Below are 144179 nucleotides of genomic sequence, written 5' to 3'. Positions count from 1 at the left end.
CTTGATAAAATAAAAAATATTATTAAAAAGTACAGGGCGAGACATGAAGACCACAAGCTTGTGCTAAACTGAATTCCTTTTGCAGTAATAAAATGAATAGAAATAATGGAGAAATACTGTAAATAAACTCTTCTTTGTGGGGACATTCTTATTTAACTTATTGGGCCAAATGTAATAGGGTGTCAGTTTTAGTAACAGTACAAACTCGCACTTTCTCGCTCTTTTGAAAAGTGCGCGTTTGCACTGAAACTCGAAAATTCAATAGCCTGCAAACTTTTCAGCTCGAGGCTGCTGCATTTGCGAGTTTAGAACTATGTAAACTGACACCTTTTAATGCGAGTAGCATTAAAAGGTGCGAGTTTTAGAGAAGCCATCACAGATCAGTGAGATCCGTGATGGCTTCTGTGTGTGTTTAAAAAAAAAAACATGCACCCCCTCCCCAAAAGCATAACCAGCCCCGGGCTTTATAAAGCCTGTTCTGGTTCTAAACATACAGGGGCCAAAATGCATAGGGGGCCCCTGTATATTAAGAACCAGCACAGGGCTTTGTTGAGCTGGTCCTGGTTCTGGAAAATCAGGGGACAAAACGAGTAGGGGTCCCCTGAAAATTCCGGCCTGGACTGACTAGCGGTCAGGGATAATGCTTTGGCCGGGGAAATCGGTGAGAGGTTTTCCCTGGCTGTGGCATTATCCCCCCGCTAGAAAGAGTTCGGTGCTGGTTTTGGAATTTTCAGGGGACCCCTACTCATTTTGTCCCGATTTTCCAGAACCAGGACCAGCTCAACAAAGCCCTGTGCTGGTTCTTAATATACAGGGGCCCCCTACGCATTTTGGCCCCTGTATTTTTAGAACCAGAACAGGCTTTATAAAGCCTGGGGCTGGTTATGCTTTTGGGGAGGGGGTGCACTTTTTTTTTTTTTACACACACACAGAAGCTATCATGGATCTCACTGATCTGTGATGGCTTCTCTAAAACTCGCACCTTTTAATGCTACTCGCATTAAAAGGTGTCAGTTTACATAGTCCTAAACTTGCCTAAACTCGCAAATGCAGTAGCCTTGAGCTGAAAAGTTTGCAGGCTATTGAATTTGCGAGTTTCAGTACAAACTCGCACTTTTTAAAAGCGAGTTTGTACTGTTACTAAAACAGACTACCTCTTACATTTGGCCCTATATTTTTGAAATATTAATACTTGCTACATTGTACATTGTGAGATAAGTGTCTATGTATACATACAGTATATATGTGTGTGTAATGTATAAGTGAGTGGGTGTTGTTATATATAATATTATAAGGGCACAGTTGTCTCCATAGAGGGGAGGTCACGGTGTTTAAAGGACTACAACTCAAAAGCTATTGGAGGTACTGAACTGAAATTTGGCACAGGTGGATAAAACTGTCGCTCGGTGCTGCATGCCAAATTTTACGGCAAAACCATAAAAAAGGGGGCCCCTTTATTGGGGGGTCCCCAACTCCCCAGGGATCACTGGCCTGGGCTGACTAGTGGTCAGGGTTGATGCTTCGGCCAGGGGGCCCGGTGAAAGGGCCCCCCTGGTTGTGGCATTTTCTCCCCACTAGAAAAACTCTGATGCTGATTCTGGTAAATACAGGGGAACCCTATGCATTTTTTTCATAACCAGGACTGGCTCAGAGCCTAGTGCTTGTTGTGCTGAATAGGGAAGGACCTTTACATCAATTGTCCCCCATATTTTGGCAACCAGGACTGGTTCTGAAAAGCCTGGTGCTGGTTGTGCTTCATACGGGGCACCACTACATAATTTATCCCCAGTATTTAGCACAACCAGTACTGGATCTCCAAAGCCCAATGCTGGTTGTTGTTTTTTTTGGGGGGGGCCCACGCCATTTTTTCTATACAGGTTTTCTGGTTTCTTTTAAACACAGATGCGCAAATGGGTCTCACTGATCCCGTCCCTGCTTGTGTTTGTTTATTTATGCATAGATGCAGGTATCACAGATCTTTCAGATCCGAGCCTGCATCTGTCTGCTGCTACTTTCCCTGGGCCCTGCAGCCCACACTACCGCTGCCCGCACCAACGCCACCAACGCCCGCTACCGTCCCCAAGTCCTGGCCGCAGCTATCGGCTGGCTCCCCCCTCCCCTGGGTCCCAGCCGCAGCTAACAGCCGCTTCCTTCCCCCGAGCCCACCGCCCCTACCACCCACACTGGCCAGCTATCTTGGTGTACCCAAGTGAAGACACAGTGAGTACACCTGCTGGAGGCAGCAACTGAGGCTGCGCAACAAGTTGAACCTTCCTATCTCTATAATGGTGGATTAGTGAGGTAATAGTTTAAAAACTGTAACTTTATCAATTACCTAAACACCAAAAGTACCTACCCTGGAACAATAACTACCTAATAAAACAAACCCCATGTCTAAATTCGCCCCCTACCCTGAGTTATACCGTTCCAAAAGTCCCCCATAGGGAACAGCAGAAGAGTGGTCCTAATTGAGAGTGTCAGAAAAAACTGACAGTTGGAACTTTAGTTTACTCCCAAATCCTAATCTTTTATGTTTGTGCCCTGAAATTTGGCATGCAGTGCTGCTTAATATCCCCCTTTCTCCATGCCTATAGGTCCCCATCCACACCACTCTGTTTCTTCACCCATCCACTCCACTCTTATCCTATCTGTACAGCTCTATCTTCTGCTCAGACCTCAGTTGCATAGACTGCATGTGTGTATTTCAATGAGCACACAATTCTGTGAATTAGCAGCTCCACCATTTTGTGAGTGACAGCAATTTCATTAAGTGAGAGTGCTGAATCTGCATTTAACCACATGGTGTTATGGCATACCATATCTGTATTGCGCAAGGAACACGTCCATTAAGGCATCAGCCTTAATGATCGGAATTTCATTGCTTTTCTTTTTGTTTGAGTGGTACAAATTCAGTAGGTTTTGTGAAATTTCAGATCATGTCTAAGAAGCCTTAAAAGGTTTTTTGTCTATGGAATATGTGTGTGTGTTATATGATACATATGTGATACATATATATATATATATATATATATATATATATACAATACATGCACAATATGTTTTGTAGTATCAGTGTAAAAAGTGTCTGACTGGTGCCACTCAAGTGATTGCCACAAGGGTGTGCTCTACAGGAAAAACTGACGCTGGACAATCCACCCAACTCTGCTGAGATTCTGGGTTCTAATTCAGAGTATAGGGAGTTTAAGATGCACTCTCAGTAGATTATAAATGTAGCAAACGAGATATAGATATTTAATTAAAGTAACATGCTCTATTCGTGGTGTGCTGGGTGTGCTGGATGGATTGGGCTGGGAGGCAGACGATGACCTTCCCCTCCTCTGCACAGCACACTGACAGTACAGACAGCAGGACTCGAGGAATATGGGCGGGTCTACATGACATCATGATGTGATGCGGTAATTGGATGGTACGGATTTCATGCGGCAAAGGGCCCATCCATGGGCCCCTTGGGACCAGCTGGGCCCAAGGCGGGCTCCTAGATTGCATTGCAGAAATCCAGCCCTGCTTATACCCAGCAGGTGATTTGCTAGACTTAGGCCTTTCAATTTAAAATTTTCTCCTAAAAGTCTCTATGCGATACCTCATAGAATGGACATGTAATATGACTATGGTGGTGTCCACTCATGTGATCAGAACCCATGTGGCAGAAACATATGTACCCTATCTCCTATGTTGGTTTGAGGGAAGGTTCTTGATGGCCATGCTCTGGCTTGCGGTGTCTCACAGCCCCGGTGGGAAGGAAAATTGCTCACACTGTTGGAGCTGATAAAAGCCATTGCTCTGGCCATTAGAGGTTGGTTGGAAAGAGCATTGAGTAAGCAGGAAGCCAGTGCTGGTGCGGCTGCCAAGTGATAGAGAGCCGCACTGCTGGAGCCGGACTGAGCTGAGGGAGCCTGCTGAAGGGAGACGAAGGCTGTATGCAGGCAGTGAATGTGTATTGTAAACCCCACAGTGTGACAGGATTGGCAGCCAAGTGACTGAGACCTGGAGGTGGACCCAATACAAGAGCTGGAGTGTTGGAGGATGTCGGAAGGCTGGAGCTACCGGCAGAAAATACTGTCTGAACCAAGCCAATACTGACAGGCGGCATCAATACTGTGGAACCGCTGGGAGTCTGAGGCTGGTGATCACAGGTGTGGGTTGGAGCCAGCTATATTAAAGTGAATCGGATCTCTGTCTCTGAGACCCACCTCAGGAGCAGCGCAGGAGTGGTGAGCACAACTTTGTATCCTGAACCCTGCTATTCTATGTTATAGGTAGACTTCAAGTAGCCCACCTATGTTCCTCTTTGCAGATATAGGGGTCTATTTATCAAGCAGTGAAAAGTGTGGAGAAGTGGACCAGTGGAGAAGTTGCCCATAACAACCAATCAGCTCCTACCTATTATTCTATAAACTGTACTTGATAAATGCTACTTCAAAGCTGTTTGGTTGCTATGGGCAACTTCTCCACTGGTTCACTTCTCCACACTTTTCACTGCTTGATAAATAGACCCCATAGCCTTATCAGTGTAGGAGGTGGAAGGATAGAGAGAGGGCTGTGAATCTCACAGATAGGAGAGAAAGTTATAATCTAAGCACCTGTATCTTCATCAAGCAACCCCTTACCATATAGGACAAATTCAAACTGAGCTGATTTCTGCTAAAGATACCCAGATTTAGTCACTTTGAAGTTAAGGTGTAACCTTCAAAACAAGCACTTATGGAGCATACACACGGACAGATTTGTCAGACTTGTCAGATTTGTCAGATGAACGATTGAACGATTTGAATGATTTTACCAAAGTTTTGAACAATTTGAATGATTTTTGACTGCATTAAAATGAATGGAATCGTCCAAGTCTGACTGCAAACACATTAAATGTCAGATATCGTTATCTGACAAACGGGAACACGCATTGTAGATCGTCCATCATTCAGGCATGTCAGATATGTCAGATTTTCCTTCAGATATGAACGACTGAATGATTTTTAAATCGTTATCATTCATATCTAAAGGAAAAATCTGACCGTGTGTATGCACCATTATCAACAGTTGCAGCTGCTTAAGTAAGAAACTGTATAATTCTATGAAAGATCCTCAGCATTACCATAACATGCAAAAGAAGTTCCTTTTAGCATCATTAAAGCTTAAACCAGCTACTGCTACGTCCTCCAGCTAAATATTACCCCAGAAAAATGACAGGACTGAAAAGGAAACATTGGGCACCAACGAGCTTGAATAGAGTCTAGGCTCCAGAGACAATTATCTGTTTTGTTAATACTGCAGTATTAAAATCTTTATTGTTTAGTTCCCCAAGAAATAATGTATAGAATTTATTTTACAATAGTGTTATGCATGCTATGTTATATGCTATTATATGATTGGTTTATGCTATATTCTGAAATGTATAGTACACAAATTTACTGCTCCTTAACGGAAGAAGACATCGTTCCTGTGAAATGAAGCAAAGCTGTTTGTAATGTTTGTAATCATTAGATGCGTCTAAAGCTGGGCATACACGGCCAGATAAAATCTCTATCAGACCGACAGACATTTTATCTGGCCGGCTGCCATCCACAGATGTCCGCGGCATCTCCCCCGGGGGAGGACATTGGAAGGAACACGGGAAATGTCTGTCTGTCGGCCGCGGCTGGGCATACACTGCCCGATGCGGCCGACAGTTTATCAGTAAATATCGCATCAGACGGGCATGCTGGACAATCCGGCATGCCCGACCGAGCAATATTGAACCCTCGGTTACCCCCCCCCCCCACATACTACAATTATCAGGGCGATCCGCGGATATCGGGCGGATCGCCCCGATAATTGTAGTGTGTATGGCCAGCTTATGTATTCCTAGGAGCACAGAACACTAGGGGTTCTGGCCTCTCTGAAATGCTTTGGGTAAATAAGGAAACTGTTAAGCCACCAGGTATCGTGGGTTCTGGTTATCACATCTTTACATTTTTAATGTGACTTTTTTACCATTAAGATATTGCAACAGGGGAGAACTGTAGTCAATTTTGGACCTTTGAGTAAATCTCTTTGCAACAAGCTAAGTCTGTATTTAGCTTTCTACATAAAACCCATTAGTTTTTAGTTGTTTTCTGGTGGGTCGGCTGTTCATAAGAGTCCAAATCCCATTTTCATTTAAAGATGCCATTTATTTAATTACAGCAGACTTCCATTCGGACCACTCATTACTCAACTTTGCTTCTTCTTGTTAGGACTCACCCAGAAAAAAACATGAATCCTTAGAATCCAGCTATTGAGATCTTCACCTATAGCAGCAACCTTTACTGTAGAGAGTTAAATTCTCAGGACTTACACTTAAGATAGTAGGAACTTATTTAAGAAATTAGGTGACCACAGAGAGTGCAGCTGGAGTTATTGATGGCAGAAAGGTAACCTAAGTCAGTAAATAGTGCAGGAAGGTCTGGATGCCAGTAGTAATTGCAGGGTAGGTCTGAATAATAGGGGAAATGCAGGAAGGTCCAGATACCAGTAGCAATGGCAGGACAGGTCTGTATAACTGAGACAATGTAGGAAGGTCTGGATATCAGTAGCAATTGCAGGGCAGGTCTAAATAACTGAGGCAATGCAGGCAAGTCTGGATACCAGTAGCAATGGCAGGGTAGGTCTGTATAACTGAAACAATGCAAGAATCCAGATGCCAGAAGCAATAGTAGGAAGATCCATAGAGCAGGTCAGCATCAGAGGCAGGCAAGAACACAATAACCGGCAAGTCCTTTTTATCGTCTACCTTCACATTGTGTCATAGTGTCATTTGCCATAGCCGACTGGCTGAGAGCTATAGAAATGGCTGGGAGGTGTATCGGCTGCTAAGTAACAGCCGGAACCAGCAGTCAGTGCGATGAGGTGCGAAGTCACACGGCATCCCACTCACTTACCAATGGCCCGGACTAGACAGACAGTGTGAGCCATTGTGGCCAGTGTGGCAGCTCATAACACTTCTAAACTTTGAAACTCTGAGAATGCAATATTGGCAAATTCATAACTATACCTCATTGGGGGTTTCCCTTTGATATGTCTTGCTGAAATCCTTGTTTGCTGTTGGCATTGAAGGTTTAAAGTCTCTTGGTTAGAAGTATGCTATTCATAGGTAGTTCAAGTGTTGCACATTTCTTAGGCACTTCACAGTTTGACTCATGAAATATGACATCTTAAGATTTAAAATGTTTTTGTTTAGCAATGTCCCAAAGTCTATATCCCGACTATAATCTATAGCCCAGTTACATTGTGTCTGATTGCGCCACAAATGTGTGCACACATTGCGTCATGTGATTCCCCATGCCTGCATTAACTACGGTACACTATGGTGCGCACTGCAATCGCACCATGCATTCTTATGGAGGCACGGCAGCGTACGCAGTACGCATATCCACTCATGGACGTGCATCTCGCGCTATGCCTGGCACGATTTGCCATGCCAGTGGCAAGGATATAGCTGGGCATATCTGTATGAACATATTCGAAAAGAAATAAGGCACAAATTATACTACAAATCAAAAGACTATATTTTTCTTGGATATTGTCTTGAGACAAATGGATATTGTCTCAAGAGAACATCCAAGAAAAATATAGTCTTTTTATTTGCAGTCTAACTTGTGCCTTCTTTCTTTTGTTCTGATGTATATAAAATGGTTAACTTATGCTTGAGCCAATATTTTCTCATGAAGTCAGAAGAACTTTGTTTTGGTACTCACCTACATTGTTGGATCTTAAAGTCTTTAGTTTGTAACCCATTTGAGGTTTCTACTAAATTCTTGTGGTCCACAATTTTGTGTATCACTTCACTTTTTGCTCTTAGGAAGTACAAATGGGTCAATTTGTAAACTCAGCTATTAGTGTCATGAAATTCCTGAGTCCACTAAATTATTCATGTTCCATAGGACCACATACATCTGTGTGCACCAATAGTGGTGCCTCAGGTCTAGTTGCTGATTTCGGGAATGGGCATCGGGTTTGCTTACCATTGATGCAACTGTCACACTTCCCCCAGTCCCACTCCTCTCTGGCGGCAGCCCTTGCCACAGCAGAGTCCTGAATGGCTGGCTCAAGGATAAGCATGGCTGCAGATTTTCTTGCAGGAGCTGGATGTCAACAAGGATGCATCAAATGGAGTTGCGGATAAGAGGGCATGGGAGGCCTGGGGCTCCAGTGACTGAGTCTGGTGGGCAGATCTTTGGTGGAGCAACTTCCTGGAAGTCTGCAGTAGACTGGGCATTTTGTGATTTGTAGTCTCACCACAGTGGCAGTCTCACAGTATCTTGACTTAAACTCAGTCCTCAAAGCCACCACATCAGGTGGTTTTCTCCTCCTTTAGGGGTATCAGGAGGGCTCCCCTCCCCACATCTGGTGGCTTTCGCCTCCATCAGGAGGATTCTGAGCCTCATGCTAACTGCACCATACAGGTCATTATCTTATCTGTGACTAAGGCATACAGATGTGTCAACATACATCTATAATGCGTGAGCACAGAGTGACTCTGTAGCACCAAACATTTTTTATGTGAATTTTTCCCTTCAAATGCATCTCATTTGCACAGTTATATGAATAGGATGCACAAGCAGCTTCTCTTCTACTGATTAAAATGATCTGTGGCATGCCTATATTCTGTGTGCAACTGGGGTGTTTTCAGCATGTGAAATGCTACTGTACATTACAGTGTCAGCGGTTGTGACGGGGGGCACCAAATTATTACTTGCCTCAGGACGTCTGGGATGAGCTTACGCCACTAATTTTCTGGTATTACAATTCTGTCTTTAAACTGCATTTCAAGTTACAGTAAGTGCATGTCAACACCTATAAAAATAAAAAGGTTTGTACCAAATGAGACAGTACATATTTGTATTGGTAATATGTGCCCTTAATTTGCGTTCATTGCGTGATAGGGTGTTCTGCAAGTGCATGGAGCCTAATGAATCTGCCCACTGCAGCCCCATGAATCTGACATACAGCTATCTCCTCTTATGTTGTTGCTCAAGTTGCACCATAAAGGCTTCTAAGTTGCAGCATGAAAATAGCATGGTGAGGCACAGTGAGGGGTACATTTACTAAAGTGAGAGTTTTTAGAAGTGAATTTTAGAAGAAATGTTGCCCATAGCAACCAATTCGATTCTAGCTATTATCTTCTAGACAGTGCTAGTTAAATGTTAAGTATAATCTGATTGGTTGCTATGGGTAACATCTCTTCTAAAACTCACTTCTAAAAACTCTAACTTTAGTAAATTTACCACTGAGACTTGGCAGTATCCACGGCATGCTATACACAGCTTCACTGAGCTGCCAGTGCTCCAATGATTAAAACTACAGTGCTAAATAATACAGCAATGGATGGATATGGCACTACAGAAACATAATAGTATAGTAAGCCCTGATGGTGGGCTAATCACAGGAGCTGGATGTACTGCACAGTGTAAACAGTGTCTTTAATACACTATACAGTACTGTAGTAATACTGCATAGCAGACTTTTTTATGAAAGACTGCCCATGTGAATACTTGTGCCATGCACATTGTTCTGCAAGTGTCTAGTGGCAACTTATGCTGTGATGTGCGGCACTCACAATGATGACATGCCTTAGAACTTAATTGTTGGGGTTTGAGCAGCGGTGTATGACACCATCACTCAACTACAAGTTTCAGCCCAGAAAGAGATGTCTGGATTACAAACTGACTATGCATCTTCTGCATCACAGTTGCAGCAATTTCAGCAGTGCTGTGCCACTAGAAGCTTGTTGAACATGATGCTAATCAGTGCTGGTAACTAAGTGCCGGTCAGCGCTCACACAGTGATGGCATGCCTTAGAAATGAACAGGGAGGTTTGAAGGGTGCTGAATGAAATTATCACTGAACTACAAATCTCAGCCCAGAAAGAGGTTTATTTGGATTACATGCCGACTGTGCATCTTCTACAGCAAACGTAAATTTCCACAGTGCTGTGCAGCACTCACAGTGATGGCATGACTTAGAAATCAGTAGTGGGGTTGAGTAGCGATGTATGAAACCATCACTCAACTACAAGTCTCAGCCTAGAAAGAGGTGTCTGAATTACAAACTGACTGTGTGTCTTTTGCAGTACACTTGTGCCAATTTCGTCAGTGCTCTGCCGCTAGGAGCTTGCTGAATATGATGTTAATCGGTACATATAACTAAGTGCTGGTAACTGCGGCACTGTAGACAGTGGTGTGCAGCGCTCACACAGTGATGGCATGCCTTGGAAATGAACAGTGGGGTTTGAAGGGTGCTAAATGAAATCACTAAACTACAAATCTCAGCCCAGAAAGAGGTCCACTGCAATTCACACTAATTCTCACAGCTAGCTGCGTTCTTCATTAATGCGCAAGCTGAGTGATCCACCGCTGAGATTCATGGCTTTTTCTCTCTTTTTTTTTTTCTGTTAGTTGCTTCTTAGCCGCATTGTGTCCTGACAATTAGGGTGCAAATTGTTACTTGTACTCTTTTTATGTTTTGGTTAATATAATGTAGTGTACAGTAATGTACTCTTTAACCGGTAATGCTTATGTAACCCCCTTTAATCTCTAAAGGTACTTTAGGTTAGCAATTACTTTGGTGTCTAAAATGTACCCAGCCTTATGATGGCCATACACGGCATGATATACATGCCGATCCGACGGATCGGCACGAAATAGGTGCTATATTGTGCCGTGATTGGTCACAACATCATACCTGATATTGTGCTGCACGCTCCCGCGGAATCGTAAATCGCATCCCCAGATCTTCCCGCATGTTCATTTGATCTGGGATACGTTGTACGATACCATTCAGATGGTGGAGGGGGGAGCCGGCATATCATACGGTCAGCAGGAACCACGTGATTGTCAGCGGGGACAGCACGATCCGTCTACCGACCGACGGATCGTCAGTCACCCTACAAGGTGAATCGCACCCTGCATGGTTACCTTTAACCTCCCTTTATGTGGTGTACCTTTTATATATCAGTGCCTCCACCCAAGTATTGGTACAGTACAGTGGGGGAAACATATGAAGCAGCGTTACAGGGAAAAGTGGTATCAGCGCACATTATGTGCGATGATACCGCTTCTCCTCCGTGTAGTATGTGGAGATGTTTGCTTAATGATAGAGGCCCCCCATCATTATTGGCTCTTCTAACTACAAGACAGCTGCAGCTTTTGTTGCCACACCAACCTGCACTGTCCCTGGCAAGCGGCTCAAGAAAATAATCCAAATCATACATGTGGCCATTATGATGACCAGCTTCACCATGATCCAGCATTGAAGCGGATCCACATCATACATCTCATCCAGTATTTGGCAATGGGCCTACAGTACTTGGGAAAACCCATTAGTCACTATAGTCCAGTGGTCTCCAACATTAATTGAGGTGTGAGCTACTGTAGAAAACTGAAACCTGCTGAAGAGCTACTAAAATTCTAGAAAAAAAAGTCTGGCTAATAGCTGAACAATTGAAGGTAATTTAATGACTATGAAAGAAAAAAAATGTTTCATAGAAAATAAAAATGCATTTAATTATTACAGTGATATTGTTGTAGTTTGTAAATAAAATTTAAGCACAGGCATATTTCACTGTTAATTACCAGCTCCAAGGGGGTATGTGCAGTAGAGGAGCAAATGATATAGGCAGGGCTGCTGTTTGATTTTCCGGTAGTGCTGGGAGGGAGTCACTTGCTCCTTTGTAGTGTAGACGCCGTCGGTGGAACCACTGGGAAGCATGTTAGGTGATTGCTGTAGAGGCTGCAGCAATTACCTGACGTGCTTCCCTGTGGCTCCGCCCATGTCGTCGATGCCACGGGGGAGCACACGTCAGAGGTCACAAACTCCTAGTCGATTTGGCAGTACTGCAGCTAGGTGAGCTACCAAAATTAAGGATGCAAGCTACTGGTAGCTCGCAAGCTACAGGTTGGAGACCACTGCTATAGTCTCTACCTTAACGTACATAGACATAAAATAGTAACATACATAAATTGGTTACATAATAATAATGTCTAAAAATCCTCAGCATAAACCTGTTACGTAATTGTATTAATACAATGTTGCTAATAAGAGCCAATTTCTCATGTTCCAATTAAGTGTATCACACATACTGTTCATCTCTGAATTAGTCCCACTGTGGTAAAGTGCAGGGCGCACTGGTAAAGAGCATTTGTGCAAAGTGGATTTAGGCAAGTTCACCTGAGCTGTCTATATTGTCTAAAGAAGATTCCATGTTATACATTCCTAAGTTACAGTAAAGCATGAAGCACATTGGGACTTGGAGCCTGATTCAGAGCCGTTCGCTAGGGCGCGATCGCTCGCTAGCAGGCGATTGTTGATCAGTGCGCATGTGTATAATTCACAGTGTGCGTGCGCAAGCCTCTCTCAGCAATGGGGAATCATGCGCTCGCAGTACACAGACTTCCCGCTACTTTGAGTGACAGATAGTGCCATTTGTGGGTGGTAACAGGGGAAGAGCAAATGCAGGCGTGTCAGACCATCAAAACGGAGTTTTAAGGGCGTCCATAATTAAAAGGCAGCGTCATAGTACACGTCAGTTCGCATCTACCTCGATGGAAGTACTCGCAGTGCTTGCGGGAGCCCAGGGTCTACCACAAGCACTGCATGGGCAGGCGATGGTTCTTTACTCTGCCAATATCTGCAGTCAAATAATAGAGTAGCATGTGCAACTCATTGCACTGTATAATTGCAAAGTAGATGCGTTAATTAGCATATACATTTTTTTTTTTCTGGTTACTCTTTTTGCTTGTGATTGTGATATTTGTATAGATACCAATCACAAAAACCTTAAACTTCCCTAACAATTGCCCCTATTTTTTCTTTATAAACAAGTACATGATACATTGAATTTTGTAGTATTTAAAGTGTAATGTTTTTCTTTTTTTATTTTTGGAAACTCCTTTCAAGCTGGTGTGGAACTGCACATCCCAGCATGCCATTCCAGAGCAAATACATGCCTTATTAGCAATACTTGCCAGGTCATGGCCAGATTTGTAGTTCCATAGTAGATCTTGTGTTTTTTTTTTATTTTTTGAGGAAGGATAAAAAAGCATTTTAAAAAGACAAATGACTAACTTTTTTTAATTTTTGGTTGTTTTTATTTCATAATCCAAACATTTTTGGCATAATTCTAAATTTTTTTTTTCATTATTGTAAATAACTATTTTTTCCAAATGTAAAAATTTTTTTATAACATAAAAAATAAACGATTATCTGGGCGAATTTGGTATGGGAATAGCATCAGAAAATGAAGATGTGGACACACTTACAGATGTGGGGGAGGAAAGTGTGCCTGTGCCGCCACCAGATGATCCTTCTCCACCTCCTCCAAACACATCACCTCCAAATGTGGCTGGACCATCAGATGTCACGTTACAATGTCAAGATATTCCTTGTGGTGTTTCCAGGGGCACTAACCAGATTAAATTTTTGGACATATACATTCTGAAAGTTCTGGGTGGAAATATTCCAGGATCATCAATCTTTTTTATTTTTCTTTGCAGCTGACTCCAGAAAGCTCAATTTACAGATCCGGGTGGACTGTCGTGGACCCTGCTGGGAGCTCGGTCCAGCCACAGCAGGGCACTGGTCCACCTCACCTTCTCTTGGGCCAGTCAGTTGTTATTTCATCTCCCTGACAACTTGGCTTATGGACCTTAGAAAGGAGTTTTGATCCACCATGCTGGACTGCCTCAATGGCAGCTGTTTGCCATAACACTGCCACCCTAAGCCCATCCAGGACTTGGGCAAGGGTGCCAGTGGAGGATGGGGGAGGCACAATTGATTGAGGTTGTGCCGTCACCCCATCCATCTGCTGGCTCTCAGCCATGCCAGGTCCTTTAAAATGGAAGAAATTAAAATTAGTTTTTTTTAAATACACAAAAATAAACAGATACAGAGACAGGTGTATGTAAATAATTACCAGACTCAGCATGTTGGTCATCTTGTGGAGGCTCCTGATGGTCTAATTTGGCCTCCAACACTAACCTCCAATCTAAGGCCACCAACATCTATTTTTGCCTTTGGTTCAAAGCCAAGCTGTCAGGGACGGGACCGCCTGGCCCACTAAGGTGTTTGATCCGCAAATTCAGCTTTGTCTTGAGTCGGCTGCAAAGGTCACCCCACCTATTGAAAAATTTAGCTTCAATTATTTTCTAACCAAAACATCTTGATATGACACAAAAGATATATTACCACTGGGCTTTCAACATTGGTATTTCTAACTAGCCTTTTTTTTATTTTGGGAAACATGAAAAAACAACCACATATTTTCTAGAAATTTTTCCAAAGTTTGTAAAATTAAAAAAAAACATACTTTTTACGCACAAAATAAGCATCAACATTAGTGGAGTGCTTCCGATTGATGATCTTGGAAATTTTCACCCAGATTTTTTTACGATGTTGAACTGGAATGTTATGTCCAAAAGTGAATCTGGCTAGTGCCTCCTTGATGAGGGTATCCGTAACCCCACAAGAAATATATTGACCTTGCATCGTGCCATCTGATGGGCCAGCCACATTTGGAGGTGATGTGTTTGGAGGAGGTGGAGGAGGATCATCTGGTGGTGGCACAGGCACACTTTCCTCACCCTCATCAGTAAGCGTGTCCACAATTTCAATTTCTGATGCTAATCCCATCCAAATTCGTCCTCTACACTGGCCTCCTCAGAATCCATGACTGCAAATTACCAAAATCCAGGCGTTGCTATTTATAGCCAACACACCCTATAAAACCGCACCTCCAGCTTCAAATCACTTACACAAGGAGCTGAGGAGTGTTGGGAGTGTACTACATGCCGCACAGGCATATCCTAGCTGTGGGATTAGGTGAGTCACATGCTGTATTATAGGTGTTGTGTTGATATAGATGTAGTAAATCAATAACTGTCCTGTGTCCATCCGCCATTTTTGAATGGCCAACCAATCAGATTGCACCATAGTTGATATAAAGTTTGCACACTGTAATATTTGTCATTGCCATCATGAGATCGTCCAGCTTTTACAGGCGTGAGTCACATGCTGTATGATAGGTGTTGTGTTAATATAGATGTAGAAAATCAATAAGTGTCCTGTGTCCATCCGCCATTTTTGAATGGCCAACCAATCAGACTGCATCATAGTTGATATAAAGTTTGCACACTGTAATATTTGTCATTGCCATCATGAGATCGTCCAGCTTTTGCAGGCGTGAGTCACATGCTGTATGATAGGTGTTGTGTTGATATAGATGTAGTAAATCAATAACTGTCCTGTGTCCATCCGCCATTTTTGAATGGCCACCCAATTAGACTGCATCATAGTTGATATAAAGTTTGCACACTGTAATATTTGTCATTTCCATCATGAGATCGTCCAGGTTTTGCAGGCGTGAGTTGCATGTCCTCACGGAGGTAATGGACCTTCGCCTGGGGCCCGCATGTGCCTAACCGCATAAAAATGCGGGTGTATACGCGTAGGTGCGGAGGAGGCTTCGCAGAATGGGATTCTGCAGGACGGTGGTCCAACTAGAAAGGAGGTGGTTGGATCTCTGGAGGTGGACCCAGGTCCTCCTGGATCAACTGCGTGCGGGCAACCGCCAAAGTAAGTAATGTGTTGTATATGCATTGCGTGGTGTATGCTTTGTGTTGTGTATGCCTTTCTGTGTGTGTGTATATTTGTGTGTGTATATGTAACATTTATTGTTTTTATTGCCCTGTTTGTTTATTTCATATTAAGGTCTGCAGCCATTTTGTTTTTTAATTTCAAATGGCTGCAAACAATTTGAAAGTCCTAAATAAACTACTGTGATTTTAAAAGTAGCTTAATGGAGCGTACACACGGTCAGATTTGTCAGACTTGTCAGATTTGTCAGATGAACGACTGAACGATTAAACGATTTGAACGATTTGAACGATTTTACCAAAGTTTTGAACGATTTGAACGATTGAACGATTTTTGACTGCATTAAAATGAATGGAATCGTCCAAGTCTGACTGCAAACCCATCAGATGTCAGATATCGTTATCTGACAAACGGGAACGCGCATCGTTGATCGTCCATCGTTCAGGCATGTCAGATATGAACGATTTTCCTTCAGATATGAACGACTGAACGATTTTTAAATCGTTATCGTTCATATCTGAAGGAAAAATCTGATCGTGTGTATGCACCATAACTGTTGTAGAGAGTGTGTGTGTGTGTGTGTGTGTGTGTGTGTGTGTGTGTGTGTGTGTGTGTGTGTGTGTGTGTGTGTGTGTGTGTGTGTGTGTGTGTGTGTGTGTGTGTGTGTGTGTGTGTGTGTGTGTGTTATTCATCATGGTTTTTGCCAGATCTGTTTAAATTTAGAAGATGCCTCACTTTAAATTTAGAAGATGCCTTTATTGTCAGGCTACAGTTTCCACAGTGTCTCTGCATTAATGAAATAAGGGTGACACTTGTGTCTGTAGGTAATCCTCAACCTTAAAATGTTTAAAAAAAAACTAGACCTTGCTCGTACCTTTGCTCTCCTAAACCTGGGAGATCTGGATATGATGTTGCAAAAATCATGTGGAATTCTGCACACCCTGAGTCAGGATTTAGATGGGGTTGAACAAACACAAAAACACTGACAGACAAATATATTGCCACAACATTCACAAATGTATACTGATTTATGTCAAATGTGTTATTAATCATTATTATTATTATTTTTTCTTTTAAACAATCTCATAGGATTATGTCAATGTAGAGAAAGGCCACGACGTGGGGAATCCTCACCCATTCCTGAAGCGGCCTCCACCCACCACTCCTCATCACCCACCCCTGAAGCCGCCTCCCCCCACCACTCCTCTGGGAGCTCCAATTGGGCTGCTTCATCCCAAGAAGTGCCGTGCCCAGGAGATGAAGGTACATATGTCACAGATGCCATAATGCAATCTAGATCAAATTTAGGAACCTGCAAATAATGCCATGTGAAAGCAGCATTAACCACAGTAGCCAATGTGCTACATTGTGCAATATTAGCCGGCGAAGGGATACACACAAAATATTCATGGATATGGTGGGTGGGTGTTTTTTTTAACTGTTATTATTTGCTAATAAATACTCCATTTCTATTTCAGTTGAACAAGAGGAGCCAGTGCGCTCATTGGCACAGCTGTGCAACAAATCCTGGAGGCCATTACCCGGATTCAAAATTCACTTTAATAAAAAAAAAAAAATGTGTTCAGTTTTTATTATATGTTATATAGATATACCATTAATTAAATAGTAATAGAGTCTATCTATCTCATTCTATCTTTCTGTATATACAGTATGTTAATTTTCATTTAACATATATATATATATATATATATAGATATCTATCATTTTAAATATGTGTATGTATATATGTATGTATATATATATATATATATATATATGGTGCTGTATTGCAGAGAGACCAGCAGGTCTATACACCAACGTTTGATATAAGCTGACCACAGCGATCTGTTGCCATACATTTCCTGTGCTGTTATAATCAGAACCGTGTGCCGTACATTCTTATGCATATGGCATGGTGTTATGGTGTATGGCTCCAAAGAGCCTTGACATATTTTCTAATGCACATATACTGTATGCACTAACATTGTCATGTTTCATGTCTATATGGCTTTGTGAGTGATTATATGCAGTTACAGATCAATGCTATATGATGGAATTATGGAGTTGCCAGCACTCTGATACCAGTTGGCCGGTTTCTCCAAATTGATGCTGTCTAGAGAATGATATCAGCGATGATTCACCAACTGTTCCATAGTCATATATGTGTATGTGTTTGTTTTGTTCTATGTTGTCATGATCTGCCCAGTCCACAGCGCAGGCTACAGTACTCATACTGACAGTCATGTATGTGTAAGAAATGGAGGCTGTTTATTTACCTTTTAAAGCCTGCCCACCCACCTGATGCCTTGTAGCCAATCAACGCCGAGGGGCGTGGCCAAGGCAACACAGCATGATTTGGGCTTTACTGATTTTGGCGCCGTTTTTGGGTATATTAAGAGCTCCAGGGCTCAGTATGTGTTAGGCCCTGAGGAAAACTGAAGTACAGTTGAAACAATCATTGGGCCACTGATAGCAATGTGGTATGTCTGTTCACATGCCTTGTGAATAAACCTATGGATTCATCTAAACGTGAGTGCTGGTTTTTTGTTTACTCTGCAGGCGATTAGCTTGCTTAGTAACAGGGTGTTTATATTACAACTTGTTTTGGAACTAGCACCCCCCTGCCAAACAGTGGGCGGAATTCAATTATTTCTAGCCGCTATCGCGCCCGACGGAGCTATTCTATTCTTGCTCCTGTCGGGCGCGATCAGCTGCCAGCGCTACATTTCAGCTCGCACCCCCTGGGGGATGAGAGCTGAAATGTGCGAAAAGTGACATGTTTGGGCGCCCAAACATCACTTTTCGCGATCGCGCCCAGCACTTTGGTCAGGTTTAGCTGCTTTACGCGGCTAAACCTGACCTCTATGGGCGCGATCAGCGCGAACATCTTGGACAATTGTATAGCGGCCCGCGATCTGTCACTTTGGACGGGAGATGCGGGCCGCGAATACAATTGAATTCCGCCCAGTGTTTTTTGAGTGCCATCTCTCATGCTATATATATGTGTATGTGTGTATATATATATACATGTGTGTGTGTGTGGATATTATATACTTATAGAGATATATATATATATATATATATATATATATATATATATATGTGTGTGTGGATATTATATACTTATAGATAGATATATCTAGATGTATATCTATATCTATATATCTAAAGAGAGAGAGAATATATATAACTAGACATGCAAAGTTGGCTGAAGTTAAATTTGCAAACTACAGCATCAGTAACCTTTAAAAAAAAAAAAAAAAAAAAAAATGTGCAGATTTACACTAATTGCAATCGCATCATAAGCAATTAAAGGGTACATCGAAAGATCAGATGAGAACATACGATTCTGGCAAGTAATAGAGATGGCCGCGTAGGGTGATGGCTGCGTCCGTCTGACTACTGCATGTGTAGTCATTGCTCGTTCTGTTTCGTGGTCAGGTAGATGTGTTTTCATTGTGGTGGGTGTTTGTTTACCAGCTTGCGCTGTGCGTAGCGAGCGATCGCTCGTTTTGCATTTTCTCACTCGAAGCAGCTGCTAGCAATCCTGCTTTTGTGAATGGCTCTGAATCAGGTCCTTGTGGTTTTTTAATCACTAGTGAGATTATAATACATGTCTGATAGAGCCAAAATCACTCCTGGCCTTGCGGTTGAAAAACCCAACCGCAGGCTTTTGCACACAGTTTAAATGGTCGCGATGGTCAAGACCATCGCGACCAACATTTTGCACGCTCGTATATGCTGTGGGTGGTGACCCACAGCTATACGAGCGTCCAGGAGGACGCCCCATATTAATGGAGGTGGGCCCTGATTCAGAGCGAGCGCTCTGGTCAGAGCGTCCGGCTCTGAATCAGGGCCCGTTTTTTCTCTTTCTTCTGTAATTTGCACTTTCAGTTTGTCATGGAATGATGGGCTTTACATGCTGGAACTGAGGGCCCGATTCAGACGTGCTCGCTAGGCTGCGTTCGCTCGCAGCCGGCCGATTGTTACAAACTGTGCATGGGCAAAAGACCAGTGCGCGTGCGCGAACCAGTCATAGCGATTGGGAGATGATTGCTCTCAGCATACAGCCAGCCCGCTAGTTTGAGTGACAGGACGGGCCGTTTGTGGGTGGTGACAGGGGAAGGAAGAAGGAAATGAGGGTGTGGATGTGCGAACGCAGTCGTGTCAGTGCATTTTAACACCATTATAAGGGCGTGCATAATTAAAACGCAGCGTCAGCATACACGTCATACGAGTGAAATCAAGCCAGCAGCACTCGCAGTGCTTGAGGTAACCCAGGGTCTACCTCAAGCACTGCTTGCTGGTTCGATGTTGCCCGATGGTACCAATGTTTTCATACACTTCCTGGAAATTACGTCTGAAAGTGGGCGTCTTTGCTCCTGGCTGGTGGGCGTCTAACTTCACCTGGCGATTGCACGTTCAGACATAGGAGGCGTCTTTATACCTTAGTGTGCGAATGCTTCATTTGCATATTTTCGTTCCTTAAGGCAGCAAACATGTCTGAATGGGCTCCTTAGTTTTAAACAAGGCAAGAGGCGGCTGACCACCACTCTTCATGGCAGTGGCATTGCAGGTAAGATACAGTATGTGCCAATGCTATATGTGACTAGGGTGATGGCTATAGTAAAAAATAAAAATAATGCTACTGGTCATTACATTTCTAGGCAACTAAATACATGGACGTGCGTCTTGGGACACAACCGCAATAAAAGGAACAATGCTATTTTACATGTTCTCTGTGGCTAAATACATTGACATGTATCTAGCTACGGATGAGATAAAATGCCTGCTGAGCGGTGAGCCCAGTCTCGAGGGAGCGAGCCGCCATGGAGCGTGCAGCAGCGCAGCATGCATCTAAGATGTGTGCCGCTGCTCTCTTTGTGCGACTAAGCACATGGCTGTTGTAAAACTTAGGGACTCTGCAAGTAGCCATTAGTTTATACTGTACTGTATGTTTGCTTTATCTCTACTACTGTATATGGAAAGCTGCATTGTACACCACCGCAGTTACAGTATGTGTATCGATTAGCATGATGTTGAACAAGCTACTTAGCGGCAATGTTTATAGTGATTAGCGATGACATTACATATAAATGAAGGCTGGTGGTGTCCTACCAATGGTCATAAAGAATTCCTTTCCTTTTCATGTACTGTAAGCAGGGGCAGACCTTGAGCTGACTGCTTACTTGACTAATACTACTACTATATATTAATGAAAAGCTCATGCTTGCTTTGGGGGAAGGCACCTAGAGGGCACACCCACTCCATTGATTTCATATAGTACAGTAGTCCGCCCCTCAACCACCACTCATCTATAAAGAGTACTATTATATAATAATAATAAAAAAAATATTCTTTTACTTTGGTGTGTTTCCTTTCAGTATTTGCAGTTACCACTAAATTATAAATTCTGTCCTCTTTCGGACGGCTCCTGAGACATCATTACACACACAACACATTGCCGCAGCCACATTTGTCTCACTGACACTGATAGACTGGACCCGGCGGACTATGGAAGCCCCACCCCCTCTCTGTTATAATACCGTGATTTGCGGGTGTACGGGTAGGGGGCACGGCCTAATGCTGGAAGGGTCTGCCCCATCAGAAAGCTGATGCTGCTGCAGCTGCTGCAACAGGTACTGTGTGCACGCTCTCTGACCCTTCCTCCCTCTCTTTTCCCCTGCTCCTTCCTCTCCCTCCCCTTCTCTTTCCCTCTCCCTATCTCTATCTATCTATCTATCTATCTATCTATCTATCTATCTCTCATATCTATCTCTATCTATCTATATCGCTATCTATATCTCTATCTATGGGCTCCATTTACTAACACATTTTTGCGCTAAAGATATTTAGCACTAGCGCTTGCTGCATTTTTTGTTAATCAAGAATTCATCATTGAGTGGCTCGCCAGCGTGCAGTCATGTTAAAAAAACCTGAGTGAAATAAGTTTTCATGTGTGAATTGTGCGCATGCGCAGTCCAGCAGAACAGACGCTGAGGAGATCTGGGAGGGGGGCCATATTGTTTGTGCGGACTGATGCTGATTCCCTTATCTATCCCTGGCTCATCAGAGTGGGAGGCCGGCGCTGGAAAATGGTGACTTGCGCATGCGATATAAACTCTGGGCACACTCTAGTGCCCAAAGTCTATAAGTGCGGCACCGGCCGCGCACAGCTCAGTGCGCTGCCGGCCGCTGGAGGGAAAGGAGGGGATCCGTGTCGAAGACTGCACACGGGCCCCTTCCTCTGTAGAAATGCCCCTGGCTGTAATGGCAGCCAGTTTTCTGCAGCAGTCCACAGAAACAAGCCTGGCCATGGTGGCAACCTCTCTTGGGTAGGGGCACTAGATGGTGTGTACTGGGAGGGATTGTGGGGCGGTCGGTTGCTGCTGGGTAGGGGGGTCCATTGAATGCTGTGGGGGTGAATGGAGAGCTGCTGTGCAGTGGGAGAAGTGGGTATGCTGGGTGATGCGCACTGTGGAGGTAATGGGGTTGGGTGGGAATGGATGGAGAGGTGCTGTGTACTAAGGGAAGGGGATCTGCTGTTGCACTGCATTCTGGGTAGACCCAGATGCTGGGACAGACAGCTGGGAGTGTAGCTCTGGTCAGCACAAGATAACAACTGCAGAAGGACCGGGAAATCATGTCCGCTATGCTGCTGTGAGTCGGTTCCCAACAATGTCGTGGTCATGATGTAGTATGCTGCCACCTCACCGGTCAGTGGAGAGTCCAAAGGCAAGGTAAGGGGCATAGTAGTCACTGCATGAGGCCATGGCAATTTTATTGATGGGGCCCCCACAACTTAGTTGCCCCGGGGTCCCTACAACCCTTAATCCGGCCCTGTTCATAGTATAATATACTATAGAATAACACATTGACGCATACTGTAGTTCCACCTGCAACACAAGTTGCAACACAGGCACTTGCAGGTCACTGTCTAAATTGCCACAGTGACCGGCACTTAGTGATATGTTCCAATTAGCGACATGACGATCAAGCTCCTAGCGGCTCAGCAGAGCTGAAACTGTTTCCTGTAGAAGACACAGTCAGTGTGTAATCAAAAGACACCTCATTCAGTGCCCTTCAAACCCCACTGTTTATTTCTAAGGCATGCCATCGCTGTGCACACCACTGTCTACAGTGAACTCAGTGATGCATACTGATTAGCGGCATGTCGGAGAAGCTCCTATTGGCACGACAGTCCCGAAATTGCCACAAGTTTACAGCATAATATGCACAGTCAGCGTGCAATCCAAAGACACCTCTTTTTGGTCTGAGACTTGCAGTTCAGTGATGATTTCATTAAATGCCCCTCAAACCTCACTGTTCAGTACATTACGATGCGTTTTAATACGGCATGCTGCCACATGACACAGCACAACCAGCAGGGAATGCTATATGGCGTATGGACACTAGATGTAAGAGGACACATCTGTAGTAGGGAGGCCAATCCTGGGTGTTTTTTTATTATTCCGGGATTAAAAAATGCTCAATCCCAGGATTCCCAGGATACCTGGGATTGAGTTAGTCAATGACATCATGTCATGCTGTGCACAGCCTTACTGCCGGGGGCCAGGGCAGCCAGGCAGCATCTGAGTATAATAAAAAATATGAAATAGCGCAAGCCACCATTAGTCCAAAATCCCTGGATTGGGAGCTCCAATCCCGGGATTGAAATCCTGACAAATTTAGGTCAAAATCCTGGGATCCCACTGATCCCGAGACTGGCCTCCCTAACCTGTAGCAAATATCTATTCTTACCAGAAGGTATGACAGGGACCTGGAGGACACAATGCAACAGTGGAACAAAAATGGTAATTGGTAACCAAAAAACATATATCTCCTGAAATGATTTGATAATTCCAATCACATTATATAATACATGTTTTCTAAGTAAGCAAATATGTTAAGGATGTGTACTGTATGTCCACAACTTAAACTATCCCAGAATGCCTCATTCTCTGCTCTGTGGACATAGCGATATATGTATTTTATTTTGTTCTTACAGCACAGACCAAAATTAAACAGCTGTATCTCCCCAAATGTAGATAAATGTTGGGTGATTGTACAGTAGAAACACTTCTGTTTTCTGTGACTATGGGCTCTATTTACTACAATCTGCATATTGAATGCGGATTGTAGTGTTGTATTACCGAGTGAATTCGCATTGCGAATTCAGGCAATATCACAGGGATTTACTATAAATCCCTTGCAGGGACAGAGCTTGCGATAAAGCTCTGTCCCTGCAGATCCCATCCGCACTCTAGTCGCGGTATTTTCGGAAAAAATACCGCGACTAAGAGCCCGCTCATTCGCCGACCCACCGTCGCTGCTACCCCCCACCGACGCTAAGCCCCGCCCCCGGTGCTAAGCCCCGCCCCCGTGATCGCAGACCCCCGCGACCCACCCCTCCCTTCATTACACTTACCTGCATCCTCCAGGCCTCCGGTGATCTTCTCCAGGCTTCCCAATCAGGTGATCTCCCATACTGCACTGGGACCCGATCACCTGATGACCGGGCCCCAGTGTACTATGGGAGACCAGCTGACCGGAGAGGAGCCATCACCGGAGGCCTGATCACTGGTCCCTGGATTCAGGTAAGTAAAAAAAAAATTTGTAATTTTTTTTTTTTCTTTTTTTTACAGCAATCAGCTTATGGTCTGCTTAGACCACATAGCTGATTACTGGTACCGGCTCCCGGATCTGCTCTCCCCGTTAGAGCAGAGTGGGAGCCCGGTAACCGGGGGAGACCCTGGATAACGCCACCTCCAGGTGGCGTTATTATCACAGGGCTTCCCCCGGTATTTTTTTACAATTTATTTTTAGTAACTTAGGTCAGATCACATTTCCCATTACAATTATGGGAAATGCAATCTGCTTTACTAAAAATAAGTGATACTGGGGGTTGGAGTAGAATTTTACTAATTCTACTCCAATTGCCCTGTAATAACTACAGGTGAAACTAAAATAATGTGAAACGGGTGTGAAAACACCCTTTTTCAATTTATTTTAGTAAAAATAATGTTAATAAATAGAGCCCTATGTCTTTTTTTTTTTTAAACGTTATTAGTAAAAACATCCAACTGCATTCAATGCTTCAAAGAGTAGTGCTCAGACTGGGCAGATGTTTTAAATGTTGAAAAAAACAAAGTGTTTTAACTTTTTTCACCAGTACAAGGGTTGTATGTTCGCCCAAAATAGTCAAACCAACCCTCGACCACAAATTAATACCACCTTTTTACCTGCTAATCACAAAAAAAGTAACCAAATAAAGGTGTGAGGTGAGGACTGCAGTGACGGGAGGGGAGGTGTGAGAAGAGGTGAGTGCTGCAGTGAGGAGAGGTGAGTGCTGTGGTGAGGTGAGGACTGCAGTGACGGGAGGGGAGGTATGAGAAGAGGTGAGTGCTGTAGTGAGGTGAGGTGTGAGGAGAGGTGAGTGCTGTAGTGAGATGAGGACAGGTGAGGGGAGCTGTGAAGAGAGGTGAGTGCTGCAATAAGGGAAGGGAAGGTGAGTGCTGTGGGAAGGTTTGAGGAGTGGTGTGCTGCTGTGAGGGGCGGTCAGGCACATGGGAAGTGACAGGATACTGTGATAATTTTGAAGTGGGGTTATGGGAATATCAGGGGGGTCTGCGTGGAATTGTAGTAGCTTTGCCCTTACAATATCAGTAGTGAATGCAGTGTTATTTGACTCAAATCCCACTACCAGAAACTCAAATTCTAGGGTCACATAAATGGTCGACATGATTTTTTTTTTTATTTGGGGGGGGGGGTCAACATTTTTAAGGTTTGGCACTTGGGAGAGTGTTAGGCTGCTGGAAGGGACAATTAGGGTAGGCACTAGGGGAGGGTTAGGCTATAGTTAGGTTTAGGCACTTGGGGAAAACTTAGGGTTAGGCACCGGTGGGAGGGTTAGGGTTAGGCATTAGGGGTTGGCTTAGGGTCAGGATTAGGTTTACAATTTAAAAAAGTGTCTTCCATTTGCACTGTCGACCTTTTAACCCTGTTGATCTTTTGTCTGTTGACCATTTGGTATCGACCTATACATTGTCAACCTATTATCTGTTGAGCTCTTAAAGCACACCACTTTCTTAGATAACCAGGGCCGTAGCTAGGGTGGTGCAGTCGGTGCCACTGCACAGAGAGCAACAGCGCTAAGGGTGGAACACCGGCCGCCCATCTCATTCTCTCAGCTGGCATTGAGTGGCCGCAGCCTGTCACCCCCCAAAAGATGGTCTATGATTATAATAGGCGTCGGTATTTCAACGCCTATCATAAATCCCTAGCCGGCATTCCTCTGTTGGGATTGTGTCACATGACTACATGCCGCTGGGAGATGTGACGTGACCATCCCTCCCAGCAGGTATGGTCCAGGAAAAACTTCTCTATGGTGTGAGGTGGGTGCTTGGTGCAAGGGTTGCGGGCCCAGCAGTGCAGCTGCACCCCCTGCACCTATAGTAGCTATGCCTTTGATTGGATGCATACTCTGATGGAGAATATGCACCTAGTATGGGGCAGGTGCAAGTTTCGTTGATGCTTCTGTCTAAAGAATCACAATGTGGGTGTCCAAGTCCTTGCAAATTCAGACACAAACACCCAGGGAAGAACTTTAACCAGGGAAGGATGTTAACATAAAGTTTCAGATGCGATTATGGCAAAAGACGCTAAAGCAGTTACAGCAGCAGTCAGTCCCTAAATGCTTTACTCATTTGTGACAATTATGATTGCTGTAAACTATCTAGAATAAACTCTGGGCCCGATTCAGCCCCGCTCGCTAGATGCGTTCGCACGCAGCCGTCAGCTGCCAAAGTATGTAAATTCCGCGAACGCACGGCAAGACATTAGTACGCCCACTATGTCTTGGCGAGCAATCGTGGTATGTATTTAAATGCCCACCAGCCTGTCATAAGATGCCCATTTTCCCTTAGTAACACACGTCATCTCCAGGAAGTGTATGAAACAATCAGTAACATAGTAACATCGGACCCGTAGGCAGCACTTGTGGCTGACCATACCCTACCGCAAGCACTGCGAGTGCTGCAGTGTGTAATTCAGCCATGTGAAGTGTATTATGACGCTGCATCTTAATCATGCATGCCCCTGAAACAGTGTTCAGATGCAAGTCACGCCTGCGTTCGCACCACCACTCCCCCGTTTCCATCGACCAACCCGTTACCGCCCAGAAATGGCTCATCCTGTAACTCATTCTAGCGAGGCATCTATGTACAGGGTGTGAACGCTTCCCGATCACATGGACTAGTTCGCGCACGCGCACTGCATCTTGTACACATGCGCAGATTACAAACATCGGCAGGCTACATACGAACGCAGCCTAGCGAACGGGTCTGAATCGGGCCCTCTGTTTAATGTTTTTGATTTACCTTAAAGCATGTAAACTGAAAAATAATATTGTTCACGTACATAGAGTAATACCACGTATCACGTACATAGAGTAATACCACGTATCACGTACATAGAGTAATACCACGTATCCACTAGAAGATATTAATGAGCCATTGCACGATTATGACATCGTAATCGTGCAATCGCTCTTTAATTGTGCACAAATCGTGCGCTATAATGTCGGAGACGACCAGCGATGCGCGCTCCCTCTGGTCATTTCCAACATCAATCATCGGCTGAACATGCCGGTAAATCTGCCGATAACAACAGATTGACCATGTTCAGGTATGAGGGAGGGTGCCTACTCTGAGCGACCATATCATTCAGTGTAATCACACAGTGGATGAGGAACGCCTGTAGGATTCCGATGTCGTAATCGTACTGTCATTACCTCATCTGCTAGTGGATGTGCAGCTTAAGATTTTATTTTTAAAATACCATATACACTCGAGTATAAGTCGCCCTGAATATAAGCCGAGGTACCTAATTTTACCACAAAAAACTGGGAAAACTTATTGACTCGAGAGTTATTGAAGCCTAGGGTGGGAAATGCAGCAGCTACTGGTAGTAATCCCCCCCCCTTGGTACTGCCCCCAGTAGTAATCCCCCTCCTGGTACTGCCCCCAGTAGTAGCCCCCCCAGTAGAGAGAGACGTACCGGTAATATTAAAAACAACAACAACAAAAAAAACACTTACCTGAAACCCGCTCCTGGTCCCGACGCTGCTACCGGCTCCTCCGGCCGCTTTGCATTATGGGAGAGACGTCATGACATCATGACGTCTCTCCCATTACCCATTGCGGGAGCCGGAAGATGGCTCCCGCAGTGAGAGCAGCAGCAGCCGATGAGAGTCTGACAGACTCTCATCGGCTGCTAATTACAACAAACACACAGCTGCCGGTGGCGGCGGCTGTGTGTTTGGCACTGTGTAGTGCTGACCGAACTCCGTCCGGTCAGCGCTACACACGCGGTGCAGCTGTGTCACAGAGACACAGTCTGCACCGCGGCCCGCATGGTACGCAACTCAGTGAGGCGCCCTCCAATATGTGGCGCCCTACTCAGCTGCGTAACGGGAGAACCGGCCCTGGTCCTGGAGCATCACTCGAGTATAAGCCGAGGGGGGGCTTTTTCAGCACAAAAAAAGTGCTGAAAAACTCGGCTTATACTCGAGTATTTACGGTAAGTATTCAATACAGTATAGCAAAAGACAAAGACGTGCCGTTATCTGATACACACATTTTTATTTGTTTTATCTCTGAATATCTTAGTGAACTTATTCTCTCCCTGCAGACTCTACACTAATGATAGGTATGTATATACTATTTTTTGATAAACTGACAGTTTCTTGGTCAAATCCCTGCCTTAATTATAGGGTGTTTTGTACTGCACATAAACTGTACAGCTTTCTTCCCCTTGGAGAGGAGAGAGGGGAAGTATGGTGGGTGGCAAGTACAGATGGGATATGCCTTCATGGAGATCATTTTTGTTTATAATTCATTGGTGAATTTACACTACAATTCATCTGTAGAGTTACCATGGATCATCTCTATTTTCAGTAGAGGACTAAAGATTGTGTGAACTGACTCAGGGCATGTTTCAGTGATTTATGCAAAGTTGATATTTTCACAGATCGAGCAATTGTTTGCAAATGCACGGAATCCGCACTGTGCAAGTGCAACGACTACATCGTGAATACGCTCATACAGAGAAACCACTCGCAAAGTGAGTAACAGGCAGTGAGCGTTTGGAGGTTACAACGGTTGGGGGGGGGTCAGAAAAACGCAGGCTCATCAGACCATTTAAACGCCGTGTCATGGGCGTGCATAAATTAGCCATTACACTCAGCTTCACAGCATGAGAGCTATCTTCGTGTCAGGAGAGTTGCAGTGTTTGGGTCTGGTCAGACTTGACTTATATGCTGCGTGACTGCCCGATGTGCATTGATGGCACCAATGTTTATGCTGTTGCACAATGTCGGATGGATATAAGAAGGCAGCAATGCTCGGCTATGTTTTGGAAGGCATTAGCATCAGTGGCAGCTCCAGAGGTGGGGTTGCAGTGCAGTTCAAAATTCAAATAGAGGAGACACACCAACTGCCAAACCAAACGCAGCCAAACACCGCCGTCCGGGGCTCACTGGCAGTTGGTGTGGCTCCGCCTAATTGAATTTTGAACTGCGCTGCATCCCCACCTCTGGGACTGCCACTGATTAGCATATTTTAGCAACTACGTTCCATGAGTGAATGCAGATGTGATTGCATTAGTGTAAATCTCTGAATCAGGCCCTCAGTCTTCTAGAATTCTACAACACACAATCTTCTGATTTGATGTTTCTTACAGCAACTGTAATAAAAATAAAATTTTGCTAACTATTTTTAAATGTGATTGACATTATAAAGAAAATACGTGTCTTTATTTAAATATTAATTCAGGTAAATATAAATTAATATTTAAATATGTATTTGAAGCAATGTAAAGGACTTATTTTAAAGCAAAAGGATGGAAATTGCAAAAAAAAACAATACACAGGACACACTCGGGCACTAGGAATAGCTAAGTTGAGGTCGAGAACCAGGGGGTTAGGATAACTGTGAGGTAAATGAAGAGGAAGACAATGACTAAGGGCCTGATTCAGACCCACTTCGCGAGCGGCTGTCCGCTCGCAAGTGGGTCGATGGTGTGCACTACGCATGCGCACGACGGAGGGAGCTCCGTCGTGCGCATGTGCGACGAGCGAAGGACTTTCCTTCGCTCATTGTGTCTGATCAAAGGGGGCGTGCTGTCGATGTTGATTGGCTATCACGCCCCCTTTGGTGGGCGTGCCTGCCAGACGGAGGCGTTCCCAAGGGAACGCCTACCGTCAGAAGCCGGCCCCACTGACATCACTAGTGATGTCAGTGGGAGTGATTTTGGCTCTGATAGAGCCAAAATCACTCCTGGCCTTGCGGTTGAGAAACTCAACCGCAGGCTTCTGCTCGCACTGGCGATGGTCGCGATGGTCAAGACCATCGCGACTATCATCCTGCACGCTCGTATAGGCTGTGGGTGGTGACCCACAGCTATACGAGCGTCCAGGAGGACGCTCCATATTTATGGAGGTGGGCCCTGATTCAGAGCGAGCGCTCTGGTCAGAGCATCCGGCTCTGAATCAGGGCCTAAGTCCTCTACTCAGGTTTGGCTAGACCTGCCCAGAGGCGCTGAGTCTAACTCACTTGGTGGTTTTCTCCAGTGACCCCTCTAATCAGGATTTGTTTTTTGCTGCACCAAGCAGGTCGTGGCCCTCTGGCCAGGTACTTGGGAGTGACAGAAGACCATATCAAAATAAGAAGTACTAGAAACACTGGGAGAGGATAATCCAGATAAAGGGTTTGCCAGGGAAGCACTGGGAGGAACCTCGGAGCTGCACTTATGTAATAAAGGTTAAATTACACAGGAGTGATTAGTACATGGAGCTGTGCTTGAGATGCACCGGAGGTGTAGGCATAAACTTGTACTGACGTTGGTGTAATGAGAACACAACGATGCACTGAGGACATACAGGAGATACAATGATGAACTTGTACTGAAATACGGGTAATTATTAGTACACAGAAATGCACTGAGGACATACTAAGAATGCAATGGTGAGTTTGTACTGAGGTCCAAGTAATTAGTACACAGAGATGCACTTGAGACACATGGGGAGTGCAACGGACTTGTACTGAAACAGGGGAACTAAGTACACAAAGATGCTACTAAAGACACATGGGGAGTGCAAATGGACATAGGAACTAAGGCCCAAAACATAGGAACTAAGGCCCTGATTCAGACCCGCTCGCTGCTGGAGGCAGCTTGCAGGTCTGAAGGGCGTTTCTTTTTTTTTGACCGGCCTTCTGGCTGCTCTCTAAGCTGTGGGTGACCACCCACAGCTTTAGCGAGCGGCCAAGTGATGGTCGCAATGGTCAGACCATTGGGGCTTGCGACAAGACCCTTGTGCTAGGGTCTCGTCTGCTTCAAGCCCCAGTGAGCTTCCGGCTCTAATAGAGCCAGAAGCTCACCACTGACATCACTCGTGATGTCAGTGGGGCCGCCCCCAAATGGCAGGCATTCTTTCGGGAACGCCTCCGTTTGGCCAGCCACCCCCCCGTCCCGAGTACCAAACGGGGCAAGCTGTCGATCAACATCGACAGCCGTCCCTTTTGGATGTGAGCGCTGGAGCGAGTGATTTCTCGCTCGCTCCGGGGCTCGCACACCGGGAGGCCGGGGTTTTCTTTGACCAGGAGGCTGGTCAAAAAAAAAAAGCGGCCGCCCTGATTTAGAGCGATCGCTCGCTTTTTGTGAGCGCCTCTGAATCAGGGCCTAAGAACACAAACATGCGATTTGGGACACACGGGGAGTGCAAACGGACTTGCACTAAAACACAGGTAGTGAGTAGTCTGCTTTTATTGGCTAGCCCACCGCAGCACCATCAAGGGGTGAGAGAACCATATGATTGCATTACCATCTAGTGAATGGAACTACTTGCACTGTGTCACTTTCTTTCATATGGACCCATGTGGGCTAAAGAAGTAATGCTATTGTACTATTGCTATTGCACTATGCCACTTTTTTCCTGATACCTTATTGTTGCTATATTGGGGTATTGTGTTATCCCACCCTTTGGAACCATTGCAATATTTGTACACTGTGTCATCATTTTTTTTTGTGTTGTGTATTTCTGCAAAATAATTTTTCAGTATATTTATATACGTTTACAATTTTGATTCATCCTTTCCAAGTTAGCATCAACACCAACACTTTTATTGTTTGTTTGGATTGTCATTGGAGACTTGTGTTTATCTCCCTGGGCGTTGGTGTGGCTGCTTTCTTATGTTCACTGCGCACCATTTGTGTATTTTACATTTCAAGACTACCATGCCACCTGCCACTTTCAGGTGGATAGTGGTGGTATTAGCATATTAAGGGCCTGATTCAGAGCCGGACGCAATTTGCGGACGGTCGTTCAGGAAAAGGGGGTGTCTATTCAAATGAACCATTCGCTCTTTGCGGTCTGTTCACGCCTCTATGTCTGAACGAGCGAACAAAACTTGCGGTCATTTTTTGGATAACTACGCCCCCTGGCGTACGTCATGTCCGCTATTTATTAGATTAGATTAATCGAGTACATCGACCAGCCTATGAACTGCTCGCTATTCTTGTGGTTGGTTTTTCCTACCACAATCTTGCGAGCAGTTCTGACTATAAAATAACCCAGTGACATGGTCGATGACGCTGCTTTAGTAATTATGCACACCCATAAAATGCCCGTTTTGACCGTTTGGCACGCCTGCGTTCAGATCTCCACTCCCCGTTTTCAAGCACCTTCCCCTGTTACCACCCACAAACGCCTCATTCTGTCACTCAAAATAGCAGGTATTCGCTATTTAGCGAGCACACGATTTTCGGCCGCAATGACTGGTTCGCGCATGCGTATTAACATCCGTACGCATGCGCAGTTGGGCGAACATCGCTCGGAACAAACGAGCGGCCGCTTACGAGCGGCTCTGAATCAGGCCCTAAGCCTACATACGGGGATTAAGTTGCCCGGCAACTATACAATAACCGAGAGGACACTGTCAGCAATACTTGCGGCATTGAGCATTACAACGATACGGATAACACACTCAAGGTATTATAAACCATAACTATCTATTGAATGGGACATCAATTAGCATATTTCATATGAATTATATATAAATAATATTGGTTATAATACCTTCATGGTTTCCAACATATCTGAGAGTGTGGTACTTGTACATAGTACAACTTGCACATTTCAATCTGTGTGAATAGTAACTATTGTTGCACAGATTTATTACATTCTATTTCTTCCCAGCTTAATATCAGATAAACGGATTAGTTCTATATAGATAAGGATTTTTAGGTTTTTTTTGTTCATTACATATATCATGCAATCTATAATATTACAACCATAGAGTTATTTTTGTATATGTGCAGTATTTAATGTGTTTTTGTAAGTTTAATTATATGAAAATATGTCTTTTTAATGAGTAAAATTCATTTATACTTATTCTACTTCTTTTGGTGTATGATTTGAACGCACAGTTTCTATAGTCTTTAGGAGAAATATACGCAACCTTCTTTGTGGCAGCTGCAAAAAATCTTATGTGAATTGCACTGAGAGCGCCACACTCAGCAATACTGGTTATCTGTCTACAGTCTCTCACTCTCTGGGGGGCTTCTACATCTATCTATCTATCTATCTATCTATCTATCTATCTATCTATCTATCTATCTAGCTACAGTCAGGTGCATAAATATTGGGACATTGACAGAATTTTAATATTTTGGCCTCTATTCACCACCACAATGGCTTTGAAATGAAACAAACAAGATGTGCTTTAACTGCAGACTTTCAGATTTAATTTGAGGGTAATTACATCCAAATCAGGTGAACGGTGTAGGAATTACAACGGTTTCTATATGTGCCTCCCACTTTTTAAGGGGCCAAAAGTAATGACCATCAACTCAAAAGCTATTTTATGGACAGGTTTGGGCTATTCCCTCGTTATTTCATTATCAATTAAGCAGGTAAAAGGTCTGGAGTTGGTTCTAGGTGAGACATTTGCATTTGGAATCAGTTGCTGTCGACTCTCAATATGAGATCCAAAGAGCTGTCCCTATCATGCAGCAAGCCATCATTAGGCTGAAAAATTAAAACAAACCCCACAGATAGATAGCAAAAACATTAGGTGTGGCCAAATCAACTGTTTGGAACATTCTAAAAAGAAAGAACGCACCGGAGAGCTCAGCAACACAAAAAGACCCGGAAGACCACGGAAAACAACTGTGGTGGATGACAGTAGAATTATTTCCCTGGTGAAGAAAAGCCCCTTCACAACAGTTGGCCAAATCAAGAACACTCTCCAGGAGGTAGGTGTATATGTGTCAAAGTCAACAATAAAGAGAAGACTTCACAAGAGTGAATATAGAGGGTTCCCCACAAGATATAAACCATTGGTGAGCCACAAAAACAGGAAGACCAGATTAGAATTTGCCAAACAACATCTAAAAAAGCCATTACAGTTCTGGAACAACATCCTATGGACAGATGAGACAAATATCAACTTGTACCAGAGTGAGGGGAAGAGAAGAGTATGGAGGAAAGGAAATGCTCATGATCCAAAACATACCACCTCATCAGTGAAGCATGGTGGTGGTAGTGTCATGGTGTGGGCATGTATGGCTGCCAATGGAACTGGTTCCCTTGTATTTATTGATGATGTGACTACTAACAAAAGCAGCAGAATGCAATCTGAAGTGTTTCGGGCAATATATGCTCATATTCAGTCAAATGCTTTAGAACTCATTGGACGGCGCTTCACAGTGCAGATGGACAATGACCCGAAGCATACTGCAAAAGCAACCAAAGAGTTTTTAAGACTAAAAAGTGGAATGTTATGCAATGGCCAAGTCAATCCCCTGACCTGAATCCGATTGAGCATGCATTTCACTTGATGAAGACAAAACTGAAGGGAAAATGCCCCGAGAACAAGCAGGAAGTGAAGACATTTGCAGTAGAGGCCTGGCAGAGCATCACCAGGGATGAAACCCAGCGTCTGGTGATGTCTATGCGTTCCAGACTTCAGGCTGTAATTGCCTGCAAAGTATTTGCAACAAAGTATTAAAAAGTGAGAGTTAGATTTAGGATTGTTTAGTTTGTCCCTTTATTTTTGGCCCCTTAAAAAGTGGGAGGCACATTTAAAAACTATTGTAATTCCTACACCGTTCAGCTGATTTGGATGTAATTACCCTCAAATTAAATTTGAAAGTCTGCAGTTAAAGCACATCTTGTTTGTTTCATTTCAAAGCCATTGTGGTGGTGAATAGAGGCCAAAATATGAAAATTCTGTCAATGTCCCACTATTTATGCACCTGACTGTATGTAAGACAAGTGTGTAAGTATTATTGGCTAATTAAAACTTGACCAATAAACAGCATACTGCAAATGTTTCCATAAAAGCAAAAAGCCAGTCATTACAGTTTTGACGAAACAAACAAACAAACAAACAATCAAACAAACAGTAGTGCAGCTCAGGGCTGCAATACAACCTCCACTGGCCATAATTTTAGCATCCTCTATATACAGGGTATTGACACACAGGAGCGCCACTGTATCCGGCAGGCGCAAGAAATGCCCATCCACCCTTCCGGCGCTACAGGGAATATGTAAGCTCAAGGGGAGGGAGCGGAGGAGGGAAGGGGCCGCAACTCAGGACGGCGCTGGGCGCAGCAAAGCCTAGCGCCAGCTCTGTTGACACATTAATGTAAAACTTGGAAGTCTGGGCCTGATTCAGACCCGCTCGCTAAGATGCATACTCTCGCTGCTGCCGATGGTATGCAGTGTGTATGCATTGTGTGCATGCATCGCAGTGCGCATGTGCATACCTAAGCGAAAGTTCACAATGCATTCGCTCGCTGTGCATAGACAGCCCAGCAGAGTGAGTGACAGGGAAGCCGTTTGTAGGTGGTAACAGGGGCCATTAAAAAAGGGGGAGTGGAGGTGCAAACGCAGGCGAGCCTGAGCATTTCAACAGCGTTTTAGAGTTGTGCATAATTATAAGACAGCAAGTATTGTAGATATTTTTTTTAGTGTGAGATGTTAATGTGTTTATTTTTCTTTCCAGATACTCACCGTCACCATGTAGAGTTTGATGCCGACTACTGTTCCCTGGCAACACTGATGGTAACAAAGGCATTAGTGCTGAAGATGGAGCTGTCTTTGGCTTTTTTTGTGGCGAAGCTGATGATGGCCCTACAGAAGAAGCACACATTTTGAACAACCCAAAGCTTTGAATTGTCTTGAGAAGTTCCTAGACAGGGGTGGTTTGGGAACGTAAAGTGGCCCTGGAAAAATGGCCTTACATGGGCGGCACCAAATCAAATGTAGGCGGAACCAACACCAAAGTAGGCGGGATTAGTACATCACAACATCTGTATGGAAGCTGTTGGTTTCAAAATGCTTGGTAGTCTAATGGCCCCAACACTCAGAGATCTTTAAGCTGCTGTGATAAACTTCAAATCTTCACATTACAAATAAACCCCCCCACACTCACACACTGAGACTGAACACAGACCCCAAAACCTCCAGCAAACATACGCACTCTTCATTATCACAGAACGATCACAGGCAGAGGTGTTGGCATCGGCAGCTCAAGAGATCTTCCGCTGTCACTCTATTTGCTATGACAGGTGCTGGTGCATCACTACTGGCTGTGGCTTGTCTCTAGTAGTGATGGGAAATCTATTTCATTTTGGGGATTAGTTCATTATGATATAGTTAACTCAAAATATTAGTTCGTTTAGGTAATTATTTCACTTGCTCTGAAACACAATGATGAGAGTAGTGATTGGACACACAGAACCAGTCTGTTACACATTCAGTAGGCATTTCTACTACTAGCTCATTGGATGTCTGAGTTATAGGGCTCTATTTACTACAATCTGCATTTAAAATTGCAGTGTGATATTTCCGAATAAATTTGCATTGCAAATTTAGGAAATATCACAGGGAATTATCAAAAATCCCTTGCAGGGACAGAGCTTGCAATAAGGCTCTGTCCCTGCGAATCCCATCTGCAAACTTCTCCCTGTATTTTTAGAATAAAATACAGGGAGACTGTGTCTGCGCATGCACCCACCGCTGGACACTGCAACCCCCCCCCCAACTCAGATCACACGGTGATCGAAGGTAAGTGAACTATGTAGCAGCAGCTGACCAGGGTCAGGAGCCGGGAGACCTGCTGACTGGAGCACCAGGGACATCACGCGAGCACCCATTTGTTACTGAATGCATACCAAGGCTAGATTAACAATGGGGCAGATGGGACTACAGCTCTAGGCCTCCACATAAAAATAGGCCCATCACCATTACAGCATGATCTTCTGGCACACAGTCTGCCATAAATCATACATATTAAATTTAGCATTTTTGTTTTCCTTTCTATTTTTATGTAATTAGAGATATAATAGGGCTGATAGTATAGGGGCTGTACATGCCAGCTTCTGTAATTTATCTAGCACAGTCTATAAAATGACAGAAGCTGACTGATTGTTACTTTTCCACTTGATCTCTCTTTAATGTTTGATACATCTCCACCTATGTCTTGTGGAATAAACAGAACTACAGTACACAGCATGCAGCACTCAGCACTGTGGGCCTGATTCAGAGCCGGACGCTTGACCAGAGCACTCGCTCTGAATCAGGGCCCTCCTCCATAAAAATGGAGCGGCCTCCTGGCCGCTCGCATAGCTGTGGGTGACCACCCACAGCATATGCGAGCGGCCAAAAAGATGGTTGCGTTGGTCTTGACCATCGCGACCATCGGACTTGCGATGGAGATCCTGCGGTAGGGTCTCCCTGCCACAAGCCCTGGAGTGATTTTGGCTCTATCAGAGCCAAAATCACTCCCACTGACATCACTAGTGATGTCAGTGGGGCCGGCTTCAGACGGTAGGCGTTCCCATGGGAACGCCTCCATCTGGCAGGCACGCCCCCGGCACGCCCATCAAAGGGGGCGTGCTGTCAATCAACATCGACAGCACGCCCCCTTTGGTGCGAGACCCAGAGCGATGGAAAGCCCGTCGCTCCCCGGGTCTCGCGCATGCGCACGACGGAGCCCCCTCCGTCGTGCACATGCGCAGTGGGGAACATCGACCCACTTGCGAGCGTACTGCCGCTCGCGAGCGGGTCTGAATGACCCCCTGTGTCTTGAGCTGATAGAGAATGTGTCATGTGACTTGTGAACTACATGAGCCACTGAACTAAAAGGGCTACTGAACTATATGCCATGAGAATGAGAATGATTCATGAGCCATCATGACAATCTAGTTCAATCAGCTCCACAGAGTCCTCACAATTTCCAAGAACGGCAGTGCCACCTGTGGTAGTTTAGCAGTACTGACTCATGCTTAATGGAGCTGCTGTGCTCTCTATCATCGGATACTCTGCAGAACATCGGCCATCACCTTCCCCTCCCCACCCACAATCATTAACAGTCTGCTGCCAGTCTACAGTACGTGCAGGATCACAGACCCGTTCTGCACATGCGCAGTACGGGTCATGTCCCTGCGCATATTACAGATCATTGGGAATGATCGGTAAAAGTGCACTAGCGTGCACTGCTGAATAAGATCCTAAGCGAACTAGTTCACTTTGAAGATTAGTTAATTTTTAACTGATCATTTATAAACTACCCATCACTAGTCTCTGGTACGTCCGACCAGGGTAGGGCAGCCTGAGCCTTATCATCCAGCACAGTCAAACACTGTGCAACTTTCCCATACATGTTTTTGAAAAATCTGGAAAAGAAAAAAATCACCCAGCCAAGTGGCCCCACTGGGAATCTTCTTGGAGAGGGAACTCCCACAAAGCAAACAGGTCCGTACTGGTTCAATAGCTATGCATCAGCAACCAGCGACCATGTGTGTCACCAACCCGGAAGTATGGCGGTAAGCATAACACACACCATCTACTGATGGGGTGTTACAGGGGAATAAGCGCACTTAATCCCAGCACCTCAGGCCATCTGATCATACCCGGGATTGCCGCGAGTCGAGCTCCACAGCAAAACTCCCTGTGATCCACAGCTCTCACTTCCCCATGCGTATAAGCACTCCAAGTAGCCAGGTAACCATGGAAACCCGTCAATACACTATAGTAGCGTCACCAGCCAGCGACCATGCGTGTCACCAACCCGGAAGTGCAGCGATACACATACCACACATCATCAGCTAACGGGGTGATACAGGGGAACAAGCATGCTTTATCCCAGCACCTCAGACCATCCGGTCATACCCGGGATCATCGCTAATCAAGCTCCACAGCAAACTCCCTGTAATCCATAGCTCTCACTTCCCCATGCAGTTTCAGCACTCCGGAAGTCAGGAGTAAGGTTGCCATGGGTACCGATCAATACACTATAATTAACACTACACAAATGCAGGGACACGGTTGTCATGGACACCTAACAGCACAGGATTATCGGAGGATGATAACACCCATGTATCTGAACACATAATAGGTAGCTACAGGTATATAAACACCCATTGTAGCAATAAAATCTCAAAAGGAGCTCTATAAAATATGTGAGAACTCTCAAAATAGATTTTAGAGGAAAGGGTTCTCTCTAGATCTCTAAATATGGATAAACATTAACCCCAAATAGAGAAAAACACACCAAAGCTATAGCCATCTAGAGAAAATTGGTTAAACACCCTAACCTCTCCAAATAAATCTATATTAAAGAAACCAGACCATTTATTTCTGGATCAACCCCATACCATATAAAATCAATCACATAAACAAACATCAAAATATCACAACAAACACATAAATGGGACATATTTGTCCTGGCTTAAAATTTTAAAAACTCTAGGTCGTATTCCATATATTATAAATCTATAGATTAATCACATTCCAGATTTCGTTCAAGTCCATTACTGTAGGAATATCTTAAGCGGGTTGTTTTCATTTAAACCACCTGGAGTAATAGTGCCAAGCGAATAGAGCCACCGTGCCTCTCTATCTTTCTCAGAAGCAATTCACGGTTCCCTCCTCTGATTGGAGGTGGTATGTGATCAAACATCGCATGCTTGACACTTGATGACCACAGCTAACAAAATGTTTCGCGACTGGCTTATCCAAACTGCCAGTCTCTATTGCTGCGCGAATGGACGCTCAATGGTTAGCCATCCGTTCTCTAAATGTCCTTGTCGTCATGCCTATGTAATAAAGGCCACAAGGGCATGTCGCAAAGTAGATCAAAAACTTAATTGTTTTATTTTAATCTTTCTTCCACTCTGAGGATGTGGAAATGAATCTCTCAACATGGATCTGCACGTGACACAGGAATTGCATTTAAAGCAGTCTTTCTTACCACCATTAAGCCACATGGACTTGGCAGTAGTTGGTTGGAAAGTTGATTGCCTTAAATTGGGCGCTCTCCTAAATACATTCATCGGAGGCGGACATTTCCTTAACTTTAGAGAAGAATCTGTGTTGATCAATGGCCAATATTTTTTGAAAGTACGTGTCGATACCGCTGAGGTATGGTCAAAAGTAGACATATGTCATACGCTCAGCTGCTTTCTCTGATTTATCGGCCTCACGAAATCCAAATGCCCTCTGATATGCCTTGATAATACATCGATCGATGACTGCAGGTGAGTACCCCTTAGCCAAAAAACGACGCTTCATCTCATCCATCTGAGTTTGAGCCTTCTCTTCTGATGAGTTAATCCGTAATACCCTCAAAAATTGAGATATGGGTAAACTCTCTTTTAACATAGCAGGATGTTGGCTATTCGCTCTTAATATAGTGTTCCGATCAGTGGGCTTCCGAAAGAGTGTGGAACCAAGTCTATCACCCTCTTTAAAGAGTGAATTTTGATTAATCTGAAATGTGAATTTTACAGGTTCAGGGAGCATATTAAGCTGCTCAACCATACTGATAAATTCTGCCTTTGTGCCAGACCAAACCACATCATCGATAAAACGCATATAGGTCACAAGATTACTCCTATATCTACTGTAAATATACTTCTCCTCATATGCCGCCATATATAAATTCGCATATGACGGTGTGATGTTGGAACCCACTGCGATTTCTGATATCTGAGCATAATACTCCTGATTATACATAAAAATTTTTTTTTCAAGAATCAATTTCATTAATGAAAGCAGGAATTCAATGGGAGGTCCACTGCATGTTGCCTGAGTCAGAAACTTCCGAACAGTATATATACCATCAGCATGTGGAATAATCGTATATAAGGACTATTGAGGACTACTGAGCTTTTTCCCTTCTGCTCCACGGGAGGTTTCTGTCCATCTTAGCCAACCACATTTCAGAAGAAATAGATGTCACCAGTCTGACCTTCTGAAGAAAGTCAGAGGTATCCCTCACATAACTGGTGACATTTTTGCTGTGGAGCTCGACTCGTGGTGATCCCGGGTATGATCAGATGGCCTGAGGTGCTGGGATTAAGTGCACTTATTCCCCTGTAACACCCTGGCAGTAGATGGCGTGTGTTATGCTTACTGCTGTACTTCCGGGTTGGTGACACGCATGGTCACTGGTTGATGATGCATAGCTATTGAACCAGTAAAGACCTGTTTGCTTTGTAGGAGTTCCCTCCCCTTGGCCAGATGCACAGCAGGGATGATCGGGCGAAGGTAGATGCACCTGTGTATGTGACATCAGTGGGTAGTGATAGGTTGATTAATATGTTAATGTATATTGATGATGGTATTTAAGGGAGCCTGGGTGGTCTGTTTAATATGCTCCTGGTTAGCGTGCTGAACGGATGACACACAGCAACTCTTCTTGATAAAGACCCGGATGGGTCGAAACGTCGATGATTATGATGACCGTATTGCTTTACTGAGATGAAGTAACTATATTAAAAGCTAAACCTTTTTTCACTAAATTATGGTGAGTGCCCTCTTTTGACTGAAAAGTCGCCAATGGATTTATTTATGGAGCACGCTCAGTGTTCTCTTTAGTGGTACACCCCATGGACTTTGCTGAAGTGGATGTGAGTGCAGTATTTTCTAAGACATATATATATACACACACATATATATACTAGGGATGAGCGGGTTCAGATTTCTGAAATCCGAACCCCCCGAGCCTCCCGATCTGAGCCGGGAACCGAGAGCGGCTTGGGTTTTCCCGCCTGACTGGGAACTGAAATCGAGGCAAAAACATCATCATCCCGCCTTCCGGATCTCGCGGGTTTTGGATTCTATAAAAGGTCCCCGCGTCGGCGCCATTTCTCACTCCGGCTGTGGACAGTGAAGAGAGAGGGTGGGAGTTAGGGCTGGCTGGGCTGTGTTGTGTTGCTGTTGTCCATAGGGGCTGTGTCCACTCCTCCAAAGTCCATAGGGGCTGACTGGGCTATGTTGTGCTGCTGTTGTCCATAGGGGCTGGCTGGACTGTGTTGTGCTGCGTTTGTCCATAGGGGCTGGCTGGGCTGTGTTGTGGAGTCAGTTGTCCATAGGGGCTGTGTCCACTCCAAAAGTCTATAGGGGCTGGCTGGGCTGTGTTGGTGCTGTAGTGTTGTCCAGGGGGTGATCTGTTCATAAGGGGTGCTCCACCCAAGTGCAAAAAAAACATTTATTTCTGCGTTTGTGAATTGTGTGCACTGTAGCTGCACGTGCATCAACAAAGGAGCAGCGCCAAGCGTGTGCCTGTGTCATAAGTAAAGGGCCGGCTGGCTCGTCTGTTAAAAGGTGGTGTAACCCCCAAAGTGCGCTCCACAAAAAATAAACAATTCTTCTTTTTTTCTGTGTTTGTATGTGAAATGTATGCGCAGTAGCCGCACGTGCATCAACAAAGGAGCAGCGCCAAGCATGCGCCTGTGTCATAAGTAAAGGGCCGGCTGGCTCGTCTGTTAAAGGGAGTTTTAACCCCCAAAGTGCACTCCAAAAAAAATTAAAAATTCTTCTTTTCTGTGTTTGTGAATTGTGTGCGCTGTAGCCGCACGTGCATCAACAAAGGAGCAGCGCCAAGCGTGCACCTGTGTCAAAAGTTAAGGGCCAGCTTGCTCGTCTGTTAAAGGGTGGTGTAACTCCCAAAGTGCACTTCAAAAAAAATAAGAAATTATTTTCTGTGTTTGTGTGCGCCTTAGCCGCACGTATATATCATTATAACATAAATGGAGGACAAAACTTTGTCCGATAAAAATAAAATAGGGAAAGCTCAAGAACCACTTCCTCCTAGTGCTGAAGCTGCTGCCACTAGTCATGACATAGACGATAAAATGCCATCAACGTCGTCTGCCAAGGTCGATGCCCAATTTCATAGTAGAGGGCATATAAAATCCCAAATGACAAAGTTCAGGAAAATTACCTTTAAAAAACATTTAAATCATCTGAGGAGAAACATAAACTTTCCAATATGCCATTTATGACACGGAGGAACGGCTAAGGTCTTTCCCTATGTTCATGACTAGTGGTTCAGCTTCACATGACGATGGAAGCCCTCCTTCCACTAAAAAATTGAAACGAGTTAAGCTGGCAAAAGCACAGCGATGAACTGTGCGTTATAAGAAGATATCACAAATCTCCAAGGAGAGTCCAAGTGTGGTGGCGATTGCGATGCCTGACCTTCCCAACACTGGATGGGAAGAGGTGGCTCTTTCCACCATTTGCACACCCTCTGCAAGTGCTGGAAGGAGCACCCACAGTCCACTTTCTGATATGCATACTGAAGATGTCACTGTTGAAGTATAACAGGATGAGGATACTGGTGTAGCTGGCGCTGAGGAGGAAGTTGGCGAGAAGGATTCTCATGGTGATGTGGTTTGTTTAAATCAGGCTCCGGGGGAGACAGTTTTTGTCCGTGGGATGAAAAAGCCCATCACGGTCATGCCTGGGCAGAAGACCAAACATTCCACCTCTTTGGTCTGGCAATATTTCTATCCAAATCCAGACAACAACTGTCTTGCCATATGTACCATATGTAAAAGTGAAATGGGTAGGGACGTTAACCACCTAGGAACATCCTCCCTTATACGTCACCTGCAGCGTGTTCATAATAAGTTACTGTCAAGTTCAGAAACTTTGGCTAAGACCGTAAGCAGTCCAGGGACACCTAAATCCCTTTGTCCTGTTGTATCCAAGCGCCTGTAAACCACACCGTCAACTCCCTCCTCGTCAATTTCCTCCTTAGTCAGGATTGGAAGTAGTCCTGCAGGCCATGTCACTGGCATGACTGACTCTCCTATCCGGGATTCCTCTGGAGGATCCTGCATTACTACGCCTACTGCTGCCGTTGCTGCTGTGAGTCGTTCATCATCCCAGAGAGGAAGTAGGAACACCATTACTTTTACTAAACAATTGACCCTCCAACAGTCCTTAGCGAGGAGGATGAAGTACGACAGCAGTCACCCTGAAGCAAAACGGATAACTGAGGTCTTGACTGCTAAGTTGGTGTTAGATGTGCGTCCGGCATCCGCCATTAGTGCAGTGGGATCTAGACACTTGATGGAGGTAGTGTGTCCCCGGTACCAAATCCCATCTATATTCCACTTCACTAGGCAGGCGATACCGAGAATGTACAGAGACATCAGAAAAAGTGTCCTCAGTGTCCTAAAAAATGCGGTTGTACCCAATGTTCACTTAACCACGGACATGTGGACAAGTGGAACAGGGCAGACTAAGGACTACATGACTGTGACAGCCCACTGGGTAGATGTATCACCTTACGCACCAACAACAGCAGGGTCACCAGTAGCAGCACCTCAGAAACGCCAGCTCGTTCCAAGGCAGGCTACGCTGTGTATCACCGGTTTCAGTAAGAGGCACACTGCCGACAACCTCTTAGAGAAACTGAGGGAAACCATTGCCCAATGGCTTACCCCACTTAGACTCTCCTGGGGATTTGTCATTTCTGACAATGCCACCAATATTGTGCGGGCATTACATCTGGGCAAATTCCAGCGTGTCCCATGTTTTGCTCACACAATAAATTTGGTGGTGCAGAATTTTCTGAAAACAACAGGGGCATGCAGGAGACGCTTTGGGTGGCCCGAAAAATTTCTGGCCACTTTCGCCATTCAGTGACTGCGTGCTGAAGACTGGAGCACCAGCAAACACTCTTGAACCTACCCCGCCATCACCTGAAGCAAGAGGTTGTGACGCGGTGGAACTCAACCCTCTATATGCCTATACATCCACCTATGACATAGGCAAAGGTGGATGTATGCACCTGACTCAACCGCAGTGGAGAATGATTTCCGTGTTGTGCAAGGTTCTCCAGCCCTTCGAACTTGCCACACGTGAAGTCAGTTCAGACACTGCCAGCTTGAGTCAGGTCATTCCCCTCATCAGGCTTTTGCAGAAGCAGCTGGAGAAAGTGAAGGAGGAGCTAAGACAGAGCGATTCCGCTCGGCATGTGGGACTTGTGGATGAAGCCCTTCATTTACTTTGCCAGGATTCCAGGGTGGTCAATCTGTTGAAATCAGACCACTACATTTAGGCCACCGTGCTCGATCCTAGGTTTAAAGCCTATGTGGTGTCTCTCTTTCTGGCCGACACAAGCCTGCAGTGGTGCAAACACCTGCTGGTGAAAACACTGTCAGCTGAAGAGGAGCGTGACACGTCAACAGCTCCTTCTTCATATTCTCCAGCAACTAGGGCTGCCAGCAAACAACTTAGGTATCGTAAGCAACCCGCTGGCAGTGATGCAGGGCAGGCAGGACCAAGTTTGGACATCTGGTCCGGACTGAAGGACCTGGCAAAAATTTCTGACATGTCTACTGTCACTGCACATGATACTGTCACCATTGACAGAATGGTGAAGGATTACATCGGTGACAGCATCCAAGTAGGCAAGTCAGTACCTGTACTGGCAGGAAAAAGAGGCAATTTGGAGGCCCCTGTACAAACTGGCTCTATTTTATCTGAGTTGCACCCCCTCCAGTGTGTACTCCGAAAGAGTGTTTAGTGCAGCTGGGAACCTTGTCAGCGAAAGACGTAGGAGGTTGCTTCCACAAAATGTGGAGAAGATGATGTTCATCAAAATGAATTATCAACTCTTCCAGGGAGACCAGCCTCCAGAACATACAGAGGGACCTGTGGTGGTGGATTCCAGCGGGGACGAATTAATACTCTGTGAGGATGAGGATGTACACAACACTGAAGAGGGTGAGGCATCAGTGGATGAGGATGAGGATGACATCTTGCCTCCGTAGAGCCAGTTTGTGCAGGGACAGATTAATTGCCAGCTTGTTTTGTGGGGGCCCAAACAAACCAATAATTTCAGCCACAGTCGTTTGGCAGACCCTGGCGCTGAAATGATTGGTTTGTTAAAGTGTGCATGTCCTGTTTATACATCCATCTTGCACCTCTTTTTTTTCTTTGCATTATGTACTGTTTCGGGCCTAGTTTTTCAAACTGCCATCCTGTCTGCCACTGCAGTGTCACCCCTAGATGGGCCATGTGTTTGTGCCGCCCACTCGTGTCGTTTAGCATAGTCATCCAGCTACCTCAGTGCAACCTTTTGGACTAAAAACAATATTGTGAGTTGTTCAGAGTAGACTGGAAATGAGTGGAAATTAATGTTATTGAGGTTAATAATAGCATAGGAGCAGAAAAACCCACAAATTCTGTGATTTTAGCTGTTTTTATGCTTTTTAAAAAAAAAAATACAGATCCAAAACCCAGAACCCAAAACATGGAAGGGTGGTTTTGGCAAAACCAATCCAGATCCAAAACACGAATAAAGATCCAGATCCAAAACACGAAAAGTGGCCGGTGCACACCCCTAATATATATATATATATATATATATATATATATATTCGAGATGAGCGTCTCAGATTCTGTGGAATCCGAATCGCTCCGAACATAGGGGATCCGAGTCAGGCGGGTATTCCCCACCAGACTCGGATCCCCGTTCGGGGCCGAACGGCGGCCGCCTGATGTCGGATTCTCGCTAGAGAATTCGACATCAGGGCTCCTCGAGTTTAGGGCAGACCGCTGTGTGTTTGTTACAGCAGCCAATGAGAGTCACACAGACTCTCATTGGCTGCTGCACGGAGGGAGCCGGCTGGAGCTCACTCAGGAGCTCCGTCTTCCGGCTTCCTCCTCGTCGCGTGGCAGCAGAGCGGACGGCGGCTGGACCGGGGATACAGGTGTTTTGGGGTTTTTTATGTGTGTATGGGGGCCTGCTAATGGAGGGGCCTGCTACAGGGGGTGTCTACTACTGGGGCGCATACTACTGGGGGGGCATACTACTGGGGGCCTGCTTATGGGTGCCTGCTTATGGGGGCCTACTACTGGGGGGGCATACTACTGGAGACCTGTTTATGGGGGCATACTTCTGGGGGGGCATACTACTGGGGGGGGCATACTACTGGGGGCCTGCTTATGGGGTCATGCTACTGGGGGGCATACTACTGGGGGCCTGCTAATGGGGGGCATACTACTGGGGGGGCCTGCTAATGGGGGGCATACTACTGGGGGGCATACTACTACTCGGAGCACTGCATAGGGGGCCCTACTACTACTAAGGGGACTGCATAGGGGGCACCACTACTGGGGACATTGTGTAAGGGACACCACTGCTAGGGGCATTGTGTAAGGCACACCACTGCTGGGGGCATTGTGTAAGGGAAACTATTGCTGTGGGCATTGTATAAGTGGCACTACTACTGTGGGCATTGTATAAGGGGCATTACTACTGTGGGCTTTGTGTATAAGGGTCACTACTGTGGGCATTGTGTAAAAGGGGCACTACTGTGGGCATTGTGTAAAAGGGGCACTACTGTGTGTCGTAACATAAATAAGAGACACTACTTTATGGTGTAATGTGAATCAGGGGCACTATGTGCGGTGTAATGTAATAAGATTGTGCACTGTGACTCCTTGGGCCTAGCCCACTTTGTAAACAAGTACTGTGATTCTGCTGGCCGTACCCCACTGGGTGGGTGCACTTCTTTTAATTTCTGCCACTGCTGTATGGCAATGTGTCATAGATGTGCTTTATACTGTAGTGTCTGTGTCGCTGCGCCGCTGCTTTGTCGCTTAGTAACCAGTCAGCTCCCTGCAACCTTTGGCCAATAATGGTGAAAACAATATTATAAGCTGTGATATGGTCTAAATTGACTGGAAATTAATATAATTGAGGTTAATAACACTCTAGGAAGAAAAAAAAGACCAATTTATGTGATTTTAGCTTTTTTTGTAAATTTTTGTAAAAAAATCCAAATCCAAATCAAAATCCAGTCACCGCAGTTTGGCAAATCCAAATCCGGATGCCGAATTAGAACCAAATCCAAATCCGGCAAAAATGGTCCGGCGCACATCCCTATAATATATATATATATATATATATATATATATATATACCGTATATACTCGAGTATAAGTCGACCCGAATATAAGCCGAGGTACCTAATTTTACCACAAAAAACTGGGAAAACTTATTGACTCGAGTATAACCCTAGGGTGGGAAATGCAGCAGCTACTGGTAGTAATCCCCCCTCTGGTACTGTCCCCAGTAGTAATCCCCCCCTGGTAGTGCCCCCAGTAGTAATATCCCCCCCTGGTAGTGCCCCCAGTAGCAATATCCCACCCTGGTGGTGCCCCCAGTATTAATCCCCCCCCTGGTAGTGCCCCCAGTAGCAATATCCCCCCTGGTAGTGCCCCCAGTATTAATCCCCCCCTGGTAGTGCCCCCAGTAGCAACATCCCCCCTGGTAGTGCCCCCAATATTAATCCCCCCCCTGGTAGTGCCCCCAGTAGCAATATCCCCCCCTGGTAGTGCCCCCAGTATTAACCCCCCCTGGTAGTGCCCCCAGTAGCAACATCCCCCCCTGGTAGTTCCCCCATTATTAATCCCCCCCCTCTGGTAGTGCCCCCAGTAGCGATATCCCCCCTGGTAGTACCCCCCGGTAGTAGCCCCCCCAGTAGAAAGAAATGTAAAAAAAAAAAAAAAACACCTGTAACCCCGCTCCTGGTCCCGACGCTGCTACAGGCTCCTCTGCCACTTTGCATAATGGGAGAGACGTCGTCATGACGACGTCTCTCCCATTACCCACTGCGGGAGCCGGAAGATGGCTCCCGCAGTGGGAGCAGCAGTAGCCGCTGAGAGTCTGACAGACTCTCAGCGGCTGCTGATTACACTAAACACATAGCTGCCGGCTCCGGCGGCTGTGTGTTTAGCAGTGTGTAGTGCTGACCGAACTCCGTCCGGTCAGCGCTACACACGCGGTGCAGCTGTGTCACAGTGACACAGCCTGCACCGCGGCCCGCATGGTACGCTACTCAGCAGCGTACCATGCGGGCATGACTCGAGTATAAGCCGAGGGGGTGCTTTTTCAGCACAAAAAATGTGCTGAAAAACTCGGCTTATACTCGAGTATATACGGTATATATATACACACACACACATATATATACACATATATATATCACTTGATTTGACTTACCACGCACTCCACACAGTCTTTTGGTGCATGCTCACTCAGGCTGCTGTGCTGTCAGTCAGTGTCAGTCACTCTGGATGCTGGCTTATGGGTGGGACTGTCATCCAGTGAGAGTGTCTGTAGAGGAAGAGTGCTGGTACTGCAGGCCTGCTGTTGATGCTGGGCGGAGCTATGCTGTGCCCGGCAGGTGGTGATTACATCCTGAACCCTGTGCACTTCTTCACATTACCGCGCGGCGGCGGCATGGGGGGGCGGTGCCTGGCGCAACGTAACATGCAGGGACGTCACGCGCTGCGACGTCATTCTGTGCCGGACCAGACCAACTGACGGGGGTAAGTGAGGGGTGTTAAGGAGGCTTAATACATTTGTTTTGCCTACATGTGCCGGACAGGCAGCAGCACCGTTTAGTTTATAAAAAACTATTAGTCGCCACAGCCCCATTTTGTGCCCCTGAGCATCGGGGCCCCTCTGAACCTCGAGGCCCGGGATGGGTGTACCCTTTGTCCCCCCCTGTCGTTGGGCCTGTGTGCGGTACCGCGTGTCACTGGTGGAATGCACCGGCAGCTGCCAGAGAAGAGGAGAAGCAGAGTCTCGGTGGCATTTAATACATGGAGCCGGTTGTAAGCCAATCACAGCTCGCGGAACAGCAGCCAGCTAATCAGCAGCGGCCGCTGCTGATTGGCTGCCTGCTGTTCCGCGAACTGCTGTGATTGGCTTGCAGCCGGCTCCATGTATTAAATGCCACCAAGTCTCTTTATTTCTTTGGCTGCCCCCGGTGCATTCCAGCACTGATGTGCGGTACCGCACATCACTGCATTTCACACCTGCACTACCGGGGCCTCTCTCTCCATGCCCGGGACTGGAGTCCCAGCAGTCCCCCCCTGATGGCGGCCCTGGGGGGAGCGATCACACTGATCGCCCCTCCCCTGGGCTGAGGGGCTCACTGTGCCCGGGCAAATAGTAATTTTTTTTTCCCCCCCAATCAGTATGTTTGGGCAAATCTCGAGAACCACTGGACAGATTTTGATGTAGTTTTCACTCTTCTATAGAGCATTTGTTGAGGAAGGTTTAGGTGTATGAAACATTAATATATGGCAAAGGGAGCCAAGCAGTGACGATTTAGTGAAACAAGTCAACGAAAAAACGGAAGTCTGCGCACTTTCTTGGCTTATGCTGCCTAAACCATTATATATATATATATATATATCACAACAATGGACTGTATTTCATAACATGTAGTGACTGAAAATTTATGTAATCCCTGTTTACTGATACAAAATGTCAGTATTTTCCCTTTTCTTACCATTCCTATTTCATTTACATGGCCCTTTTGCTTGTCGCGTCAAAACTAAATCTTTTCGTGCTGATGTCAAGAGGAAAAACAACTAAAGTCGTCTACAAGGCGATCTTGTAAGACCTCGGTTTAAAAAAAAGACTATCGCTGTGAATTCAAAATTGCTCCCGTGCGAACGGAGGTAGGTCACTAGTTTTATATACTGTATTGTACTATGCACTAAATTGTGCTATTTTTGCATATAAAGTGCATACTATGGTCCTGATTCAGAGGTGGATGCAATGTGGCTATCAGATGCAAGCGGCCAATGTTTTCAGTCTGTGACTGCATCCAATGGTTACCGCCGGGAGCCGCAGAACGAATTTGGACGCAAAAGCTTGGGATTTCAGTGGGCGTTTCTGGGTGGTAACATAGGAGTGACTAGCCAGATGCGGGCATGTGGTGGTCAGCATCTGTGTCTAAAGACTCTGCACTGACACAGATGGCTATGTTCAAATGAAGAATCTGCACCTCCATAGGGCTGGTGCAATCTTCGATAGTGCAAACAATGATGTGACCATTGATGAGTCTTAATACGCACAGTGCTGCAGTCTGTGCACATCTCAGTAGCAAACCATTGGCTGTGGCAAAGCATAAAGATGCCGGCTCGGCTGCAACTGCGTCCACCTTTGAATTAGGCCCTAAGTTCTAATTGTCTAATGCAAAATCAATATATTTATTTATTACAGCTCAGTTAAGGTTTAACCCATTTATATTCTTTTTAACTTGTATTAATAGAAGGCTTTACAGATGTTGCCTTGACTAGGAGATGCATTAATAATTCAGTGTAATTAGATATTGGCATTTTGATTTATTATTATTTTGCACCTGGATTTTATTGTTGTTTTTCATTGTTCTTTTTTAATCATGCCTTCATTTCTCCGCAGCATTGTGAATGCAGCCTCATTGTAGTTTTTTTTATTACTTCTCCTATCCCCTAGATTGCCACACTCCATGTGATGCATATGGACGTGAAAGGACTCGCGACAGTTATATTATTATATTATAATGGTTATATGACCCGTCTAGCATAGCCTTTTACAACTACTCCTGTGTGGATTAAGTATGAAAGCACTGCAGAATGTCTTCTTATCCAATGTAAATATGTTCAGCCAGTTATGCTATCCTGTTTACTTCCTGCCAGGTGACTTGTATAGGACTCAGGATAGGATAACTCAACGCCCAGTAGTGACATCTCAAACTGTGGAGTTTCCCTGTTTCCCTGACATACATCTTGCCGACATTCATAATGTCAACAAACAGTATGTGGACCCCAGAATGACAGCGCTGTGAAGTTGACAAGTGTGAAACGCTCCTTAAAGCATTTTATGGGTGTCGACAGGACACCTGCTAACACACAGTAGTATACACAGGTGTCGCTTGCTATCGATGAGTGTCTGGTGGTTAATTATCACTAGTAGGAGTGGTGAGTAAAGACAGGTTATGACTATAAGTACTTCCCATAACTTCCCTTTAATTCAGTACACATTAATTAAAACCAGGTGAAGTGATGACTTGAAGTCAGCCAGTCACGGAACCTGTGTAATTCATGTGTCCCGCATTAAAGGGATGATACGGAAAGCCTCCAAGGGATCTCAAAGACCAAGGGCCATATTCAATTACCGGCGAAAAGCCGTTATTGGCTATACTTTTTCACCGTAGACATAATTTTTGCCAATCTGGACAATTCTTCTGACTTTTTGTCGGTGTGGAAAGTCAATGGATAGAACCCTACGAAAAAGTTTCACCGCAGAATTGGGGTTTTTGGGTACATACTTCCAGAAACCACCCAGCACCTCTTGGACTGTCCCCAATAGGTAAACTGTGTCAAAAAAATTCAAAGTTACCCAGAATACCCCAAAAAAGTACTTTCGTTTTGGGGGCGAAAAAAAAACAAAGTTGGGGAACAAACTTCTAAACTAGCGAAATAGACTCAGGTATGCCACAGGTGTTTTTTTTTATTGCAGGTGGTTGCGGAAGGTGGATTTTTCATGATTTTTAAAAGTTCACATTAGCTACTTTCAAATATGCTTGCACCCATTTTCATGTACCCCAAATTTGCTGGGACTACTAATTTTTAAAAAAACTTGCAAAATGCTATTCTTCATCACTTTTTCAAAGACACTAAACAGCACCAATTGAGACCATTTAAAGACCAAAATACCTTCAGCAGGGCTATTCGGGGGTACCCATAGTGAACCCCCATGTCACAGCATCTTTAGGGGGGTGTCAGGCTGATTTCCCCAAAAATGACAGCACTTTTCGCTCACTTCGTTTTCACCAGGTAACATTTTAGATCATTTGGAATTGAATATGGGGATACTCGGGGACGAGCGCGATACTTTTTTGCATCCAAAACCTCCGATGTCAACGAACAGTCCGACAACTTACTTTTCGCATCTAATTGAATATGGCCCCAAGTGGTAAAACCAGAGTTTATAACTGGTGGCATCATCAGCACTTCGGCAAGAATGAGTATAATTTGATCCAACATTTGCAGCAATTTTCTATGGAAAGTTTAAATTGAGAATCTGACTGCAGAGTATATTTGTAATATTTGCACAGCAGCAATAACATGTTTTGCTACAGTATATTGGTTTATCCCTTTGCTTGGGCAGTGTGTAAATGTTTTTTAAATGTCTTGTGATCTGATTTTATTTAAATCAAGTCAAGCTGTACATAGCTAATTTTCCTTTTTAATATTGGTGTTTACAGCACTGAAAACAGTAAAGAATTTGCAATATTTTTGAGTTGCTTAATGCATCCGCCCACTGCTTGCTGGTAGGGGATGTAGTTAATATCCTTACGATCGGGAATCCCGACATGACTGGGGATGCCGACGTGGGGGGTAGGTTTAGGCACCCCAGGGGGACTTAGAGTTAGGCTGCGGGAGGTTAGGGTTAGGCTCCAGACAGGGGTGGTTAGGATCAGGCACCACCTGAGGTTAGGGTTAGGCACTATGGGGGGAGGGTTAGGGTGATGGGAAGGGAGGGTTAGTATGAGCCTACAAAAAAGGAGGGTTAGGGGGTAAATAGGACAGGGGAACATTACTTACAGCTCCCCTGTCGGGAATCGAACTGGCACCTCCACCGTCGGTATTTCATACCGATTCTGCTGGTAGTTCCAAGTATTACAAGTAAGTTCCTTTTTGAAATTATGTTTTTTTTTCCTGTTACACAACAAGCATCAAAGAAGTGGTGCTGATCTGCTTAACAGTTAGCCCTTGTAGTAGGAAGTTTGGATGTTTACCTTTTTTCTTTTGCTACTTATTATACATATTCCCTAACTCATCTTATACAGTTTTGGGGTTTAATACAATTTGTCCTTTACCACATATGTTAGTCACATCAACATACCTTGTGCCATTATTCAACCATAAATAGGGAGTCTTAGTTGTTAGGTAAAATACTGGGCCTGATTCAGACCCACTCGCGAGCGGCTATCCGCTCGCAAGTGGGTCGATGTTATGGACTGAGCATGCACACGACGGAGGGAGCTCCGTCGTGCGCATGCGCCAGACGCGACGAGCGAAGGAAAGTCCTTCGCTCGTTGTGTCCGATCAAAGGGGGCGTGCTGTCAATGTTGATTGACAGCACGCCCCCTTTGGTGGGCGTGCCGGGGGCGTGCCTCCCTGACGGGGGCGTTCCCACGGGAACGCCTCCCGTCAGAAGCCGGCCCACTGACATCACTAGTGATGTCAGTGGGAGTGATTTTGGCTCTGATAGAGCCAAAATCACTCCGGAGCTTGCGGTTGAAAACCTCAACCACAGGCTCCGGCTCGCAAATTCGATGGTCGCGATGGTCTCGACCATCGCGGCCATCACAATGCACGCTCGTATAGCCTGTGGGTGGTGACCCACAGCTATACGAGCGTCCAGGAGGACGCTCCATGAAAATGGAGCCCGGCCCTCATTCAGAGCGTGCGCTCTGCTCAGAGCGTACGGCTCTGAATGAGGGCCACTGTCTTCAAAAATGTAAGCAAATTGCATGTTTCATTAAATCTGAAATGCGGGCCATACATGGTGCGACAAAGCAGCCGATCCGACGGATTGGTGCGATTTGGCTGCTGTATCGCACCGTGTAAGGGCCTGATGTCGGACTAAGCGCGCACCCATGGGGTCGTACAGTGCACCCCTTGTTCTTACTGCAGGATCAGTCAATCAGGGGATGCAATGTGCGATCCCATGCAGCGCTATGCGGGTAGTGGAGGGGGGAGCCGAAATATAGGGCAGTCGGCCACTCGATCGCACCGTGTGTGGGGACCGCTCGATATGCCGGATGTCGGATCCCCCGTCGCGTTGCACGGTGCCATCGCACTGTGCAGAGCCATAACTTGTCATTTTAGTGCCCTGTGCAAGAAAGAGCATCGGTGCCCCTCCCCCCCCCAAAATAAATAAATAAATAAATAAATGGGACATAATTTTTATTTTTACTTTTTCAATATCTGTTATGCTGCGTTTACTGTGTTCATGGAATGACTGTTCCAGCCAGAAGGCACAGACTTATCATGGCACACACATATGTAGTCGCAGTAAAATCAGCACATATGCATACACACACCCATGTAGTCTCAGCAGACATGCACACACCATGCACTCTCAGCAGACTGACATGCACTGAACATACACTCTCAGCAGGTATGCACACACCACGCAGTCCTAGCACACATGCACACAGCATACACTCTCAGCAGACATGCACACACCATGCAGTCTTAGCACACATGCACACAACATACTCTCAGCAGACATGCACACACCATGCAGTCTCAGCACACATGCACACACCATGCAGTCTCAACACACATGCACACACCATGCAGTCTCAGCACACATGCACTCACCATGCAGTCTCAACACACATGCACTCACCATGCAGTCTCAGCACACATGCACTCACCATGCAGTCTCAGCACACATGCACTCACCACGCAGTCTCAGCACACATGCACTCACCATGCAGTCTCAGCACACATGCACTCACCATGCAGTCTCAGCACACATGCACTCACCACGCAGTCTCAGCACACATGCACACACCACGCAGTCTCAGCACACATCATGCAGTCTCAGCACACATGCACACACCATGCAGTCTCAGCACACATGCACACACCATGCAGTCTCAGCCAGGGCCAGATTAACAATGGGGCGGATGGAGCTACAGCTCCAGGCCTCCACATAAACATAGGCCCATCAACATGACAACATGATTACCAGCTGCCTAACTGGCCATACATTTTAAGTATTTAAATAGTTTTTCTAGTTTTCCCCCTAAAAAACATTATGCAATTTTTCTATTTCTATGTAGTTAGGGAGACATTGTGTCTCATAGTGTAGGGGGTGTACACACAAAGGTGACTTTGACCACACCCACACAGCACCAATCACAGCTATTCCCCATCTCAGTGTAGGCCCTTGAATATTTTCAGCTCCAGGCCCATGTGGGCCTTAATCCGGCCCTGGTCTCAGCACACATGCACTCACCATGCAGTCTCAGCACACATGCACTCACCATGCAGTCTCAGCAGACTGACATGCACACAACATACACTCTCAGCAGGCATGCACACCATACATGCCTACCCTCCCGGTTTTCGCGGGAGGCTCCCGATATTTCGGGTAACCCCCCGCACCCCCGGAAGGGTAGGCATTTCTCCCGCATTCTGCCCACTTCCTAGTGAAGTGGGCAGAATTAGGAGAATACCCGCGGCAATCGCGGGTCTCCGTGAAGGGGGCGGGGCTTAAGCTGTGATTCTGCATGAATCACAGTATTTGGCTCCGCCCCTATGTAAATTGTGCCCAATCGCGGCAATTTTACCGCGAGGGGCGGGGCTTAATGACGCGAATCGTCAAGCCCCGCCCCCGTCGGCCCCCTGCTGCTTCTCTTACCCGGGCTTCTCCCGGGAAGAGAATATTAAAGGTAGGCAACCCTGATGCACACACCATGCAGTCTCAGCATACATGCACACACCATGCAGTCTCAGCACACATGCACACACCACGCAGTCTCAGCACACATCATGCAGTCTCAGCACACATGCACACACCATGCAGTCTCAGCACACATGCACACACCACGCAGTCTCAGCACACATGCACTCACCATGCAGTCTCAGCACACATGCACACACCATGCAGTCTCAGCACACATGCACACACCACGCAGTCTCAGCACACATCATGCAGTCTCAGCACACATGCACACACCATGCAGTCTTAGCACACATGCACACAACATACTCTCAGCAGACATGCACACACCATGCAGTCTCAGCACACATGCACACACCATGCAGTCTCAACACACATGCAAACACCATGCAGTCTAAGCACACATCATGCAGTCTTTGCGCACATGCACACACCATGCAGTCTCAGTAAACAAACATAGATACATAGGTAGGCTCAGCACAGATACATACAAACAGATACATACAAACACACACACACACACACACACACACATGTAGCCTCAGCACATGCATATACACATGACATAATTATCAGCAGGGGTAAACAGCAGCACTGCTGGGGAGTTACTGTAGTCAGTACTTACCATTAGCACTGCCGCGTCTCTGCATGCAGGAGAAGAGAGAGGTGGCCAGACGGGAGCCCACTGAAGAGAGACCTGCTGCCCTTGTATGAATCAATCCATGGAAATGACTAAATCCCCTTCACGGAGAGGACCCTGACATCATCAGCCAGTGTCCAGCGTCATTCCCTACTATCTGGGCATAGAGGGCGAATATAACCATGTGGCGAGTGTAGCGAGCCACCGAGCCCAAAGCGTGGCGAGTGCAGCGATCCTGCGAGGGGACAACTTTCTTCTTTAGGTGGGGACAACATTCTTCTTTAGGTGGCCTTAATGTGCATGGAACCGCCCTCACTCACGTCACTTCCAGGTCCCTAGCATGAAGGGGAAATAAGCTCTACCATCAATCCATGCTGCTGGTCCCTGCCCCCGACTACACCAGCCACCCGACATCCTTTGCATCAGCCAAAGGACGTTCCGCAGGGGCTGTGACACTGGTCACAGAGGTGGAAGGGACTACATTTCCCAGCAGCCCCTGCGGAACGTCCTTTGACTGATGCAAAGGATGTCGGCAGATGACATGACTGCTGTTTGCAAAGGAAAGCAGCAGTTCCCATCTAGATAACTGCAAGGACCTGCCCTCCCGTGCTTTAGGGGGACCTGTCACTGTGCACCGCACCTTTATTATTATAAAGCAGTTGCCCGGCGTATAGTGATTGCGCTCGGCGGCCGGTTCCGCCCTCAGGGCTGTTGCGCTCTGTGCAGCGGCACCAGCCACACCACCCTAGATATGGCCCTGGCACTGTGTATGCCCCACTTAAGAGAAATTAAATTAAGCCATACTCTGCAGGGTACATACCTATACATAACATTTTGCTCCACTTTTAGGAGCTGATGCAGAGTTGAAAGTAAATCGGTGTGCATTTCCCAAAAGAAGGTTACATGAAAAAAACTGGTACGCATCTCTATGCACATCCCCTATGCATAGTTGTACGCATCTCTATGCACATCCCCTATGCATAGTTGTACGCATCTCTATGCACATCCCCTATGCATAGTTGTACGCATCTCTATGCACATCCCCTATGCATAGTTGTACGCATCTCTATGCACATCCCCTATGCATAGTTGTACGCATCTCTATGCACATCCCCTATGCATAGTTGTACGCATCTCTATGCACATCCCCTATGCATAGTTGTACGCATCTCTATGCACATCCCCTATGCATAGTTGTACGCATCTCTATGCACATCCCCTATGCATAGTTGTACGCATCTCTATGCACATCCCCTATGCATAGTTGTACGCATCTCTATGCACATCCCCTATGCATGCAGCTGGTTTGCTACTTGTCATCATTAGTGAAAACTTTTACCTATGCAATAATAAGTGCAAAAGATAAGCTTCCAAACAGATTTATTTGCTTAGATTCAGCCTTGCATAGCCTACAATGTTCAATGGAATAATCCATTTCCACTGGAAAGCGAGACAATACAGCAAGCAGTTTACTTTCCTTTGTTATGTTCACTTTTGGGGCAGAAAATATTATTGAAAATTTAAATAAAACTAAACTGCTTGAAAGCATAAGACCACTGCCTATAGGAAAGGCTATAGATGACACAGTGTATGTGGTAATAAAGTATATTATGGGGGAGATGTACTTAGCCTTGGAGAGAAAGTACCAACCAGTCAGCTCCTAACTGTCATTTGTCAGGCTTTGTATGAAAAATAACAGGAGCTGATTGATTGGCATTTTCTCTATCTCCAACGCTTAGTACATCTACAACTATTACTCTTATATTTATTCTTACGTTGCACCTGAATTAATAGTCTTTCAGTACTGTACCTTCCATTTCTTAGTTGCTTTTTTATTCTTTTGTACTGATATTTCATGTTCTTGTTGTATTCTTGACCAGACAAAGCAAATGATAAAAATATAATTTTAAATTTCCTAAAAGTCACATTTTGCCATAGCCAGCATATTTATCATTACTACATGCATAGGATTTGTATAAGTTTGACCTTTACATATTAAATGACTAACAATTGTCCTTTCGATGTTCACTCATGTCGCTGATAATCACTGTAATTATTAAAGGGAGGAGATCTCAGTGTCACTTTTCTGCTCCCCCCTTTCTTGATTATCTCTGGACCCTTAATCATTTGAGATGATGAACCATGGCTAATTAATGGGTCTCTGACGAGATGCATCGTTTCTGGAATCTTCCTGCTGTGAAGAGTAGGAATTAGAATAATTCAGTGTTTCATGTTAGCTTCTTTTGTAAGTTGCCCTTTGGGAAAACTTTCGGCAGCCTACTTGCAGAGGATGAGTAATAGAAGACCTATCAAACTGTATGTAATGCTGGAAACAAAATAGGAAGTAAATATGTAGAGAGTGACATTTGTTTAGTTTCAGAAAAATTCAAAAGTATAAATCTACAGTGTATGAGGCCAATGCAGAGATGAATGTACTGTACATCCGTTTGCATATACTAACATATGGCCTGAATCATATACGGACATAAAGTTGATGTTTCACACAAGTGGAACGAATAGTACAGTAAAGATCTGATTTTGCAGCAGTATGCTAGTCTAAATATGCAAATCAGAAAGCAGTCAATATATTAAAACCTTGATGAGTTTCTTCATAAAATTATACTCCAACCCCTAATTACCACTTACTTTTAGTAAGCAGATCACATTTCCCATAATTGTAATGGGAAATTTGATCTGGCCAAAGTTACTAAAAATAAATTGAAAAAAATACCGGGGAAAGCCCCATGATAATAACGCCACCTGGAGGTGGCATTATCCAAGGTCTTCCCCGGTTACCAGACTCTTGCTCTGCTCTAAAAGGCAGAGCAGAGCCTGGAGCCAGCCCCAGTTATCAGCTTCGGTTCTCCGGGGCTCCGGTTATGTCCTCCCTCCGGTCAGCTGGTCTCCCATCCTGCACTGTGACCCAGTGATCAGCTGATCGGGTCCCAGTGCAGGATGGGATGTCAGCTGACCGGAGCCACGGAGGACATCACCAGAGCACTGATCACCGGAGGTAAGTGTAATAAAGGGAGAAGGATCACGGGGGGGGAGGTTCGCAGGGGGGTCGCAATGGTGGGGGCAGGGCTTTAGCGGCTGGGGGGGCTTAGGGGTCGGGGGGCATAGTGGCAGCAGGTCGGTGCATGCACGGGCACTTGTCACGGTATATACCGTGACAAGTGTACGGAGGGGATTCGCAGGGACAGAGCTTTATCGCAAGCTCAGTCCCTGCAAGGGATTTTTAGTAAATCCCTGTGATATTGGCTGAATTTGCAATGCGAAGTCAGTCGGTAATATCACACTACAATCTGCATTCAAAATGCAGATTGTAGTAAATAGAGCCCTAAGAGCTGACCTGTCACTCACTGGGAGTGGCACTGGGACCTGGTTTTGGTTGGACTGTGACCGGTCCTGAAGGTTCCATACTCGACACCTCATTGCGCAGAGCACCTGACACAGGGACCCTCACCTGACGTAATGAGATATGTCATGACGTAATGACTATTCTCCCGTCCAGTGCTCGAAGTGGGAATTTTATAGGGGGGTATAGAAATTTTAGTTGAAACCCCCCCCCCCCAAGCATTTGGGATATTGATAATGAGAATTAGCCTCTGTTCCCTCTCCCATCCCCCTGCAGCTCTCACTGCCTACTTCCCTTTCCCATCCCCTGCACCTCACACTAACTACTTCCATCTCCCGCACCCCTGACTGCCTACTTTCATCTCCCACCCCCATGCACCTCTCACTGCCTACTTTTCTCTCCCACCCTCTGCACCTATCACTGCTTACTTTTCTCTCTCACCCCCTGCACCTCTCACTGCCTTCTTCCCTCTAACACCCCCTGCATCTGACACTACCTTCGTCCCTCTCACCCCCTATGGGATGCAGTTCATTTACCAGCGTCCAGAATGCCGGATGTCAGAATCCCGACACTGGAAGCTAGACTGTGTACTAAAGATAGGCATCTAAATACCGACGCCTATCCTTAGCCAGATGCCGAAATCCCGACGCCCGGCATACCGAACAAAGGTAAGTGGGGACCTTTAGGTGTTAGCCGTGGTGTGGGGGCAGGTTAGTTTTAGGCACCCCCGGGGGGACTTAGGGCTAGGCACCCCCCAGGGAGGGTTAGGATTAGGCTAGGGGAAGGGCCGGCTCTAGGGCTGTTCGACCAGTGCGGTCGCACAAGGGCGCCACCCGTAGAGGGCGGCACCCCTCCCCAGCATCCCGATTTCAGCGGGACAGTACTGAAATCGCTGTTTCACCCGTGGGCCAAACCATTCACTGACAGGAGAGGGTTTTGGGAAGCCCAGCCAGTGACGGAGTGCTGGGCTTTACCCCCAGCCTGATGTTATTTGAAGGCGTGTCATGCGGGCATGCCTCCAAATAACGTCACACAGGGGGCGTGACCTATGGTAATTAGCCCACGCGCGATCTTAGGGCGCTCTCTCAGGGTCCGGCACAGGGTGCTCAGAACCCTGGAGCTGGCCCTGGGAAGGGGGGAGGGTTAGGATTAGGCGCCACTGGGGGTAGGTTAGGGTTAGGCACCGACCCCGGGAGGGATAGGTTTAGGGTGCGGGAAGGGGGGGTTAGGCATCACGGGGGGAGGTTAGGGTTAGGCACCACTGGGGGCAGGTTAGAGTTATGCACCACTAAGAGAGGGTTAGGGGGGGAGAGTTAGGGTACTTACCAGCCCCAGTCAGGATCCTGATGGGTCGGGCTTCCACAATTGGTATTTAGTCCACCTGCAATACATCCGGCGGCATTTCATACCGATTCCCTCCCTACACCTCACAGTGCTCACACTACCTCACCACCCAATACCTCTCAGTCCAGGTTTGTTTCTGCGGTGACAGGCTGATTCTCCTCTTCCCCTTGGCTGGCAGTGGGCTCTCAGTGGGTGGCTCGACACAAAGCAGGGGCACATCTTTCATCAGCACTGGCCGAGACCAGCTGCTTCTCCTCCTCCACGTCCTGCTGGCAGTGGGCTCTCTGCGACGGCTCATCACCAAGCAGGGACCCATCTTTGAGCGGCAGTGGGACGCAGTATTGGGTCCCAGCGCCAGGGTATGAGGGCAGATGCGGCGGCAGTTTAAACTTTGCACTGGCTGTAAATCAATCTGGGCTGGGCGCCGTGTATCGCACTGTTATTAATAGTAGACTGCGGTATACTTGCCTACTTTTGAAAAAGCATTTCAGGGAAATTCTGAAAGCAACACCTATAAGTGCTGCAGTAAAGTGAGCGGGTACTGCTACATCTGAGAGGAGCGTCATAAAACTGACTTACATCCAAATTTAAGTGAGCCCAAATGCAATCAATAAGATTTATTTGTAGATGGCAACACACTAAGGGGTAAATTTACTAAGATGGGAGTTCTATTTAAGAAATGATGTTGCCCATAGCAACCAATCATATTCTACTTCTCATTTATCTAGCACCTTCTAGAAGATAATACCTGGAATCTGATTGGTTGCTATGGGCAACATCACTTCTTAATAGAACTCCCATCTTAGTAAATTTACCCCGAATACTCTTCAGAAAATACATGTAGCCATAGGGATCATTGTGCCTTATAACCAATGCAGGGAAATTATACTAATGATCCATTTGAATGTATATATCTCTGTTTTTTTTTATATAACAGCTTCATAATGGGGGTAAGGTGCAATCAGGGAGATTGCTAGGATCTTCAGGGAGACAGGGAGATTGATACTATTTCAGGGAGCCTCCCTGACAATGAGAGTTGGCAAGTATGGACTGCGGTGGGCGGCCGGCTGCGCCTCCAGGGCTGTTGCGCTCTGTACGGTGGCACTGGCCGCACCACTCTAGTTACGGCCCTATGAATAGTAACCCAAAAATTAAGAGAGATATAACAATAATGTAAAAAGAAACATCAATCACGCCCTCTTGTGAAATAAACAAAAAATTATGATTACAGTCCAATGTTCCTGTTAAAGTAAGGACACTCGGTGTTAGGATTTGTGCTTGTTTTCGTTATGGACCCCTAACAGCATCCAAGGTGTAAATACAGCTGGAAAAGTATATGGAGAACACTAGGAGGTCTTAAAAAGTTCCTCTTCAAAGAAAATAATTTTTTGTTAATTACAGGACAAAAGGTATAGCATAATCAGCACAATAGGAGTAGTCCCGAATGCATACAATACTGCAGACAGATAATGTTAGCAACAACAGGTGCAGACTAGAGACTAGTAATGCACAGAACAAGTACAACAAGATAGCAGGCTTGAAACTTATATAATGCACAGAACAGATCAACACTTGTAACGTGGAATGCAGGAAAACTAAAAGCAATACTTGAGATTTGCAATGCAGGATGAACTGAAGCAATACATGTAACTTTACACAGGAAAAGCAGATGTGCTTATGACAATATGAGTCATAGTTGCTGACATTCCTGCACACAGCGGGGGGTGTGGCCGGCACTGACTACGCTATCGCGTCATCGTGGTCCCGCCCCCTCTTCACAATGCTGAAAATAAAGGCATTGTAAAGCAGGGGGCGGAGCCACGATGACTCGATTTAGCGCAAATCGCATCACCATGCCCCCCGCTGCGGGGGGTCTCTAGTTGTAGTCGGGGGTTCAGACAGCAGCCGGGAGGCTTGCCTGCCTTTCCGGAGGGTCGGGAGCGGCACTCGATATTCGGGAGGGTAGGCAAGCCTGATATGAGTACTTGGAGCTGCAGACAGGAATAACAAATGTGCTATAACAACAGGAGTCCTTGTAACCTGTATACAGAAATAGCAGATATGCTTATGACAATATTAGTACCTGGAGCTGTAAAAAGGTATAGCAGATATGCTATGACAACAGGACTACTTGGAGCTGGACCAGGGCCGGACTGGCCATCGGGCACTTCTAGTAAATGCCAGACTGGGCGATGGCCAAATGGGCCGCTTTGGCTGAGCACAGGCTTACTCGGCAGTACAACCTCCCGGGCGGCGCCTTGCTCAGCAAGCAGATTTCACGAATGTGCGACCGCGACTGCGTCATGAAGTCATTACGCAAGGACGCGGCCGCGACCAAGCCCCATGGCAATGGGGGCAGTGGGAATCTGGGCGGGGGAAGCTCTATGCAGACAGTCTGCTGCCCGGGAGGCGGAGCCGCATGAGGAGCTGAGGCAAAGTACACGCCATTCAGAGGAGCCGCACGGCTACAGTGCATCAGGACACTGGCATCAGCTACAGTGCAGCAGGACGTTGCTTCACAGGGGACTGCATATGGTGACTAGGTAAAACCTCTGCACACTCCAAAACTACATGAGGTATCTCTCTGCCATCTCCGCCATTAATTTCCTTCTGTCTCTCATCTCACCTTATTCCTCCTCCTTCTCTTACTCTCTCTTCCATCTCCTCTGCTTTTCTTCTCTCTCTCTCTCTCTTTTCTGTTTCTCCCTATTCCCCTCTCATCTCCCCCTATTCCTAAACTCTGCTGCCTGCCCTTATTCCTCCTGTCTCTATTCTCCCCCTATTCCTACCCTCTATCTCCCACCTCCCCCTATTTCTCCTCTCTTTCCCAGCTCCCCCTCTTTCTCCTATGGGCTCAATTCAATGCAACGCGAATTGAACAGCGCCGGGAATGAGCTCCTAGAGCTAGTAAATTCAGCGCGTTGTTAGGTCGGAGAATGCCCTTCTCCCGCCCCTTGCTCCTTAAACAGGGTGTTTAGTCGCAAGAACGGGCATTCTCCGACTAAACTTCCCGGTGCGATGCTGTTTCCGCCACCCTAAGGGCAGAAAACAGCATTGCGTGTGGACTTTTGTCAGATTTTTGCTTACGTCCCAGGAGGGATGCGAGAAGAAATCCTTAGTCGGGCTTATCAGTGCGCTGAATTGAATAGCTCCGGGAGCTCATTCCCGGCGGTATTCAATTCTCGTTGAATTGAATTGACCCCAATGTCTCTCCCGGCTTGCCCTATTCCTTCTCACTCTCTCCCAGCTTCCCCTCTTTCTCCTATGTCTCTCCTGGCTTCCCCTATTCCTTCTCTCTCTCTCTCCCACCTCCCCCCTATTCCTCCTCTCTCTCTCTCCCAGCTTCCCCTATTCCTCCTCTCTCTCCCGTCTCCCCCTATTCCTCCTCTCTGCCAGGTTCCCCTCTTTCTCCTTTGTCTCTCCTGTCTTCCCCTGTTCATCCTCTCTCTCCTGTCTCCCCCTGTTCCTTCTCTCTCTTTCCCAGGTTCCCCTTTATCTCCTATGTCTCTCCCAGCTACCCCTATTCCTTCTCTCTCTCTCCCAGCTCCCCCTATTTCTCCTATGTCTCTCCCGGCTTCCCCTATTCCTCCTCTCTCTCTCGTCTTTCCCTATTCACTCTCTCTTTCCTAGGTTCCCCTTTTTCTCCTATGTCTCTCCCATCTCCCCTATTCCTCCTCTCTCTCTCCCAGCTTCCCCTCTTTCTCCTATGTCTCTCCTGGCATCCATTCTTCCTTCTCTATCTCTCCCATGTTCCCCTCTTTCTCCTATGTCTCTCTAGCTTCCCCAATTCCTCCTCTCTTTCTCACGGCTCAACCTGTTCCTTCACTCTCTCATGGCTCTCCCTATTTCTTCTCTTTCTCTTCCCACTCCCCATATTTTTCCTATGTCTCTCCTAGGTCCCCATATTCTCTCTCTACCCCAGTTCCTCCTATTCCTCCTCTCTCTCTCCTGACTCTCCATAATTCTCCTATGTTAGGTCCTCTCTCCTTCTCTCTCCCCAGCTGCCCAAATTCCTCCTATCTTTTTCTCCGGACTCCCCCCTTTCCTCCTCTCTTTTTCCTGTCTCCCTCTATTCCATTTAGTATGTTGCTATTTCAAACCTGCAGATACATGTAGTATTAATATTAATTTTATACAATATATTGTTTATAATATTTCTATTTTATATTTGTTATGTGCAAATATTCATGTTTGTATGTGAATAAGGGACATAACGTGAAAAAGGGACACTGATGTGATGTCAGCACTCGCTCTCTCTACTTCACCTATGAATGGTGGCACACACGCTCTTTTGTCAAAATGTGTAGTTACGGCTCTGCTTTGGTTTGCACAGATGTGTCCTCTGCGTTCAGCACCCCTGCCCTAAAAAAGTCCTGCCGTGAACACTATCTAATCTTCTACAACTGCTAAACTAGGGCTTGGAAAATGCCCTTTCTTAGTGTATAACCTACACCAGTGAAGTGCCAGCTTTACCTATATATATATCTGTCCAATCTGTCTGGTGGGATCGAAAATCTGGTCCATTTTCCAGCATCTGGGAGCAAATTTCTATTGTTATTTGCTCCCATACATTCCCAGATTTTCTGTCCCACCACACGAATTGGACATATATATCTATAGGAGTGTACACAGCTTAACAGAACCAACACAATACCAAATGTTTGACTCCCCTGCAGGATGTGCTCTGTTGTATGTATTTTAATAGAGAACAATGTGTACTTGTCTGTTGTTCTAATATTAATTATATATGTAAGAGCATAGACTAAGAAGTGGGAGGGGTCAGGAATAGTAAGGGGAAGGAGTCTATACCAGGAGCCAGATGCTGACGCAAGGTAGGCCTGTGTGCTCTTTAAATGCAAGGGCCTATTCTTAGTCCCAGTCCGGACCTGAGCTGTACACAGGAATAGCTGACATTCTATGTCAGCAGTAGTCTTTGTAGAACTTTATATGGAAGCAGCAGGATGTGCTGCAGTTAAAGCTGTACAGGTATACCCCGATCACCGATCAGCATTGATAGGGCAGCCTGCGTGACCTTCCTCCCTGATTTAGTTGTAAGCAGTAGCCCACTTTATCTACCCCCAGTGCGGCTGCCTGCTGTTGTGTCCCTGGGCCGGCCCACCCCCACCTCCTGGTGCTGCTGTCTCCCCGGGCCGGCCCACCCCCTTCTTCTGGTGCTGCTGTGTCCCCAGGCCTGTATATGTATATATATGTATGTGTGCATAGATGTGTATATATTAGAGATGAGCGGTTCCGGTTCTCAGAGAACCGGACCCGCCTGGACTTCCAAATCAGAGGTGAGATCCAAGTCCATCTCGGGTTTTCCCACCTGACTCGGATCTCAAAATAAGGCAAAACATCATCCTCCTGCTGTTGGATTCTCGTGGGTTTTGGATTATATAAAGGTCCCTGTGATCAGAGCCATTTTCACTCCAGGTGTGGATGGTATACTGAACAGACATGTTGCTGTCACTGTCTGTGTCAGTGTGTTCTCCAACTTGTCCTGTCGGGGTCTAGGGCTGAAGGCTACTGCTGTGTTGTCCATAAAGGGGCTGGGGCCGCAGTATATAAAGGGAGGCTTCAGTGGGTGCTGCAGCTGCTGTGTCACTTGTCCTGTCCATCAAGGGGCTAGGGCTGCAGTCTATAAAGGGGTGCTGTGTTCAGGGGGGTGCTCTCTCAATCAGGGGTACTCTTCCCCAGTGTAAAAAAAAAATAAAAGTGCTTTTTATTTTTTGTGTGTGTACGTGTGTGGTGACACTGCCGGCCAGACCGCAGTTTATTGTCTATGTATTTCCAACTCTGCACTGCACCAAATGAGAGGGGAGCAGGAACCACATACCAGTCATGCAGCTGCTGACAGCAATCATGATGATGATGCAAGGCCGTCAAAGTCATCTACGAAGTATGATGCCCAAAGTCTTAAGTCAGGGCATTTAAAATCAAACAAGCAATGTTTTACAGTGTTGAAAAAAAAAAGCTAAGTTAGCTGCAGAAAAACAAAAATTTGGCAATATGCCGTTTACTACACAAAGTGGCAAGGAGAGGATAAGGCCTTGATTTATGACTGGTGGTTCTGCATATTATGATGATGTAAGCCCTTCTCTCTGTAGAAGTGTCAAAAAATTTAAATCGCTAAGGCACATGAACCAACTGTGCTCAGAAAAGTCACAGATCCCTGAAGAAGTCCAAGTGTGTCCATGGTTGCCATGTGTGAGCCTGACCTTTCTAATACTGTACTTGAAGAGGATCCTCCTTCCACCATTTGTGTACCCTCTGCAAACGTGGGGATGAGCAGCACAAGTCAACATGCTGACGTAGAAATCGAGGATGCATCTGTGGAATTGCACCAGGAGGATGAGGAAGATATTTCTGTAGTTGGCACTAACAAGGATGATGAGGATGTTGATGCTGAGGATGTTGTTTGTGTAAATCAGGCAACAGTTGTTGTCCATGGTATGAAAAAGCCCATTGTCATGCCGGGGCAAAAGACAAAAAAATCCACTTCTCATGTGTGGAATTATTTCCACCCAAATCTGGACAACAGTTGTCGAGCAATTTGTAACGTTTGCCAAACAAGAGTGAGTAGCGGTAAGGACCTTAACCATCTAGGAACCTTCTCCCTGTTATGTCACTTGCAGCACATTCATCAAATTCCAAAGTGTTTACAAAATTCAGAAACTTTGGCTAAAAATGTAACAATCAGTCCAGTGTCACCTAGCTGCTCCCTTCTCTCTGTTAGATCCAAGTGCCTGCAATTTCCACCACCAACAACTGCATCATCAAAATCCTCAATCATGATCAGAAGTAGTCCTGCTGCATCCAATTTCATAAGCATGACTGACTCCTTTTCCTATCCATGATTCCTCAGAAGGATCCTTGAGTGCTACGCCTATTACTGCTGCTGTTGTGAGTGGATCTTCATCCCAGAAGGGGACCAGGAAGACTACTTTTAGTAGTTTAACAAAACAATTGACTGTGAAACAATCCTTTGCAAGGGGGAACAAGTATGACAGCAGTCACCCAGTTGCACAGTGGATTACTGATGCCATAACAGCTATGCTGGTATTAGTTGTGCATCTGATATCCACTATTAATGCAGTGGGTTTTAGACAGTTAATTGAGGTCCTCTGTCCCTTCTAGATTCCACTTCACTAGAACAGCAATTCCCAGTTTGTACAAGGACATTAAAACTAACCTTATTAGTGTTCTCTGAAATGCGGTTGTACCCACTGTCCACTTAAACACAGATATGTGGACAAGCGGGACAGGGCAAACTTAAGATTACATGACTGTGACAGCCCACTGGGTAGGTGTATTGCCTCCAACAGCGCAAACAGCAACAGCAGCATCTAACAAATGCCAGCTCACTCAGAGGCAGGCTACTCTGTGAATCACCGGTTTCACTAAGAGGCAAACTGCGGAGAACTTCTTAGAAAATTCAGGGAAATCATTGCAAAATGGCTTACCCCACTTGGACTCTCCTTGGCATTTGTGATTTCTGACAATGCCACCAATATTGTGAGAGCATTACATCTGGGTGAATTTGAACACGTCCCATGTTTTGCTCACACAATTAATTTGGTGGTGCAACATTTTTTAAAAAATGACAGGGGCATGAAGGAGATGCTCTTGGTGGCCTGAAGGATTTTGGAACATTTTCGACATTAAGCAACTGAGTGTCGAAGATTGCAGCACCAGCAAGTACTGCTGAATTGCCCTGACATAATCTGAAGCAAGAGGTAGTAACTAGGTGGAATTCTACCCTCTATACTGGGGGTTCCCAACCATGGTCCTCAAGACACACTAACAGTCCAGGGTTTAAGGATAGCCATACTTGAGCACAGGTGACTAAATTAGTACCTCTGTAATTTTGATTTAACCATCTGTACTCAACCATGGCTATCACTAAAACCAGGACTATTAGTGTGCCTTGAGGACTGAGGTTGGGAATCACTGCTCTGTATGCTTCAGTGGATGGAGGTGCAGTAAAAGGCCATCAAAGGCTACAACATGGCCTATGACAGGCAAAGTAGTGGGAATGCACCTAAGTTAAGTGCAGTGGATAATAATTTCCGTGTTGTGCAAGGTTCTCAAACCCTTTGAACTTGCCACATGTGAAGTTAGTGCAGACACTGCCAGCTTGAGTCAGGTCATTCCCCTAATCAGACTTTTGCAAAAGCAGCTGGAGAAACTGAAGGAGGAGCTGAAACAGAGTGATTCCGCTAAGTATGTCGGACTTGTAGATCTAGCTTTTCATCTGCTTTGCCAGGATCCAAGGGTCGTCAATCTTTTGAAATCAGATCACTATATTTTGGCGACCATACTTGATCCTAGGTTTAAGTCGTACATTGTGTCTTTCTTTCCGACGGACACAAATCTGAAGAGATGCAAAGAGCTGTTGGTGAAAAAATTGTCAGCTCAAGCAGCTCGTGACACTGCAGCATCTCCTCCTTCAGTTTCTGCGGCTGCCAGGAAAAAACTAAATTTTCCCTAAGAGACCCATGGCTGGTGATGCAGATCAGTCAGCAAAACCTAACGACATCTGTTTGGGTCTGAAAGAACTGCCTACAATTAGTAACATGTCTACTGTGACTTTGTCTCATACAGTCACCATGCAGAGGATGGTGAATGATTATTTTAGGGCTAGCATCCAAATAGGCATGTCAGACAGTCTGTTTCACTACTGACAGGAAAAAGAGGCTATTTGGAGTCCCTTACACACTGTCTTTGCTTTACGTAAGTTGCCCACCAGTGTGTACTCTGAAAGGGAACCTTGTCAGTGATCGGCGTAGGAGGTTACTTCCCCAAAATGTGAAAAGATGATGTTCATCAAAATGAATGACAAATTACATGAGAAAGACCTTTACCAGCAATTAAGTAAAAAAAATACAGAAGCGCCTGTAATGGTGGATTCCAGCAGGGACAAATTAATATTGTGTGAAGAAGAGGATGTACACACTGATGGGGATGATGATGACGATGACAACATCTGATCTTACCTATGTTGTAAAGCCAGTTTGTGTATGGGAACATTGCCACCAATGTTACTTGCTCCCATTCACAGTTACAGGACTTTCTTCGGGCTGCACCCACTCTATGGAATGCCTTACCACGCACAATAAGACTTACCTCTAGTCTTCAATCCTTCAAGCATTCCCTGAAAACTCACCTCTTCAGACAAGCTTATCAAATTCCAGAACCGACCACATAACCTTCATAGCTTCCATGTCTTATTACATCCCCTCTCACAGTCCACATATAACCTCACGCATTGTCTTTCTTTCACATACTCCTGACATTTGGCCGACATTCCTGTGTGACTGGATCATGCAGCCAACTAAGAAACTCTTCATTCTGGCTGGACCAAATTGCAATATATAGCACCTATCCTTGTGTATCAATGCTTATTTCCCTATAGATTGTAAGCTTGCAAGCAGGGCCCTTTTACCTCTATGTCAGTCTGTTATTATCCTGTTTTGTTCTATAAATGTTTCCAATTGTAAAGCGCAACAGAATATGCTGCGCTATATAAGAAACCGTTAATAAATAAATAAAGTGTCCACTGCCCATTGGCAGCTTGTTTTGTGGGAGGTCCAAACAAACTAACCATTTCAACTGCAAGTGGCAGTCCCTGTCACTTAAGTGATTGGTTTGTTAAGCTGTGAATGTCCTGTTTCATACATACAACATAAAAGTGGGTGGGAGGGCCCAAAGACAATTCCATCCTGCACCTCTTTTCTTTGCATTGTATGCTGTTTGGGACATTGCTGCCTGACATGTTTAATTTTATAGTTTATGAATGTCCAGAAATTGTAATGGCCACAGACAGCATCTCCTGCATGCCCTTTTTATTTATTTTTTTAAATATTTTGAATCACCAAGTTGATGGGGTGGGCAAATATGAGCAGCAGCACAGAGTATCTTCCTGCCAGGATGTGTAAAGTGGAAATATGTTTAATGCAAACTTTAGTTGTGTATATTGGTCACATACATACATATTTACATGGTATATACAGTGCGTAAAGGAGGCTGAGGTAACCTGAAGCACGCCATCTGTTGTTGACAAATAACTTCCAGTAGGCCCAGCAAACATGCTGGGGTTCTAGTTCAGCCGGAGAACTACAGGCTGCTTTCCTCTGATGTAAACAGCAAGTCTTGGTCCCATTATCCCTAACAACCTCCCTGAGTACAAAGTAAACATCTGTTTACAGTATGTTCTAGCAGCACCTCCATAAGCAAGGCCACCTAATTTCTATTAGATGTATAAAAATGTAAAAACCTCCTGGAGATCAATGATGTCTTTTAGGAACTGAAGAACGTGATCCTAGATTGATATTCCCTCATAAATTTTTTTAAGAATCAAAACATTAAAATAAATTAAAAACAAATCAATCCTTCAGTCCTTTCCCTGTCTTCAGTCCATAAACATATTCCATCTTCGTCGGGCCTCTGACCTAGTTAAGGAAAACATTCTTGATTTTTAAACTTCCTAGGAGTCGTATAGTTTACTAAACTGCCAACCTGTCTACCACTGCAATGCCACTCTGTGCCATGCTGGCAGCTGAACTGCCACATGTTAGTGCTGCCCACTGCTGTCACTTAGCTTAGTCAGCCACCTCGCTGGATGCATCATTTTGGCCTAAACTAGATGAAATCAATAAGCCGTGTTTGGCAACAGTGCTTGGGTGATCCTCTTAGGCACTTCAGTGTGGGACACCAATATAGCAGCCGGACTGTGCTCCTTTCCACACGTTGGAGCTATCAGCAGTTGGAGCGGCCATTTGGGACATACAGTAGAGCGGTACACTGCACCTGGTATCGTACTTTGTCCCTACTCATACGCCGGAGCTGGTGAGTGCCGCAGCGGTGCTGCATTTGGATACCAGAGTCCTCTCTGTGTGGGTGGGCACACCGCCTGGCACGGTAACTAACAGGATATTAACCTCGATATTGGGGTCCGCACTGGTGACTATAACAGCTATTTTACTTTATTCAAATCATTTTTACCCGCAACAAGAGGGGATCTATCACCATTCGATCACTGTATTTGCTAATGTTTATAACCATTGGTTTGGGATGTTTCTTTCAGTGTACCTCTAACTAATAATTATATACCTATGAGTACACTCTAAATGAAGTTTATGTGATGCATTTTATGTGATGTTATATTATGTTTTTTTTATTGAACTGCAGTTCTAATTACATGTTTAAATAAATTCATATAATTAATTACACCTGTACATTTGTGAATAGACGACTGCGCAGGCATCTTTTTCCCTTTTATCTATATTATTGAGGTTTACTGGCAGAATACCCTCTGGTGTCAGCAGCAACTGTCTATACTTAACAGTAGTTGAGCGGATTTAGCGCACCCACTTTTTCTTTTTTACAACATTATTCATACCTGCATTTTGAGTAGCTGGCCTGCCACAACCAAGCCCAAATCCAGCATTGCTGCTTTGGCATTGTTCCAGCCTGCATCTTGAAAAGTTGGCCTGCTACAATCCAGATCTATATCCTAACTGATTTTGTGCATGTCCACCTGTGCCAGTTGATTACTTCCAGCAGCAGTCTCCAGCACACATCTGCATCAGCTATTAACCCCTACCTTGCCTGCTGTATATCCATAACAGCAACTTGGCCACAAGGCCGCTTCCCAACCAAGTACACATCAGCCCTCAAGGCTGCAACTAGGCCACAAGGCCACACCTCCATGAAGCACATATCAACCTGACCTTTCTCACTACTGCAGGCCTTTAGGCTACTTTTTTACCCAGTCTTCTTCAAGCTCCTTGGTGTTCCTCTTTTCTGATTATTAAACCATTCATACACAGTGAATCTACCCAGGGATTCATAACAATTGTGAGCTGTGTGGTGGTCAGAATTGACTGGAAATAAATGTTATTGAGGTTAATAATACTGTAGGAACAAAAACAGGCCCAAAATATGTGATTTTTTTAAAAAAATCCAGATCCAAAACATGCAAGGGCAGTTTTGGCAAAACCAAATCCAGATCCAAAACACAAAGGGATACAGATCAGACTTGCCTACCCTCCCGATTTGGTCGGGAGCCTCCCGCAAATCAGGTGGCGCTCCCGACCCCCCGGGAAGGCAGGCAAGCCTCCCAGCTGCCGCCGGCCCCCTCCTATCCCCCGCAATTACATGTAATACCCCCGCAGCGGGGGGGGGGAGAAAGCAGTGATGAGCGGAATTGTGTCATTTTGGTGCCACCCCCCGCTTCACACAGCCTGTAATATCGGCATGTGTAGCGGGAGCAGGGCTAAAATGACAAGATTCGTGGCTCCGCCCCGCCCGCAAAACCTCGTCATCTGGCCGGCCCCACCCCCACTTGCTGGCCACGCCCTCCAGTCATGCCGATCTGGCTGCTCCCTCCCGGAAGAGGCAGCCAGATAGTCGGCAAGTATGATACAGATCCAAAACAAAAACACAGGGGTCGGCACACATCCCTAGTATCTATCTATCTATATATATTATGGCTGCCCTGTATCGTTTGTTTGAGGGGGCAGTTATGGGACATAATTGTGTGAGGAGGGGGCGGAGTCTAAATACCACAGTATAGCTTAGTGGCCCTCAGGCTTCGTTGAATTTTTTAATGTGGTCCATACTGTCTTAACGGTTGAAGACCCCTGCTATACAGTATACTAGGGATGGTCACCGACCATCAATGGTTTGCAAACCATCGATAGTCTATGACAAGTGGTTTTGATAGACACTGTTGATGCACCAACATTGGCATCCCCCCAACCGATGTTAAACATTAACAACTGCGGTCTCAAACAATCGATTGTTTCTATCTATGGTTGAACCCATCAACCATTGATGGTACAGCTGTCAATGGCCATCACTACAGTATATAATAAAAATTGCTATTTTTATGGTATACGGTGTTTAAAAAAATATTTTTTTTATAAAATCGTGTTGGAAAAGATTTAAAAAGATGTTCTTGACCTTATTATTATTATTATTATTATCCCAAGGGTTCTGCAGCGCCTTACAAAGTTCAGAAACAGTACATAAACAGTTGAACAAAACAAGAAAACAGTGACATACAGTACAAGACATTGCAGGACAAGTACATGGTATATAAACATTTGGAGTATAGAGTAGACAACGATCTAAGTAAAGGAAGGAAAAAAACATCAGGAGGAGGCGGAGAAATACATTAAAATAATTAATGAGAGGCTAAATACAAAGGTATAAAAAGGCCATCTTAAAAAAATAATAGTGACAGCATTATAAGGTAAAAATACTAAAAACCATGTTAAAGTTAATCAGAAATTAAATATAACGGTGTAAACTGTAACAGGTAACATGACTGCACCAAGCATTTCTCTCGTTCGAGTGTGAGACCTTGTCGCATCCAGAAGCTTGTTGAGCGCGATTGGGATGCAGCATGAGACTGCCCCCAAACCCAGTCTAGGGGGGGGGGGGTGAATTGAAAGTGGAGTGGTAGCATTCCTGAGCTGCAGTGTTTGAGAGATTGCTCCATTTTGGTTTAGAAAGTTGTTCAAAGTCCAAATCCAGTTCCAACTCCGGTTCTCAGGCTGGGTACACACATAAAGATTCTGTCCAACCATCCAACTAGTTGATTGGTTGGAATGAATATCTGGTAAGGTATGAAAGCAAATGACAATCAGCAATTTGCTCCCAAATGACGGAAAATGGACAAAAACTGTTGTTTGAACAAATTGTTTAGATCAAACATTTAACAAACTTGTCTGACGACCATTTTCATCTGTTTTCTGGCATTTAGGAGCAAATTGCTGATCATCAGTTACTCACATACGTTACCAGATTTTCATTCCAACCAATCAACTAGTTGGATGGTTGGACAGAAAATCTTTAGGTGTGTACCCAGCTTAACTCCATGCTTCAGATGACATGCTACAATGCAGGCTATAGTGGCAGGCCAAGCCTTTGCAGGCTTTTAAATGATTCCACTTTGTAGGAGATGCTGGGTCAGCTGGTACAGGGGGAGGGTTGGTGGGGATATTGCAGACCCACAATTGCAAAACAAACTTTCAATACAGACTATTCTTACAATTAAAAGCATCAGTTATGGAAGATGGCATTCATTTACCTGAAAAGAGATGAGATGAGAGATGGTATTAAAACTCAACTCCGGTTCTAACTCCATGCTTCAGATGACATGCTTACGATGCAGGCTATAGTGACAGGTCAAGCATTCACTCATTGGTGATCAGATGGAAGGGCTGGGAGTGCATCAGGATATTCCTGTGGGTGAGATCCCCCACCCCATCAGTAGTGCTAAGAATTTTAGTGTAAATTAGTCTTAGGGACTCTAAATTATTTCTCTCTTTTATTTTTAAGAAAATATTTGCATTATAACTGTTTGTCATTTTATTAATATTTTTGTAACTAAGCCTTGAACATATTTTTTGGATTAAACACATTTAATCTAGCATATTCTCTGTGATTCTTATTGAACTTGCGTGTCTGGATAGGCCCATGCTACATATTTGTGTGTAATTTGAATGTGATTTATTATGAATCTATTTGGAGATCGCAGACCTCCGGAGAACCGTCTGCGCGGTGACAGAATTATCGTGTATTTTGGTAAGTGACCGCAGTGCGCCGGCGTCACAACCAGCTGTTGTATCTGCGAGTCAGCCCGGGTTCGTGACAAATTGTAGTTCAGTTCGAGAGTAATTCAATCATAAAAAAACAACATTTTTGGAGCGGTTTTTGGGAAAAAAAATTGTCAGTTAAGTGGTTAAACAGGTCTTTCACAGTAAAAATGGAGGTGATACTGTGAAGTCAGAAATTACATACAGTACAGGAACATCAGAAGTTGCACTGGCAAAGAGTTATGGCCAGGAAGAGACTTATTTAGGCTGTGGATTGGATACAGAAGTCATGTGCTACCTGACTAAAGTTCTTAGCACTTCTTAGACTGGCTGACTAGCAATCACCTGACTTGACAAAATAGGATTTATACAAAATCTGTCCTGCAGGGACATGTGAGTGCTGAAACGCTAGAAAGCTTAGTACAAAAACTGTTTTTTTTTTAGTCCGGCTTGTGACACTCGGCTTATGGTGTTGCCCTTAGTGTGTGGTATTTAAAGGCTGCCTTCAGAATAAACTTTTAGTTATAACGGCGATCTCTTCTCCTGTATATGCTTTAGATGGGGTTTTCTAATGCCCATGTCTCCCATCCTGAAGTCATTCTGTACAGATCTTCAGAATCTTGTTTTGCAGTTTTGCAAGGTATTTATCAAAGCTGGGAGAGAGATAAAATTGTAAAAAATGAATTACCAGGCAATCAGCTGCTAAGTATCATTTTTGAAACACAGCCTGCAAAATGTAATTTGGAAGCTGATTGGTTAGTACTTTATCTCTCTCAATTTTATCTCTCTCCCAGCTTTGATAAATACCCTTGGAGAGGTGTATTAATGCTGAAGCAAGAGCCACAAAAAATATTTTTACTGCAGTATTTACTCTCCAGCAGTATGGAGAAACCCCATGCCACTGCTGTGTGGTGGATTGAAAACCATGGTGCAGATGTATTATAGCGGCACTTAACATGCTGCTATAAAGCTTCCTGCTTTGTCTCTTTACCGAGGCAAAGTTGGAAGAACTACCGATGAGATGTATTAACATCTCATCGGCCGTAGCGGGTGAGTGATAACTCCCCCCTCCAGAACACAGCGCATCAGCCTAGTGCTGATGCCCTGTGTCTCAGTCCAGACCTGCTCCACTGAGCATGCGCGGTATCGCACAAGTATCGCAAGATCTCGCGTGCAGCCCTGGGCCATCAGCCACCGCAGCAGGGACAGTGCTGTCTCTGCTGTGGGGATAGTGCATTGCCAGGCTGTAGCTGTCGATAGCGACAGCTGCAGTGGGCAGAACGGTCAGGCGAACTGACTGTTCATACATAGCCCTGTCTATCAGCGCTGCTATCTTGTATTGCCCAGACCCAGTGGCTTATCTATAATGGGTGCCCCGCACCGCACACCCTGCACCCATTTTTTTTTTTAAACTTACCTGTCCGTGGTTCCACGTCGGGTCTCAGCGCAGCTCAGAACAACGGAAAATGGCCGCCGTGGCCATTTTCCCGTTGTTCTGCGCATGCGCAGTAGACTCCGTGCACTTGAATGTGCCCGGAGTCTACTGCGCATGCGCAGAACACCGGAAAATGACCGCCGCGGTCATTTCTGGCGTTCTGCGCATGCGCAGTAGACTTCGGGCACACTCTAGTGCTCGGAGTCTACTAATGCTCCGGTGATTGGCCAGCCGCATCAGTCGGCTGCCAGCCACCAGGGAGAGAGGAGGGGGCCCTGCACGGTGAGTGCAGACAGGCCCTCTCCTCTCTTAAGACGCTCCTGCCCAGACCCCCAATCATACATTAGGGAGAAGCGGTATGTGCGCTGATGCCACTTTGCCGGTTAATAAATCTCCCCCCCATGAGAAGGTAAGCAGATTTTAGTAAATCTCCCCTCTGATTTCCAAAACCTTTGGTGGAAAAAAGCAAGTCTTTTTCAGCAGAATAAGATGTGCAAACTCCTGTAAATAGAGGAACATACTTTAAGTATGCTCCCTCCACCCTTTTATCTACATTAAATCTCATGCACGATGAGATGAAATATAATTTTGACATGTTGTTTCCAATAATTCTCATAACATAAATGTCCCATTCAAGCAACTCCGATCATTAGATTAAGCCAGTGGTTCTCAAACTCGGTCCTCAGGACCCCACACAGTTCACATTTTGTAAGTCACCTAGCAGGTGCACAGGTGTATTCATTACTGGCTGACACATTTTAAAAAATCCACAGGTGGAGCTAATTATTTTACTTGTGATTCTGTGAAGAAAACCTGGAAAACATTTACTGTTCGGAGTCCTGAGGACCGAGTTTGAGAACCCGTGGATTAAGCTAATGTTTTGAACCACAAATACATTACCATTTTAGCTTGAACAAACCATGTGAATGTCTGTAAACTACTATGCATTTGTGCAAAATTAAAGATGTGACAAAAAGAACAATTATGCTGTTGGATTTCCCAATATGATTGATTTACTATAAATTAGAGATGAGCCTGGTTTTGGCTAGGATCTTCCCGCCAAGTTTGGATCTCAGAATGAGGCAAAATGTCATATTTCACAGACATCTCGGCACAGATGTCCATGAAAGATAGTATAAATGAGCATTAATGTCTGATTTCTACATTTGTGCACTGTATACGATATAATCTAGTGACCTCCAGTGGTTATCATCTAGAATAGCATTCCCAAAATTATCAATAGTCTTGTTTTGACTAGTTTGGGCTGTTTCAGATAGGATGGATAGTCGTTATATGCAAGTGGTAGTAGATTTAGCACATATACTGTACTTGTGTAACATCTTTAGATGTGCATATATTAGCTACCACACTTACATTTTAGCATGGTGCAGAAGTTGGAAAGTCCCAGGCTAATACTGACCACATGCTGCAATAGGATCCAGTCAAAATCCGGACAGTCCGGATGCCAGTGCTTAGAATGCCAGCGCCGGAATCCCGACACCTGTCAGAATCCTGGTACTGGCATCCTGATTGCCGGCATTCCAACGGTAAGTACTGGGGTTAGGCACTAGGGGGGAGGGTTAGGCACTAAGGGGCCCATTTATCAAAGTGCATTTGAGGTAAATTCCCCGAAAACACCTGTTTTCGGGGGTTTACCTCAAATACTTAGTATCCCCCGAATGTATGAAGGAGGGACCGCAGCAGGTATCTCCGATACCTGCTGTGATCCCTCCATTGCCGCTGGCAGCCGCCTCCCCCATAGGTTTCTATGGGGGATGCGATGCTGCCAAATGTATCAATATCAGGAATGCGAAGCATTCCCGATGTTGGCCCCAGCAGCTAACGCTATCTAAAGATAGCGTTAGCCGCTGTTTCCTATGGGCACTTACCGCATATCAGCCGGCGGAGGGATCTGCCAGATCCCTCCGCCGGCAATGGGCGCAGCTCATGTGCAGTCCGCGGGACTGCGCATGCGCAGACACCCCGACTGCCCTCCGGAGACATCGCAGGGACGGGCTCTTTTCGGAGCCCGTCTCCCTGCATGTCCCGGATAATACATCCGGCAGATAGGATCGCATTTTGCAATGCGATCAGGGGCGGTACTGCATGCCCTGATCGCATTGCAAAATGCGATCATTAATAAATGGGCCCCTAAGGGAGGAGGGTTAGGTTTAGGGCACACGGAGGGGGAGGTTAGGTTTAGGCACCTGGGAAGGAGGGTTAAGGAGAGGGACAAGTGTCGGTGTCCTAACCCTGCTGGGATGCCGGAATTTGGATTCTAACTGCTGGGATCCCGAACCAAACCTGCTGCAATTGCAGCAATACTGGGAAAATGCCAAAGTTACCATCAAAATAGATAAAACTCATTCAGTTCATTATCAAACATATTGTTTAGGCCGCGATAAAAGATCCTGTCTGATCCGAGGCTTTTTCTGGGACCAGATAAATTGCTGAATCAGGGTCTGATTCAGACCCGCTCGTCAGCGGTGTGCGCTCACAAGCGGGTCGATGGTGGCCCAGTGCGCATGACGGTGCCGGCTCCATCGTGAGCATGCGCGAGACCCGGATAGCGACGGGCAAGCCATCGCTCTGGGTCTCGTACCAAAGGGGGCGTGCTGTCGATGGTGAGTGACAGCACGCCTCCTTTGGTGGGCGTGGCTGCCCAGACGGAGGCGTTCCCATAGGGCCGAAAGCACTCCAGGGCTTGTGGCAACGAGACCCTACCACAAGGGTCTTGTCACAAGCCCGATGGTCGCGATGGTCTTGACCACCCACAGCTATGCGAGCGGCCAGGAGGCCGCTTTAAAAAAACAGGGGGCCGGCCCTGATTCAGAGCGAGCGCTCTGTCAGAGCATCCGGCTCTGAATCAATCCCTCAGTATTTTCAGAGAACGAAACCAAGAATCAGGTAACAGAATAGGTAGAGTTTGAAAGAGGTAAAGGAATTTGGGAAGCGTAGTCATTTAACTATATTAATTTTCCCTAGCCAAGAAAGCTGCTTCAAATGCCAGTGGGAATAATCCGACCAAATAGAGTAGAAAAGAGAGGAGAAATTAGTAGCAAAAAGTTGTGACAAGTTTATGGTCATTTTAACCCGTAGGTAAGTGATATGAGAGGGATGCCAAATGAATGGAAACATGGTTTGTAGACCTGCAACCATGGAGGCATGAGCGGAAAGGTTTAGAGCCCAAGATTTTGAAAAATTAATTTTGAAATTAGTTAATTTCCCAAACTGTTCAAACTCACGTATTAAATGTGGCAGGGATGTCACCGGATGGGATATGATAGCTAATAGGTAATCGCGAATAGAGCCAATTTGTGTTCTATGCTGCCAGGTAGAATATCATAAATATGGGGGTTGGCCCATACGGATCATGCTAGTGCCTCCGTACAGAGAATGAAGATCAACAGCAATAAAGGGCAACCCTGCCGCGTGCCATTGTTTATGGAAAAGGTTACAGATAGACCACTGATCTATACCCTCGCCAAGGGACATGAATACAGGGCTAAATCCTATGGAGAGCAAGAGGACCCAATCCCATGTGAATGAGCAAAGACCTCATAAAAGACCAACTGATTCTCTCAAATGCTATTTCTGTGTCGGTAGAAAGTAAGATAATTGGAGTATTCATCTAAGAAGTGGAAAAATTAACTAGATTGAGGACTTTCGTGGTATTGTCACGTGCCTCATGACCTCTGACAAATCCCACTTGGCCATTGTGGATCAGTTGGGGAAGAAGGGAATGTAACCGGTTGGCTATTAGTTTGGCATATAATTTAAGGTCAACGTTTAATAGGGATATGGGCCTGTAGCTCGGGCACAGGATGGGGTCCTTAACTGCTTCAGGAATAACAGAGATGTGAGTCTGCAGAACTGTTTAGAAAATTGGGATTCCGCAGAGACAGTGTTAAAAGTACTTAGCATCAAAGGGGCTAATTTGTCCTTAAAAGTCCTATAATAAGCTACAGTATTGTCAAGCCATCAGGGCCTGGGCTTTTGCCAGCAGAAGAGAAGAATATAGCTATCTCAAACTCTTGCATGGAGAAGGGACGTTCTAGAGCGAATCTATCTGAAGGGGAAATAGTGGGGAAGTAAATACAGGAGAGATAATCTAGTGCATCCTGTGAAGTAGGCAGAGTGGATGGTCTAGAGGAAAGATTAGTCAAGTTGTAGAGAGAAGAGTAATACAGTATTGCTGGAAGCAAGAGGCAAGTTTGGAGATTTCAAAATGAGATGTGCCCGAATTGTCTTGAAGTGTGTGTGTGAGTCCAGATACTCGCTGAGCTCTCAGGGCCCGGGCCAAAAGTTTTCCCAGTGTGTTCCCACATTGATAGAAGCGGCTCTTGCACTTTCTTAAGGACAATTTAATATTGTCCATAAGTAGTGTACTAAGAGCATTGCTTGCTTCCGAAAACTTATAATAATCATCTCCGGACATGGTCAACTTATGAGACGCCTCGAGTCATTGAATTTGCTGTAGTAAGGCCGAGATTTGAGTAGATTTTTTTTTTTTTACGATATGAGCCTAATTGAATGAGCTTGCCTTGGATGACGCATTTATGGGCCTCCCAGATAGAGATTTCAGACATTGTTGCGGTGACATCATGGGCATGTACTCAGAAAGAGCCAAATCAAGCTTGGCCTTACAGTAAACATCTTGTAGAAGGGACTCATTAAGTCGCCACATCCATTGTTTAGAAGAGGAGTGTGGGAGGGTCAAAGGGCCTGATTCAGAGCCGCTCGTAAGCGGCCGCTCGTTCGTTCCGAGCGATGTTAGCCCAACTGCGCATGCGTACGGATCGTTATACGCATGCGCTAACCAGTCAGTGTGGCCGAAATTCATGTGCTCGCAAAATAGCGAATGCCTGCTATTTTGAGTGACAGAAAGAGGCGTATGTGGGTGGTAACAGGGGAAGGTGCTTGAAAATGGGAAGTGGAAATCAGAACGCAGGCGTGCTTAAAGGTCAAAACGGGCGTTTTATGGGTGTGCATATTTAAAACAGCAGCGTCATTGACCACGTCACTGGGTTATTTTATAGTCAGAACTGCTCGCAAAATTGTGGTAGCAAACACCAACCCCAAGAATAGCGAGCAGTTCATACCCTTGTCGATGTACTCGATTAATCTAATAAATAGCGGACATGACGTAGGATGCGAGCGGCCAGGGGGCGTATTTTTCCAAAAAACGAACGCAAGTTTTGTTCGCTCGTTCAGACATAGAGGCATGAACAGACCGCAAACAGCGAACGGTTCATTTGAATAGCCACCCCTAGTTTTAGAATGAACGACCACAAATAGCGAGTGGCTCTGAATGAGGGCCAAAGTCAATAAGACTGGAGCATGATCTGACAAGGTTATCAGTCCAATAGTAGCATCAGTGAGCATGTGGAGATGTCTATGGCAGAGAAATAGGTAATCTAGATGGGAATAAGTGTGGTGTGGGTGAGAATTAAAGGAACAGTTACGACCGGTAGAGTATAAAGTTGTGCAAGAGTCAGCCAGCTGGTGGTCATGAAAAAACTTCCTGACCTGCCGATATTTAGTGGAAGAAAACATAGGGGCGTTAGTAGAGATATCAAGGAGGGGGTCTAACGTCCAGTTGAGATCTCCATCCAAAAGTGTGATACCTTGAATTAAGGGATTGAGCTGGTCTAAGGCGGACCTAAGGAAGGTATGTTGAGCTTGATTAGGGGTGTATATATTAATAAATGTAAAATCCTGATTGTAAAGCTGGCATGTGAGCAAGAGGAGTCTACCTGGAATCAATCTGTCCACTACTACATTGGAGATAGAGAGCCTCCATGAAAAAAGAATTGCAACACCTTTAGATTTCCCATTAGGGTTATTACTGTAGAAACCAGTGGGATAATGTTTATCACAGAGAGATGGGGCCTGTATGCCTAATTTAAAGTGAGTTTCTTGGACCAGTGACTACCTAGTACGCCCAAAGGGAGCATAAAACTTAGACCATTTTTCAGGGATATTCAGGCCATGGGCCTTTATGGAGGAAACTAGGAGTTTAGTAGTTGAAGACATCAGGGAGGGCAGAGGAGATATGGATATGGCAGATCCTGTAGGAGGAAGTGTGGAGGAAAAGGGAGAACAGAAAAAGAGGGGATAGGGAAATGGCAGAAAACATACTTTAACAAAAAAGGAGATAGAAACAACAATGAAAAACCCACAACTGAGACCATGGAGCAAGAATCATGATCCAGTGTCTCAATATTATGATGCATCACGCGGGTAGAGGGGCATAGAGGGGGCAGTATCAACCTTGTCCCCAAGTACATAGCAAAATTATAAAATCTAGACAATGACATCAGAACAGAAAAATAAAAAAGGAGACAGAGAAGACATACAAAATAGCAAAAATATCACCAATTGAGATAGTCCAAGACAAAAACATGTAAATAAACAGTAACAGTTATAAATATATAATGATGCAAGAAGAGGAACGTAATCCCAGGAAGGGAAAGAATTTATCAGGCAATCAGGTGTTGGCCCTGGGCTGATGTTGAGGACTTCGGGCCATCTGCCAAGATGTAGCGAATGTTGAAGTAGAAGGCAAGTCCATTTGTGCCAGAAGCTCTTTCCAATCAGGAGTCTCGACTACTGGGAAGCCCAGGGAGGAGCAGAAGGAGGGAAGGTCAGAGGGGCTGTAGAGGGAGTTTGTCTTGCCTGAGAAGGTTACTTGCAGGTGCAATGGGAAGCCCCATCTGTATTTTAGTTTAGTCAGTCAGCAGACATAGAGCTCAGCATTGTTGCAATGTGTGCAATAAGTCCTGATAGCTATGGATGACATAGCCGTTGAAGTCAATTTCATCCAGTTGTCTAACCTTATGCATTATTTCCACTTTTTGAGAGAAATAGTGAAGCCGACAGATAACATCTCTAGGCCGATATGAGGAGGAGCCACGAGGGCTCAGGGCTCTATCGAATTATATTTTGTCATTCGGATCATTGCCGAGGACCTCATTGAAAATCTTCATCAGAGAATCGATTAGGTTAGAGGGGAGGACATCCTTGGGCAAACCTCTGATGCGTATGTTATTTCTTCGACCACGATTGTCTAAATCCTCCACCTTTAAGAGACAATAGCTCCATAGATTGAAGAAACACTATAGTTGTCAGCCTAGACAGAGTAGTTGCAGTTCCACCTAACTCACCCTACCTATCCTGGCCTTAGCGTTGACTCAGCTACAAACTCCCATCTGAGCCGCGACCACGTGTTGTGCCGTGTTGGCGCCGCTTGATGACGTAGGACGCCGGACGATGCATATGGACTGGTAGCAGTAATTGCTTCACTGCTCCCTGGACACTTCCTCCAGCTCTCCAACGCGTTTTGGACCTCAGCAGGTCCTTTATCAAGGATGGGGAGTGATGTCTTAGTGAGCTATTTATAGGATAAACTATTGAAAAAAAGGGTAAAAACCGGATATCCTGTTCCGTAAGTGTGCAGGAAAAGGGAGGTAAACACATGTTTATCCTGTTCTATACTCCATATTGGTTTATGCCAAAATGATGGGAAAGCAGGGCGAAACAATACACAGAGAAAGAGGAAAAGGAAAAGATAGATATAAGGAATAAAAATAAATGAAATGAGTGTAACGAAAAAAAAATGTTAATAGCTATAATTAAAAAATTTTTTTTTTTAATTTTTTGTAAAAAATGTATTATAAAAAGTACTAAGTGTTTCTTTATAGAAATGCTTTCAATTCTATGTCGATGTTGAGTCCATTTGATTCCAATGTACTCATATTATAGATGCACCGCCCGACGTCCTACATCATCAAGAGGCGCCAACCCAGCACACCACATGGTCGCGGCTCAGATGGGAGTCTGTAGCTGAGTCAACGCTAAGGCCAGGATAGATAGGGTGAGTTAGGCGGAACTGTGATTATATTACATCGCATCCCATTGCGGGATTTATACTGCATACTGGCACACCTCCAAACTAGTCTATTAAGACTATAAATATTAATACTGTTTATGCTATCCTTCTTGTTACCTTCTTTTCCACTTATTCCTATTGTATCCCTCTCCTCTTCGCCCCCCTCCCCCCTTTTTCTTTCCTTGCTTCAATTATCATTTATTCTCTAAGTTCTGTTCCATTCTTTTCTTATTTACTTATTGTTTTTATATATATTTTAATTAATTTATTTTTTTATGGTGCAATTCCTATACAGTTTCATACCAGCGCTCATACATTTATAAAGTTCATTTTATCCCAAACAACTGAGCTGCAGAAAAACAAGCGCAAAACACCACTCTATCCCCATCACAATTAGACAGAGTAGTGTTGGTGGTATCCTGACTTTCTTCCATGGATGTAAGGAGATCTGAGAGTAAGGAAAGATCCTGATTAACAGAAGCCAGTTCCTGTCTAATAGTGCTTTGAATATCATGTTTAGTTGGCAGGGTCTTAACAGAGAACAGGACTTCCTGTATCCGTGGCCCGACGTAGCGGTGGGATGGGAGGAGGAGTCATCCATGGCCAAAGGGCTAGGAAGGTTCTATGGAACCAGAGAAGAATCTGAAGAGTCTGGAGTGGAGTTTCGTTTAAAGGGAGTTGGCAAAAGGAAAGGACGTAGGTTGATTGGGGTGGTTCCGTTCTGGGATGAGGAGCATCTTTCTTATGTGCAGACTTTACGGTCTTGCCCATGGCGTATAAAGATTAGCAAATGTAGGGAAAAGATGGGCAGGGTATATGTGTAGTACCATTAAGATGTCATATAGAAGTGAGGCAATTGAGCACCGAGCCCCATAGGCCAAGAACTAGGCAGCCATTACGGTCACAGTGCATCCAGTCTCATGATAGCATGTAAGGGGTCATAGTTGTGGTCATCCAGTTTGCAGACAGGGCTCAGAGGTTATGGCAGCGAAAATAGAAATTAAAATGTGAGACAGAAACCGGATGTCTTTTGGACCTGCAACAAAAAGCAGGCACCACAAGGTGAAGCTTCAGAGTAACACCAAAATAGCAGGGGCTCAATAATGTAAAAAATTATGGATACTGTTTCCAGCAGAAGCACAGTCCTGTTATAGAAATACAGAGTAGAGCTGCAGAGGATATTCAGTGGGGGAAGTAGGAGCAGCAGCAGGGGCCACTAGTTATTCCTGTGGGTGGCAGGGAAGAGGTATCAGCCAGAAGGTGATTCGAGTAAATCTCTTACCCAGGCTTGGCTGGAGATGCATGGGAAATCTGGCCTGCTGGTGTCCTAAGGGCAGCCACAGAGGTAGGAGCCAGCTAGGAGAGGGTCACTTGCAGCTAAGGGGAGGGAGGGAAGACCGGAGGTCTGCAGCATGCAGCAGCAGGTTGAGCTTCAGCAGAGGGTCCGGGCCGCTCGGTGAGTATCAAGATGGTGGCTTCCTGCGATTCACGGCACTATATGTGGCCGCTTCCAGGAGGCGCTTCCAGGAGGCTAATAGTGAGGTCTGCGTGAGGACAGGCCGTTAGGAGAGACGCAGCAGGACCCCTTGGACGTAGCAGAAACGTTTTGTGTCGGCCACGCTGATGACGGGACAGCTGCGGGTGTCCTAAACTCAAAGCCGCGGCTTCTAAGCAGCCAGATCAGGAGCTCAAGGCCACTCTGGAGCTCAGGCAGCGGGACAGGGATGCAGCAGGAGTCTAGGGACCGCCGGATGTGTAATGTGGCCCGCGGTGTGGAGCTGATCGGGTCCTTTAAAGGTATACTGGGCAGGAGCAGTGTACCTACACATCCGTCCTGGCTAAGCTACGCCCCCTTTTTAGCTATATGTTGATGTTGTACTCTTGTCTCTAAACCTGGCCATGTTTATGCCTTACATCATAGCATGCCCATCTACCTGTTTTATCTGTTTTCTCCCTTCAATTTTTTTTCTTTGATCTTTGTTTGGCTATTAGGGCTGTAGGTGTAGGCCAGCTAAGTGTCATTTGGATGCATTTTGTATAGTTTTGGGTTATAGTTGACAATTTCTTTTATGCTACAAGTTTGTTCTTTTATACTATTGTTGTGCACCGGCCACTTTTCGTGTTTTGTGTTTTGGTTTTGGATCTGGATCTTTCTTCGTGTTTTGGATCTGGATTGGTTTTGCCAAAACCACCCTCCCGTGTTTTGGGTTCTGGATTTTGTGTTTTGGATCTGTATTTTTTTGGAAAAAAGCATAAAAACAACTAAAATCACAGAATTTGGGGGCTTTTTTGTTCCTACGCTATTATTAACTTCAATAACATTAATTTCCACTAATTTCCAGTATATTCTGAACACCTCACAATATTGTTTTTAGGAAAAAAGGTTGCACTGAGGTAGCTGGATGACTATGCTAAGTGACACAAGTGGGCGGCACAAACACGTGGCCCATCTAGGAGTGACACTGCAGTGGCAGACAGGATGGCAGTTTGAAAAACTAGGCCCCAAAGACTATATACTGCAAAGACAAAAAAGAGATGCAAGATAGAATTGTCCTTGTGCCCTCCCACCCACCCTTATGTTGAATAAACAGGACATGCACACTTTAACAAACCAATCATTTCAGTGCCAGGGTCTGCCAAACGACTGTGGCTGAAATGATTGGTTCGTTTGGGCCCCCACAAAACAAGCTGGCAATTAATCTGTCCCTGCACAAACTGGCATTACAGAGGCAATATGTCATCCTCATCCTCCTCATCCACCGATTCCTCACCCTCCTCAGTATTGTCCTCATTCTCACAGAGTATTAATTTGTCCCCACTGGAATCCACCACCACAGGTCCCTCTGTACGTTTTGGAGGCTGGTCTTCCTGGAAGAATTGCTAATTCATTTTGATGAACATCATCTTCTCCACATTTTGTGGAAGCAACCTCCTACGCCTTTGGTGACAAGGTTCCCGGCTGCACTAAAAACTCATTTGGAGTACACACTGAAGGGGGGACAACTTAGATAAAATAGAGCCAATTTGTACAGGGGCCTCCAAATTGCCTCTTTTTCCTGCCAGTACAGGTACGGACTGTCTGACATGGTGTCAACGATGTAATCCTCCACCATTCTGTTAATGGTGACAGTATCATATGCAGTGACAGTAGACATGTCAGAAATTGTTGCCAGGTCCTTCAGTCCGGACCAGATGTCCAAACTTGGTCCTGCCTGCCCTGCATCACCGCCAGTGGGTTGCTTAGGACACCTAAGTTGTTTCCTGGCAGCCCCAGTTGCGGGATAAAATGAAGGAGCTGTTGACGTGTCACGTTCTGCTTCAGCTGATAGTGTTTTCACCAGTAGGTCTTTGCACCTCTGCAGGCTTGTGTCGGCCGGAAAGAGAGACACCACATAGGCTTTAAACCTAGGATAGAGCACGGTGGCCAAAATGTAGTGGTCTGATTTCAACAGATTGACCACCCTCGAATCCTGGCAAAGCGAATGAAGGGCTTCATCCACAAGTCCCACATACCGAGCGGAATCGCTCTGTCTTAGCTCCTCCTTCACTTTCTCCAGCTGCTTCTGCAAAAGCCTGATGAGGGGAATGACCTGCATGCTTTTGTCATTTCTCAGAAAATTCTGCACCACCAAAGCAAAACATAGGACGTGCTGGAATTTGCCCAGATGTAATGCCCGCACAATATTGGTGGCGTTGTCAGATATCACAAATCCCCAGGAGAGTCTAAGTAGGGTAAGCCACTGGGCGATGATTTCCCTCAGTTTCTCTAAGAGGTTGTCGGCGGTGTGCCTCTTACTGAAACCGGTGATACACAGCGTAGCCTGCCTTGGAACGAGCTGGTGCTTCTGAGGTGCTGCTACTGGTCATGCTGCTGTTGTTGCTGCGTAAGGCAATACATCTACCCAGTGGGCTGTTACAGTCATATAGTCCTTAGTCTGCCCTGTTCCACTTGTCCACATGTCCGTGGTTAAGTGGACATTGGGTACAACTGCATTTTTTAGGACACTGAGGACACTTTTTCTAACGTCTCTGTACATTCTCAGTATTGCTTGCCTAGTGAAGTGGAATCTAGACGGGATTTGGTACCGGGGACACACTACCTCCTTCAATTGTCTAAATCCGACTGCACTAATGGCGGATACCAGATGCATATCTAACACCAACATAGCTCTCAAGGCTTCAGTTATCGCCTTTGCAACAGGATGACTGCTGTCATGCTTCATCCTCCTCGCTAAGGACTTTTGGAGGGTCAATTGCTTAGCAAAATAAGTAGTGGTGTTCCTACTTCCTCTCTGGGATGATGAACAACTCCCAGCAGCAACAACAGCAGCAGCAGCAGCAGTAGGCGTAGTAATGCCTTAAAAAGTCCCATGGACGAAACACGTCCATGGGACTTGCTGCCCATTGTCTGACCACGCTGAATTGTGCTGTAACTGGTTCCTGGCTACTTCCAGTGCCTTCCTTCTTCCGTCCTGGTGCGGGGAGTTCCACTAAGTCGCGGCCGTGCCTAGCCCTCCTATGATTGGAACCATTACCAGCTTCTCCCCCAGCTCCGTCTCTCTGACCGGCTTTCTCCATATCTAACCCGAACAGGGAGCCACTGCACCGGAGTTTCCTCATCAGCTTGAGACCTTAATGCTGGTCAGTAATTGTAACACATCTTGTATTAAGCACTGTGGCGCCCGACAGGGTTGATACTCAGCTATACTTTAACACGCCAACCTGTGTCCTCCACTTTACAAGCGTCACGCTGTTCACATCAATCGGATACTATAGACGGACACAATTGTAACAGTACGGTGGACACCCTGTTACTATATATCATTCATGAACCTGTGTCAAGTGTTAACAACTGTTGCACCTTAACTGCATACAAATTTATTGACTGTTATTTTATTATCCGGATTATAGCACAGCTTTATTCACCATTCAGCTATTAGCAACATTATCCCTATTTTTATCTGCCTGTATCATTTACACAATTAATATTCATATGGTTTTTATTTTATTTTCTATTTTTGCAATATTCATTTGTCTTGCTTCATTTAATTATGTGTATTTTATGATTCATTTTTATTAAATGTACATTTCATATTTATCTTTGTTTACCAGCGAGGTATTTCTTTGTGTTGATGTAGCAATGCAGGATCCTCCGGAGGAATCCCGGATAGGAGAGTCAGTCATGCTAGTGACATGGCCTGCAGGACTACTTCGAATCCTGACTGAGGAGGAAATTGACGAGGAGGCAGTTGACGGTGTGGTTTGCAGGCGCTTGGATACAACAGGACAAAGGGATATAGGTGTCCCTGGACTTCTTGTGGTCTTAGCCACAGTCTCTGAACTTGACAGTAACTTTTTATGAACGCGCTGCAGGTGACGTATAAGGCAGGATGTTCCTAGGTGGTTAACGTCCCTACCCCTACATATTCCACATCTACATATGGTACATATGGCAAGCCAGTTGTTGTCCGGATTTGGATAGAAATATTTCCAGACCAAAGAGGTGGAATGTTCGGTCTTCTGCCCAGGCATGACGTGATGGGATTTTTCATCCCACGGACGACAACTTTCTCCCCCCGGTGCTTGATTTAAACAAACCACCTCACCATCAGAATCCTCCTCGTCAACTTCCTCCTCAGCACCAGTTACACCAATATCCTCATCCTGTTGTACTTTAACAGTGACATCTTCAATTTGAATATCAGCAAGTGGACTGTGGGTGCTCCTTCCAGCACTTGCAGAGGGCGTGCAAATGGTGGAAGGAGCCACCTCTTCATTCCAGTGTTGGGAAGGTCAGGCATCGCAACCGTTGCCACACTTGGACTCTCCATGGGGATTTGTGATATCTTCTTAGAATTAGAATGCACAGTTCTTTGCTGTGCTTTTGATAGCTTAATTTGTTTCATTTTACTAGCAGGAGGGCTTCCATCGTCATGTGAAGCTGAACCACTAGTCATGAACATAGGGAAGGACCTTAGCCATTCCTTGCCACTCCGTGTCGTAAATGGCATATTGGCAAGTTTACGTTTCTCCTCAGAAGATTTAAATTTATTTTTTAAGGTTATTTTCCTGAACTTTGTAATTTGGGATTTTATATGCCCTCTACTATGACATTGGGCATCGGCTTTGGCAGACGATGTTGATGGCATTTTATCGTCTATGTCATGACTAGTGACTAGTGGCAGCAGCTTCAGCACTAGGAGGAAGTGGTTCTTGATCTTTCCCTATTTTATTTTTATCAGACAAATTTTTGTCCTCCATTTATGTGATATTGATATACGTGCGACTAAGGCGCACACAAACACAGAAAAAGATTTTTTTTTTTGGAGCACTTTGGGGGTTACACCACCCTTCAACAGACGAGCCACCTGGCCCTTGACTTATGACACAGGCACACGTTTGGCGCTGCTACTTTGTTGATGCACGTGCGGCTACAGCGCACACAAGTCACAAGCACAGAATTTTGTTTTTCAGGCAGTTTGGGGGTTACACCACCCTTCAACAGACGAGCCAGCTGGCCCTTGACTTATGACACAGGAGCACACTTGGCACTGCTATGATGATGCATGTGCGGCTACAGCGCACACCAAACAAAAAAAAAAAAAGGTTTTTTTGCACTTGGGGGGGAGCACCCCTGATGGACAGAGCACCCCCTGGGCAACACTACAGTACCCCTTTAGGACTACAGCCTTTATGGGACACTGCACACAAGTCACAAACACAGAAAAAAAATGTTGTTTTTTTTCCGGCACTTTGGAGGTTACACCACCCTTCAACAGACGAGCCAGCCGGCCCTTGACTTATGGCTCGTGCGCAGCGGCGGATTGGGAATGTAACGTGGCCCTGGAAAATTTTTTGAAAGTGGCCCTAGGTCGGCTTTCCAGAAGCGTGGAACAGGAGTTTTGTGCCTGAAAAAGGGGGCATGGCCTTGTGGAAAGGGGTGTATACTTGCATGAAATGGCATGCCCACCAGCTAATTCCCCAATTTTCATCACCCTGGGGGCATGCCCAGTGCTCCAATAGCTACTGGGCATTCCCCTAGTCCCGCTCTTCAATGAGTAGACAGAGCAGTGGGTGAAAGGGGGGGCCTCACATATTAAAATAAAAAATCTATACTGTTTTTGTGTGTACTGCATAAAACTACACCTTACCTATATGGTGGTTTTTCTGTGGGGAACCTCTGAAAAAATTGTTCCTCCCTGGACAGACAGTGTCTTCAGTCGGTATTCGCTATTCAGATCACATGGTCCAGAAGGCGCCTGTAGGAATAAAGCCAATATCATCATCATGCAACAAAGGTTCAACCAGATAATACATAGTAACGAGAGTTTTGGGGCAGGGCATAATGTGAGTTTCCCTGATCAAACAATTTTATATCTGTAAAATATATTTGCTAATTTTGGTACCATATATATCAATATGGTTTCTTTAGAATTGGTGTCTTACTAAAGATTACAGCAGCCTTTTCTTCTACTCCAAGTAGCGGTACTACATGTGTGTCTCTGGCACCATTCTACTGTGTCTCTCCAGGGTTGTCACCAATGTGTCTCCACAGCACCAACACCGTCTCCCCAGTGCCAACCCTGTGTGTCTCCCCAATGCCATCTCCTCTGTGCCCCCCCTACAGCACAATTAGCCCCTCAGCACACACTAAACCCCTTACTGCCCACCCCACCACTCAATGACACCCCACTGCCCCCCTACCAGCACACACTGACCCTCCTCATAGCACCATGCCAATGCCTCTGCTTCACTATACTGGGGACCATAGAGGGCATTCTAACCCAAGCCCTGCTCCCTTATGCAAAAGGCATACTACCCCATACAACTACACCACACCCCATCCAGGGGTAACACCATGCACATGCAGCTGACCTTAAGGCTCCCCCTGCACAACAATAACAGGGAACCCACCAAGCAAACAACCTTAAAGGGCTCAATACCTTGTTGAAAACAAACAGGTCCTGCTTTATCTTCTCCCTCTGGTGGGTGTGCCTCTTTCTTCTTAATTGAAACTTTTTCATATTTGCCAGGTGCCTTTGGTCCTCACACAGCAGCCCCCAATCTCCTCCACCTGACACAGCTGGAGCTCCTCACACCCGCTATCACTGCGCTCTCCTATGCCTCACAGTGCCTCTCTCCTCCATCTCACACTGACACTGCCCCTAGCAGCTGATCACACACCTGAAGCTCTTCACTCAGTGAAGAGTGAAGTTCATTGTATGCAGCCGTTGTCACTGCCGCTCTCCTCCACTGCACAGAGCCCCCAGTGCCTCTCTCCTCACACTGCTCCCAGCAGCGCCGCTCACACAACCAGAAGAACTCTCCTGTATGGTTGACACATCTCCAGTAGCTCCACCCACGAAGCTCGGGAGCTCACACAGCCGTGGCTGCCGGGTAACTTGATCCATCAGCAAGTGCTGCTGTATCAGCTAAAACTCCACCCCCATGGCCCCCTCCCACTGACTCAGCAATGAATTGACTGAAGACTCCTGGACCAATAGGCAGGAGTCTGCTGCCATTTAAAAAAAAAAAAAAGTAAAGGAAAGTAAAGAAACATGTTTTCAGTGGCCCTGGCCCACCGCGAAAACTCCAGATGAAGTCAATGGCCAATCCGTCCCTGCTCGTGCGGCTAAGGCGCACACAAGTCACAAACACAGAAAAATAATTTATTTTTATTTTTTTCCGGCACTTTGGAGGTTATAGCCAGCCATCCCTTGACTTATGACACAGGCGCACGCTTGGCGCTGCTATGTTGATGCACATGTGGCTACAGCGCACACAAACAGAAAATAAATAATTGTTTTTTTTTTGCACTTGGGGGGAGCACCCCCTGGACAACACTACAGCACCCCTTTAACTACTACAGCCTTTATGGGACACTGCACAATACAGCCCAGCCAGCCCCTATGGACTTTGGACACAACCCCTAAGGACAAAAGCAGCACCAGCACAGCAAACCCCCACCCTCCCTCTTCACTGTCCACAGCCGGACTCAAAAATGGTGCAGACGTGGGGACCTTTTATAGAATTCAAAACCTGCAAGAATCCGAATGGTGACGTTTTGCCTCGATTTCAGATCCGAGCCAGGCAGGAAAACTCTAACCTGACTCAGATCTGGCTCGGATCAGGGGGGCTCGGGGTGGTTAGGATCTCAGAAATCTGGACCCGCTCATCCCTATTTTATACGTATATGATTGTTATTCATTTTGCTATTACATAGTTCTATTTTGTATACTGTACTATCCCAACACCTGAGCTTGGTGGACTCTCTTCTCCTCCTTGCAGATCTATTCCTTTTTTTCCTGAAGGCTCAAACATTTCTTACTGCAGTGCAAACCCTTATCTGCGGTCTTGTTGCCCAATTTGGTAGCTTTACTTTTATCATATTTGAAAACAGCAGGGAAAGTGAAGAAGTCACACAGGATATAATCTGATTTACTATACAGAGATATAGCCCAATAGTGATAATGACATAATCCTGTGTGTATCAAAACTATTATACACAAGGGGGTGTTACTCCCTCTCCCTACCTAATATGACACAGACCGAACAGTAGGGAAAAAACGAAAGTATATGGGAGTGTTCTTGTCTCTCTGACCATCTATATATTGACATGGTACTTTTATTGTATATAAATGTATATATACCCTAAGGCAGTGGTTCCCAAACTGTGCTGTGGCACCCTGGGGTGTCAGGACACTTGCAGGGGTGCCTCAGGTTGGTGGTCTAGCACCAAATCAAATTTAATTGTGGAAATTGATGAAAGTCTCTTTTCCCGCCGTAAAAGAGAGAGGTTTCCATATGCATGATTTTAGAGCGAGTGCGGCCAGTCCATGAAGAGGACATAGGGGGTCTTTCAGACCCACTCGCGAGCGGCAGTACGCTCACAAGTGGGTCGATGTTCCCCACTGCCCATGCGCACGACGGAGGGAGCTCCGTCGTGCGCATGTGCGAGACCCGGCGAGCGAAGGACTTTCCATCGCTCTGGGTCTCGCACCAAAGGGGGCGTGCTGTCGATGTTGATTGACAGCACGCCCCCTTTGGTGGGCGTGCCGGCCAGATGGAGGCGTTCCCATGGGAACGCCTACCGTCTGAAGCCGGCCCCACTGACATCACTAGTGATGTCAGTGGGAGTGATTTTGGCTCTGATAGAGCCAAAATCACTCCAGGGCTTGTGGTTGAGAAACCCGACCACAGGGTTTCACTCGCAAGTCCGATGGTCGCGATGGTCAAGACCATCGCGACCATCTTTTGGACGCTCGTATATGCTGTGGGTGGTGACCCACAGCTATACGAGCGTCCAGGAGGACGCTCCATATTAATGGAGGAGGGCCCTGATTCAGAGCGAGCGCTCTGGTCAGAGCGTCCGGCTCTGAATCAGGGCCATAATTAGTACTTATCCAGCTTTAATATGTTATTTACAAAGTATATTGTGCTGCATAATTCCAGCATATAGAGGACCAGCAATCACAGTAAGCCATTAGATGCGGCAGTAGAGCCATCCTGTCTGAGCAGAATGTTTTTCTTCAGATGTGGGCACCATTCCAGAGCATGGGAGCAAGTCCGGGAGTCTGAGGGAGCAGCAGAATAACCTAGCACTGCCCTGGACATATATATGTACATATTGGTGGTGCTAATCATTTCATTTGTGATACTGAGAAGAACATGCAGCGCTAGTAACATTCTATTATATTACTATTTCTACTGTGGTCATGGTGTGGGCCGGGGAGGGGGGTTTCCAGGCAGACGGAACCCCCCCCCCCCTGCATTTGGCTATGGTGTTTGGTGGAATTTGCAGAAAAAGCAACAAATGTTTTGTTGTCCTCGTCCCAAACCGTTCAGCATCTACTCTCCTCCCCATTATTAGAGAACGGATCAAACCTGGCACTACAATCATATCGGATTGTTGGCGAGCTTATGCAGATATTGGTAACAGTGGTTTCCAGCATCTAAGAGTGAATCACACCTTCAACTTCGTGGATCCCGAAGCACTAGCAAATACACAGAAGATTGAAAGGATGTGGGGATCTGCTAAGTGGGGAAACAAAAAAAGAAGAGGGACGAACAGGAATTTCCTCAAGTCGTACATGGCCGAGTTTATGTGGAGGACTAGCCTGAATAACCATGATCCTTACAAAGTGATTTTAGAAGATATTTCAAGTTTTTGGCTGAAAAAACCACAGAAGAATCGGAAGTAGCAGCAGACGTCACCAAAAGTTCTATATAATAAGGTAAACATGACACTGACAGTCAAAAGTTCTATATAATAAGGTAATGAGTCCGTAAAGTACACAAGTTCTTCCATTTTAACTTATGCAAAAATGATTTAATAAAAAAAAGGGTTATTTTTTTTAAGATTTGTAAAAACAAATTTAGTTTTTTCAAACATCGGAATATCAGAAGCACCATCGGGACTTTCAATTTGAGACCGATTTCAGGCACCAGGTACACTAGGGTGGTGAGAGGGGAGGTTAATTTAGTTTTTCCCAGCGGCTGCTAATCTTTGCAGCCGCTGGGTGGGGGGTCCTGCTTTGCTGATCAATCAGCAGTCCCAAGGTTTTAATGAACTGGAAACAAATAAATGTGGAAAGCTTGCAACCACATGATACATACTATGGAATTCAAGGATAAATTTAATCAAGTACACAAGATACGAGACTTTATTACATGTAAAACTCCAGGGGTAGTATATTGTCTGACTTTCCCCTGTAAAAAGAAGTATGTTGGTATGACCACTAAGCCCTTGAAACAGAGGGCCTGATTCAGACCTGCTCGCAAGCGATATGCGCCCGCAAGCGGGTCGATGGTGGCCCGGTGCGCACACGCGGCGCTCACTCCGGGACTCACTACAAAAGGGGTGGCTGTCGATGTTGATCGACAGCTCGCCCCATTTTGTAGGCGTGGCGGGGGGTGGCTTCACAAACGGAGGCGTTCCCATGCGAACGCCTGCCGTTTGTGGGCGGCCCTACTGACATCACTAGTGATGTCAGTAGGTGGACTTCCTGCTCTAATAGTGCAGGAAGTCCACTGGGGCTTGTGGCAACGAGACCCTACCGCAAGGGGGTAGGGTCGCATAAGCTGAGGCCGCAACAAAAAAACAACACACGCCCTGATTCAGAGCGAGCGCTCGCTTTTTGCGAGCGGCTCTGAATCAGGCCCAGAGAGTGTTAGAACATGTGGGCAGCATAAGGAATTTAATGGCAGACCTGACCAGATTCAAACAAATCACATCTGTTGCGAGACATTACCATGAACAACATCAATGTGACTCTAGCTGGGCATCCACTATACAATTTTCTGTCAGATATCTGTCCAATCTGGCTGGTTGGTATGAAAACCTGGTAATGTATGGGAGCAAATGACAGTCGATCATATGGTTTTAAACACTGAAAAAAGGACAAAAAAAATTGTTCAAATTGGTTACATTCGTGTATTTTAAGCTGCCCATTCACTAGCAGACTAGCCCCTGAAAGATGAAAGATCAAAAGATCTTCCCAAATCGTTCATCAATTCCTGATGATCGTTATCGTTCATGTGCATGAACAATTTGTGAACGATTGCACAAAACGACCAAAGACCATAGACCAACGATTATACATATGGTATATTGTAATCTTCCCACTGCCACCTATGACAGAGGGACCTACTGGTCCCTCTACACCCGCACCTATGCCTCCTTTGGATCCTGATCACTGCTGGCCACAGAGATCGTGACCCGGCAGCATCACCCCGCTCCCAGTGTGGCTGCAATAGCAGCCGCTACCTATATACAAGCAGCAGACAGCTTTCGTTGGCCATGGCTGTTTCTGTGTCCCGATCGCTTTTGCCAGCAATGATCAGGTGGTCTCCTGAACCACCAATCCACCTGGCCGCCTATATAAAGTGGAACCCCTAAATAGTGGCTACAGTAGCATTTCCCCTTACAAGTCCCCCCAGTAGTAATTCCCCCTATATGTGCCCCTAGCAGTAGTTCCCCAAAAGTAGTGCCCTTTTATAATACCCTGATTGTGATGTGTAGATGACTGGGCTGGTGCATTTTCAATTTAGCAGGTCTTGTGGGTTGTTCACGGTATGCAGCTGTTAATACCTTACAAATGTGGTTCAAAAAGTTTTAAAATAGAAATATATTACCATCCTAAAAAACCCCATAAATCTGTGGAATCAAACATTGAGCAAACCCCAAGCCCTACCTAACAACCTCTAAAAACACCTTTTCATGTGATTTTATTTGGAAAGATTCCGTAATAACATTAAATAAGGAGACCACACTTTTTTTTTTAAACAATTTATATTATTAAAACGTATTTCTCTGGACACTATACATTAAAATATACAGGCCAATGAGGGACTCGATACCAAGGACTATTGAAATCGAGATCGAATCAGGCACTTCAACATTTGGTCACATACAGTAAGGACCATTTTAGTGATGCCAACATCAACAGTGTTATGGGAAAGACCCAGAATGTCCGGCCTGATTCAGACCCGGTCGCAAGTGCTGAGCGCTCGCAACCGGGTAGATGGTGGCCCATGTGCACACGACAGAGCCGGCTCCATCGTGCGCATGCACGAGACCCGGATAGCGATGGGCAATCCGTCGCTCCGGGTCTCGCACCAAAGGGGGCGTGCTGTCAATGTTGAGTGACAGCACACCCCCTTTGGTGGGCGGGCCGGGGGGTTGGCTGCCCAGACGGAGGCGTTCCTATGAGAACGCCTACTGTTTGGGGGCGGCCCCACTGACATCACAAGTGATGTCAGTGGGAGAGCTTTCGGTTCTGTTTGAGCCGGAAGCTCTCTGGGGTTTGCGGCCACGAGACCCTACCACAAGGGTCTTGTCGCAAGCCCGATGGTCACAATGGTTTTGACCATCGCGACCATCATCCTGGCCGCTCGCATTAGCTGTGGGTGGCAACCCACAGCAATGTGAGCGGCCAGGAGGCCGCTCCATAAAAAAAAAAAAGAGGCCCTGATTCAGAGCAAGCGCTCATTCAGAGCGTCCGGCTCTGAATCAGGGCCTGTGTCCCCAAAAACAGCACAATAAAGACCAGAAAGTCACAACATTCTGAATGCAGGGGTAAATGAGGTCAAAAAGCCCACCAATGGCACTATGACCCCACTGAAGTTCATTCTGGTGAAGGAAACTAAAGTAAAAGGAATGAACAAATTTTTGCAACAATGGAAAAAAAAACACAAACAAAAATAACTAATTCAAAAAAGTAACAATACCTGAAGAGTGGTCTGTGCACTCTGCCAAACAGAATGCACACCGCTCGTGGAAGCACTGGGATAGGGATGTGGTGGGGCTGGGCCAAATGACGCTTCATAGGTGTGGGGAACTGACGGAGGAGGAATTTGTATATGGGGACACATCGGTCTGTGTCCAGGGTATGGGAAAGTGCCTGAGGCCGAGGGGGTGGGCTGAGGCCTAGGATATAATCCTATATTAGTGTATTTTTCAAAATTACCCTCAAGACCACTAACCATAGCATTATATACTATCCTCTTGAAATTAAGTTCCTGGTCAGGGGCCATGGCCTTCATTTCATTAGCGATGTTTATGCCAAAAGCTATATCTGCATCCGGGGGCTTCTGAAGAACCTCCTCCGCATGTTGCAAAAATCGCTTACCCCTTGATGGTCCAGCGGCAGGAGTCCTAGATGCCCTCTTCCTCTTAGCGGCGGGGGCCTGGGAAGAGAGTGGCTCAATGGAGGACTCTGAAACCTCTGTGGGCTCGCTGGAGGCAGGTTCAGGGTCAACGTCCAGCACCATGGACTAAAAAAAATAAATAAAAAAACATTTTTAGGAAATAAATTTTACACATACTTACCAATAATCAACAATTAACAATAACACAAAGATAACATTTGATTTAAAACAATATAAAAAAATTATTTGCTCTTTTAAAACAAAATACATTACCGGATCCTGACTCAAAGAGTCTTTACTGAGGACATCAGCAGCCTCTGGCTCCAGCGAGCACCATGACCATCTCTTCGGTTCCTTCTCCAGCACAAACTTCAGTAGGTCATAGTACCAAAGTTTGGGCTTCCGGACCTCATCTGCCCCTGCTCCAGAATGTTGCGACTCTGGGTGCTTATTGTGCTGTATGAGGAAAACAGTTCAGAGATTCTGGATCTTTTGCTTGACCAAGTCGATGTCGGCATCACTCTCATAGTCCTACACTGTATGTTACCAATTTGTTGAATGCCTGATTCTTCTTATCACAATTTAAATAGTCCTTGGTACCCATTTTCCACAGGCATTCATTGGCTTGGTAAATTTCAATGAATCGTGTCCAGAATGCATGAGTTAGGCCAGCCATTTCTGGGGAAGAAAAGAAAATAGAACAAAAAAAAAATTAAAAGAACATACAACAGATAGATTGATTTACTACAAATAAGTAACAAAGGGTGGAATTCAATTCAGTGCGATGTAGAATATCCAGGGAGGAAGCTCCCGCAGCTATTCAATACACGCACTGTCTGGCCGGCCTAAGGACTTTGGTTTATTAGTGTTTGGTTTATTAAAAAGAGAAAGAGATAGAGACAGAAAGAGAGAGCAAGCGAGAGCATAAAAGTAAATCAATATACACACACACACACACACACACACACACACACACACACACACACACACACACACGTGTGTGTGTATATATATATATATATATATATATATATATATATTGTGATACTTGGGGTTAATTAGCTTGGTAGACTGGGGTCAGTGGTGCAGTGAGTAGGTGCAAAATTAAAATTAGAGTCCATATGTAGCATTCCAGTTAAATAAACATAAGTGTTGCTTTACTTCCAGCATGTGAAATCAGGAAACAGAGAAATAATAAACAAACCTAGCCCTTGTTTAGGGCACTAGCTCACTTCTTGAACCCTCTCTACAGAAGCAGCTACTCTGCATGAAAGTCTCTCACAGTCTCTGAGATCGGTGGTCCTTCCTGCCACATGCAGGACTGGACACTGGCCTCCTGGCCTGGTATAGCTTCCTTAGCTTGTTGGCTACCGCCTCTCACAGTCTGGCCTGCTTCCTTGCAGGTACCATAGCTCAGTCCCAGAGTTGGATAGCCTTCCCTGTAGCTCACAGGTCTAGGCTCAGGTCTCCTGGCCCTCATTGGCTTGCTAGCACAGTAAGCTCTGTTTGACTGGTCTGCCTCAGTCCTCCCTGGACTGAGTTCCCTCGGTAGCCATTAGGCATCTTCCCACAATGCCTTTCTAGTCTGTGTGGGTGGATTATTATTATTATTACCAGTTATTTATATAGCGCACACATATTCCGCAGCGCTTTACAGAGGATATTTGTCCATTCACATCAGTCCCTGCCCCAGTGGAGCTTACACTCTATATTCCTTATCACATGCTCACATACACACTAGGGTTAATTTGTGTTGAGAGCCAATTAGCCTACCAGTATATTTTTGGAGTGTGGGAGGAAACCGGAGTACCCGGAGGAAACCCACGCAAGCACAGGGAGAATATACAAACTCCACACAGTTAGGGCTGTGGTGGGAATCGAACCCATGAGCTCAGTGCTGTGAGGCAGTAATGCTAACCATTACACCATCTGTGCTGCCCCACACCACACCATCTGATCTCCCCTGCCACACACAGAATCTGCTGCTCACCAGTGCCACCTCTGGTTATACTGCCACAATATATACAGAAAAAGACTTAGAGGGTGCAAATGAATAGAATGTCTTTCATTACACCATTTAAATACTAAATGGAAATTCTTCTTAGTATTCAGAATTAATTCAAATTGTCACCAATAAAAAGTCTTAAAAGGGTTCCTTTACAGAAAATCCAGTTTTTTTCGGTATGTTTTGATTTGTACGTTTGCACTAACAGGGGTTCAACTTGAGGTGCAGCAACTTTCTTTCTAGTGCAAAATAAGGGCATTCTTCTCATATATATATATATATATATATATATATATATTCTTTTGCAAATAGCGGCACTCCCAGACTTCAAAAGAAACGAGTGTTTACTGTATCAATACATCAACATTTCGGGGTCATCCCCCTTCATCAGGATACAGATATAAAGTGAAAAAACACACAATTTATACTGACAACACAGTGACGGTGAATCCCTGCAGCACGCCATCCAGGTCTCCGGTATCCGGAATTCTACTTCCGGTTTTCGACTATGACGTCACACCGGAAGTGACGCTAGCCGGGTCCACGGACTGGCTTTACTGCTAGGGGTGATAAATGCCAGTGATTAAAACAGTGTCTATTGTCCACATATCTTGTGGGCCACACTATAAAATACATAAATATTTAACTAACAGATAAATGCACATTATAGTAATTCAGAAAGGTAATCTAACCATATCCAATTAATCATATTTTACTTATTCAATAAACATTAATTTTATCCTTATACAAGAACGCCATCTAGTGGTAATAAATCATATTGCTTCTACAACGCACTAGTTAGCATTATATCAGATTAATACATTATAAAGGAACAATAGACTTAATTAATATTTTGCTCAAATATCTATATATTTAAACTATCAAGTGATCATGCCTTTCTTATAAAAAGCAATTTAAATTCAAAGCTTCTTTTATTCCAAAGGGGCTGACAGTGTTCAAAGTAAAGATCCATTTACTTTCTACTTGGAGCAATCTCCTGGTCCTGTCACCCCCTCGGATAGTCCATGGGACATGGTCTATCATACAATACCGAAGCATAGCCATAGTATGTTTTGCTTCAACAAAATGTCTAGCCACCGTTTGATCGCTATTGCCCTGTAACAATGCTGCTCTTATGGCTGCTCTGTGTTGAGCCTTTCTTTCTTTGAACTGTCTTTCTGTCTTGCCCACGTAGTGTACCCCACATGGGCAAGACAGAAGATATACCACGAATTTAGATGTGCATGTCAAAGCATGTCTAATTGAATAGGTTTTAACCGTATATGGATGGCTAAATTTGTCACCAGTTATTAAAAAACTGCACGTTGCACAGCCCAAACACTTGTGGCAACCTGCTTTTCTCGCCAAAAAATGAGTATTCAATGGACCTAAAGAAGAAACATCAGTACGTACTAACAAAACTTTTAGATTAGCTCCTCTAGAATAGCTTGGTAATAATTTGCTATTCTTCAGTGCTTTCAATTGTGGATCTGTTGTAACTATGGGCCAAAGTTGTTTCGCCCTTTTGGTGATTTCCTGACTCTTTCTAGAAAATCTGTTGATCCATGGTACAACATTTAATTCCGTGTCTGTTTTCTTCTTTTCTTGCAATAATGTAGCCCTATCAATCTGTGTAGCTTTCCTTTTCGCTTCCTCTACCAATTTCCTCGGATAACCCCTTTCCAAGAATTTGTTTGTCATTAATTCTAGCTGCATATTTCTCTCACTGGGCTCATTATTTATGCGACAAACTTTTTAGCCTTAAAAAACTCTTTGGTTGCTTTTGCAGTATGCTTCGGGTCATTGTCCATCTGCACTTTGAAGCGCCGTCCAATGAGTTCTGAAGCATTTGACTGAATATGAGCATATAATATTGCCCGAAACACTTCAGAATTCATTCTGCTGCTTTTGTCAGCAGTCACATAATCAATAAATACAAGGGAACCAGTTCCATTGGCAGCCATACATGCCCACGCATGGCACTACCACCACCATGCTTCAATGATGAGGTGGTATGTTTTGGATCATGAGCAGTTCCTTTCCTTCTCCATACTCTTCTCTTCCCATCACTCTGGTACAAGTTGATCTTTGTCTCATCTGTCCATAGGATGTTGTTCCAGAACTGTAATGGCTTTTTTAGATGTTGTTTGGCAAACTCTAATCTGGTCTTCCTGTTTTTGTGGCTCACCAATGGTTTGCATCTTGTGGTGAACCCTCTATATTCACTCTTGTGAAGTCTTCTCTTGATTGTTGACTTTGACACATATACATCTACCTCCTGGAGAGTGTTCTTGATTTGGCCAACTGTTGTAAAGGGGTTTTTCTTCACCAGGGAAATAATTCTTTTGTCATCCACCACAGTTGTTTTCCGTGGTCTTCCGGGTCTTTTGGTGTTGCTGAGCTCTCCGGTGCATTATTTCTTTTTAAGAATGTTCCAAACAGTTGATTTGGCCACACCTAATGTTTTTGCTATCTCTCTGATGGGTTTGTTTTGATTTTTCAGCCTAATGATGGCTTGCTTCACTGATAGTGACAGCTCTTTGGATCTCATATTGAGAGTTGACAGCAACTGATTCCAAATGCAAATGTCACACCTAGTATCAACTCCAGACCTTTTACCTGCTTAATTGATAATGAAATAACGAGGGAATAGCCCACACCTGTCCATGAAATAGCTCTTGAGTTGATAGTCCCATTACTTTTGGCCCCTTAAAAAGTGGGAGGCACATATTGAAACTGTTGTAATTCCTACACCGTTCACCCGATTTGGATGTAATTACCCTCAAATTAAATCTGAAAGTCTGCAGCTAAAGCACATCTTGTTTGTTTCATTTCAAAGCCATTGTGGTGGTGAATAGAGGCCAAAATCTGAAAATTCTGTCAATGTCCCAATATTTATGGACCGGACTGTATATATATATATATATATATATATATATATATTAGAATGTAGCAAACAATGTAGGATAGCACTCAGTGAGACTTCACAGCTATGCAATAAACCAGAGCACAACTTTGCTCCTTGTCAACGTTTCAGTATTGAACCACTTTTATCAAGACGTGTTCAGGGGCGGATTGGGATAGAAAACCAGCCCGGGAAATTTCTGGAAGCAACCCTAATGAAGGCGAGGTCTGTTGATGGGGGTGGGGTTTCCATCCTCATAGGGCCTGATTCTGAGTTAGATGCAGTTGTGGCATTCCTTGGCTGCAGTTGCGTCTGCAACTTTATGCTAATGCCGCTACAAAGCCCTTCCCTGGTGCACATCTATGCGTCCGAATGTACAAGAACTGAGAAACCAACTTTCAGTGTCTAGAGATGCTGCAACCATGTTTTGTGCGTCTTTAGATTCCACTATTGGCTGCATCATTGAAACTTGCACCAGCCCTATGCTAGGTGAAGACCATCAGTCCAATGTTACCAATTCAGTGTATTTGTACGCAATCACTATCAGCAAGAAGCCCATGTCACTCCAATAACACGCCCACACTACATTACATCTGCATCTTATTAGCCAACCCCATGTAAACACCCAGGAATGTCAAAAACATTTCTAATACACTTGTGCGTACTGTACGCCTGAATCTTTACTGAAACTCTGTATGAACACCATTGGGAAGCATAAGCGGTGCAACTCAAATGGATGCGCAGAGGAAAAATTTGCACAAAAAAAAATAAAACACATTGGCAACCACATTAACCCCCATTTGGTACCATTTGTATCAGTAATATGTTTTCTTTAGGATAAGTGTCTTCAAAAAGATTACTCTGCCCTAGCCAAATACTTCTAAATCTACCTGTTATAAAGTCTCCAGTCTCATACCCTCCATGTTTCTCCAGCCTCATCCCCTTCTGCGTCTCTCCAGCCTCATTCCCTTCTGCATCTCTACAGCCTCATCCCCTTCTGCATCTCTCCAGCCTCATCCCCTTCTGCGTCTCTCCAGCCTCATCCCCTTCTGCGTCTCTCCAGTCTCATTCCCTTCTGCATCTCTACAGCCTCATCCCCTTCTGTGTCTCTCCAGCCTCATTCCCTTCTGCATCTCTACAGCCTCATCCCCTTCTGCATCTCTCCAGCCTCATCCCCTTCTGTGTCTCTCCAGCCTCATCCCCTTATGCGTCTCTCGAGCCTCATCCCCTTCTGCGTCTCTCCAGCCTCATCCCCTTCTGCGTCTCTCCAGCCTCATCCCCTTCTACATTTCACCAGCCTCATCCCCTTCTATGTCTCTTCAGCCTCATCCCCTTCTGCGTCTCACCAACCTCATCCCTTCTGCATCTCTACACCCTCATCCTCTCTCTGTCTCTCCAGCGCTATCATCTCTGCAACTCTCCAGCACTATCCTACCTGCATCTCTCCAGTGCTAACCTACCTGCGTCTCTCCAGCGCCATCCCCATGTCTCTCTCTTTCTATTAAATATATTATACAGATATATATTTCTAACACTGCATACAGTGTGTGTATATATATATATATATATATATATATATATATATATACATACACACACACCTTTGTGAAAGGTCCAGAAGGGACTGAAACGTCGGTGTGATTACTTGTTGCTATAACGGAATAAAGCTTTTTTTTTTACCAACTTCAAAGACTGGTGAGTGCACCCCTACTATTTTGAATTGTGCATGGTGGTTGAGGATTTGCCTCACCATATTTTTGTTAGCACCCCAGCATAAAAACAACTATAACAGTTTTGCGGACACATTGTCAATATATATATATATATACACATATATACATATATATCTATACACATATATCAGGCTTGCCTACACTCCCGATTTGGTCAGGAGCCTCCTGAATATCGGGTGCCACTCCCGACCCCCCGGAAAGGCAGGCAAGCCTCCCGGCTGCCGCCTGCCACCCCCCAACTACTACAAGAAACCCCCGCAGCAGGGGGCCCGATGACATGATTCTCGCTGAATCGCGTCATCGTTGCTCCGCCCCCTGCTTCACAATGCCAATATTTTTAGCATTGTGAAGAGGGGGCAGAGCCACGATGACACAATCGCATGGCCTTGCCCCGGCTCTGCCCCCAAAACCGTGTCATTACCCGGGCATGCCCCCCCCACTGTGCGCAGACATTCAGCTCTCTCCCGGAAGGAGGGAGCTGAATGTCGGCAAGTATGATAAATATATACACACACACACATATATGTATATATATATATATATATATATACACACACATATATATACACATATAGATATATATATATATACATAATAAATATATAAATATATATATATATATTATTTGCTTTAAATAAGGGGGCAGTTGCAGGCACCTGTCAATCATTGGTGGACAGTGTGGGTCATTGGTGGGCAGTGTGGGACGTTGGTGTATAGTGGGGGTCATTGGTGGGCAGTGTGGGACATTGGTGTATAGTGGGGGGTTATTGGTGGGCAGTGGGGCCCTTTTTTTTTTTTTTACAACACAGTACTTACCTTTAATAGAAGTTTTCCTGCTCTGTCTGTACTGCTCTGCACCATGCTGAGGAATGATCTAAAATGGAGAACAGCGAGTGGCTATGACTCATCTGGTCTTTGGTCGTTTCGGCTTTTAAAATGGCATGAACGATTGAACGATAACAATGTCCAATAACGACTAATTGATGGGCAAAACAGGACGACGTAAATGACTAGCGGGATTGTGCATCGCTGGTCGTTTAGGGCAATGTACTGCACGATTTGCACATGATTTCCAAGCGATTGAGTGATAACGACGGTCGTTATAGCTCAATCGCTAGGTTTAATCGCCTAGTGGATGGGCAGCATTAACCAATTTGTCTGAATAACCATTTTTGTCTGTTTTCCTGTGTTTGTGAGCAAATGGAAGATTGTCAATTGCTCCCATACATTACCAGGTTTTCATTCCAACCAGCCAGACAGATATCTGACAGAAAATTGTAGAGTGTATGCCCAGCTTTAGGGTCTAAAAGTATATGGTATAGAAAGGGTGAATCTAGGAATCAGGGGTGGTAATTTCACCCAAGAACTGCTAAAGAGAGAAAGTTATTGGACCTTCCTTCCAGGTGGTTTACAGCCAATGGGATTAAATGAACATATAAATTATGGTGTGTTTTTAAAATGATTTGTCAAATGGTTTCTGTGACATATGAAATGACCCTCGGATCACAATGACAATTTCGCTTATCATTGCAGAATAGTGTTGATCAACTAGTTAATTTTTCACATTATATACTACATTTGTCACATATATTTTATAACTTTTTTTTTTTTTGAAAAACAATATTTATTGAATTCAAAGAGGTCAAGACAAGGACAATAATATATAGTATTACATTCACGGCAAGAATTATGGTTGGTTAATACAATACAAGCGGGTTAGACAGTCAAGATTGCCCTGTTCCTCATGAATTCTAATTTTATTTGTTCAAAATTTAAATAGTCTAACTAAACAACATGTAACTGAGGGCCTGATTCAGATCCGCTCAAAAGCGGGTCGATGGTGGCCTAGTGCACATGCGCGGTGTGCAAGACCCGGAGCGAGCGCAAAAACAGCTCACTCCGGGACTCACTGCAAAAGGGGCGGCTGTCGATGTTGACCGACAGCTTGCTCCATTTTGTAGGTGTGGCAGGGGGTGGCTTCACAAACGGAGGCATTCCCATGCGAACGCCTGCCGTTTGTGGGCGGCCCCACTGACATCACCAGTGATGTCAGTGGGAGAGCTTCCAGCTCGATTTGAGCCAGAAGCTCTCTGGGGCTTGCGGCCACGAGACTCAACCACAAGGGTCTCGTCGCAAGCCCGATGGTCGAGATGGTCTTGACCATCGCGACCATCAAGGCCTCTCGCTATAGCTGTGGGTGGTCACCCACAGCTATGCGAGCGGACAGGAGGCCGCTCCTAAAAAAAACCAGCGCCCGCCCTGTTTCAGAGTGAGCGCTCGCTTTTTGTGAGCGCCTCACAATCAGGACCTGAGGCCCTGAATCAGAGGCGCTCGCAAAAAGCAAGCGCTCACTCTGAATCAGGGCGGGCGCTTGTTTTTTTAGTTGCAGCCTCTTGGCCGCTCATATAGCTGTGGGTTACCACCCACAGCTTATGCGAGCGGCCAGGTGGTGGTCGCGATGGTGAAGATGGTCTCGTTGCCGCAAGCCCCAGTGGACTTCCTGCTCTGATAGAGCGGGAAGACCACCTAGTGACATGACAAGTGATGTCAGTAGGGCCGCCCACAAATGGCAGGCGATCCTGCAGGAAGCCCTCCGTTTGCCCTGTCACCCCCCCGCCCCGCCTTAAAAATGAGGCAAGCTGTTGATCAACATCAACAGCCGCCCCTTTTGGATGCGAGCGCCGGAGCGAGTGCTTTTTGCGCTCGCGCTGGGGCTCACGCGTGCGCACTGCCTAACAATCGACCTGCTTGCGAGCGGGTCTGAATCAGGCCCTGAGTCCAATTAAAGAAATTGGTGAAAAGAAAAGAGAGAAAAAGGAGAAGGGAAGGGGGGGGGGGGGGAGTCAACCACATTTATAGTGAGTTCAGGATATATTTTGTGATAGCGACCATGTGGTGTTTTCAAACACCTTTGTAATCTGCTCATAAGTCTGAGTCGGTAGATAGTTGAGGTAAGTTTCCCATTTGTTATAGAATCTAACAACACCTTTTTCAATATCATACATCGCCGTACGTCTGTCATAATAGAGTATGTAAAGTAATTCCAATCTAAGCATTTCTAAAGAAGGAGCTACCTTAGAGATCCATTTCTGCAGAATTAGTTTCTTTGCTGGAGTAACCATTACAGTAAGAAAAGATAACATTGAAGGGGAAATAAGTACTGGCGACCAAGAGGTGAAATCAGCAAAAAGGAAAGCTTCCCAAGAAAATGGCAATCATATTTTATAACTTTTGAAAGTAATGATCTTGTAGATTTTTATTTTCTTATTTCACGTAGAGATATGGTATTGTTTTGCAATGGCCGGTGGTTCAAATCCAGATAGCGGAAGCCCAGCAGAGGTGAAGATCCCGACTGCCCTAAAGGTATCAACTAACCTAACCCCTCTAACCCTCCCTTAGGGGTGCCTAACCCTAGCCCCCCTCTAAGTGCCTAACCCTATCCCCCCCCCTTCCCCACTGCCTAAACCTAACTCTCCCGGGGGTGCCTAACCCTAACCCCCCCTTCCCCTAGCCTAAACATAGCCCCTAACCCACCACCCGTGTGGCTGTCCGCGTCCAGCTCCCGGATTACCTTCGATCGGGATCGGTCTTTAAACGGTCTCAATAGGTGCTGTATAGCGTCTTTGGGAAAGTGGTGAAGAATAGTATTTAGCAACTTTTGTGGGGGAAAAATAAGGTGCCCCATCAAATTTGGGGTACATGAAAATGGGTACTAGAATATTTTAAAGTGGCAAATGTGAACTTTTAAAAATCATGAAAAATACACCTTCCACAACCACCTGCAATCAAAAAAACACCTGTCGCATACTTGGGGACCCCCCCCTGAGTCTATTTAGCTAGTTTAGAAGTTTGTCCCCCAATTTTTTTTTTCCTCCCCCAAAATAAAAGTACCTTTTTTGGGGTGTCCTGTGGTTCTTTTTTACAAATTTTTTGACACAGAATAACTTTGGGGGAACTGTCCAAGGGGTGCAGGGTGGTTTTTGGAAGTCTGCACCCCAAAACCCCAATTCTGCACTTGTTCTCGCCACCTATTCAATGGTGATACTTTTTCGCAGGTCCCAATGCATAGACTTTTCGCTCCCGCAAAAAGTCGGGAAAATTGAATACGGGGATAAGTCAAACCTGCAAAAATGACGTCAACGGCGATAAAGTATCGCCAAAAACGGGTTTTCGCAACCTAATTGAATACGACCCACAGTCTTTATTAAGAAAATCTAGAGGTGATGGCTAGGTTATGTGTGTGGTTAACCACTACTTGATACACATCACTTAGGATATATATTTATTAAACTACACTTACTTTTACACAATAAATTTATATTTAGTCAATCACGATATTAAAAAGCTCAAAGATATGTGGTATGGGGCTCTTTGACTGATATCACTCTTTTCACTTATTATATGGTGTTGAAGGTTTTGCACAATGTAATACAAGATTAAATTATAATTATTATTGTTTTTTATTTATTATTGTTTTATTATCACTTTAAATACATATTTTATCTTTATTTAACACATTGAGGTATTTATATATTCATATTATGATAAATAAAAATGTTCTGGGTGAGGACCGATTAATTATAACTGGTCTATTTCATAATGTATATTTATATTTTAATTTTCACATCATATAGTCTACATTTAATGTTCATTGCGGGGGTGATTGACATTACTGGATGTGTGTTAGATTGTTAATGATTAATATTATATCTATATACCAACATTTAAGAAGATATGCATTATTTACATTATTATGAACTTAGGGACTGATTCAGAGCCGTTTGCTGCTGGCGAGCGCTCGCTCTGAATCATGACGGGGATTTCTTTATTTTTTTTACCAGGCCACTCACTAAGCTGTGGGTGACCACCCACAGCTTTTGTGAGCGGCCTGGAACCTGTCACAATTTTTGCGACCATCGGGCTTGCGAGGAGACCCTGTGTGGACTCCCTGCTCTAATAAAGCAGGAAGTCCACTACTGACATCACGAGTGATGTCAGTAGGGCTGCCCTCAAATTCCAGGCGTTCCTAAGGGAATGCCTGCATTTGTACAGCGCCTACAAAACGGGGCGAGCTGTCAATCAACATCGACAGCCGCCCCATCTTGTAGTGAGACCCGTAGCAACGGAGGCGGCGCATGCGCAGAGGGGTGCTATCGACCCGCTTGTGAGCGCAGTGCGCTTGCGAGCTGGTCTGAATCAGGCCCTTAGTTTATACTATATCACCACTGGGAGACTTTGTATCAAGAATGAGATTGATTTATTTTGCATTGCAAGGATTCCAGTTCATTCTGTTCCCCAGGAGAATTCGTTACCACTATCCATGAACAAATAAGTTAGCTGACAGGAAAAGCGGATTGGTCCTAGATTATGTCAATCAAATAGAAACATGCTGATTGGAGGATCAGCATGATATATGATCATGCAGCCCAGAGGACAGGTTGCTCCTTTGAGAAAGCAAGACAGCGAAATGCACATCAGGAGACACACGATACATACTACAGAGCGTGAACTCTGTGTTTTTAATGTGTTAACCACCTTCTTGCAGTACTTACAACGAATGTGATGATCTGTTAGATGCTCGGACAGCACAAGCGGGGACAGCTGACCCGCATCAGTTGCTGTCCATGTGAGACATTGTATTAGATCACTACAGCACATGCTACATAGCAGAGAGGTGCTGATCTTATGGTACCTGGGTTATTAATTATACTTATCAATAACAGTTTCTGTCCATGTGAGACAGTGTATTAAAGTCAGTGTAATATACACTTTATAGCGGAGAGGTGCAGATTCTACGACACTTGAGTTTGTAACTATACCTGTAATAATTAACAGGGTTGACCAAGTATACTCGTCAATGGCAATCGCTGTGCATGTGAGAAAGTGTATCAAAGCCGTTATAACACACACTATATAATGGAGAGGTGCAGATTTTACGGCACTTGGATCATTTAACTATACCTGTGATAATTATCAGGGTTGATCAATTATACTTGTCAATGTCAATCGCTGTGCATGTGAGACAGCATGTATATAAGCCGTTACAACACACGCTACATAGCGGAGAGGTGCATATTTTAAGGCACTTGGGTCATTTAACTATACCTGTGGTTATCAAGGTCAATCTCTTAGGCTTGTTGGTAGAATGTATGAGTATACTACATACATACCAATTATTAGACTGCATATACTCCGTTAGTATTTGATCTAAGGGACTTGGAGATCCTAATTGGTGTTATAACACTGTCCATCAGCAACATAACGCTGTATTACCTATTGTAACAGTGTATGTATTAAAATCAATATATATAAATGAATATTAATTGCTTAACCCAGTGCCATAATAATATTAATCACTTATTACTGAGTTCAAGAGGGCTCAGAAACCAGATTTATCAGGGTCACCAGCATATGTATTAGGGGTTTCGGGTTCGGATTTCTGAAATCCGAACCCCCCCAATCCGAGGCCGATCCGAGTCAGGCTCGATTTTTCCCACCTGACTCGGATCTGAAATCGAGGCAAAATGTCATCATCCCGCCTTCCGGGTCTAGCGGGTTTTGGATCCTATATAAGGTACCCGCGTCGGTGCCATTTTCTCATTCGGCTGTGGACAGTGAAGAGGGAGGGTGGGAGTTAGGGCTGGCTGGGCTGTGTAGTGTAGTGCAGTGTAGTGTTGTGCTGCGCTGTGCTGCTGTTGGTCATAGGGGCTGTGTCCACTCCTTCAAAGTCCATAGGGGCTGGCTGGACTGTGTTGTGCAGTCAGTTGTCCATAGGTGCTGTGTCCACTCCAAAGTCCTGTGCAGTGTCCCAGTCCTAAAGGGGTGCTGTAGTGTTGTCCAGAGGGTGCTCTGTCCATCAGGGGTGCTCCCCCCAAGTGCAAAAAAATATATATTTTTTCTGTGTTTGTGAATTGTGTGCACTGTGGCTGCACGTGCATCAACAAAGGAGCAGCGCCAAGCGTGCGCCTGTGTCCCATTAGTAAAGGGCCGGCTTGCTTGTCCGTTAAAGGGTGCTGTAACCCCCAAAGGGCACTCCAAACAAAATAAAAAAATATTTTCTGTGTTTGTGAATTGTGTGGGCTGTAGCTGCACGTGCATCAACAAAGGTGCAGCGCCAAGCGTGCGCCTGTGTCCCATAAGTAAAGGGCTGGCTGGCTCATTTCTTAAAGGGTGGTGTAACCCACAAAGTACACTAGTCTCCAACAAAAATAAAAAAATATTTTCTGTGTTTGTGAATTGTATGGGCTGTAGCTGCACGTGCATCAACAAAGGAGCAGCGCCAAGCGTGCGCCTGTGTCCCATAAGTAAAGGGCCGGCTGGCTTGTCCGTTAAAGGGTGCTGTAACCCCCAAAGGGCACTCCAAACAAAATAAAAAAATATTTTCTGTTTGTGAATTGTGTGGGCTGTAGCTGCACGTGCATCAACAAAGGAGCAGCGCCAAGCGTGCTCCTGTGTCCCATAAGTAAAGGGCCGGCTGGCTCATTTCTTAAAGGGTGGTGTAACCCACAAAGTGCACTAGTCTCCAACAAAAATAAAAAAATTTTTTCTGTGTTTGTGTGCGCCTTAGACGCACGTATATATCAATATAACATAAATGGAGGACCAAACTTTCTCCGATTAAAATAAAATAGGGAAAGATCAAGAACCACTTCCTCCTAGTGCTGAAGCTGCTACCACTAGTCATGACATAGACGATAACATGCCATCAACGTCGTCTGCCAAGGCTGATGCCCAATGTCATAGTAGAGGGCACATACAATCCCAAATGACAAAGTTCAGGAAAATGACCTTAAAAAAAAACACATTTAAATCATCTGAAGAGAAACGTAAACTTGCCAATATGCCATTTATGACACGGAGTGGCTAGGAACGGCTAAGGTCTTTCCCTATGTTCATGACTAGTGCTTCAGCTTCACATGACGATGGAAGCCCTCCTCCCGCTAAAAAAATCTAACGAGTTAAGCTGGCAAAAGCACAGCGAAGAACTGTGCGTCCTAAGAAGATATCACAAATCCCCAAGGAGAGTCCAAGTGTGGTGGCGGTTGCGATGCCTGACCTTCCCAGCACTGGACTGGAAGAGGTGGCTCTTTCCACCATTTGCAAGTGCTGAAAGGAGCACCCACAGTCCACTTGCTGATATGCAAATTGAAGATGTCACTGTTGAAGTACAACAGGATGAGGATACTGGTGTAGCTGGCACTGAGGAGGAAGTTGGTGAGGAGGATTCTGATGGTGATGTGGTTTGTTTAAATCAGGCTCCGGGGGAGACAGTTGTTGTCCGTGGGATGAAAAAGCCCATCACGGTCATGCATGGGCAGAAGACCAAATATTCCACCTCTTTGGTCTGGCAATATTTCTATCCAAATCCGGACAACTGTCTTGCCATATGTATCATACGTAAAGGTGAAATAAGTAGGGGTAGGGACGTTAACCACCTAGGAACATCCTCCCTTATACGGCACTTGCAGTGCGTTCATAAAAAGTTACTGTCAAGTTCAGAAACTTTGGCTAAGACCGTAAGCAGTCCAGGGACACCTAAATCCCGTTGTCCTGTTGTATCCAAGCGCCTGCAAACCACACCGTCAACTCCCTCCTCGTCAATTTCCTCCTTAGTCAGGATCGGAAGTAGTCCTGCAGGCCATGTCACTGGCATGACTGACTCTCCTATCCGGGAATCCTCCGGAGGATCCTGCATTGCTATGCCTCCTGCTGCCGCTGCTGCTGTTGCTGCTGCTGGGAGTCGTTCATCATCCCAGAGAGGAAGTAGGAACACCACTACTTTTACTAAACAATTGACCCTCCAACAGTCCTTAGCGAGGAGGATGAAGTACGACAGCAATCATCCTGAAGCAAAACGTATAACTGAGGCCTTGACTGCTATGTTGGTGTTAGACGTGCGTCCGGTATCCGCCATTAGTGCAGTGGGATTTAGACAATTGATGGAGGTAGTGTGTCCCCGGTTCCAAACCCCATCTAGATTCCACTTCACTAGGCAGGCGATACCGAGACTGTACAGAAACGTCAGAAAAAAGGTCCTCAGTGTCCTGAAAAATGCGGTTGTACCCAATGTCCACTTAACCACGGACATGTGGACAAGTGGAACAGGGAAGACTAAGAACTATATGACTGTGACAGCCCACTGGGTAGATGTATCACCTTATGCAGCAACAACAGCAGCTTCACCAGTAGCAGCATCTCAGAAACGCCAGCTCGTTCCAAGGCAGGCTACGCTGTGTATCACCGGTTTCAGTAAGAGGCACACCGCCCACAACCTCTTAGAGAAACTGAGGGAAATCATCGCCCAGTGGTTTACCCCACTTAGACTCTCCTGGGGATTTGTGATATCTGACAACGCCACCAATATTGTGTGGGCATTACATCTGGGCAAATTCCAGCACGTCCCATGTTTTGCTCACACAATAAACTTGGTGGTGCAGAATTTTCTGAAAAGCGACAGGGGCATGCAGGAGATGCTTTGGGTGGCCCGAAAAATTTCTGGCCACTTTCGCCATTCAGCGACTGCGTGCCGAAGACTGGAGCCCCAGCAAACACTCTTGAACCTGGCCCGCCATCACCTGAAGCAAGAGGTTGTGACGTGGTGGAACTCAACCCTCTATATGCTTCAGAGGATGGAGGAGCAGCAAAAGGCCATTCAAGCCTATACATCCACCTATGACATAGGCAAAGGAGGGGGTATGGCACCTGACTCAAGCGCAGTGGAGAATGATTTCCGTGTTGTGCAAGGTTCTCCAGCCCTTCGAACTTGCCACACGTGAAGTCAGTTCAGACACTGCCAGCTTGAGTCAGGTCATTCCCCTCATCAGGCTTTTGCAGAAGCAGCTGGAGAAAGTGAAGGAGGAGCTAAGACGGAGCGATTCCGCTCGGCATGTGGGACTTGTGGATGAAGCCCTTCATTCGCTTTGCCAGGATTTCAGGGTGGTCAATCTGTTGAAATCAGACCACTACATTTTGGCCACCGTGCTTGATCCTAGGTTTAAAGCCTATGTGGTGTCTCTCTTTCCAGCCAACACAAGCCTGCAGAGGTGCAAAGACCTGCTGGTGAAAACACTGTCAGCTGAAGCGGAACGTGACACGTCAACAGCTCCTTCTTCATTTTCTCCCGCAACTGGGGCTGCCAGGAAATAACTTAGGTATCCTAAGCAACCCGCTGGCGGTGATGCAGGGCAGGCAGGACCAAGTTTGGACATCTGGTCCGGACTGAAGGACCTGGCAACAATTTCTGACATGTCTACTGTCACTGCATATGATACTGTCACCAGTGACAGAATGGTGGAGGATTACATCGGTGACAGCATCCAAGTAGGCATGTCAGACAGTCCGTACCTGTACTGGCAGGAAAAAGAGGCAATTTGGAGGCCCCTGTACAAACTGGCTCTATTTTACCTGAGTTGCCCCCCCTCCAGTGTGTACTCCGAAAGAGTGTTTAGTGCAGCCGGGAACCTTGTCAGCGAAAGGCGTAGGAGGTTGCTTCCACAAAATGTGGAGAAGATGATGTTCATAAAAATGAATTATCAACTCTTCCAGGGAGACCAGCCTCCAGAACGTACAGAGGGACCTGTGGTGGTGGATTCCAGCGGGGACGAGTTAATACTCTGTGAGGATGAGGATGTACACAACACTGAAGAGGGTGAGGAATCGGTGGATGAGGAGGATGAGGACGACATCTTGCCTCCGTAGAGCCAGTTTGTGCAGGGACAGATTAATTGCCAGCTTGTTTTGTGGGGGCCCAAACGAACCAATCATTTCAGCCACAATCATGTGGCAGACCCTGGTGCTGAAATTATTGGTTTGTTAAAGTGTGCATGTCCTGTTAATACAACATAAGGGTGGGTGGGAGGGCCCAAGGACAATTCCATCTTGCGCCTCTTTTTTTTCTTTGAATTATGTACTGTTTGGGGCCTAGTTTTTCAAACTGCCATCCTGTCTGCCACTGCAGTGTCACTCCTAGATGGGCCACGTGTTTGTGCCGCCCACTCGTGTCGCTTAGCATAGTCATCCATCTACCTCGTTGCAACCTTTTGGACATAAAAACACTATTGTGAGGTGTGAGGTGTTCAGAATAGACTGGAAATGAGTGGAAATTAAGGTTTTTGAGGTTAATAATAACATAGGAGCAGAAAAATCAACACATTCTGTGATTTTAGCTGATTTTATGTAGGGGTGTGCACCGGCCACTTTTCGTGTTTTGTGTTTTGGTTTTGGATCTGGATCTTTCTTCGTGTTTTGGATCTGGATTGGTTTTGCCAAAACCACCCTTCCGTGTTTTGGGTTCTGGGTTTTGTGTTTTGGATCTGTATTTTTTTTTTAAAAAGCATAAAAACAGCTAAAATCACAGAATTTGTTGGTTTCTCTGCTCCTATGCTATTATTAACCTCAATAACCTTAATTTCCACTCATTTCCAGTCTATTCTGAACACCTCACACCTCACAATAGTGTTTTCATGTCCAAAAGGTTGCACCGAGGTAGCTGGATGACTATGCTAAGCGACACGAGTGGGCGGCACAAACACGTGACCCATCTAGGAGTGACACTGCAGTGGCAGACAGGATGGCAGTTAGAAAAACTAGGCCCCAAACTGTACATAATGCAAAGAAAAAAAAGAAGTGCAAGATGGAATTGTCCTTGGGCCCTCCCACCCACCCTTATGTTGTATAAACAGGACATGCACACTTTAACAAATCAATCATTTCAGCGCCAGGGTCTGCCACACAACTGTGGCTGAAATGATTGGTTCGTTTGGGCCACCACAAAACAAGCTGGCAATTAATGTGTCCCTGCACAAACTGGCTCTACGGAGGCAAGATGTCATCCTCATCCTCCTCATCCACCGATTCCTCACCCTCTTCAGTGTGTACATCCTCATCCTCACAAAGTATTAACTCGTCCCCACTTGAATCCACCACCACAGGTCCCTCTGTACCTTCTGGAGGCTGGTCTCCCTGGAAGAGCTGATAATTCATTTTGATGAACATCATCTTCTCCACATTCTGTGGAAGCAACCTCCTACGCCTTCGCTGACAAGGTTCCCGGCTGCACTAAACACTCTTTCGGAGTACACACTGGAGGGGGGGCAACTCAGGTAAAATAGAGCCAGCTTGTACAGGGGCCTCCAAATTGCCTCTTTTTCCTGCCAGTACAGGTATGGACTGTCTGACATGCCTACTTGGATGCTGTCACCGATGTAATCCTCCACCATTCTGTCAATGGTGACAGTATCATATGCAGTGACAGTAGACATGTCAGAAATTGTTGCCAGGTCCTTCAGTCCGGACCAGATGTCCAAACTTGGTCCTGCCTGCCCTGCATCACCGCCAGCGGGTTGCTTAGGATACCTAAGTTTTTTCCTGGCAGCCCCAGTTGCGGGAGAAAATGAAGAAGGAGCCGTTGACGTGTCACGTTCCGCTTCAGCTGACAGTGTGTTCACCAGCAGGTCTTTGCACCTCTGCAGGCTTGTGTCGGCCGGAAAGAGAGACACCACATAGGCTTTAAACCTAGGATCAAGCACGGTGGCCAAAATGTAGTGGTCTGATTTCAACAGATTGACCACCCTGGAATCCTGGCAAAGCGAATGAAGGGCTTCATCCACAAGTCCCACATGCCGAGCGGAATCGCTCCGTCTTAGCTCCTCCTTCACTTTCTCCAGCTGCTTCTGCAAAAGCCTGATGAGGGGAATGACCTGACTCAAGCTGGCTGTGTCTGAACTGACTTCACGTGTGGCAAGTTCGAAGGGCTGGAGAACCTTGCACAACACGGAAATCATTCTCCACTGCGCTTGAGTCAGGTGCATACCCCCTCCTTTGCCTATGTCATAGGTGGATGTATAGGCTTGTATGGCCTTTTGCTGCTCCTCCATCCTCTGAAGCATATAGAGGGTTGAGTTCCACCGCATCACAACCTCTTGCTTCAGGTGATGGCGGGGCAGGTTCAAGAGTGTTTGCTGGCGCTCCAGTCTTCGGCACGCAGTCGCTGAATGGCGAAAGTGGCCAGAAATTTTTCGGGCCACCCAAAGCATCTCCTGCACGCCCCTGTCGCTTTTCAGAAAATTCTGCACCACCAAGTTTATTGTGTGAGCAAAACATGGGACGTGCTGGAATTTGCCCAGATGTAATGCCCGCACAATATTGGTGGCGTTGTCAGATATCACAAATCCCCAGGAGAGTCTAAGTGGGGTAAGCCACTGGGCGATGATTTCCCTCAGTTTCTCTAAGAGGTTGTCGGCGGTGTGCCTCTTACTGAAACCGGTGATACACAGCGTAGCCTGCCTTGTAACGAGCTGGCGTTTCTGAGATGCTGCTACTGGTGACGCTGCTGCTGTTGCTGCGTAAGGTGATACATCTACCCAGTGGGCTGTCACAGGCATATAGTCCTTAGTCTGCCCTGTTCCACTTGTCCACATGTCCGTGGTTAAGTGGACATTGTGTACAACGGCATTTTTCAGGACACTGAGGACACTTTTTCTGACGTTTCTGTACAGTCTCGGTATCGCCTGCCTAGTGAAGTGGAATCTAGACGGGATTTGGAACCGGGGACACACTACCTCCATCAATTGTCTAAATCCCACTGCACTAATGGCGGATACCGGACGCACGTCTAACACCAACATAGCAGTCAAGGCCTCAGTTATACGTTTTGCTTCAGGATGACTGCTGTCGTACTTCATCCTCCTCGCTAAGGACTGTTGGAGGGTCAATTGTTTAGTAAAAGTAGTGGTGTTCCTACTTCCTCTCTGGGATGATGAACGACTCCCAGCAGCAGCAACAGCAGCAGCGGCAGCAGTAGGCGTAGCAATGCAGGATCCTCCAGAGGAATCCCGGATAGGAGAGTCAGTCATGCCAGTGACATGGCCTGCAGGACTACTTCCGATCCTGACTAAGGAGGAAATTGACGAGGAGGGAGTTGACGGTGTGGTTTGCAGGCGCTTGGATACAACAGGATTTAGGTGTCCCTGGACTGCTTACGGTCTTAGCCAAAGTTTCTGAACTTGACAGTAACTTTTTATGAACGCGCTGCAGGTGCCGTATAAGGGAGGATGTTCCTAGGTGGTTGACGTCCCTACCCCTACTTATTTCACCTTTACATATGGTACATATGGCAAGACAGTTGTTGTCCGGATTTGGATAGAAATATTGCCAGACCAAAGAGGTGGAATGTTTGGTCTTCTGCCCAGGCATGACCGTGATGGGCTTTTTCATCCCACGGACAACAACTGTCTCCCCCGGAGCCTGATTTAAACAAACCACATCACCATCAGAATCCTCCTCGCCAACTTCCTCCTCAGCGCCAGCTACACCAGTATCCTCATCCTGTTGTACTTCAACAGTGACATCTTCAATTTGCATATCAGCAAGTGGACTGTGGGTGCTCCTTTCAGCACTTGCAGGGGGCGTGCAAATGGTGGAAAGAGCCACCTCTTCCCGTCCAGTGCTGGGAAGGTCAGGCATCGCAACCACCACCACACTTGGACTCTCCTTGGGGATTTGTGATATCTTCTTAGAAAGCACAGTTCTTCGCTGTGCTTTTGCCAGCTTAACTCTTGATTTTTTTAGTGGGAGGAGGGCTTCCATCGTCATGTGAAGCTGAACCACTAGTCATGAACATACTAGGGATCGACCTTAGCCGTTCCTTGCCACTCCGTGTCGTAAATGGCATATTGGCAAGTTTACGTTTCTCTTCAGCTGATTTAAATGTCTTTTTCAAGGTCATTTTCCTGAACTTTGCCATTTGGGATTGTATGCGCCCTCTACTATGACATTGGGCATCGGCCTTGGCAGACGACGTTGATGGCATGTTATCGTCTATGTCATGACTAGTGGCAGCAGCTTCAGCACTAGGAGGAAGTGGTTCTTGATCTTTCTCTATTTTATTTTTATCGGAGAAAGTTTGGTCCTCCATTTATGTTATATCGATTTGATATATACGTGCGGCTAAACACAGAAAATAATTTTTTTTTTGGTTTGGACTGGAGTGTACTTTGTGGGTTACAGCACCCTTAACGGTCAAGCCAGCCGGCCCTTTACTTATGACACAGGCGCACGCTTGGCACTACTTTGTTGATGCACGTGCGGCTACTGCGCACACAATTCACAAACACAGAAAATAATTTTTTTTTGGTTTGGACTGGAGTGTACTTTCGGGGGTTACAGCACCCTTTAACGGTCAAGCCAGCCGGCCCTTTACTTATGACACAGGCGCACGCTTGGCACTACTTTGTTGATGCACGTGCGGCTACTGCGCACACAATTCACAAACACAGAAAATAATTTTTTTTTTGGTTTGGACTGGAGTGTACTTTGGGGGTTACAGCACCCTTTAACGGTCAAGCCAGCCGGCCCTTTACTTATGACACAGGCGCACGCTTGGCACTACTTTGTTGATGCACGTGCGGCTACTGCGCACACAATTCACAAACACAGAAAATAATTTTTTTTTGGTTTGGACTGGAGTGTACTTTCGGGGGTTACAGCACCCTTTAACGGTCAAGCCAGCCGGCCCTTTACTTATGACACAGGCGCACGCTTGGCACTACTTTGTTGATGCACGTGCGGCTACTGCGCACACAATTCACAAACACAGAAAATAATTTTTTTTTTGGTTTGGACTGGAGTGTACTTTGGGGGTTACAGCACCCTTTAACGGTCAAGCCAGCCGGCCCTTTACTTATGACACAGGCGCACGCTTGGCACTACTTTGTTGATGCACGTGCGGCTACTGCGCACACAATTCACAAACACAGAAAATAATTTTTTTTTGGTTTGGACTGGAGTGTACTTTGGGGGTTACAGCACCCTTTAACGGTCAAGCCAGCCGGCCCTTTACTTATGACACAGGCGCACGCTTGGCACTACTTTGTTGATGCACGTGCGGCTACTGCGCACACAATTCACAAACACAGAAAATAATTTTTTTTTTGGTTTGGACTGGAGTGTACTTTGGGGGTTACAGCACCCTTTAACGGTCAAGCCAGCCGGCCCTTTACTTATGACACAGGCGCACGCTTGGCACTACTTTGTTGATGCACGTGTGGCTACTGCGCACACAATTCACAAACACAGAAAATAATTTTTTTTTGGTTTGGACTGGAGTGTACTTTCGGGGGTTACAGCACCCTTTAACGGTCAAGCCAGCCGGCCCTTTACTTATGACACAGGCGCACGCTTGGCACTACTTTGTTGATGCACGTGCGGCTACTGCGCACACAATTCACAAACACAGAAAATAATTTTTTTTTTGGTTTGGACTGGAGTGTACTTTGGGGGTTACAGCACCCTTTAACGGTCAAGCCAGCCGGCCCTTTACTTATGACACAGGCGCACGCTTGGCACTACTTTGTTGATGCACGTGCGGCTACTGCGCACACAATTCACAAACACAGAAAATAATTTTTTTTTGGTTTGGACTGGAGTGTACTTTCGGGGGTTACAGCACCCTTTAACGGTCAAGCCAGCCGGCCCTTTACTTATGACACAGGCGCATGCTTGGCACTACTTTGTTGATGCACGTGCGGCTACTGCGCACACAATTCACAAACACAGAAAATAATTTTTTTTTTGGTTTGGACTGGAGTGTACTTTGGGGGTTACAGCACCCTTTAACGGTCAAGCCAGCCGGCCCTTTACTTATGACACAGGCGCACGCTTGGCACTACTTTGTTGATGCACGTGCGGCTACTGCGCACACAATTCACAAACACAGAAAATAATTTTTTTTTTGGTTTGGACTGGAGTGTACTTTGGGGGTTACAGCACCCTTTAACGGTCAAGCCAGCCGGCCCTTTACTTATGACACAGGCGCACGCTTGGCACTACTTTGTTGATGCACGTGCGGCTACTGCGCACACAATTCACAAACACAGAAAATAATTTTTTTTTTGGTTTGGACTGGAGTGTACTTTGGGGGTTACAGCACCCTTTAACGGTCAAGCCAGCCGGCCCTTTACTTATGACACAGGCGCACGCTTGGCACTACTTTGTTGATGCACATGCGGCTACTGCGCACACAATTCACAAACACAGAAAATAATTTTTTTTTGGTTTGGACTGGAGTGTACTTTCGGGGGTTACAGCACCCTTTAACGGTCAAGCCAGCCGGCCCTTTACTTATGACACAGGCGCACGCTTGGCACTACTTTGTTGATGCACGTGCGGCTACTGCGCACACAATTCACAAACACAGAAAATAATTTTTTTTTTGGTTTGGACTGGAGTGTACTTTGGGGGTTACAGCACCCTTTAACGGTCAAGCCAGCCGGCCCTTTACTTATGACACAGGCGCACGCTTGGCACTACTTTGTTGATGCACGTGCGGCTACTGCGCACACAATTCACAAACACAGAAAATAATTTTTTTTTTGGTTTGGACTGGAGTGTACTTTCGGGGGTTACAGCACCCTTAACGGTCAAGCCAGCCGGCCCTTTACTTATGACACAGGTGCACGCTTGGCACTACTTTGTTGATGCACGTGCGGCTACTGCGCACACAATTCACAAACACAGAAAATAATTTTTTTTTTGGTTTGGACTGGAGTGTACTTTTGGGGGTTACAGCACCCTTAACGGTCAAGCCAGCCGGCCCTTTACTTATGACACAGGCGCACGCTTGGCACTACTTTGTTGATGCACGTGCGGCTACTGCGCACACAATTCACAAACACAGAAAATAATTTTTTTTTTGGTTTGGACTGGAGTGTACTTTCGGGGGTTACAGCACCCTTAACGGTCAAGCCAGCCGGCCCTTTACTTATGACACAGGCGCACGCTTGGCACTACTTTGTTGATGCACGTGCGGCTACTGCGCACACAATTCACAAACACAGAAAATAATTTTTTTTTGGTTTGGACTGGAGTGTACTTTCGGGGGTTACAGCACCCTTTAACGGTCAAGCCAGCCGGCCCTTTACTTATGACACAGGCGCACGCTTGGCACTACTTTGTTGATGCACGTGCGGCTACTGCGCACACAATTCACAAACACAGAAAATATATTATTTTTTTAGCACTTGGGGGGAGCACCCCTGATGGACAGAGCACCCCCTGGACAACACTACAGCACCCCTTTAGGACTGGGACACTGCACAGGACTTTGGAGTGGACACAGCCCCTATGGAGAACTGACTGCACAACACAGTCCAGCCAGCCCCTATGGACTTTGAAGTAGTGGACACAGCCCCTATTAACAACAGCAGCACAGCACAACACAGCCAGCCCCTATGGACTTTGAAGTAGTGGACAACAGCAGCACTACACTACACTACACTACACAGCCATAACTCCCACCCTCCCTCTTCACTGTCCACAGCCGAGTGAGAAAATGGCGCCGACGCGGGTACCTTATATAGGATCCAAAACCCGCGAGACTCGGAAGGCGGGATGATGACGTTTTGCCTCGATTTCAGATCCGAGTCAGGCGGGAAAAGTCGAGCCTGACTCGGATCGGACTCGGATCGGGGGGGCTCGGGGGGGTTCGGATTTCAGAAATCCGAACCCGCTCACCCCTAATTTTATGCTTTTTTAAAAAAAAATACAGATCCAAAACACAAAACCCAGAATCCAAAACACCGAAGGGTGGTTTTGGCAAAACCAATCCAGATCCAAAACACGAATAAAGATCCAGATCCAAAACACGAAAAGTGGCCGGTGCACACCCCTAATATGTATAGACATAGCCAGTTCACACTATAATCTAATTAGCATTTGTATACTTATAGCTAGCCCACTAGTTTCAACTGAGCAAAGGGTTTCAGTTGACCAATAGAATATTTTCTTCAGAAATATAAGGTTTAAACTGGCAATTGCAAACAGGTACAAACAGAGTAAAAATTCATAAGTCTGTGTTAGCATACAGTGGATGATATAGTGTGATCTAGTCTGTAATGTTATCATCTACGCTGTAGTGTACAATAGTACAACATGCAGGAAAGGAATTACATCTGGAAAGATGGGACCTGGAACCATGTGCTTCTCTGCTCCACCACCCCCTTCCCATGTGCTTGAACAATAGCACTGCCTGGGAAACTAACAGCAGGTTATAAGTAATATATACATATATATATATATATATATATGTATGTATATATATATATATATATATATATATATAACTTATAACCTGATGTTAGTTATATGAGAAAAATAGAATATTTGCTTCAGAAATATGAGATTTATACAGGCAGTTGCCTGCAGGTACAAACAGAACAAAGCAAGAATATAAGGAAACTAACCAACCCCTCAGCACCTATATACCCTCCCAGTAACTGTGATATTATTTGGGATACGTTGTGATTCTAAACAGTGATGAAATATTCATTCTATCAAGAGGGATAATAGGCTTGCACTGTGTCAGTATTCAATATAAAAGATGATGGACAGGTCATGTTAAAACTTGAGGATAGAACAACCAAGAGGTTTTATTGTGGAGTATTGTGTCTCCTTCTATACAGTATATCCACACCAGTGTTGATACGGATTATATTAACAGACCCTTGATACATTATGATCGTTCATTATTTTTCTCGGTACTCATAATATTACTCTGTCCCTTGGTCTATAGAATTGAAGATTGAAACTAATTATGCTATATAGGTGGTTGATAGTAATATTTTAACTTATTTCATTATTATGTATTTAATATTATGTGTATTAATATTTAGCTGAGATTATTTTAAAAAAGCAAATTAAAAGTTATATTATAAAGAATTTGTTGTCAATAAGATAGGCCACCACTATACTATTTGAATGAATATTTATCATTATACTAGTATAATCGCTCTGAGTGCCACACCATAGCAATAATTTTTCCTTCTTTTCTGCTCCATATTAATTTTTATTCCTGGGGGCACCTCCCCACCATTAGACAAATTAATATACTGGTACTGAATGGGATAGGGGGAAAGGGCGATTATTGATCACCTTGGTCTGTGTGGATACATTCTTTCTGTTGTCGATCAGCAATACAGCAGACACAGGGGGAGAGGGTGCAGGCAACAGAGGGACCTGAAGGTCCCTCTGAGAGCAGCAGCTGCAGGAAGATTCTTACCCTGCAGCCGCCCTCATGGTTATCTGACTGGTCGAAATTTTGCGACCAGAGCAGATAAAGAACTGCCTGGTATGGTCAGAAAATTGAGACCATGCCAGGCAAGTGGTTAAAATGTGTCACTGAGCAATAAATGCACCTGTGCAGCTATACAAGCTGAACTGGAAAATGTGAACTTGTTTAGGTCCTGAGGAGTTTGGGCACCACTGCTCTAGTCAGTCCTGCAATTAATAACACAACTTAATACAGCTAATGCTGGTCATACACTAGAACAATATTATTTCAACCAGCCAACTAGTTGGCTGGCTGGAATGATACTGTAATCGTCTAGTGCATAGGTTCTCAAACTCGGTCCACAGGACCCCAAACAGTGCATGTTTTCCAGGTCTCCTCACAGAATCACAAGTAAAATTATCAGCTCTACCTGTGGATCTTTTAAATGTGTCAATGAGTAATGAATACACCTACGCACCTGCTAGGTGACCTGGAAAACATGAACTGTTTGGGGTGCTGAGGACCGAGTTTGAGAACCACTGGTCTACTGTGTGGGAGCAAACGATAATCAGACGTTTGCTCCCACACATGAAAAACATCCAAAAACGGTCGTTCCAACTAGTTGGGAAAATAAAATCTGTTTGATTTTGCCCAACTAATCATTTTTCTCTCAACTGACCGATATGTAGGTGGACATTGGCCAGCAGTGCCTGCCTGCTTTTGTCACAGTCACCTCTCTCTAGCATGCCTGTTACCTGATCCTCCTCAGCACCGGGCAAACCCTCGGAAAGCCGGTACTGTTGCTGCTGCATCCTCACCGGGGCACCATCAATCTGGAGAGGCACTGTCCGCCTACTTCTGTCATAGGGACAGTCGGCACTTGGTCCCTGCTACCTCTGGAGCTCAGCACAAGGACACTGTAGTCATCAGAGAGCAGATACCTGCTGCTCTGGGACACCCAACCACTAGTCCTAGCTATACCGGGCACTTACCAGAGGTAGAAATTGCACCATTACAGCACACAAGATCTCTCACAGTGCCGAGCGCACACCACAGCACCCAGGAGCAGGATCACTCAGTTCCCATTGGCTGGGGTTTAGCCCCAGATGACCCAATGCCACTTCTCCTGATCAAGCTGCTGCCATGCTGATCCATACTGCTTACCTCCGCTAACCTAGCACTCTTCCAGCTTCCTGCTCTCTGTTGGCAGTTCACCGCTGGCTTCACCTGTCCAAACTGCTTAGCTGCAATGGTATGCCCTCCATGGACTTCTGGCCTGTCCACATCCCTCAGGGTGATAAAATTCCCCTAGTACTGTAGCTGACACACAGGTAATGACGGGCTACTGGTTGGTCTGAAGGTTTACCTGTCAAAGCTGAACGTATGGCTGATCAATGTAAAGCCATATGTTTGTGGAATGTCCTAGAGGTGTTTCCCACATAGTATTGGCCACATGGGCAGACTATGATGTATACTACATGAGTAGTTGTACATGTTAATACATGTTTGATATTGATTTTAACACCTGTCTGCGGACAAGAGAACAATGATCCGGGTATCATATGTCTACATGTTGTACAATTGAGGCATTTTGCCTTTTAGGCAATTCTTGGAGCCTTTTTATGGAGCTTGTCATGTTTTTGTTTCGCATCCATATTCCTTGTTACTACAGCATACTTTTAGTCATGTGTGTTCACCTTATTCACGTGTATTTTGTGTAGGGATGAGCGGGTTCAGTTCTCAGAGAAGCGAACCCACCCGAATTTTGGGGATCCGGGGTGATCCCGAGGCAAAACCTCACGATCTGCTGTCGGATCTTGAGGTTTTGCCTTGAGCGGCCATTTTTGAAAATCCCTTTGCCTTCAATGGGCAAAGCGCTGATTGGCTGACAAGCCATCTGTCATGGCTCTCAGCCAATCAGTGTTAAGCCCATTGAATGCAGGGAAAAAACAACTAAAAGAAGATGGTGCTGGTTCCCACAGCCAGCACCCCCCGCTGTCGACACACCTGCTGCTGGCACCCCCTGCTGCCAGCACACCAGCTGTTGGCACCCCCACTGCTGACACCACCGGCAGCCCCGCAGCTGACACCACTGGCTCCCCCATGATGCCGCAACTGCTAGCACCCTGAATAGAGAACACCCCATAACTGCCAACACAGTCAGCAAACCTGCACTGAAGACACCACTGGCACCCCCGCTTTGTCGACACCATTAGTACCCTGCACTGAGGACACTGCCAGCACTCCCACACTAACCATTCCATGTACTGAGGACAACGTCAGCAACCACCGCACTGCCGACACAGCCAGCAAACCTGCACTGAAGATACCGTTAGCACCTCTGCAATGCTGACACCGATGGTACCCTTCACTGAGGACACTGCCAGCACCGCAGCACTGCCATTCCCCCACACTGCCGACACAGCCAGCAAGCCTGCACTGAAGACACCCCTGGCACCCCCACACTGCCGAGACCACCGGTATCCTTCACTGAGGACACTGCCAGTGCCGCAGCACTGCCATTCCATGTACTGAGGACACTGGCCCTCATTCAGAAGCGGTTGGAGGAAGCAAGCGGTCGCTCAGAAACTGGGCGGCCGCTTGCATCCGGACCGGCTGCCTCTGTTTCGGTCGTTAGGCTGTGGGTTTACACCCACAGCTCTAACGACCGCTAGGGTGATGGTCGCGATGGTCATAGACCATCTCGACCATCGGGGCTTACGACGAGACCCTAGGGTAGGGTCTCACTTGTCGTAAGCCCCGGAGAGCTTCTGGCTCTGTCAGTGATCACTAGTCACTAGTGATGTCAGTGGGGCCTCCCCCAAACGGCAGGCGTTCCCATGGGAACGCCTCCGTTTGGGCTGCCACCCCCCGACCCGCCTTCCAAACGGGGTGAGCTGTCAATCAACATCGACAGCTCACCCCCTTTGGAAGAGACCCGCTACGACCGGCGCTGTCGGTCGTAGCGGGTCTCACGCATGTGCACGCAGGAGCCGGCTCCCTCGTGCGCATGCGCACTGGACAAACATCGAGGCGGCCGTGCGGTCGTAGACCGTACGGCCACCTCTGAATGAAGCCCACTGTCAGCAACCCACGCACTGCTGACACAGCCAGCAAGCCTGCACTGAAGACACCGCTGGCACCCCTGCCCTGCTGACACCGCCAGTACCCTGCACTGAGGACACTGCTAGCACCGCAGCACTGCCATCCCATGTACTGAGGACACCACCAGCAACCTCTGCACTGCTGACACAGCCAGCAAACCTGCACTGAAGACACCGCTGGCACACCCACTCCGCTGTCACAGCTGGTACCCTGCACTGAGGACAATGCTAGCACCGCAGCACTGCCATCCCATGTACTGAGTACACCACCAGCAACCTCTGCACTGCTGACACAGCCAGCAAACCTGCACTGAAGACACCGCTGGCACCCCCACTCTACTGACACTGCCAGTACCCTGCACTGACTGAGGACACTGCGAGCACCGCAGCACTGCCATTCCATGTACTGAGGACACTGTCAGCAACCCCCACACTGCCGACACAGCCAGCAAGCCTGCACTGAATACACTGCTGGCACCCCCGCTCTTCTGACACCACCGGTACCCTGCACTGAGGACACTGCTAGCACAGCAGAACTGCCATCCCATGTACTGAGTACACCATCAGCAACCCCTGCACTGCTGACACAGCCAGCAAACCTGCACTGAAGACACCACTGCCACACCCACTCTGCTGACACTGCTGGTACCCTGCACTGAGGACACTGCTAGCACCACAGCACTGCCATCCCATGTACTGAGGACACTGCCAGCACTGCAGCACTATCCATTCCATGTACTGAGGACACTGCCAGCAACCCACGCACTGCTGACACATCCAGCAAGCCTGCACTGAAGACACTGCTGGCACCCCTGCCGACACCGCCGGTACGCTGCACTGAGAACACTGCTAGCACCGCAGCACTGCCATTCCATGTACTGAGGACACTGTCAGCAACCCCCACACTGCCGACACAGCCAGCAAGCCTGCACTGAAGACATCGCTGGCACCCCCGCTCTGCTGACACCGCCGGTACCCTGCACTGAGGACACTGCTAGCACTGCAGCACTGCCATCCCATGTACTGAGGACACAGTCACAACCCCTGCACTGCCAACACAGCCAGCAAACCTGCACTGAAAACACTGCTGGCACCCCCGCTCTGCTGACACCGCCAGTACCCTGCACTGAGGACACTGCTAGCACTGCCATCCCATGTACTGAGGACATCGTCAGCAACCCCCTGCACTGCCGACACAGCCAGCAAACCTGCACTGAAGACACCATTGGCACCCTCGCTCTGCTGACACCGCTGGTACCCTGCACTGAGGATACTGCTAGCACCACAGCACTGCCTTCCCATGTACTGAGGACACCGTCAGCAACACCTGCACTGCCAACACAGCCAGAAAACCTGCAATGAAGACACCGCTGGCACACCCGCTCTGCTGACACCGCCAGTGCCCTGCACTGAGGACACTGCTAGCACCGCAGCACTGTCATCCCATGTACTGAGGACACCGTCAGCAGCCCCTGCACTGCTGACACAAGCAGCAAACCGGCACTGAAGACACCTCCGGCACCCCCGCTCTGCTGACACCGCCGGTACCCTGCACTTAGGACACTGCTAGCACCACAGCACTGCCATCCCATGTACTGAGGACACCATCAGCAACCCCGCTCTGCTAACACTGCTGTCACAGTAAGTGCACTATTGGTGTATCCAACCCACACTGTATAACACACTGTATCTGTGTAGGAAATTGGAAGCTGAGCTTCCACATATTAGTGCCACCCACAGTGTTGCTTAGCTTAGTCAGCAAGCTAGCTGGATGCAACCTTTTGACCTTAACTAGATGAAAAAAAATTATATTGTGAGGTGGTCAAAATTGATTGGAAATGACTGGAAATAAATGTTATTCAAATTAATAATACTGTAGGAACAAAAACAGGCCAATTTTATGTGATTTTAGCTGTTTTTATGATATTTTAAGAAAAAATCCAGATCCAAAACCGAAAAACAAAACACCAAGGAAAAAATCCCAAACCAGATTCAGATCCAAAACCAGGGGAGATCCAGATACAAAACAACTCTCTAATTTTGTGTGGTAGTTATTACCCATATTTCACGTTTGCACATTATGATTTGAACCGTGGGATTCATCAATTATGTTTTACAGCTACAGTGGGGCCGGTGAGACAGTGCATCCGCACGGCATTAGGTTACCATAGTGACAGCTGTCGCATTGTGGGTGACGTCATTAGCAGTGAACGTTCCAGCCAGCTCTCCGTGTGAGCCGTTGGACGTGCTCCTGCCCCCAGCCTCACTCAGCTGTAGTGATTCCATAGTATTTAAGGTAAGACTCAATGTATGTATGTCATTTTGTCTGTATTCCTTGAGAAAAGAGCCAACAGCCTCTGAAACGTTGGAGATTACAATACATGTTTTGACTTGATTTAAAGACTTTGAGTACCACTGCATTTTGTTCATCTATGACCACACATCGACAGCAGAGGACACCTAAGCTGTTGTTAAGTGATCTTTGGAGTGACGGTTATTCTTCACAATTTTGAGCCCATATAGGGTTCATCCCGGATCATGGCACTGTACTATTTATTGCTTTTGAGCTATTTTGGATACCATAATTGAGAGGGGTATTCTGCAACATGGAATCTGCTCAACAACCCACTATCTCCGAGGACCCTGCTGAATAAAGGGATATTACCACTGCAAAAGGAGGAGAAAGCACAACAGATACTGGGCCTGATTCAGACCCGCTCGCGAGCATTGAGCGCTCGCAAGCGGGTCGATGGTGCCCTAGTGCGCACGACGGAGGGAGCACCGTCGTGCGCATGCGCGAGACCCGAATAGCGACGGGTCTCGCACCAAAGGGGGCGTGCTGTCGATGGTGAGTGACAGCACGCCCCCTTTGGTGGGCGTGCCGGGGGAGTGGCTGCCCAGACGGAGGTGTTCCCATGGGAACGCCTACCATCTGGGGCCGGCCCCACTGACATCACTAGTGATGTCAGTGGGGTGCTTTTGGCTCTGATAGAGCCAAAAGCACTCCTGGGCTTGCGGCAGCAAGACCCTACCGCAGGGTCTCGTCGCAAGCACGATGGCCGCGATGGTCTTGACCATCGCGACCATCTTTTTGGCCACTCGCATAAGCTGTGAGTGGTCACCCACAGCTATGTGAGCGGCCAGGAGGCCGCTCCAATATTAGGTAGGAGGGCCCTGATTCAGAGCGTCCGGCTCTGAATCAGGCCCACTATTCAAAGAGAAGTTGCCATCAGCTGATCAGCAACATAGGGGCATATTCAATTAGCCACGATAAGCCGTTTTCCGTGAAAAGTTTTCACCAGTGACGTAATTTCGCCAGGCGAAAACATATCCCGTATTCAATTCCAAAGACTTTTCGCCGGTGCGGAAAGTCAATGCATTGGAATAGGCGAAAAAGATTAGCCTATGAATAGCAGTCGAAAAAAAGTGCAGTTGTGGGATTTATGGGTGCAAAGTTGAGGGACCCCCCTGCAGCCTTGGGACAGCCCCCCAAAGGTAAACTGTGTCAAAAATTTTTTTAAAAATACTTAAGGACACCCGAAAAAAGTACTTTCATTTTGGGGGAAAAAAAGTCCAAAGTTGGGGCACAAACTTATAAACTAGCAAAATAGGAGGGCCCCCAAGTATGCCCCAGGTATTTTTAAGATTGCAGCTGGTTGCGGCAGGTGGATTTTTTACATTTTTTAAAAACTTAACATTAGTAACTTTAAAATATGCTTGCACCCATTTTCATGTACCCCAAATTTGCTGGGACTAGTTATTTTCTCCCAAAAAACTGCTAAATGCTATTCTTCACCACTTGTGCAAAGACGCTAATTAGAAGCTAATGAGAGCGTTTAAGTACCCCAAATACCTTCAGCAGGGCTATTCATTCATTGTGATCCCCAATGTTAGTGCTTCTTTTGGGGGTGTCAGGGTGATTTCCCCAAATCTGACAGCACTTTTCGCCTGTTTGAGTTTCGCCAGGTGCAGTTTTCACGTCCTTTGGAATTGAATAGGGCGAAAAGCAGCCACGCACACAAGAAGTCTTTTCTCCAAAAACACGCGATGTAGGCGGAAAGTCCGGCAGGCGAAACTTAGCCTACTTTTCGCGGCTAATTGAATATGCCCCATTATATGGAAGATATCTATCATTATTTGTTGAAACTCAAGAAACAGGAGATTGATTTTCTGCTGCATGGAATATCACTCTCATAGTATTACAGGGAGAATATGATCCCACGAGGGTTCAGAGTGAGAAACACTCCCACTATAGGGTGATATAACCCCAAATTTTGCAAGAAATGGATCGGTATCCTCAACAAGTGTAGTATGGATCTCATGCTACTAGTAGTTGAGGAGACCGGCAGAGAATTAAAAATCACTCGGGACAAGATTTCAACCTATGAAAGTGCCCATAAAATTATCCTTGCACAAGATGTCAGTCAAGATTGGAACCAAAAATTAACAAATCACTGTAATAATTATCGCATGAATCAATAAAATTCAAAAAGAACAAACACCTTACAGTTACCAATGACTATGAAGAGAATAAGGTGTATCGTTGGCTTATGAGGGGTGACTCCAACACTCATGGCTTCAGACAGCAAAGATCTCGCCAGGGTTGGCGAAGGAGAAGAGAAAATCAAAGAAGGGACACACACACTTCGAATAGCGACAGTGAATTCACTATGAGAGACTCTGATGATGTGCAAGATCCATGAGAGATCCCTTTAGGTCCACTTTGGAAACAGAGGGAGATGCTGGAACAAAAGGACGCCCACACGCAGGGGCGTCAAAACCAGAGGCAAAGGAGGGCAGAAAGCCCAAAAGGAAACCGAGTTTTAACCTATCCTCGAAAACCCTTACGGAGGTGGAAGAATGTGTTCTTTGCAAAGGACTCATCTTCATACCAACCAACCCCCATAATGACATAATCAGGAAGCATGACATGCATCATTTTGCACGCAAACTACATTTTCAGGAATATTATCAAAATCATATACTGTATATGACAGAAAAGAAGTAACACCGGCACTTGCTAAATTTTGGACGAACAGATCTATCTTCAACTTTCGACCCACAGTCATCATATCCTTCTTTACAGACTTTCATGCGACTCATGGATGATTCAGTATCGAAATACAACCAAGTACCTCATACTCAACATCAAAACTTGTCAAAAATTGAACGAATAGCACTTAAACAACTAAGTGAATATCATGATGTAATCATACGCCCTGCCGATAAAGGCAGGGCCATAGTGATTCTGAACTTTATGGATTACAAATGAGAAATCGATAATCAATTATCTGACATAACAACATAACAAAAGGGTCTCCCTCTCCAGGGCACCCCAGGCCCAGGCTGATGGGTGCCAGGTTGATTGTGTAAAGTGTGGTGCAAGTAAAGAGTTAAAATATTGCCTTTTGCTATGGAACTACAGTTCCCAGCAAGCCTCTCCTGCATGCTGGTACTTGGAGAACCACAAGTATCAGCATGCGGGGCATTACGGGCCTGCTGGTACCTGTAGTTCCACAGCACAAGCAATATTAAAAAACCACAGAGAACACACACCGTAGAAAGGTAAAATTTTATTAAAACATACATAGAAATGTAAGGTAGGTGCTGGTTTTGGTAAATATGGGAGGACCCTATGCATTTTTCCCCCTGTATTTCCAGAACTAGGCCCGGGTCAGAGCTCAGTGCTGGTTGCCTTGAATATGGGGGACCGCTACATCATTTGTCCCCCGTATTCTGGCAACCAGGGCTGGTTCTGATTAGCCCAGTGGTGGTTGTGCTTAAGTACAGGGGACCCCTACATAATTTTTCCCCTGTATTTAAAAACAACCAGGACTGGCTGTTAAAAGCCTGGTGCTGGTTGTGTTTTTTTGGGGGGGCACCTTTTTTTATTTTACAAATTAAATTTTTAACATAGATGCGTAGATGGATCTCACTGCTGCGTTTGTGCATCTGTGACTTATTGATTTTATTTTCTCAGGTGCATGTGCACAACCAGTGAACTCGCTGTCACCCACTGATGCCCCCTTTGCACTGCACAGCTGCTACTGCTCTGCACCACTGCTGCTGCCGCTACCCCGCACGACTACAACCGTCTCGCACTCTGCACCTACCAAACCACCTCCTGTGTGCTGTCCCCTCTTCCACCTGCGCCATCCATTAACACATCCATTAAGGCAACAGCCTTAATGATCTTAATTTCATTGCTATTTGGAGTTTGAGTGGCAGAAATTCAGTAGGTTTTGTGAATTTTCAGATCATGTCTAAACAGCCTTAATGAGACATGTGAAACCGTAAGGTTTTTTTTGTCTATGGAATATAGCTATATATATATATATATATATATATATATATATATCTATCTATCTATCTATATATATATATATACAGTTCCAAAGGGCGGCAGTCCAAATATAATATCAATAAAATTTCCAGTGCCCTCTGTTTAGGAGACCCCCATGAGAGGTAACCAAAATATGCAACCAGAGACAGCGGCACTCGAGTAAATAATAAATGCTTTCACATTGAAACGTTGACCACAGGAAGACAGTTGTTGTGTATTATTGAAACCTCTGAGTGCCGCTTATACAATACTTTATAGGTGCAGCGTCTCTGCCTCTGACACACTTTTGCCAGCAACGGGGTAAAGTAATCATTGTTATTAGTGAGTGCCGAATTTCTGGATCATGTATTATATACACACACAAATATATATATATATATACCGTATATATATGTAACCAGAGACAGCAGCACTCGAGTAAATAATATATCTGATACCAGGTAAGTTACCAACGTTCCGGAGCCTCTTTATTGCTCCATCATCATGGTATAAAACATACAATACAAGAATACACTTACTTATACCGCCACCAACCACCACGTGCAGAAGCGAGTCCCGGCGTCTGGAGGTTAGGCGCACACTGAAGACGTCATTTCCTTACTCCCATCACTGAGGTAACCACTTCAACAAATACATAAAGAGTGAACATCTTGTAGCAAAGACAAATATTAGTACCATGACACACAGAAATACAATAACACTAATAACATATATAAAGGGCAGGTACATGTGTAAATACACAGTATAATGATACCTTACTGGACACATATCGTAAGGCATAAAATCGGAACATCACAATAATCTGCTCACTAATCAGTCTAATGGCATTCAACAATAAAGGTTCTAGAAAAAACAACAACATATTACACAAAGTAATGTAGCTCCAAGTTCTCATTTAATCCTCTGGGTTCAAGTGTCCCCAGACGATAGATCCAGTGAGCCTCACATTTTAATAATTTTAACACTCTATTACTCCCCTGAGTAGATTTCGGAATATGATCAATGATGATATACCTGATAGTAGATAAATTGTGGCCAGCACATAGAAAATGCCGGGCCACAGATTGGTCACTTGTACCACTGCTCATCGCAGCACGAATGGCCGAACGGTACATGGCCATACATTCCTGTAAGGTTCCCGTAGGTTTTTCCTACATAGGATAAGCCACATGGGCACGTAATAAGATAAATGATAAATCGAGTGGTGCAAGTCACCCTATGTCTTGTGAAAAATCTTTTACCACTTAAGGGAAAAACACAATAAAAAGAGAAAGTTATTCCCTGATGGGGCACTCTTGGCTCGGACTGTACAAATTTACAATAAATATGTCGACTGAATCGGGCAGCATCCCTATGTCTAACAGACACCCTCCATATATATTATTATTGTCACAGAGTCATAGTAGTTTCAACACATTACTATAAATACATAGCACATGCTAAATAGCGAGTGCCGCATGTCTCCTGACACACGTTTCCCATCTAGTGCTTACTCATAGAATCAACCCGCCTCCTGGGTTGACAGATCTAATAAAGGGGATCGGTATGATTTATGCGGCCGGCGGTTCAAATCCCAACAGTGATCGGCCGACAGAGGTGGAAATCCCGATCGTCCATTAAGGTATGCTAATCTAATTCCCCCCTAACCCTCCCTTAAGGGTGCCTAACCCTAACCCCCCCCCAAGTGCCTCCCCTAATCCCCCTCTAAGTGCCTAAACCTAACCCCCCTTCCCCATCACCTAAACCTAATTCGCGGGGGGGGTGCCGAATCCTAACCTCCCCCCCCCGAGGGTTCCTAAGCTAAACCCCCTTTCCCTAGCCTAACCCTAACCTCCCAGGGGGGTACCTAATCCTAAATCCCCCCCGGGAGCCCTAAACCTAACCCTCCACCCCCGCGGCTGTCTGCGCCCAGCTTACCTTTGATTGGTAAGTCGGGTGTCGGGCTCCTGGCGTAGATCTAATGACAGGCATCGGGATTTCGACGCCTGTCATTAGACACTTGCCGGGATTAGACAGTCGGGAAGCCGGCGGTCGGGATTCCGTCCGTCGGCTTCCCAACTGCTTCCCCTAATAAAGTGCTTGTTGGCCAATCAAAACGCTATCATGGTTGATGGCTAGGTTAGGCAGCCAATCCCTGTTCCTCCCTGTGATTGTCTCTTCACAGAACCAATCAGAGTTGCCTGTCAGCCTTTCTATTGTTCCATGCCACTGTCTCAGCAAAAATCATAATAAACAAGCTGAAGGATCCTTTATACATTTGATTTTATAAAGATATTTATATAACTCTACGGAGCTCCGAGAGACCTCAATGCATATCACTAATCAGGTAAATTCATGTTAATAATTACATTATCGGTATTGCACATAAATTTATCCATAATTATATAAATTCATATAGAAATATTTGTAAATTAATAAAAAATATAAAAAAATATATTGACAAAAAATATATACGTGAAAAACCTATTATCCAATACCATACCAATAGTGTTAATGCAAATATTAATATATTATTATACCAATACTAAAACTTAATCAATGCTAAAAGAAGTAGCAAAGTAATAAATAAATAATGATAAAAAATGCTAAAGTGAAGCATAAATATTTAAATTGGTCATATTTCTCGTACCTGCTAATAATTTCAATATGTGTGAAAAAAAGTAAAAAATATCTGAAAATATATATACAAATCATGTGTCGCTAACTCTCGGGTAGATTATGGATGCGGCCCGTATTTAGGGAATTGATGTGACCTATTCCTGAGGCGCGGAGTCTAATGTGCCAGTGGTTTTCACCAGGGACCCTCGCAAGAAGGTATGGACTTGGCTGTGTCCGACAATCAGGTCGCGGCCCCCAGGATAGGTACCCCTATACAGGTGCTGGGAAACTGGATGGAGTGTAGGGGATGTTCAGCGTAGTCGACAAACCGGGTCAGAACCAAACAGACAATACGGTACCAGGGAGCAGACAAGAGCAGGTCACGGAATAGCCGAGGTCAGAATCAGATATAAACGCAGTACCAAGGATCAGGCAGAATCGGAGTCACAGGCAAGCCAAAGGTCAGGAACGTTTTCAGAGGATATACAAAGGAACGCTGGAGTAAGGTAATGGAACTTCCTTAAATAGGCAGGTTGAAACTGGCGCCTACTGTGACGTCACCCCTACACGTGTATGGCCCTTTAAATTCCTTACAGGTCGGCACGCGCGCTCCTAGGAGCTGCAGCCACCTATAATTTACCAGCCGCCCATCAGGGGGAGCCGCAGCAATCCTCCATGGACCCCGCACACACAGGTAGCGGGTGCCGGGGACACACTGCCCGCTGCCCGGAACTCCAGCGCCGCCAGACCCGGTAAGTAACAGTTGCGCTGTGACATCATGCTTCTCGTACCTGCTAATAATGTCAATATGTGTGAATAACAATCACATTATGGGCCTGATTCAGACCCACTCGCGAGCGGCTGTCCGCTCGCAAGTGGGTCGATGGTGTGCACTGCGCATGCGCACGACGGAGGGAGCTCCGTCGTGCGCATACGCGAGACGTGACGAGCGAAGGACTTTCCTTCGCTCGTTGTGTCTGATCAAAGGGGGCGTGCTGTCGATGTTGATTGACAGCACGCCCCCTTTGGTGGGCGTGACGGGGGCGTGCCTCCCAGACGGGGGTGTTCCCAAGGGAACGCCTACCATCAGAAGCCGGCCCCACTGACATCACTAGTGATGTCAGTGGGAGTGATTTTGGCTCTGATAGAGCCAAAATCACTCCGGGCCTTGCGGTTGAGAAACTCAACCACAGGCTTCGGCTCGCAGTGGCGATGGTCGCGATGGTCAAGACCATCGCGACCATCATCCTGCACGCTCGTATATGCTGTGGGTGGTGACCCACAGCTATACGAGCGTCCAGGAGGACGCTCCATAATTATGGAGGTGGGCCCTGATTCAGAGCGAGCGCTCTGGTCAGAGCGTCTGGCTCTGAATCAGGGCCCATATACAATAGATAGACATAAAGAAACATCAAAGGTAGTTACACAAATAGGGTTTTTTTTTATGGAACTAACCTAAGCTTACAGAAATGTGTTCATCTTACAGATCCATATGAGGATAAGTACTATCCTGATATTAAACATGTTGATGATATATTAAACTGTCTTACCTTTTAATTATAAATAAATACCAAACCTAGTGTCACAGTGTTGAAGTGACAAGAAATTATGTGACCACCAAAGTAACAGATGATTAATAAAAAACCCTTGAAGTGATAAAAGAATATATTAGTAAACCACTAAATGCAATCAGTGGTTACATCCACCTTACAGCATGAAAACTGTATATGATATAAACATGATATTTACATTTCCTTGCGGGTGGAACCGGAAATCTGCAAACAAACAGTGCTTTAGAATGGTACCAAAGATGATATGTTTACTAGCTTATGTACCTTAAATATTGTATACATTACATTTCACAACATAAGTATTCACTAATATAACCTTTAATATTAAGCCTTTAATGTGGAGGATCCTTTTATGAGTGCGTGTATATTTATGATTATATGTAAGTATGCGTTGTGCCTTCATGCAGCGTAAAAGGTGTGCTGTATGCAGGGGTTGTGTACAGCGCAAAACGTGTGTATGTTTTTATCTACAATAGCAACTGTGTATATGTGTGCACGCATTGTGGATACACATGCGATCATTTAAGTATATATATATATATATATATATATATATACTGTATATATATATATATATATATATATATATATATATATATAGCTTTAAACAGTAACTGGTTTTATTAATACTTCTGTCTGAACTAAGTTATCAGAGATGGCCAGCAGACACTTGATGGAATCACAATGTAATCAAAGGCCTCTCCAGCCTACTTAGAAATGTAAATTCAAGTTCGTTTAGGCATACAATGATACTCAGACTTAAAGACAATGGTTCAGTTAAAACACTCGTCTGTACCTCACAGTATCTTTGTGTATTCCAATTACTAGTCCCAGACATGTCCACAAGACTTGTCTGTCAGCACTGAATATATAAAGTCTTTAAATATATGTGTGTATTCGTGTGCATTTATTATGTAGAGACTTTAACAGTGTGCAGTAACACAGCAGATGTACACAACGCTAAAATAGCACAGCGCACAATGATATTATACTGACAACGCAAACATGGCGTCTTCAGATATTGTTAAAGATCTGAACTCAGCCAATCATCCAGCTTCGACAGTCCACCCTTTGATAGCAAACAATACGCTATCACACTCTGGTCTTAAATTTATTCAGTCATACACTATGAAATATTATTTAAAGTTATATTAGAGGATGGCACAATTTGGTCTTTAAACCATCAATAATGTGTCCCTGGGAGGGACATAAAACTACCCTTATACACACACCGCGGATCTTAGAAGATCATGGGAAAGTTGTGGGGATGCACCTAACCTATAAAGGAAGTCTTGAAGGGGATAGGGACTTACATTATTTAGGATTTTTAAAATAACATTTAATAATACATTTCATGCATGGCTAAATCTATACATCATCTGATGGTACATTCTAGTTCAGGATTGTAATGCAGTTCTTCATTTACCTTAGTATGCACACTATTACTACTAACCACCATCATAATTTCATTCTCCCGGTTTACTTTAGCATTACATTTTCCACACTTCAACACAGCAGGAACACATCTGACACATAAGCCAATTACTAAGATGACAACCAATATGAGGATCAGGAGTTTACCTACACTAGCAATCATTTCCTGGACCCACTCTCCTAGACCAGAGAACCATTTTACAGGGTTCAACCAAGAGAAACACTCTTCAGCCATTGAAGCATTATGGTTCTTTCAAAATTCCCATTTCAGCTGCAGAATTTCATCCATTGTCCAGTCTATCACTTCCTTGGGGTCACTAGTGTTATTTGTGATGTACGTGCAACACTTTACACCAAATTGGGTGGCTAAAGTCACACAGTACCCTCCAGTGACAGCTGTTAAATAATTTAATACTAGTCTATGTTGCACAAGTTCTTTCTTGTAGGCCTGTAACTCCTTACCTGTGTACCTAAATGTGTCATCATACATCTAAGTGATATTATCCATTAATTTAGCAAGGTCTTGGATGTATCTAAAATTGAAAGTACCCCGAGAGATCCTGGTGGGATCCAATGCTACTAAAACTTGAAAGCCAGTTGTTTCACTAATCAACTGTGTGGCTTTATGTACATCACCAGGTATCATGTTTCTTTTGTCGCTGTGTTCATACTGTGTGTGAAGATATGGTGATGATGTGTTTTTATGAATACCAAGCATTTCACCGTGTGTAAGGGTCATAACCTCTGGGAGTACCCTTCCCATGTAGCATAAACCTTCTGAACTCGGAGAGAGCCACTTATACGCTTTCCTTCCACATATAAAATACACATCATCGGAGAGAACATAAGGAGTAGAATGCATCATAATCATTAAACACATTTCCCTAGCAAATGATTCTTTCTCAGGTTCTCCCATCTGACTAACACACATTTCTGGTTGTATAACCCTGGCACAGTACCCTTCTGGTACCCTACCATTTCTTTGATGTCACTACGTGTATACCAATACTGGAAGTGTCTCCCACTTAATCTAATTGTGCGTAAAAGTTCAAAATTTATAGGTTCATTATCAGCCCCTAGTGAGAAGGTCCTCGTCTGGTTATTCCCAGTCACCTCCCAACTTCCTGGTTTGTTGAAGTTGGTGGTGTTCAAACACAAAAGTGATCTATCTACTTGGTACTGGGGGAGTTTAAAATGAGGTGGTTTAGACATAAGAAATTTTCCATCCAGCGTCTTCCCTTGTTGCAATTCTAAAACCTCACAGACATTTAATGGAAATGGCACTAACCCTACATTATGTTGTCCCTGAGGCACGTGAGAGCACACCCAACAGTCAGTCTGGTTTAAAACTTTGCCCACCATGGTATGATAATACTCTAAAGGCTACTCACCCCAATACTGGTTATACTTAGGTTGGCACCATTGAGTGCATCTTTCATCAACTAGGGACCCACAAAACTCTCAAATTCAATATTCCTCAGACGATAAACCTTCACACTGTCTCCGAGTTTCCAGGCTAACAAATCTCTTAGCAATTACTGTACTGAGTTTGGTCAGATACCGCCCTTGTGACTGTATTGCTCCTTCTTCTGACTCCACTCCATCGATATCATCATTGACCTCTCCCTCCACCATTACAGAAACAGGACATCCCGAACAAAACAAGGTTGATGAGAATTCTGGAAGAAAATAGGAACGCAACCACAGCCCGCCATTCCATTGCTGGAATAATGGGCTATAAATTCCCCTAGCTTAGGTATCTCACTGCAGTCTTTAACTCTTCAGGAACAAGCTCGCAATTGACAGGTCCATGTTATCTGCCTCGACTCCGCCTTGAATCTCCACTGGATGGTTGACCTCTCTACCACTTTCAAGGATGTCATACTTGTCAGCAACACTTGATACGGACCTTCCCACCAATCTCAGACAACCTGAATGTAAGAAATTTCTGATCATAACAAATTCTCCAGGTTCAACATCATGACAGTTTGTTTCTGGCATATCAGGTGACAACAATTTCAGTTTCTGCTGCTTCAACTATTTACTCATTGTTATAAGATACCTTACAGTAACCTCGTTGTTATTCTTCAAATCTTCCTGTGGACTTATAATCAAATGAGGTTGTCTCCCAAATGGTATCTCAAAGGGGGACAAATTAAGAAGGGGTCTATAAGTTGTCATGATGCTATGAAGAACTAGCGGTAAGGCTTCTGGCCATCCTAGTCCAGTTTCTGCCATGATCTTACTCAGTTTAT

General features: G+C 45.5%; 1 long non-coding RNA gene across 1 annotated transcript; it reads right to left on the bottom strand.

Moving 5' to 3' along the window:
* Window positions 1-75463: 75463 nt before the first annotated feature.
* LOC148532225 (uncharacterized) lies at window positions 75464-143779 on the bottom strand. The gene is made up of 6 exons (XR_015877752.1): window positions 143316-143779; window positions 136840-136942; window positions 100461-100865; window positions 100169-100313; window positions 92690-92797; window positions 75464-75704 (listed from the first exon to the last, which is right to left on the bottom strand). It is a non-coding gene; the product is annotated as an uncharacterized LOC148532225 (long non-coding RNA).
* Between the last annotated feature and the right edge of the window lie 400 nt (window positions 143780-144179).

Source organism: Taudactylus pleione, unplaced genomic scaffold, assembly GCF_031769625.1.
Source record: "Taudactylus pleione unplaced genomic scaffold, aTauple2 ptg000080l, whole genome shotgun sequence".
Classification (NCBI taxonomy): domain Eukaryota; kingdom Metazoa; phylum Chordata; class Amphibia; order Anura; family Myobatrachidae; genus Taudactylus; species Taudactylus pleione.
The sequence above is the reverse complement of the archived record's forward strand: the minus strand, read 5'-3'. Positions and strand labels throughout refer to the sequence as shown.